This window comes from Mustela nigripes, chromosome 1 (genome assembly GCF_022355385.1).
Source record: "Mustela nigripes isolate SB6536 chromosome 1, MUSNIG.SB6536, whole genome shotgun sequence".
Lineage (NCBI taxonomy): Eukaryota > Metazoa > Chordata > Mammalia > Carnivora > Mustelidae > Mustela > Mustela nigripes.
In genome coordinates this window covers 162319200-162463378 of record NC_081557.1, presented here as the reverse complement: position 1 = coordinate 162463378, position 144179 = coordinate 162319200, and the positions used below count along the sequence as shown (strand labels likewise).

At 38.3% G+C, this 144179-nt stretch overlaps 1 protein-coding gene and 1 pseudogene across 3 annotated transcripts; both read left to right on the top strand.

Moving 5' to 3' along the window:
• Window positions 1-23087: 23087 nt before the first annotated feature.
• EIF4E (eukaryotic translation initiation factor 4E) lies at window positions 23088-69589 on the top strand. Of its 3 annotated transcripts, none has more exons than XM_059376292.1 (7): window positions 23088-23185; window positions 48011-48117; window positions 58207-58302; window positions 60933-60996; window positions 61687-61800; window positions 63079-63218; window positions 65071-69589. In XM_059376292.1, the coding sequence occupies exons 1-7, from the start codon at window positions 23168-23170 to the stop codon at window positions 65183-65185; spliced, it is 654 nt and encodes a 217-aa protein (XP_059232275.1). In that variant the 5' UTR covers window positions 23088-23167; the 3' UTR covers window positions 65186-69589. The 3 variants fall into 3 exon arrangements, with proteins under 3 accessions (XP_059232275.1, XP_059232266.1, XP_059232281.1); XM_059376283.1 differs by lacking the exon at window positions 23088-23185 and adding an exon at window positions 23487-23570; XM_059376298.1 differs by lacking the exons at window positions 23088-23185; window positions 58207-58302 and adding an exon at window positions 23487-23570.
• Window positions 69590-113702: 44113 nt separating this feature from the next.
• On the top strand, window positions 113703-114532 carry LOC132026885 (small ribosomal subunit protein eS4, X isoform-like; annotated as a pseudogene).
• Window positions 114533-144179: the final 29647 nt, after the last annotated feature.

The window sequence follows — 144179 nt, the reverse complement described above, 5'->3', positions numbered from 1 at the left end:
CTACCTTTAGGTTTTACATCCTATTTAATAACCACAAGTGTCACCAACTGTATTAGTCTAGAATAAGGAGAGATTCCTGGCTCACAGATCAGCTACCATATTTGTGTTTCAAGGCCCTGAATATGCAAGCAGAACAGCCAAAATTATCCTTCTCAACTTTCCTTTTAAATATGACAGGGAGGGGGCACCTAGGTGGCTCAGTGGGTTAAGCCTCTGCCTTGGCTCAGGTCATGATCTCAGGGTCCTGGGATTGAGCCCCGATTCGGGCTCTCTGCTCAGCAGGGAGCCTGCTTCCCCGCCCTCTCTCTCTGCCTGCCTCTCTTGCCTGCTTGTGATCTCTGTCTGTCAAATAAATAAATAAATAATCTAAAAAAAATATATGACAGGGAGACTACCTCTCCCTTATTAAAGCACAATTGTTCAGGCAGAATATAACGTAACCACTTCATTTCAGTTTCTTCACAATCCGGGGATGCCTGGGTGGCTCAGTTGGTTAAGCCGCTGCCTTCAGCTCAGGTCATGATCCCAGGGTCCTAGGATGGAATCCCGCATCGGGCTCCTTGCTTGGCAGGGAGCCTGCTTCTGCCTGCTTCTCTGCCTGCTTGTGTGTACTCTCTTTCTCTCTCTGGCAAATAAATAAAATCTAAAAAAAAAAAAAAAAAAAAAAAAAGTTAAAAATTTAAAAATTTTTAAAAAATAAAATAAAATCACAATCCGGAGTGCCTGGGTGGCTCAGTAGGTTAAAGCCTCTGCCTTCAGCTCAGGTCATGATCTCAGAGTCCTGGGATCGAGCCCCACATCGGGCTCTCTGCTCGGCGGGGAAATTGCTTCCCTCTCTCTCTCTCTCTGCCTGCCTCTCTGCCTACTTGAGATGTCTCTCTGTTAAATAAATTAAAAAAAAAAATCTTTAAAAAAAAAAAATAAAATCACAATCCAATTGTGCTTCTCTAAATTTATACCTGGGACATCTTAATTGAATTTTGTTATTTTCTACTCATTATTGGAGGAATATGCTCTGTTTTGGCATTACGCACTGAATTATTAAAAAGTCTGCTTTGGTGAGTGCTGTGAAGTGTGTAAACCTGGTGATTCACAGACCTGTACCCCTGGGGATAAAAATATATGTTTATAAAAAATAAAAAATTTAAAAAAAGTCTGGAAACTTACTTAGTCCAAAAAGGCCTGTTCTAATTCTAAACTGCTTAGCCACAGAAAAGGGAATTGGAGAAGCATACCAGTTCACTAACAGCTCTAGTTTGGAGTTGTGATTCTGTCTACTAATACAATAATACCTCGCTGATCCAAATGGGGCACAGATCACTCCAGGTTTGTGCCCCCTAAACTATAGCATTTTAACAAATTTAAGAACACACTCTCCTAGACAAGTAAGTCATGAGGTAGAACGAAGAAAAGCAGGGTGCCTGGGTGGCTCAGTTGGTTAAGCGTCTTGATCCCGTGGTCCTGGGATTGGGCCCCACACAGGGCTCCCTGCTCAGCAGGGAGTCTGCTTCTCCCTCTCCTTCTGGTGCAGCTCTACCTGCTTGTCCACATACTCACTCCCTCTCTCTCTCTCTGTCAAATAAATAAATAGATAAAATCTTGGAAAAAAAAAAAAAGGAGAAGAGAATACTCATGAACCATATGCTCTGAGACGTGGGGATTTTTTCCTGTCCCCAGATGCCCCCTTTCTTCATGGCTAATTCCTGGTACCTTTGATGTCCTTTACTGCCAAAAGACATCATTTGAGACCATCTCAATCCATTAAATAGATTGTAATAAATTGGAATATCAGATGAGAAGAAGTCCAGGCCTTGGTTCCTTTCCACCCAGGAGGCTTCTAGTTTTCTAAGAAAATTTGCGTAAACCTGGTGATTCACAGACCTGTACCCCTGGGGATAAAAATATATGTTATCAAAAATAAAAAATTAAAAAAAAAATAAAATTAAAAAAAAAAAAAAAGAAGCATGTGGAGAGGCAGCCTTTGTCAAGACAAAATAAAAGGTATGGGGCGCCTGGATTCTTGCATTTATATAACTAAAAGTGATTCTCTATTCCCCACCCCCCAAAAAAGAACTGCTCTAAACTGAAATTGTGCCTCTGCTTAGAGTAGCACCTGGCAGTTTTTAAATTTGTTAAAACAAATGTCGAGTTCTACCTAAACGGACAACACATTACACTTCTGAGTTCCATTCTCACTGGGGAAACTCATCACTATATCATACAGTGCTTTTATCTTCTTGAACCAACTAAATTTACTCTCTGCCTCATTTAGGAGTATTGGTTATGGGTTTATCTCTACAACATAGGCCTTAGAAATCTTGAACGGCCCCTAACTTTCTCTTGCGTCTGATTCCTCTAATCACACATCTTTTTTTTTTTTTTTTAAGGTATGTTATTTATTTATTTCACAGGCAGAGATCACAAGTAGGCAAAGAGGCAAGCAGAGAGAGAAGGGGGGAACAGGCTCCCTGCCGAGAAGAAAGATGCGGGGCTCTATCCCAGGACCCTGGGATCATGACCTGAGCTGGAGGCAGAGGCTTTAACCCACTGAACCACCCACTTTCTTTTTCTTTTTCTATCTATCTAAACTTCAATGCACTTTGTGACCTCATGTAAGTATCACACCTCCTTCATGAATGGGTGTTACTTCTTTTGCAGATACTCTTTCCCCAGAGAGCCAAAGAACTGTTCTCTCTGTTCATTGCAAATTCATGGAACTGGTGACCGTTACATTTTATAGGTTCTGGTGAGTTTTTCATCATACACGAAACCTCTTTTAGTTTTCCAGTATACAATATTCCTCTATTACTCTTACTTAACAGACTTTTGAGGAGTCTTAGGTCCTCTGTCTCTGTTTGCTATTTCTTCACAAGCTTTGGTACACTACAGATGTACATATAATCATAAAAATTTCGAACACTATAGACATGTAAAACACGGATGTGTCTGCACAATCCTTCCCCCCACACATTCTCCAGAAATTACCGTTGCTAATATACGGATATGTATTCCTCTGGATGTTTTCATATTATTGTTCTTTCAAAATATGCTCGGGGCACCTGGGTGGCTCGGTGGGTTGGGGCCTCTGCGTTAGGCTCACGTCATGATCCCAGGGTCCTGGGATCCAGCCTCCAGTCGGGCTTTCCGCTCAGCGGGGAGCCTGCTTCCCCCTCTCTTTCTGCTTGCCTCTCTGCCTGTTTGTGATCTCTCTCTGTGTGTCAAATAAATAAATAAATAAATAAATAAAAAAAATCTTTAAATAAAAATATGCTCAGTTTTTATTCTATTAGAGCTTATTTATCTTATAATATCGAGATTGGTTGATCTAGTTAATTATCCATCTTTGTATGATCTTTTTTTTTTTTTTTTAGATTTTTGTTTATTTGAGAACAAGAGACCCCAGGGATCGTGACCCGAGCAAAAGGCAGATGCTCCACCATCTGAGCCACCCAGGTGCTCCTGTGTATGATTTTAATGAAGCTTTTGTCTTCGTTTTTCTTCTATTCTAAGTTTACACTCCTTTCCTGGCACCCCATCACTCCTTTCATCTGTCTGTAACCTACTCTTCCCTCCCCTCCAACTCTCTGACTCACAGAGAAGTTACTACGTTGTTATAAACGCTATCCCTTTCCCAGGCAGAGTTGACTGCTCCAAGAGAAGCGTATAACCTAAGTCAGACCAATCGTATCAACCCACCCTTGTTGGACTTCATCAGCTGTGGTCTAGATGGGGGCCCATGACTTATAACACTTCCTTCCCTGCGACTAATTTAGCATAGAACGATGGGAGTCAGTACCACTATTGCAGCGAGGCCTATAGGATGACAGTGAAGTTTAGAGTTTTGGGCAGCCATGAGTCCTACAATGTGGAGACAGTTTGCTGTGAGAGAGAATGAAGCGGACATGTGGAATGCAAATAACAGAGGAGGTTTGGGAGTCATTCAAATTCCTTGTTCCTGAGACTTAGATTCGTTCTTGTCTTGTCTTTTTTTTTTTTTTAAGATTTTATTTATTTATTTGACAGACAGAGATCACAAGTAGGCAAAGAAGCAGGCAGAGAGAGAGGAGGAAGCAGGCTCCTCACTGAGCAGAGAGCCCGAAGCGGGGCTTGATTCCAGGACCCTGGGATCGTGACCCGAGCCGAAGGCAGAGGCTTAACCCACTGAGCCACCCAAGCATCCCCATTCTTGTCTTTTCTAAGATCTTCCATTTAAAAGACATTCTCGAATAATTTCCCTCTTTTTACTTACGCTAAGTCCCCAAGTAACATATGCTCTTTAGTTTAAGGACACTCCCATTTTGTTCCTACCATTCTGAAACATCACTTTGTTTCAACAAAACAAAACTTTTCGACTTATGTCATTAAGGTTACACAGGGCGTTCTGAACTTTATTTTCACTAATAGGATCCTCGAAAGTTGTAAGTGTAAGATGCTATTTCTTCAAGGAGCACTCATTTAGAGTCAATTGGATTAGACTCTCGACACTTTTTCCTTGTTATCAGTGCATGGATGAAAACATGCAATGAGGGGCGTCTGAGTGGCTCAGTCAGTTAAGCGTTTGCTTTAGGCTCTCAGGTCATGATCCCAGGGTCCTAGGATAGAGCACCCTATCAGACTCCCTGCTCAGCGGGGAGCCTGTTTCTCCCTCTCCTCCTGGGCTTATGCTCCCTGTCACTATCTCCGTATCTCTCTCAAATAAATAAATAAAATCTTTAAAGAAGAAAGAAAGAAAGAAAACAACAATGAACAAACATGCAATCAAAATAAAATCATGTTCTTTGAGTTAGAAGTCACTAAGACTGAGGTGCCTGGCTGGCTCAGTTGGTGGAATGTGTGTGTGATTCTCGATCTTGGGATTGTGATTTCAAGCCCCATGTTGGGTATAGAGATTGCTTAAAAATAAAATCTAAAAAAAAAAAAAAAAAAAAAAAAGAAAGAAAAACCAAAGAAAAAAAGAAATCACCAGGATTGATATAAGAGTCACACAAACATACTCCTTCATCTTCTACAACCATAATTTTCATAGTTTAAAGCACATTTTTCATCAGTTCTATTCACAATCTCTTGATGAATTAAATGTCATATTAATTACTAGCATTCAAATTAGGAATTCCATTTGGCATATTCTGACAAAGCACCTTAATATTAATTTCTTGAAAATTTTCTTGAGGCTGGTAAACAGCAATCATTTTAAATCTGTCCTGATTACTAACCCTTATAAGTTACATATTACCAACAATATATAAAAGGATTTTTAGAGGTACAGTCTTAAGGAAGGATGCCCTAGGGAGAGTTGGAGGAAGTGTGATGTAGGAGGAATACAGAAAGGGTTGTTGCAACCATATCCTCAACACTCTAAAAAAAATTTTTGATTAAGTAATCTCTGTGCCCAATGTGGGGCTCAAACTCATGGCCCCAAATTCAAAAGTCACATTCTCTACTGAATGAGCAAACCAGGTGCCCCTGCAACACTTCATTTTATTATTTATTTATTTATTTATTTATTTATTTATCTATCTATCTATCTATCTATCTATCTATTTATTTAAAAAATCTTTTTGAGACAGAGAGAGCACCTGTGCCTGTAAGCAGGGGGTTGAAGCTGGGGGGTAAGGTAGGGGCAGAAGGAATCTTAGGCAGGCTCCATGCTCAGTGTCAAGCTTGATCTCACGACCCTGACATCATGATCTGAGCAAAATCAAGAGTCAGCTGCTTAAGCAACTGAGCCACCTAGGCACCCCTGCAACACTTTATTTTAAAAATAAAACATCTGGTCAACATTGGAGGAGGCTGGGTATTAAGAGTCCAATTCTACTTTAAGCTGGTGAGTCCTAGATATTATTTTTAGCTATTCCAGTGTCTCTGTGCTTGTTAATTTTATGAGCCAACTTGACTGGGCTAAGAGATGATCAGATAGCTGGTAAGTCATTTTTTTCTGGGTGTATCTGTGATGGTGTTTCTGGAAGACATTAGCATTTGGCTGGTAGACTGAGTAAGATTGCCCTTACCAATGTGGTGGGCATCATCCAATCCAGAATAAAAAGGTGGAGGAAGGGTGAATTTTTTCACTACTTGAGCTGAGACAGCTATCTTCTCCTGCCCTTGTACATCAGTGTTCCTGGCTCTCCAGCCTTTGCACTAGGGCTTACACAATTGGCTCTCCTGGTTCTCAGGCCTTAAGACTCAGACTGAATCATACCACTGGATTTCCTGGTTCTCCAGCCTGCAGACAACAGACTGTGAGTCTTCTTAGCCTCCATAATTGCATAAGCCAACTCCTATAAATCATGCATATAGGATATATATATATCCTATAGCAGGATATTATTCTGTTTTGTTATGTTTCTCTGGACAATCCTAATATAGTCACATAAGGTAACTTAATGAGAAGGTCTTATCCTAGCAGCCTGACTAGAATTCAGTTATGGGGATTGGACAGTATGGGGTCAGCATGTCTAAATGCTGACTTTTTACCTGTTCTTAATCCAAAAAAAATAGCAGGAACATTATAAATAACATAAAGTATAGTTTCAGGATTTTAGCATTTCCAAATATAGAAATGAATAAGCCACCCATCTACGTATAATAATATTCAGCCACATTCTCAAACTCTATTACCCTAAAAAGCAATAATAATCCTTTGGGTCAGGACATATGCCTTCTTTATATAGAAGTTTAAAAAAAAATCTGGAATTCACAGCTTAAGTTGCCAGATGTGTCACATTATAATTTAATACTTTTCACTCTGATTTACATATTCAGCTTAATATATGTACTCAGGGTTTTTATTATTATGCCATTATATGGCATAATTATGCCATATATATTTTGCCATTATATATTTTCCAATTTATTCATACATAATGATTCAATTATGAATTTCTCTATGCCTATTCAATTGTTGGTAAATATTTTTTAAAATATTTCATTTAAAAAGTACTAAACATAAGTGTTCTTCTACACCTATATATCAAATTACACCTGCTCAGAATTTTTAAGTATTATGTATGTTGGTTGTTGTTGGTTCTACACTCCGGGCAGTATACTCTGACACAGAGCTTGGGGCAACAGGTCATTCATTAAAGGCAAATCTTGTTGGGTCACCGTTGCGTTAAAGGTAGTCTATTCCCTATGCTGCTCACATTCACTGCTTTTTTTTTTTTTTTAAGTAATTTTTTTTTTTTAATTGAAGTATAGTTGACACACGATGTTAAATTAGTTTCAGGTGTACAGATCCACTTTTTCACATATATTTCAGAACACCTCCTCCCAGATTAGAGTGGACCTGTTTTCCCAAGGAAATTTGGAAATGGAGGATGAGTGGGAAGAATTATAAATACCTAGCAAAGCAACTAATGTCAGGGCTGGGGCTGAGCCTCATCATCTCCCTCCTCCACTATCCACTCAAGATTCTCCTCACCCTCAGAGAGCACCTGTGCTGGTCTTAGTAGTTTACCCCATTGTTTGGTCCAGGTCCTTCCCCTAGGGTTCTGATTCCCAGAGTGCCGTGCCCATCTGTACCCATTTGCCTTTAAAATTAGGCAATTAGGTACAAGGAGGCCCCCAGGTGGGTCTCTTGGGCACCAAGCCTTTAATCCCTGCCCTCATGGCTTAATAGCAGTTCTGCCTCATCCTGATTGGCCCGGTCAATGACTTCTGACGGAAGGATGAGTCCTTCTTTCGTCTGTGGAGTTGGAGCTTCCCAGGCGCTATAGCTACATCCGCCTTGGTGAGTTCATCTTTTGGGGGCCTTGTGTGGCCTCCATTCACTATCCCCATGGGTATTCTGTCCATGCACCCATTCTGCAAGCACTGAGGTGGCTGATGACAGAGGCTAGCTAATGTCAAGTGGCCAAGTCATTTTGTTTGTTTATAGTTTATAGTCTCTTCCATGGTAGATGCTCTCTGGTGGACATGAACATGTGACACATGGATCCTCACTCTTGTTTATCCACTCTAATCTTCCCTTATTTCTTCTTTTACGCCCCTATCTAGCTGGCTGAGCCATTCACCACTGACACGGGTTTTTATAACATTCTGACTAGCAGAGTCGTGCAGCGGAAGCGTGCTGGGCCCATAACATTCTAACCCTGGGCCACTTGTCTTTCCATTCAAAGCGGAGGACCAAGTGTACTCACTTGGAGGAATTTCACTCACCAGTGATTTTTTTTTTTTTAAGTTTTTGTTTTGATCGCCTGGTGCTCATCGTGTCAAGTACACTCCTCAATCCCCATCATCTATTTCACCCATCCTCCCACTAGAAGCTAAAAGAGTCTGTTTTGGGGGTTGTTTCTCTCTTTTTTCCCCCCTTTGCCTGTTTGTTTATTTTGTTCCTTAAGTTCTACGTATGAATAAAATCAAATGGTATTTGTCTTTCTCTGACGGACTTATTTCACTGTTATATGCTCTAACTCCATCCATATCATAACAAATGACAAGGTTTCATTCTTTTTTATGGCTGAATAATATCATATATATATATATTATATATATATATATATACACACACACACACACATATGCCACATCTTCTTTATCCATTCATCTGTTGATGGACACTTGGGCTGCTACCATATCTTGGCTATTGTAAATAATGCTGCTATAAATATGGGCATGAATGTATCCTTTTGAATTAATATTTTTGCATTCTTTTTTCCCTTTTTTAAAAGTAGGCTCCACACCCAACATGGAGCTTGAACTCATGACCCTGAGATCAAGACTCATATGCTATATCAACTGAGCCAAATAGGCACCCCAGTGTTTTTGTATTCTTTAGGTAAATACCCCAGTAGTGTGACTGCTAGATCATAAGATATTTCTATTTTTAACTTTTTGAGGGACCTCCAGATTATCGTCCACATTCACTGCACCACTTTGCTTTCCCACCAACAATGAAAGAGTTTCCTTTCTCTCCACATCCATATCTGTTGTTTTCTATGTTTTTTATTTAAGCCATTCTGACAGGTGTGTGGTGATATCTCACTGTAGTTTTGATAGGCATTTATCTGATGATAAGTGATGATGAGCATCTTTTCATGTATCTATTGGCCATCTATATGTCTTCTCTGGAGCAATGTCTGTTCATATTCTCTGAATTAATTGAATAATTTGCTTTTTGGGTGTTGAAATGCAACAGTCCTTTATATATTTTAGATACTAGTGCTTTATCAGTTATGTCATTTGCAAATATCTTCTCTCAATCCATAGGTTGCCTTTTAGTTTTCTTGATTGTTTCCTTTGCTGTGCAGAAGCTGTTTGTTTTGATGTAGTCCCAATAGTTTATCTTTGTTTTTGTTTCCCTTGCTTCAGGAAATCTATCTAGAAAAAAGTTGCTACAACTAAAGTCAGAGACATCACTCTCTGTGCTCTCTCCTAGGATTTTTATAATTTCAGATCTCGTGTTTAGGTCTTTAACCTATTTTGAATTTACTTTGTGTTTGGTATAGTTTCACTCTTTTGCATGTTCCTGTCCAGTTGGGAAAACCCAACACCATTGTTGAAGAGATTGTCTTTTTCCCAATCGAATTCTTTCCTTCTTTGTTGAAGATTGATTGACCATGTAATTGTGGGTTTGTTTGGGTTTTCTATTCTGTTCTATCAATCTATGTGTCTTTTTTTGTGTGTGTCAATAATATATTGTTTTGATTACTACAGTTTTGTAATATAACTTGAAGTCTGGAATTATAATGCCTCCAGCTTTGCTTGCTTTTTTCTTTTTTTTCCTTTTTCTTTTTTAAAAATTTTATTTATTTGACACACAGAGAGAGAGCACAAGCAGGAGGAGTGGCAGGCAGATAGAGGGAGAAGGAGAAGCAGGCTCCCTGCTAAGCAGGGACCCCCCCTTCCCGCCAATTCAGGACTCTATCTCAGGACCCTGGGATCACGACCTGAGCTGAAGGCAGATGCTTAACTGACTGAGCCACCCAGGCACTCCGGATTGCTTTTTTCAAAATCACTTTGGCTACTTGGAGTCTTTGTAGTTCCATCTAGATTTTAGGATTTTTTTTTTTCTAATTCTGTGAAAAATGCTATTGGAATTTTTTGTAAAGCTTTTTACTTATTTAAATAATTTCTACACCCAACATGGGTCTTGAACTCACGACCCGAGATCAAGAGTCACATGCTCTTCCAACTGAGCCAGCTGAGCACCCCTGCTGTTGGTATTTTGATAGGAATTGCATTAAATGTATAGAATGCTTTGGACAGGATAGACATTTTTAACAGTATTTGTTCTTCTAACCTATGAGCATGGAATGTCTTTCCATTTCTTTGTATCATCTTTGATATCTTTCATCAGCATTTTATAGTTTGCAGAGTACAGGTTTTTCACTTCTTTGGTTAGGTTTATTCCTGGATATCTCATTGTTTTTGGCACTCACCAGTGTTTTTTTAAGGCCACGCCCATGTGGAGCTGCAGTGAACTTCTATTTTCAGCTTGTACCCACTCATTGAATGGACACAGCCATGATTCAACCTTGACCTTTCCTCCTCCATCAGGTGATCTTGAGTAATTCTCCATACAGCCACAGTGTAAGATGAAGGAGAGCTGCTGATGCAACCCACTTGTGCCCTCTGGTCCTGCTTATGCTAGATTCCAGGTGTACAACTTTCATCTCGTAATGAATCATTTCTAGGCTGCTTAGCCTTGTGACTTAGTGGAATAGGTCTGACAGATCCCAGCTCATCATGGGTAATTGTAACCATATGGGTCACTTGATGTCCCATGGGCAAGTATTTCCCTTCTATCAGGGTCTGAGAGCATGCCAGAGAATTGTTTTCCAAAAGGAGTAAAATTCTTTGCTGCAAATGCCATGGCCTTTCTATGGAGCCCCAGAGGCTTACATTGTGATTATTCTTCTACAGCTTGCCAAAAATTCCACACGGCATCTTTCACCATCATTGACACCCCTAACATCATAGGTCTTCTGGTTCATATGGTTCTTTTTTTTTTTAATTTGACAGACAGAGATCACAAGTAGGCAGAGAGGCCGTCAGAGAGAGAGAGGGGAAAGCAAGCTCCTTGCTGAGCAGAGAACCCAATGTGGGGCTCGATCCCAGGACCCTGGGATCATGACCTGAACCGAAGGCAGAGACTTTAACCTACTGAGCCACCCAGGTGCCCCCAAGGTTCATATGGTTCAAAGGGCAGAGCTATTTGCACCTTAATCTGGTCCTACTCTAGAGCCCTTTCTCCTCTGGGCCCCATTCAAAGCTAGCAGCCTTTATCACTTTATTCCAGAAAGAGAATATGCTGCCTCCAGAACCTCAAGAAACATATATCTGATGTTATGCTTCCTTTTTCTTTCTTTTTTTTTTTAACTTTTTTTTTTTTAAGATTTTATTTATTTATTTGACAGAGATCACGAGTAGGCAGAGAGGCAGGCAGAGAGAGAGAGGAGGAAGCAGGCTCCTGCTGAGCAGACAGCCTGATGCGGGACTCGATCCCAGGACCCCGAGATCATGACCTGAGCCGAAGGCAGCGGCTTAACCCACTGAGCCACCCAGGCGCCCATATGCTTCCTTTTTCACTGGAGGTGGTGTGAGATGCAATTAGTCCTTTAGTTTGGATGGGCTATCCTGCCATGCTCCTGACCATTGGATACCTAAAAATTGTAATGACATGTCAGGCTCCTGAATCTTAGTAGCATTTATCTTCTACCTTCTGATGCACATATGTCCTACCAAAGTCTGCAATGTGCTACCCTATTTGCTCATCCAGCTGGATTAGAATGATGTCAGTGACACAACAAGTAAATGTGATGTTCTGCAAGATGTCCAGACATTCAAAACCTCATAGAACTGTATTATGACAGAAGCATGTGGTATATACTGTATTATAACATAGACTGAGGGCAAAAATATAAATTTATATGTAAATATAAATGTATATGTAAATGTCTATGTAAATGAAGCCCTTTAAATCCACATTTTAGATAAAGATGGAAAAAATTGCACCAAATTTAATGGACATATATGATGTATTGAGGCCATGTTAATCTGTTATAGCAAAGATACTATGTCTGGTACAGTAGCAGCAATTTGAGCTTCTACTTACTTGAGTTTCAAAGATCTAATGTGATATTTTGGGATCTATCTAGTTTTTAAATGGGCAAAACTTGTGGATTAAATCAAGATATAAGGGGGACCACCATTCCTGCATCTTTTTGAGTTTTAGGAGTAGGACTATCATTGTTTCCAGAATTGTACTGGTTTTCATTTATTATCTTAACTGGAGACAGTGGGGGAGGAGGAGCAGTTTCAGAGGTTTTCACCTGGCCTTTACTACTATGAAACATTTCTCACAAGGGCTAAGTTTCCAACTACGAAGTATTCCAGTTACGCATTCAGAGACTGGTAAAATAACTACGCAGTGGATTTCTTGATACAGTGAATTTACTGTGCACTAGACACTAATTTATTACTTGAATTTCATATGCTCTCCTTCTAAGAGAGGGAGCCAGGATGACTTTTCAGGGCTCTGGGTATCAAGGTAAAGTTAGACCTGAGTCCAAGAATTTTAGAAATATTTACATATTCCCTTCTCCAGGGTGTGCACTTACCCAAATAAATGGTCTTAGATCCATTGGAGAAAGGACTGAGAAAATCATTTCCCCATTGCTGGCCACGATTCCTTTCTCTTGAGCTGCCAGCTCCTTCAGTCAATGGAATATGGGTCTGAAAACTGGGGGCACCTGGGTGGCTCAGTGGGTTAAGCCTCTGCTTTCCGCTCAGGTCATGATGTCAGGGTCCTGGGATCGAGCTTCTCATCGGGCTCTCTGCTCAGCAGGGAGCCTGCTTCCTCCTCTCTCTCTGCCTGCCTCTCTGCTACTTGTGATCTCTCTCTCTCTCTCTGTCAAAAAAATAAAATCTTAAAAAAAAAAAAAAACTGGCTCAGGTCCAGAAATTGGGCAAAAGATTGTGTTGAGTGCATTTATCTTGATGAGCACTGATAAATGTATAGAATTATTGAATCATTGTATTGTATACCTGAAACTAATATAATACTGTACAATTTTAAAAATTGTGATTTTTATTGATATGACTGCCTTTGGGCTTCTGTCATCCATCATAAATTTTTGATAGTACGAATCAAATAGTTTTGTTTTTGGCTGCCCATCTATTTTGCACCTACCAGCTTCATGTCCCATTAACTATTTCCGTAATTCTGAGGGACAGACCCCATTGGCTTCTAAACACTTTTTAATTACACAAGTATTCCTATCAATCCTTATTCATTCAAAGATTAACAACCAGAGAATCTAGATGAAGAGTTTACAAGTGTTTATTATACTGTTTCAACATTTTGTAGATTTAAAATTTTCCAGAATAAAAAGGAAGAGAACATGGGACGCCTGGGTGGCTCAGTTGGTTAAGCAGCTGCCTTCGGCTCAGGTCATGATCCCAGCGTCCTGGGATCGAGTCCCACATCGGGCTCCTTGCTCTGCAGGGAGCCTGCTTCTCCCTCTGACTCTGCCTTCCACTCTGTCTGCCTGTGCTCACTCTCGCTCTCTCTCTCTCTCTGACAAATAAATAAATAAAAAATCTTAAAAAAAAAAAAAAAGGAAGAGAACAAAGGTAAAGCCGATGAATAAGTAAATACAAAAACTGGTGATTAAAAATTATTAACAATATATTCTCTTCATTCCTTTTAACACCCAATACTAAAGAGTTTGTGTGACCTGTTATGTCAATATAACACTTTTAGAGAGCAGCATGAATTCCAATATGTATAAAGAGTGAACATTTTGTTTATACTTTATAAACTGTTTAATTCCCCTGCTGAAAATTCATCCTGAAGGAATCATCTAAAATATGAAAGAAATTTCTCATGAATGTATGTATTGGAGCATTATTCATAATAGGAGAAAGTGGAAATAGTCTGAGTATATAGCTATAGGGAATTGGGTAAGAGAATTGTAATATACCTATTCAGTGGAATATTCTGAAGTTACTAATGTTACCAATGTTGTGATGTACTAGATGGGACACAATATTACTTATGTAGTATTTCTGCCAAAAACGTACAATCCAAAATGTTGTATCAACATAATAAGATCACAATAATCCTACCAGCACTGAATGTCAAACTGTTGTAAGGAAACAATCAGATAAACAAAAGTAAGAGATAATCTTCAAAACAACTATTCTTTATTCCTCAAAGTGTCAATATCTCAAAAGACAAAGAAAAACTGAGAAATTGTTCCAATTTATAGAAAACTAAAGGGGCATGACAACTAATGCCATTCATGATCCTGGACTGGAAAAAAAAATTCTATGAAAATAATTATTGGAATAATTGACAAAATTCAAAAGATTTATTATATATTTTTGATAAAAGTATTGAGTTAATACTACATTTCCTGATTTAATTAATTGTATGGCTTTATAAGTAGATGTCTTTATACTAAGGAATACGCTGAACCATTTAGAGATTATGTCTGCATCATGTTCTCGAATGACTTAGAAATAATTGAAGATTAAGAGACAAGGCAACATTTTAATGATCAGTGGATTTCGAAGCATTTGTGGAAGTTTACCATTAAGACAGTTCTGTAAGTTTGATAAATTTTCAATATAAAATGTTCAAAAATGTTATCCAGTCTGTAACCAATGCTCAATATGCAGTATTTCCAACAAAATATCATGTGAAAAAATACCAAGTTCAAAATTGCATGTGCCCTACAATTATAAAAGCATAAAATGTGATTTTATGCTTTGGCATGTTGGATATACTGGAGTAGAATAGATTTTCCTTTAAAAAGTTTTTTTTCTTGAGAATAAATGAAACAAGATGGGATTGGGAGGGAGACAAACCATAAGTGACTCTTAATCTCACAAAACAAACTGAGGGTTGCTGGGGGGAGGGAGGTTGGGAGAAGGGGAGTGGGGTTATGGACATTGGGGAGGGTATGTGCTTTGGTGAGTGCTGTGAAGTGTGTAAACCTGGCGATTCACAGACCTGTACCCCTGGGGATAAAAATATATGTTTATAAAAAATAAAAAATTTAAAATTTAAAAAAAATTAAAAAGTTTTTTTCATGGGGCACCAGCACTCAGTTGAGTCACTGTCCAGCTCTTGGTTTTGGCTCAGGTTGTGATCTCAGGATCGTGGTATACAGACCAAGTCCTGGAGTGAGCCCTGCCTTGGGCTCCATGCTCAGCAGGGAGTCTGCTTGAGCTTTCCCTCTCCTTCTGCCACTCCCCCTGCTCTCTCTCTTTCTCTAATAAATAAAAACATCTGTAAAACACTTTTTTCTGTGTGCCAGGCTGGCTCAGTTGGTTAAGCGTCTGTGTTCAGCTCAGACTGTGGTCCCAGAGTCCTGGGATCCAGTCCCACACTGGGCTCCCCGCTCTGAAGGGAGCCTGTTTCTCCCTTTCCCTCTGCCTCTCTCTCTGTGTCTCTCATGAATGAATGAATAAAATCTTAAAAAAATTTTTTTTAATATTGTTTGTTATATTGTATTTTAAATGAAACCACGACATGAGATTAAATGCATTTTAAAAATCACCAAGGGGAAGAACTATAAGAAATGAAAAGAAAAACAAAATAATTTTTAAAGTTCCAGTTCTTCTCCAAGGTTCCTTAACCATCTTGAAAAACAAAAATTTGTAGATTCAAACTGATTTATGCTGTTGTTCCAACCCCAAAGTGAAGTCTCAAAAAGTCCAGCTCTTTTTAACTTAAAGCAAACAAATTCACCTTTGGGTGTGGGTGGGATTTTTTTTTTAATGAACTAAGAACCAAACTTTTAAGTAATGTTATCTTCTATCATATATCTGACTTAATTTCCCAAAACAGCAACATAATTCCAAGTTTATCAGTACTTTATTATTTTATTAAGACTTTATTTATGTGTTTATTTGAGAGAGATTGAGAAACAAGGGAGGGGGAGCAGCAGAGAGAGACAAGCCAACTCCTCGCTGAACACACAGCCTATGGGACTGGATCTCCCCATCCTGAGATCATGACCTGAGCCGAAACTAACTTACTGAGCTGAAATCAACTTACTGGTCTGAAACAGATGCTTAACCAACTGAGCCACCCAGGCACATTTCTTTGTCAGTACTTTCAATACCTTTACCCTCTAGGCAAGTTTAGAAAATAGCATGAATTTCCTATATTAAACATTCCCTTTTCAGCTTAAAAAAGTTTTATTGTGGTATAGCCTTACATAGACTGTAACAATGCTTTTCAGGACAAAAATAAACAGAAGTAATAAGCTAAAATATTTTAGTATATGTGCTGCCGAAGTGAGCACAGCTAAAATATTTTAAAAAGCTTTCACTCAAGGATTTTCAGTCAAGTAATGTTGATTGCTCTGGCTTTGAAATACTACATTTAGCCAATTTTTGTAATTAACAAAACACAATATTTTCCCCTTGGCTTTTCAATTTTGACAATGGCTGCTGATATTTCCCTATATATTTCCAAAAATCCTTTCCAGAATGTAAAAATTAAGCTCTAATAAAATGATAATATTGTGTTCACTCACCTTGCCATCTTACTTTATTGTAAAATGAAATAGTTACCACATTTAACTTTCATCTGAATAAATTCTCTCAAATTAACAGGAGTGGCTGGGAGGAAGTATATAAGTATATAAGGAAGAAATTTTAAACAAGGTGAGATTATCTCTTTTAAGGTGTCTTTTCCATAAATTACCTGGCAATTAAACTAACAGTTTCAGAAGTCTGCTGAAAATTGTATTTTGTCATTTCCCAGAAGTCAGTTTTCACAAACCAAATATACAGTCTGCTAATACCCATATCTGGAACCCCCTTAAAACCTGATAACCTCAGGTACTGATATGATAAACTATAAACCCTTGTTTCTTGACTTTCCATTTCAGAACACTAATGCTGTTGGTTAATTTGTACTAAATGCATCTGTAGAGCTGGCAAAAGGTCTCCCCAGAGAGTGTGACTTAGTGATTTATTTTTTTCAATATATAAATGGCTCTCTTTGAGTATTATTAACATTATTTTATAATTTATATTAATAAAACAATAATCATGGTTTTCCACTAGCTACTTGAAACACATAGTGTCATATCAGAATTTTTAGTACATCTCATGTTTTTAAGCAACTTCCTGAATGAGGAAGTTGTATTCTTAGGCTTTGAAATTAGAGTTTAGAGATAGATAAGTCAAAAATGTTTATTTCACAGGTCTCTAAAGATACAGTTGGAATAGAAAGGCATGTGGCAAGTCTTAATGAAGGCTGATTAGCCATCCAGACAATTCCTACTGATTGACATTTCTTCAGAGAATCATTAGAGTCTGAGGACACAAAGAAAATCCAGTCTGCAGGGGTAGCTGTTTTCCAAGCTCAGAGACTGTAATTATAAAAAACTAAAAAACTTTGTACTATTTAAAAAAAGAAGGGGGAACTCTGGAGTGCCTGTCTGGCTCAGTAGGTAGAGTATGTGATTCTTGATCTTGGATTCATGAGGTCAAGCCCCATGTTGCATATAGAGCTTAAAGAGCTTATGTTAAAAAAAAAAAAAAAAAAAAAAAGACAAACAAACAATCTCCCCCCCAAAACCCAACTTTTTTTTTTTTTTTTTTTTAAAAATTTTATTTATTTATTTGACAGAGAGAGATCACAAGTAGGCAGAGAGGCAGGCAGAGAGAGAGAGGAGGAAGCAGGCTCCCTGCTGAGCAGAGAGCCCGATGCGGGACTCGATCCCAGGACCCTGAGATCATGACCTGAGCAGAAGGCAGCGGCTTAACCCACTGAGCCACCCAGGCGCCCCTAAAACCCAACTTTTTAAAAAGGACTCTGAGCAATGAAACTATTATGGATCTGAATATTAGTGTTTCCTTATCAGCCCCACATTTCTACGAATCAACATGGGAAGATATGTTTACCATATGATTATGAACCTGGAGTCAAAGCAAGGTGAATCCGTTGTATGATTAGTGTCCTCAAGAAATCATCTCTCTCATCATCTCATCAACCAAGCCTCAATGTTAATGTTAATTAGAGGTTGCTTTAGATTATATCTGAAGTTAATAGATTGAGGAACAATCAACCAGAGATCCATATTTTAGCACAAGAGCACCTTGTCTGCAGAAAAATACTAGAGACAGATAATCAAATATTGTTATTCTAGATTTCTCTTCTACAGATAGCAAGCAGACCATCTGCCACCCATTAATACATTTCTCTCTTTAGACAAATTCAATGCAGGCATTTACTCACATATGTGGCAATGACAATTCAGTCATGTCTCCCTGGGAGTTCCACTTAAACCTCTGAATTTTGGGTGTTTACAATCTTGCAGGTTACTTCTAAATACTATAGATTCCTCTCATATGTTTACATTTTTCTTAATTTCAGTTTTAAAAGGGAAATTAAGGTAGATCATTTTGGGAGCTACCTTATTGTTGCCCAACATACTACTTAATATGGATTTTTCACATACTCTTTGCAGATTATTTCTTTCTCATTATTTCAGACAACGATTTCACTTACTAGGTGGTCCAGTCACAATCCAGTCAATATTATATAGTGTTAAGAGCCCTGAAAACCAAACTGTGTTTTTGGGAAAATTATTTAACTGCAGTTTCCTTATCTATCTCAGAAAGTTGTTTTGAAGATAAAGTGAGGTTATTACTGTGGCAAGTAAACTGAGTAACATGGGGCTTGACATATAATAATTTTTCTATTACTTACATTATTTGTTTTGAGGCTAGAAATTTTACATAGTTTTACAAATTATATTTGAATTTTCCCAATATTTGTTAGCAATCTACCTACAAATCATCAAAAAGCTAATATTTTAATACTGGATACCACCTATAATTGGCTAAACAATGTTTTATATACTCTTGGGTGTTGAGCTGGGGTAATGAAGTAGTCTGAAGAAAAATAAAGCAAAGTAAGGAGATAAAAAATAATGAGCATGCTAACTTAGGTAGGGTGATCAAGGAAGTCTTCTCTGAGGAGATGGCATCAGAACAGAAAACTGAGTGAAACAAGGGAAGGAATTGTGACTGTCTCATTCATTAGATGAATGAGTGCTTGTTATGGTGTTTGTTAGCTGCATCCTTTTAGTTCTTAGTCACACTTCTTTATATGGGTACTGAACTATTTATATTTCTATGACTTAGGATGCCAAGCAGATTTTACAGTCCAGGAAGGAAGTGCCTGGGCTTTCCATGTGCTTTAAATATCTGCCAGTGATTACACATTTCCCATTACTGACTTAGTACTTCTTGAATAGTTTGTCAGTTCTGTAAATGAACTTAGTATTAGAAGTCCTTTGAAAAGGAACAGGCATTTGGAAGAACCTATCAGAGGAAAGCCGCTATGGAATGGAGGAAAGAATCTTGAGTCAAGAGAATTGGGTTTGAATTCCAGCTCACCATTGGCTGTGTGGATATGTCCCCTAACTTTAAGGCATTTGTTCTTTATCTATAAAATGGGGATGATAATGCTTGATTCACATAATTGTTGTAAAGGTCCACCAAAGTAATTGATATGAATAATACTTAGTATGTTATATGAAATCAATAAATGTTACTTGAATTTGAAAGCTTAGAGTATCCTTAAAGATAATGGTCTGGGGTTGGTTCTCTGCATTAAAGAATTCTTAAGCATATTAGACTAAACTAAGAAGTAGTAATAAGAAACTTATGTTACTACAATATCCCAGTCATAACAATTATAGTTAACATTGAGTGCTCACTATGTTCTAAGAACTATCCTAAGAATGTTACATAGATTAAATCATTTATTTCTCACACTAACCATACAAGTACTATTATTCTGCCCCTTTAACTCATGACAAAATTGAGGCTCAAAGATGGGGCTCCTGGCTGGCTCAGTCAGAAGTGTATGTGACTCTTAATCTCATGGTCATGAGTTCAAACCCCATGTGGAGTCTACTTAAAAAAATTTCTTTAAATGAGGCAAAAGGAGATTAATCTGCATACGGTGATATAGTAAGTGGTAGGATTGGGGTTATGAATTAGATGATTTGACATCACAGCTCATTTTTAAACTTTATTAAACTATACAATTATAATTTAAAAGATTATCTTGTCTGAAGCCATCATCTCAGGCCTTTCTTTAAGGAACATCACTGTAGAAAGTGACATTAAAAAAAAGATAGAGTTTAAGGTATGACCAAGTTTAAAAAGAGAGTGAATAAGGTTAAAAAAAAAAAAAAAAGCAAAAAAAACAAGCCTCAATGTTAATGTTAATTAGAGGTTGCTTTAGATTATGTCTGAAGTTAATAGCCAGCACTGTAATATTAAGGATCATCTACTTTATTATGCAATTTCATATCTTGTTTGAAGATCTACTCATTTTAAGAAAAATGGTTGCTTAATACTGACCAGAGACTAAGAAAGACATCTAAGAAGAACAGATTGTCTAAAATTCCAAGTCCTTAAAAAAAAAAAAAAAAAAAAAAATCCCAGAGGGTGAAACAGTAACATTTTTGAGGGATTGGGTTGTAACAGATGTGATCAGTTTGAACCACAGCTGAACAACATCCAGTAAAACAATGATTCTGGCTATCTAGAAAACCTAAATAAAGTTCCAATGACAAAGAGGTAAATAAATGAAAAAAAAAAAAAAAAAACACCTGATGTATTCTATCAAATTATTTAAAATATTTTACCATGAGTTAAATCTATAAAGGCTGGTAATATACCAGCTTGTGGAATATATTATGTAGGAAAAAGATCATGACTATACATGCTAAATGATAACCAATCATCCCAGGCTTATAAGTAACAGCTACCATGATACAATGCTGGGTCATTAGTTATGTATTAGCTAATTTGATGAAATAAAATAGTATTTCAATGCTATATTCCATTTCATACATTTCTTTATTGCTTAAATATAAGCATAAATATGGTATTAAGGTAACAAATGTAATTTTTTATATATTAATAACTAAAGTATAACATTTCTACTCTGCACAATTCAGACTGACAAAAACAATACAATCACATAAACACATAGATAAAAATCTAATCACCAAATCTTTGACATGGTAGAATCTAATGGTGATATTAGGCAAAGACACACGAATGTGCCATAAACAAACTGTATACAAAATGGAGATAAATTAAGCTACAAAGAATAGGAGCATATATAAGTATTATAGAAGTACTGGGATGATTCACAAAAGTGGAGAGATTTTTAATTGAGAAAAGTTAATAAAATGGAAGCTATAATTAAAGTTTTAAGAGTATCACTGGCTTTCAGTCTCATATGGGGACTGAAGTTCCCTTAATTTTTTGCTACTGTCTAGTAGCACTATCAAAATACATCTATGCTATCCCCTCGAAGAAGATAACCAGATACTACAGAAGATATCACTGAGATCAACTGTAATTACTTTGGGTAGTATAAGTAACAGTAGATAGTTTCCATAAGTAGAAATTCATTTATTTACTCAGAATTTCATATACTTTAAGCCTGCTAGAGGTAAGCTGATTGGAAAAAAGCTTTCATTAATCACCTTTGACATCCAGGGAAACCAAAGCATATGAAAAGGCGATGGTTTTGTGTGTACAGCCTCAATTATGTGTTAGTCAACTCAAGCAACCATTATGTACTCAATAATAGGTATGACACAGCTCTGGACATCAGCAACACTAAAGCAGGCAGGCACAGGCAGCCTGCTAATACTGATGTTTCTAGTGTTGACATTCTTAAGAAGTATGGAAAATAATAATGATGTCTTCCTCATTAGAACTTTATAGCAGTGTTCTTTTAGATTTACCTCCACTTTTTATTAACAACCAGGCTGTGCAGAATAACACGGTCTTAAGAAATTACAGCAGAATGTCTTAAAGGAAAAGGAAATGTACGATGCCGGTGTAGGGATAACTGCCAGGGATTTTTGCGAGAATAACAATATATTCTTGAACATAAAGCCTCTGTAGAAGGTACCTACAGTAGTAACGAAAAAAGTCGTCTTGAAACTTTTTAAAATTTAAATTCCTTAGTGTACATGATAATGTAGCAAAGTCAACAGAAAAAAAATTAACATTGTTTAAGAAAACATTAGGGGAAGCAGCTTATCCTTAGAGAGGCATGTGGTTGCCTTATTATTAAGTAGTTAATAGAGTTCGATGCATTTTCAAAGCTGGTTACAATCATTACCACAGCACACCCTTGTGAGGTAAGTGTATTATCATCTGTGGTTCATAAATGACAAAGCTGAGGCACTGAATGATTAAGTCACTCGCCTAAGGAGAATGAGTCAACGTCAAGAGTCATAGTTGACCGACCTAACTTCTGCCGATCAGTCCAGGGCTCAGTCAGCGGGGCCCAGAGTGGCTTCCCTGGCTGGCACCTGGACTTCGGCTATTTTCGTTCTCGTTAAGCAGACTAGTGGGACCGAGAGGACAAAACTTTCAAATAATTTTTACTTTTACTCAAGATTTAGCCCTGAGGTCTTAATCTCAGAATTTGGGACAGGAAAAGCTGTCGGGCGCACTCTCCCTCCCCCAATCTGCGGCTAGTGGGTACTGCGGGCGGTTCCGCCACCCCCTTTCGCAGCGATGGCAATGAGTGACCACCCTCTTTAGCAGAACAGGGGGACGGGGGAGGGTCGGTTGCTTTAAACAACGACTCTCCATCGCCGCCTCTTTCTGAAAGCAAGAGAAAATGGTGGGAAGTCAAACAAAATTTAAATAAACAACTTGTCCTCGGACCCCAACTAAGCAAATGAAGCCTCATTGTGCGTGCTGAGCCTGCAGTTCCCAACTTTCCGGGAAAGATGGGCGGACAGGGCAACAAAGGGCCCAGCAGGCATGCCTGGCAGTAAACGCGACAGCAGCTATCCAGGCGGAAGAGCACAGGACTGAAAACCACCCTCCGCCACGCCAGGGTCGGCTGCCGAGAACCGCGAACCCGACCCACCAACCACGTGACCAGTCCTTTTCTTTCTTTCCTTTTTTTTTTTTTTTTAAACTTCTTTGCCCTTAAAAAAGAGAGGGTGAGCGAGAGTGAGCGAGAGAGACTCCACTTCCCAGAAGCCTCTTGTTACCCACGCAGCCGCAGTCGTGCGCAGGCGCCGCCGAGCCAAACGGACACGTCCGTCACGTGGACAGTAGCCGGCCAATCCGGTTTGAATCTCATTTTTTTCCTCTCACCCCCCCTTCAGGAGCGGTTGTGCGATCAGATCGATCTAAGATGGCGACTGTGGAACCGGTGAGTATTGCCTTTGGCCCCCCCCCCCACCGGTCCCCGCGCTCCGTCTCCCTTCGGACTGGGGGACCCCGCGGGACGGCGTTCCCGGCGCGCACGCTACTGCTTGCTGCCCCCTCCCCCTCTTCTTGGGCCTGACCTCTCCGCGGGCAACTGGGGGCGCCCCGGAGGCTGGCCGAGGCGGCGTGTAGCGCACACGTTCTGGTGGGGGCCCGAGAGCAAGGGGAGAGGGGTGGGGGAGGGGCGGCACGGCGCCTCCTGCGGATCCGTGAGGTGGTCTGCTAGGGTGGAGAGTGATCGGGGTCCTGGGCAGGGTGTGTGGGGTATGTGTCTTCAGGATAGAACGGCGCAGGACTGGCTGGAGCGGGTGCCCGGATCCGCAGGGAGGGTGGGTGGCGAGCCGGCCCGGAATGAGATGGAGGAGGGAGCCCCGGGGTAGCCTTTCCGTCCCTCTCCCCCTCCCGAGCTCCAGCCTGGGGGTTCGTGTGCGAGGCGCGCGCGGGTCTTTATACCGGTGGGCCAAGGGGCCGGTGGGCGCGCGTTGCCGGAGGGTGGGTTGGGCGGGAGTGGTTCCGCGGCACGCGCGGAGAAGCTTCGACCTCGCCGAGGGGAGCCGAGAGGGGCGAGCGCATGTTACTCCAGCGCGCCCGAGAGTTGCCGGGGTTGGCGGCAGGGGAGGCGAGAAAGGTTTGGGGCGGGGAGGAGAACCTCGTGTTGCGCGGTAGAGCCCTCAGAGTAGGGTGGAAGGTAGTGGTGGTGAGAAAGGGGGATCACATTGTCCTCTCCCCTCCATGCTTGATACTGGGCTGTCATGGAGGAGGGAAGGGGGAGGAGCGAGGCCTACAGATCGCTGCTGCTGGTCTGGTTGCCGGCCGGACCTGCTGCATTTCACACGCGCCTGTCTTCCATTCATTCATCGTTTTCCGCGCAGTGCGCACGTCTCGAGAGAATGCGGATGGGTCTTGATCCATCTGTTCTTCCAAACCTTTATAGTCTGAAATATTTCTAAGACATCGTTTATTGGAAATAGGAACTTAACTTTTTAAAATCAGTTTTTTGTTTATTTTTCCTTTACCTATTCTGCCGCTTTCTTTTCAGTTTAGGCACCATCTTAAACTTAGTGAAGCAAGCCGATCCCAGAACAGTAATTTGGTAGTTAACCGCCCGAAGGAGAGGATCTCTTGGTCATGTTTGGTTTTGCCGGCACTGGCTCACTGAAACTTACAGGCCTGTGTTGCAGTTTTAGGAATGTCACATCTAAGTGAAATTTTTTTAGAGGCATAATGGACTGTTTTAACAACTAGAAGACCTTTGACACTCTGGAAGCAGTTCTAGACCTTGGTTGCTAGATATTTTTGTGTATCTTTAATGATAGTTTGTGATTTTGATAATGGATTAACCAGTTTGTTTAGACTTTTTAGAGACTTTTATAGCTAGATGAAAAATTAGTCATGGAAGGCTTGTAGAATACAAAAAGACTTATTTTTTCATTACGTTGGTGTGAACTATCCTTACCTTGTTGCCAGAGTTTACGGCAGTTCTTCTCTTCGGTTACTTGTTCTTCATTGGTGTTTTCATTTATGTTCTGCAGAACTGTCTCTTAACTTGCTGATACACTTAACTTTATAACATTAATGTTACATAAATAAAAAGATAAAGAATGAAATGAAAATACTCCCTTTTAACAGATTCCCATGTCCACTTTTTACTGGATCTGCTCTCCTCCCTACTGTTAACCAATATCATTAAAAAGCATTACAGAGAGTAATAGGGGCAAGGCTGAAACCTCTAAGCTGTGAAATAATGATGTATCCTGTGAAGTTTAAGTAACATTTAGGCCCTTTGGATTTTGCAAAGCTATGCAGTTTTCTTTCAGCCGCGCAGAACAGAACTACAAAGTGTTGAAGGACTATTTTGAGTCAGTGTACATTTATAGTCTCTTATGTTTAGGAGGCTATACCAAATGTTTTTTAGGATACAACGTTATACAAAATGTGATTCTATACCTTGTTCAATTTAACTTTTAAGGAGCTTAATTCTCAGTGATGTGGTGGGTGATACAGTATAGTATTCGTTCTGTTGCTGACAGAAGGAAATTTGGATAGTGCATTTAAATTTAGGGAGTAGGGAACCTAAAAACCTAAAGTGTGTGAAAGTGGAAGGCCAATAGTAGTTTGAAGATGTATGTAAAATACATTGACATGTTTATTTTTAGTGAGAATGGCTTTTTTTTTTTTTGCACCTTTAATGCACCTTTTTCACAGGTTATTCTTAGAATTCTTTGATGATTGTAAATACTGGGAGGTGGTTGTTTTTAAACTGCAGCTGGTTAGTATTGATTGTAGTTGGTGTTCCTGCTGAAGCCTACAGAAACCATATTTATATTTGTTCATTGCTATTTCATCTAGCTTGTGAGTTTCCTTACTGCTTTTTTGTTGGGCATAATCAGTAAGCACTTAAGGAGTCATGGGCCTTTCCTGCTTGTCCCACCTTTCGTAGATATTTGGGAGATTTTTAACGATGGAAATTACATAAAATATCAGTCATTTTCTGTTTGATATTAGTTGATTTTTTTCAGATGTGTTTAAGAGATCAGTTACATAAAGATGTGGTTTACAGATACTAAATTTATTAAGAAGCTTGATAGGGCAAAGTAAAGGAAGCATTTTACCTCTCTGTAGGTAATATGGGAAATTTTTGAACATTGGGGTAAACAATGTTTTCCTTTTAGTCTCTTGGCATTTGAACTGTGGCTAGGTCAAAATTAGACTTTGTGGCTAGATCAAAATTAGACTTAATATTAGTAGTGAAGATGGCAAGGCAGTTTCCCCAGGCCATCTTGCTTCTAGTAGCAGAACGTTTCTTTGTAGCTATCTTCATTCTGCATTCTTCATTGTTGGGCTGGTTTTTGACTTGTAGTTCTTTTTAAAGGGTTTTTTTTGTTTAATTAAACTGGAGGTATACAGTTTTACATTGTATCTCTTGGGTTTTTAAAACTATGTTAATTGCATAACCGGAATCAACTTGGACAGTGGGCTGAACTGTTGTTTCCATTTTTACCCTTTAGAAACATGTTTTGTACTACAAAGAGCTTATTAAAAGTAAATAAGGCTTGGGCACCTGGGTGGCTCAGTGGGTTAAAGCCTCTGCCTTCCACTTAGGTCATGATCTCAGGGCCATGGGATCAAGCCCCACATCGGGCTCTCTGCTCAGCCAGGGAGGCCGCCCCCCCCCCCCCACCTGCCTCTCTGCCTACTTGTGATTTCTATCAAATAAATAAATAAAAATCTTTTTAAAATTTTTTTAAAAAGTAAATAAGGCTTACATATATATTGACAAATCTGTTGTATATAATAAATTTTTGGTTAATCAGAGACTGTTGATTGACAAGCAGACCTTGCAAGTTAATATTCTGTTTTCACCTTAATGAAAGAATCCAGTATATATATCAAAGTTCATTCATAAACCAAGTAAATTTGGTTCTGGTGTTTATATTTCAAATTTCACTTCATTTTATACTTTGAATTAATACTATGCATAATCATTTGACCTAGAGAAATCCAGTTTAGAGAGCAGTCCTAATTTGTACACTGAAGTTGCAGAGCATACAGTGTTAAATGAATTGGGTAAGCTTAATCCAATTTGGACAGCAAATTCTAGACAATACAAAAATATGTTGTTTAATATATATAAGGTTAAAAATGTAGTAGAGTACCTGGATATAACAAGGAACTGGTGAAACGGTTACTCTGGCAAAGATAGTTTCTACTTTTCCTTCTCTGCTACTACTGGAAATTTTCTTGCTCTTCTGGTACCTGTTAGTTTTTCCATCTTTGTTGTAGAGATTTTTGTTGTAGAGATTTTTTAGAGAAGTGGAAAAGAGTAGGGGTTATAGTCTAATTTTAATATGTTTGACCTTGACTGAAATTTCTAAGTTTAGCTGAGAAAATGGGAATAAGATATCTTACAGTGATTTTGATTTTCAAGTTCAGTATTCAGGGATGACAGTTTGTTAGTTATGGAGACCTAGGTATACCAAGTTAATAGTCCATGAATGTGTTGCATGCAGGTGTATTCATGCATACGTATACTCACCTTTTCCTCTTTTTTCTCAGAAATTCATGTGGCTGCTTTTTGATTATCATTCTTAGTTTTTGGCAAGAAATGCAAAACTTATGCTGTACAGTCCTGAGATACTCTTCCCACTCCTATCCCTATCATAAAAATCACTAGTGTTTGTTCAAAAGTTCCTGTTTATGTCAGGAGAAAAAAAGAAAGGATCACTTTTGTCCTGCAGGTACTTAGAATGTGGTCAGAAAATAAGTTATTTTTTTCCCCCTCTAGTTGGAACTTTTGATATATTATTCCACAGAAACAATGGAAAGCTGTGATTTAGTCACATTGTTCAGTAAGTTTCTGTGGCATTAGGACAAATCTAACCAGCATTGAATTTCTAGGGAAATGGATACAGAGTTCTAAGCAGTTGTCTTAAAAATGACTTTTAAGGGGTGCCTGGATGGCTTAGCCAGTTAAGCATCTGCCTTTGGCTCAGGTCATTGTCCCAGAGTCCTGGGATCCAGCCCTATGTGGGGCTCCCTGCCTGCTCCTCCTCCTCCTCCCTTTACCATCCTTCCCTTCACCACCCTCTCCCCACTCCCCGCTCTGTCTGTCAGATAAATAAAATCTTTGGGGAAAAAAATGACCTTTAAGCAGAACCTGTTTGTAACTGATTTTTAATGTAGGCAGATCTTTATTTCTTAATTAAAATGTAGCACTTATGTATGTTGGGCACTACATTACTTTACATATATTAATTCACTTAATCCTACAGAGCCCTGTGAGGGAGATACTATTGTCCACAATTCAGATGAGGAAACCAGAGCACAAAGCGATTAAGTTACTTTGTGTGACTAACTTGATCAAGATCGCACAGCTAATAAATGGTGGGGTGGAGTTCAAACTAAAGCAGCAAATTTCAGCATATGTGTTCTTAACTGTGACACAGTCTTTCCAATGGCCATGTAATGTGTTTTCCTTATGTGATTTGGGAACAGTAATTTGATTAACTAGGTATTTTGCTGCAGCTCTAAAAGAAAATGTGTGGACATTTTAGGCTCTTTTGTACTACAGTGTTAGATAACTGATAACTGAAGTACAGTAAGAAAATAGCACTGTGGTGTTTAAATCCAAGGACTAAACAAGTTTTTACACCTAAGTTTATATTTTAGAAACTGGTCCACAACACTTTGGATAGATTTCTGAAGAAAGCAAATGGTCACTTCCCTCCCCCCCCTTATTTGCTTTTGGACCTTGTCAAATCAAAATCAAAATCAAATGATTTGCCAATTAAAATATTTTGCTAGCGGGACGCCTGGGTGGCTCAGTTGGTTGGACGACTGCCTTCGGCTCAGGTCATGATCCCGGAGTCCCGGGATCAAGTCCCGCATCGGACTCCCAGCTCTATGGGGAGTCTGCTTCTCTCTCTGACCTTCTCCTCGTTCATGCTCTCTCTCGCTGTCTCTCTCTCAAGTAGATAAATAAAATCTTAAAAAAAAAAAAAAATATTTTGCTAGTAAAGACACAGTAAGTTTTTAAGAATTTGTCATTATGGAATTTACTAATAACTACCTTGAACTGTTAGTAATTTTGATGAAAGGACTAAGAGTTAAGCAGTTGTTTTGAAAATGTTTCAGTATAATAATTGCTAGCTTTTTTTTTTTTTTAAACAGATCTATTTTATTTATTGTTTACAGAGCACGGGAGAGAGAGAGAGAGAGAGAGTGCCTGCGATCAGGAGCATGAGTGCCTGTTGGGGAGGTGTGGAGGGAGAGGGAGAGAGAATTTCAAGCCGACTCTCTACTGATCTCATGAGATCATGACCTGAGCCTAAGTCAGGAGTCAGTTGCTTAACCAGCTGAGGCACCCAAGCACCCCTAATGTTGCTAGTCTTAAGAAGCTCAGGTGTTTGAGGAAGATAGTAGTAAGACCATTTCTCTGAAATTCAAGGCTTTGCAGTAATTGTTAGAGCTAAAACGTATATTTAAATGTTTTTAGCTGTATGTTTTAAACTTGTTACTATAAAATGTTGAGGAGAAATTACAGTCTTTCAATACTGTGCTTATTACAGTGACCATCAATAAGATTTTTATATTTATCTGAACTAATGTCAGTGTTTTTTTTTTAAACATTTTATTAGAGGGAGATAGTGCCAGTGGGGGGAAGGGCAGAAGGTGAGAGTAAGAGAATCTCAAGCGGCTGTACTAAGCATGGGGCCTGATACAGGGTTGATCCCAGGACCCTAGATTATGACCGGAGCTGCAGCCAAGAGTCAGACACTTAAATGACTGAGCCACCCAGGCGTCTCGTGTTAGTGTTCTTATGAAGAATTTTTATGGGGTTTTACATAGTCATCTTAGGGCAACACCTTATGCAGTCACAAAGTCTGATAACTTCCAAGTATTAACTAAGGAAAGAAAATTTAATATTTTAATGGAAAGATGAAACATCTTTTTCTTGTAGTTTTTCTCCCTAATTCTCTTAATATTTTGAGATAAATAATAGCTGGGAAATTCATATTTCAAGTCATTTTTTCCCCTGTCTAACTTAGAACTCAAACTCAGGCCCTTGGGCCCAAGTTGTGTTACTATTCTATTAAAAAAAAAAAGAAAGAAAGAAACTGAAATTCAAGACTAAAAAGTCTAAGTCCTTGTTATCAGTAAATCTCCTGCCTTAAGCATAAATTGCTATATAGATCATTTTGCACAAGTAAATTAAATATAAAATTCTGTCTTTGAGGGCGCCTGGGTGACTCCATTGTTTAAGCTGCAGACTCTTGATTTTGGCTTAGGTCATGATCTCTGGGTCCTGGGTTTGAGCCCTGGTTCAGGCTACATGCCCAGTGGGAGGTCCGCTTCTCTCTCTCCCTCTGCCCCTTCCCCCACGCATGTGCATGCTGTCTCAAATAAATTAAAAAACAAACAAACAAACAAAAAACCAAAAACCCATTGTTGAAAAGATATATCAAATGATTTATGGGCTGTGGTATGGAGCAATTTGGGTTTTTCTTTTCTTTTTTCTTGTCTCTTCTCTTCATTTGAACTTGTACGCTGTATTTTTAATAATGTTCAGGATTATAAAATCTCGTTTGGATTTTGGCTTATAGGTAATTCCCATTTAGCTTTTCTTTCTTTCTTTTTTTTTTTTTTTTTTTTTTTAAACTTTTTTCTTGAATTAGTAATACATGCTCATGGTCCAGAATTCAAATGGATCCCTTTAGCAGTGAAGTCTATGGCTCCATTATCAGAATAATGTTTTTAAGTGCATTAAGTAAAATATTTAGGATTACAAAAGAAACCGTATTTGAAGTACAGTAAGGATTAACTGAGTTAACATGCAGCATTAAGGATGCTGCCTAGCCTAGGCTCAGTCTTATCTCCCCCCCACCCCCAGAGATTTTTTTTGTGGGAAGGGAGAGAGAGTGCATGCTAGTGCGCACATGAGTGGGTCGGTAAAGGGAGAGGGAGAGAGAGACTCTCAAGCAGACTCCCTGCTGAGTGCAGAGCCTGTATGGGCCATCGCATGATCATGAGATCACAACCTGAGCTGAAACCAAGAAATGAGGAGTTAAAAGCTTGACTAAACCACATGGACACCCTGTCCTGTCTTTTTATGGTTTAAAACCCATTTCCTATCTATCTTTCCAGCCATCTAGTTCCCTTCTCCAGTGCATCCGCACTGTTACCCACTTTTTTGAAGATTCTTTTAGATAAGGGCTGTCCAGGAGAACTTCTGTGATGGTAGAAATGTTCTATATTTGTGCTATTCGGTATAGTAGCTACTAGCCCTACATGGCTTTTGAGCACTTGAATTGTGACTGATTCCACCAAAGAAGTGAATTTTAAACTTCATTTAATTTTAATTTAAATGTCATTTTAATTAATTGAAATTTAATTTGATTTGTCACTAGTGGCTACCAGATTGGACAGTGTAGCTGTAGAATCTAGACCTATCTGGTATAAACATATGCATATTGTATTTGGCTTAACTTTGTAAGGTACAATCAACTATAACCAGTTTGGTTGGAGAAATTATCAAATTTTATCCTAGAGAAACTTCTGTCTGTATTTTAAACTTTCAAAGGCAATTATTTGCGCTTATATGTATAATTAAAATTGTCCTATAGCCTTTTTTGTGCTGTTTAAAAAAATTTGTGAATAGGCAGTACTTTATGTTGTTTGAAATTCAGATTTTGTACAAAAGACTAGTGAAGTCTGTGTCTCACGCTGATCCCATTCAGGTAGATCACTTCTAGACACAGCCAGCATCACTTCTTTCCATGGAAATTTGTATGTATATAAGCAAAAAGGGTATATATTCTTTAAAAACAAAAAAAGTGGTCAACTGTATACACTAATCTGGCACATTGTTTTTCACTTTAATAATATGTGTTTTAGAGCCTTGCATATCAGCACATAAATCTTTTGCCTTTTTTTTCTGATGGTATGTATTGCATGGTTTGGTCTTAAACATAGTTATTTCTGTATTGTATTTCTATACATTTGGTTTATTTCCAACTATTTGCTAATTCATTTTATAATAGCCTTTTACTAAGGTTCCATACATGAGGTAGTATAGCTGCAAGGTAAGTGTTTTGGCAATAAATTGAAAATTAAAACTCTACTGGTTAGATAAAGTACTTTGTGATTACAGTTGGCTATTAGGCTATAATTTTTTTAGAACTACACCTTTTTTTTTTTTTAAGATTTTTAAATTTACTTATTTGACAGATCACAAGTAGGCAGAAAGGCAGGCAGAGAGAGGGGGGCAGCAGGCTCCCTGCTGAGCAGAGAACCCTATGTGGTGCTTGATCCCAGAACTCTGGGATCATGACCTGAGCTGAAAGCAGAGGCTTTAATACACCTCTTTTTCTAATTGTGATAGATTTATATGTAAAAAAACGTAGAAGATGCACATGTGCATAGGTTTTAGAGTAATAAGTTGATGACCTGTGTATTCATCACCTAAGACATCATCATGTCTTTATGATGGCTTCAGTTTCCTTGAATCTCTACTAAAGCCCTACTTGGGGGAACCAGTGGGCAAGATCATGAACATATTCTGGGAAACATAGGACTCCACAGTTGTTATCTAGCAGGTTACGGTGTGAGTCAGGCAAAGAACCTTCAGTTAGGAGAATGTTTTGTGCTAGTAAGATGCTTTTGTGTTGTTTTAAGTGCGAGTTCCTCAGTGTGAAATTTGTAGCTGTTTCAGGGGAAAGGGTGCAAAGGAGAGAATGGGAACTTTGTCAACACAGGGTTAAGATGAATTAAGTGTAGTTAAAAATCTGGGCTAGACTAACCATGGCAATCAGTGTTTTGTTTTAAGTGTAGAATAATAAGCATCTTGATCATTACAGCCATCAGATGAAGAATGTAGCCTGAATCACATTGCTCGGATCTGGACCTTGCTCTCTATACTTGGCGCACACCTGTCTTTGACTATGCTCGTGATTCCCTCATTTGACTTCCTTTGTGTCCCTTGTTTTATTTGGTTTTCTGTATCATTTCAGTAGGTCACATCTCAAGTAATTTTTTGAGAAAAGATACATGAAGAGTTGGATATTTTTGATACCTGGCCTATTAAGCAATATCCTGTAGTTTGGCTGGGTGGAAAATTCTTTTCTTCAGAATTTTAGTTGTTATTTCAGGTCGTCATCTGTTGGTGGCTGTTCAAAGTCAGATATTCTTTTTTTTTTTTTTTTTTTAATATTTTATTTATTTGACAGAGAGAGGAGAGAGAGAGAGCGAGATAGATCACAAGCAGGTAGAGAGAGCAGAGAGCTGAGCAGAGAGCCCAATGTGGGGCTCGATCCCAGGACCCTGGGATCTTGACCCGAGCCGAAGGCAGAGGCTTTAACCCACTGAGCCACCCAAGGTGCCCCTAAAGTCAGATATTCTGATGGCTACTTCCTTTTCTCTTTGCTTTCCTTTCTTTTCCTCTTCTCTTTTCTTTTCTTTGTGTGACCAGTTCTCCTACTTCAGCCCCGCAATTTTTTTGTCCCCATTTCACAGTGACAGGCTCCACTATGCTAGGTACTCATTGCACTTTTTAATGTAGTAACACCTATTCATCACTTTAGATTTATTTGTGACTTTCATTTCTCTTTTCTTTCCTCTCTTTAAAACAGTTATTCAGATAATAGATCGCCTAGCGTGGTTCTCTGATTTTTTTTTTTTTTTTTTTTTTTTTTTAAGTTTAAATCTTGCTTTCATTTTCTGTCTTCTGTTTTCTGGGAAATTTTACTTTCCAATCTTTTCTGTCATAATTTCAATTTCCAGATGTCTTCTTTTTTCTCTTCTCTTCTCAGTGTTAACGTTATAGCTTCCTATACTTGTGATGCAACATTTTATCCTTTGGAGGATATAGATTGGTACATATTTTTATTTTTTTGAGATTTTATTTATTTATCAGAGAGAGGGCGAGTGAGCACAGGCAGACAGAATGGCAGGCAGAGGCAGAGGGAGAAGCAGGCTCCCTGCCAAGGGAGAAACCCGATGTGGGACTCGATCCTAGGACACTGGGATCATGACCTGAGCCGAAGGCAGCTGCTTAACCAACTGAGCCATCCAGACATCCCCATATTTTTGAAGGCATTTTCTTTTTCCTGCCTCTTCCTCCAAGTTGCTTATTTTCTTTTTTATTTTTGAACTCATGGCAGCAATCCTGTGAAGGTGGAGGGAGGAAATTGAAGAATCAAATAGCTTTTGCCATATCTCTTTATTTACCTCCTCCTTTCACTGTCAGTTCTAAAGGTGCTTTCTTTTAGGTGCTGCCGGCTTTTGAGACTTTTAGGATCTAGCTATATATATTGATTAGTGACCACTTGTCCATCTGTGTTCCAGCCCTTTTCCTTTTTTCCCTGCTCTTTCCATAGTTGTGGGCTTAGAAAAAAGTTGTGGGATTTTGAGAGGGAACAAAATTAAAATCATTTTATTCGAACATTTGAGTACCTATCATGTGCTAGACACTTCTGAGTGCTTAACCCAGCTCTCCTTTGAGCTTAAAGTTACTGAATTACTAAATAGCAAAAAAGAAAGAAAGAAAGAAAAAGTAACTTATTGTTGCATTCTGGTAATAGAACACAGTATTACAGTTTTTCTCTAACTAGGCAGATAGTGCCAGGAATAGTAAACTTAGCAAGTAATTGACCACTTCCATGTACCCAGGAACCAGTGCCTTCAAGTGCGTAGAAATTATAAACCTAGTAAGTAATTTGCAGAATTTATAAATGAAAGCTATATAGTTCTACTGAGGAATACAGTGGAGGGCTTTAATAAAATCAAATTTGCTTTTGGGAATGATTCAGTATTGGAAAGATGTTAATTTTTCCTGAATTTAATGCTTAAATTTGGTATATACTGAATCAAAATGCCAAAATCATTGCAGGGGATGGGGAACTATATGCTGAGGTCCACAGACTGGCCTTAGTGCTGTTCTTGTGTGGCCTGCTAGCTAAGAACATGTTTTGTATTTCAGAGGGTTGTAAAACAAAACAGAATAAGTGATAGAAAGATATCAGCCTAAAATATTTACTCCTTGACCCTTTATAGAAAAAGTTTGCAAACTCCTGCTTTATAAAATGATTATAAAGTTTATTTGAAAGGATAAATAAATGAGAATTGGCAGTACATTTTTAAAGAGAAAAGAGGAATGGAGAACTTGACTTACAATGAGAAAAAAATATTGAACAAAGTTAACTCTTAAAAATGTATTGGTGTAAATAGGACTGACAGATCACTGGGACAGACCCCCCACCCCCAGCCCCACATCCCTTACCTGAGTGGAACATATGTTATACCAAATGAACCTACATTGACACATCATTGTCGTCTGAAGTCTCTAGTTTACATTAGGTTTCACTCTTGGTGATGTACAGTCTTTGGGTTTGGACAAATAGTGTCATGTATTTACCATTGTATCATACAGATTCAAGTATATATTTGGTTTCAGTAATTTTGCTGTAATAAATTTGGAACATTTAGATCTGTGTGAAGAAAATAAAAGTCCTTTGTAATCACAACAACTAGGTTTTCTTTGGTAATATTTTGGTTTTTCTTGTTTGTGGGCTTTTTTTCCCCTTACCTCATCTTTTATCTCTCTTTTCCTTTATTTATTTATTTATATTTTAAAGATTTATTTATTTACTTGATAGAGATGGGCTTATGAATGGGAGGGGCAGAAGGAGAGAGAGAATCTCAAGCTGATTCCACAATGAGCCCGGAGCCTGATGTGGGGCTCCATATCTCAGGATCCTGAGATCGGGGCCTGAGCTGAAACCAAGAGTTGAAGGCTTAACAGACTGCACCACCCAGTTGCCTCTTTTGCTTTTAAATAACAGTATTTTTAAGAACAATTTTTGATTCACTACAAAATTGAGAGGAAGGTAGAGAGGCTTCTGGTATTCTTCTGTATGCACAGACCCCCACCCCCACATCCCATACCTGAGTGGAACATATGTTATACCAAATGAACCTACATTGACACATCATTGTCGACTGAAGTCTCTAGTTTACATTGGGTTTCACTCTTGGTGTTGTACAGTCTTTGGGTTTGGACACATAGTGTCATGTATTTACCATTGTATCATACAGAAGGAGTTTCACTGCCTAAAATCTTCTGTTTTCTGCTTATTCATCCCTCCCTTCTAACCCCTGGCAACCACTGATCTTTTTACTGCCCCTGTTGTTTTGCCTTTTCCAGACTGTCATATAGTTGGAATCATTCAGCATGTAGTCTTTTCAGATTGACTTCTTTCACTTAGTATCATTCCTCCATGTCTTTTCACGGTTTGATAGCTCGTTTCTTTTTGCGCAGAACAATATGTTAACCATGGTTTATTTAGGACTTCTTAAAAAGTGCCTCCCCTCCACTGGAAAAGCAAAGTGGTTCTTGTTTGTACAGTTCTGTAATCTACCTTTTCTCACATTTACATTAGCATTTTTTTTAAAGAATTTATTTATTCATTAGAGAGTCAGAGATCACAAGTAGGCAGAGAGGCAGGCAGAGAGAGAGAGGGAAGCAGGCTCCCCGCTGAGCAGAGAGCCCCATGTTGGCCTCTATCCCAGAACCTCGAGATCATGACCTGAGCTGAAGACAGAGGCCTCAACCCACTGAGCCACCCAGGCGCCCCTTACATTAGCATTTTAAAATAATTTTCTAAGCATCACATTTAGTGTGAACACCATAGTAGATCTCTTACTTTTTGGTCATATGTTTTGATATATGCTGACTGTACTTTTTATTTACTAACATAAAATACACAAAACTGTTAGTGTCATGATACTTTTTTTTTTTTTTTTTAAAGAAATCTGAGAAGTATAATTACTGAGTTAAAGAATAAAGCTCTTTTTATATTTGGAAGCTTGTAGTTCATTAACTTAAGCTCAGTAAGTAGAAGAGTATAACCTACTCTGTAAACCTGGGGACATTTGAAACTGTGACTGTCTCTAGTTTTCTAATTTTAAAAAGTAATATAGGTTGATTTCTTCTGGAAGATAATTTAGATATTTGAAATAAGAAAGGACAACTCTAATTTTCTTGGTAAAATTATTGTTTTGGGGCCCTGGCTAGCTCATTTGGTGAAGCATGACTCTTGATCTCAGAGGCATGAGTTTGATCCCCTCCCTGGGTAGAAATTAAAAAAAAAAAAACTAGTTTATATCACAATTTTAATCTTTAACTTTTAACATTATAGAACTTCTAAAAAACATGTAGAATTTAGAAAATTCAGCTGTAAAAAAAAGCTGCTTACTTAACTGGGACTGTAAAGATTTCAATCAGTGTCATGAAATTTTAGTTACAATTTTTAAAGGAATAAACTTTAAAAGAATCAGAAGATAAATTCTTCAAAATGTTTGCCTTACAGATTGTAATTATGAAGCTTTGAAGAATAATTGAAATAGAAATTGCCATGCTACTGGAACCAGTGTAATTTTGTGCAGTGAAAATGCTTGTCCTTACATGATTTTAATGTTACTTGGAGCACTTTTAAATTTTGTATAATGTTTAACTCCTATAAATTTCCTTAGTTGTTATAATGATGAGTCTTTATATATGAGTCTTTTGGTAGTCTTTGGTTTAAGTAGCATTGACATTTAAGTTTTATCATTAGCCTTCTTATACTATATCACACATGTTTATTTTTTATGTCTCTATCATCACATTTTCCTTTCTGAATTTGGAATCTTCTCCTAAGCTACATAAGATGTGCAGTGTAATTTGGCTGACAGATTTCAAATGAAACAAGATGCCTGCAAGTCTTTCTAGTAAATGGTTAAAGATAGATGCATCCAAGTTTTAAGAATTTTATTCCATAAGGTCAGAAATTCAAGTGTGGCCTGTAGGGAATTTTTTTTTTTTAATATTAGTAAAATGTGCTTAAGTATATCTTGCTGTCTATCCAGAAATAACCATTTTTAGCTATAGAGCTGCAAAGTTAATCAACTCTGTTCACTGAAAAGTTTAGTGCTTGCTAGTCATTAATTTTAGTCAGGTAATTAATTAGGTTATTGTTACTTAAATAGATTGAACAGCTATTAAATTTTGTAGTACTTATAGATATGACACAATTTGTACAAATCCTCACAGCTCTTCCCTTCTATACCTCAGCTTCCAATATTTTTTGTTGTGTAGATGCCATTTTATATTAGTTGAAACGAATGTTGCCTGGGTGGCTCAGTGGGTTAAAGCCTCTGCCTTCGGCTCAGGTCCTGATCCCAGGGTGCTGGGATCAAGCCCTGAATCGGGCTCTCTGCTCAGCAGGGAGCCTGCTTCCTCCTCTCTCTCTGCCTACTTGTGATCTCTCTCAAATAAATAAATAATAAAAAAAAAAAGTACTGTCTTTTGAATCAGAATTGGTATTTAGGGTCTCATAGTCCTTTACATGAAAAAAATTTCTCCATTTAAACAGTGCCTTAAACTTAAAAGGTTTGTATTTTGCTAAATCTGCTTATGTTGTTTTTCCACCTCGACGTTTTAGTTTAGAGCATGAAAGTCACTATTTTGATTCTTCATTACAGACAAGGAAGAAGATCTGCAAAATCCACAGCCTCCTCTTTTGTGAAGAGTGATGTCAATTAGCTGATATTACTTTAACAACCGAAATAATTGATTTAATTATTTGTGGTTAATTTTCAGTGTTTACACCAATTTTTTTTTTTATTCCTTACAAGGCAAGTGGTAAGACTACTTGTTCTTTTGTACTAGTTAATTAGTCATACTAATTTGCATATGGAGAGTGCTGGGGGAAATGCATTGTTTGCTAAAAAGAGACCTGGGAGCTCACTGTTTGGAGACTAAAGGGGAGAGCAATATATCTTGAGGTCTGTTTACATATCTTACATGAAATGATTTTCTCCTTTCAGTTATTTGTATCCATTAAGAGAGGATTTTATTTATACTTGACTGTATTTCTGAGATTTTTGACCATATAGGCATTTAGTATGCTGTCTTAAAAAAATACTACAAACTCACTGTAATTGATAATTGGCATTTGCTTGCTTTTTTTCCTGGTGGAATTTTGTGTGTGTGTCGGGAGTAAGGTATACCATTCATGCCTTTTTTCTAGTGTATTGACAGTGCCATGCATTTTTAGGATAGTGAAGGTACTGAGTCCGAGGCTGTGGCGCAAGGCATAGTACATACTGTAGTGTTGTGCAGCCTGGAAAGCGTACCTTGATAACCTTATATAATTTATTATCCAACTCTGGGCACTTTTGGGAGTGAATGAAGATTCTACTGACACACTGAAACAATAAACCGGTAAAAACCAGGACATATGATAGAGATATCCCTAGCTGTGAGTCCTGATGGTCCTGGATTCAAATATAGCATACAGCTAGGCCACATTAACTTCCAGCACTTAAATTTGAAGAGCAGAGCGCATTAGTAGTTTCACAGTATTGTGAAGATTGAATATATTGATTATGTAAATATTGAAATAATTATGTAAAAATGTGTAGCACATTATTTGATAGTAACTGCTTGGCAAATATTACTGTCAAGTAAAAACTCATAGTTTGGATGAAGTGTGAGGGTGGGTGTTACCACTTTAAAAGTCACAATGCACCATTCTTCTCTGTTCTTATTTGCTTATTCTCATTATTTTGCATCTTTAATGTATGTAGTGCTTTCAGTTTACTGAAATGTTGGGTGAGTAACTTGTAGAGATAATTACAACTCTCTTTGTCAAAATAGCATTTACATTTCTCTTAAGGCCACAAATGATCTTTTCTAACTCAACTAAAGAACAGTGAAGCAAGGGGTATATATAAGGAAGTGCGACTGAAAATAGGATATTATCCATTATTCGGTACTCTGATCTAAACCAGTGTCTCTCATACTCTGGTAGAAAGTGAGTTATTTATTTATTTAGTTATAAAGACTTTACTTTTTAAGTAATCTCAGTACCCAATGTGAGACTTGAATTTACAGCCCCAAGATCAAGAGTCAAATGCTCTACCGACTGAACCATCCAGGCACCCCTTTTGTTTTTAAACAATTGCTCGTGTAATGTTTTTATAAATCCTAAAAATAGGATAAAGAAAAATGCAAAAATGTAAGCCTGAGTTTGCTGTTACTAGTTTTGACAGGTACAAAAATACTGTCAAATTGTTGTAAAGTTTTCTAAGTACTTACTTCCCATTTCTATACCTACCCTGGTTGTAGACTATAACCAGCAGAAATCTGTGGACTGCATTTTGAGTTACTGCTTTAACTCTTTTTAGTGCCAGGGGAACTGTCTTCAAATTAAATTTTAGGTGATGTCCTAAAGCTGTGTGTGTGGAGGGGGGATGGTAGAAGTTCTTAGTAATATTTGTTCAATGAAGTAAGGGAAGACACTAATTAAGTCTTCTGAGGGGAAGGCTCATTGTTATTTCTAGGAAAGATAGTTTGTAAGTGTGTTTGAGTTGAGAGTTAATGAAAAATTGTGAGTGTTTACAACCATGGAAAAGCATACTGTGGTTTTGGAATTAAAGCTCTGTAGATTTGAACATGGCTAGAAGCAAGAATCTAAACTTGTCAGATTAGAGAAATGATACTGTATCTGGGAAGTATTTAGCTTTAATTTTTTTATTAAAGATTTATTTATTTATTTGACAGAGAGAGATTGAGAGAGAACTCGCACGTGCTAGAGAGGAACACGGCAGGGGAGTGTGGGAGAGGGAGAAGCAGGCTTCTGGCAGAGTATGGAGCCCATTGTGGGGCTCCATCCCAGGGTCCTGGGATCATGACCAGAACTGAAGGCAGATGCTTAAGGACTGAGCCACTATGTTAAGCTTTATTATATTAGGATTGTCCAACAAACTTAATATTGTGTTTGATACATGTGCTAGTTTTCACAGAATGTTACTACATTCTGAGATGTAGCAACAATTAGAAGCTTCCTGAGATTCTTTGCAGCTGATTGTTAAACTTGCCCTACTCTTGCTCTACTTTTTTTCAACTTCTCTTGTTATGACAGTTACTGAACTCTGGGACCACTAAATTATAAGACTACATTTTTATTTGAATCTCATAAACTAATCTAAAACCATGCTTAATATTTTGCACTTAAACTGGTTGTCTTTTCTATTCCCATACTTGTCATCAGTGTTTAATTAGTTTGATCTGTCAGTGAATGGCTTCCATTGCTCACAAGGTGAAAGGTTAACTTGACCGTTAAGGCTTTTCAGTTTCCCTTCAGCCCCTGTTCTAGTTTGTCCTTGGTTTCATGAGCCCTCTATTTCAGTCTCATTGGTTCCTTACCATCTTCTAGTTAAACCTTGTACCATCTAATAGCTTTGTGCTCTCCATTCTACCCACCTGAAATAGGTTATACAAGAGTTTTTCAAGTATAGTTTGTCTTTTAGGTTAAAAATGTATTTGATAACTTAGACCAAAATTAACACAAGAAACAGCAGGTGTTCGTGAGGATGTGGAGAAAGGGGAACCCTCTTGCACTGTTGGTGGGAATGCAAACTGGTGCAGCAACTCTGGATAACAGTATGGAGGTTCCTCAAAAAGTTAAAAATAGAAATGCCCCATGATCCAGCAATTAAACTGCTAGGTATTTACCCAGAGGATACAAAAATACTGAGTCAAAGGGATACATGCACCCCAGTGTTTATAGCAGCATTATCAGCAATAGCGAAATTATGGAAAGAGCCCAAGTGTATGTCAGTTGATAAATGGATAAAGAAGATGTGCGTGCGCGCACATACACACACACGAATATTATTCAGCCATCAAAAAGAATTAAATCTTGCCATTTGCAATGACATGGAGGGAGCTAAAGAGTATTATGCTAAACTAAGTCACTCAGATAAGGACAAATGCCATATGATTTCATTCATATGGGAAATTTAAGAAACAAAACAAATGAACACAGGGGTTAAATAAAAGAGACAGACCAAGAAACAGAATGTTAAGTATAGACAAACTGAGGGTTACTGGAGGGAAGGTGGGTGGGAGGATGGGTTAAATAGGTGATAGGGATTAAGGAGGCCACTTGTTGTGATGAGCACCAGGGGTTGTATGTGAGTGTTGAATCACTAAATTCTATACCTGAAACTAATATTACACTGTATGTTAACTGGACTTTACATAAAAACTTGGAAAGAAAAAATGCATTTGATTACTCTGAGAGTACAGTAATTGTTAAATTAGCCTTTTTTGTTTTGTGTAATTTTAAATTAATGAATACTGGTAAAACATGGATATTTAAGATGTAATTCTCAATAAAATTTGCTTACAGAGGATCTTAGAGTGAAGGTAGAGGATGTGGTGGAAGTAAAGAATTGTTTTTAAATTGAATGTAAATTTAGAACTTTTATTGTCTGCTCTATATACAAAGCAACCATAAAAATGACAAGTTATGGAACACATTTTTTAGTTCTTATACAGATCATAATCTTATTTGCTTTACTTGCTCCTTTGATGATCTTACATATATAAAAATAAGAAACTGAATCAGTTGTTACAGATATCCAGGGAGAATTTTATGAAGTTGGTGTTAACAAACAAAACTGTACCTGTTTTTTTGGTAATCCTAAGTCTTCGTAGCTTTCTAAATTCTAAGAGGAGATAAAAATTCCAAGATAATTTATTTTCAAATTCAATTTATATTAGAAGTACTTAATAAATTAGAACAAAAAGTGAGTAATTTGGAGATTTGTTATGGTTAGAGGCTTATGCTTAACTGATGAGTGAACTGAAAGAATTTTTGTTCCAGTTATTTAAAAAATAAATTTGTTTTTTTCTAATTTTAGTATATGTGCTGCCGAAGCGGGCACTATTTGGTTTTTTCTAATTTGGCATATGTTCATCATTATAAATCATTTTTAAATCAAAGGATTTAATTCAGGATGACCTTCATTCTTCACATCATTTTTCATTGTGTATGTTGCTGTAGATTCAGAAGTTTATGTAGGAATTGGACTTTCCCCATAGAGAACTACTGTCACAGAATTAGCCTGGAAGTCTTAAATAACCTCCTACACTGATTATATTTATTTTTCTTTTGTTTTATCTAAGGTTTTTTAAAAAAGCATCCTGATTATTTGAATCAAAGTTGAAAGGTCTTATAAGAATAAAATAATAAGTTGAAAGAAATTAACAGAGAAGCATGTCTTTTTTTTTTTAACTTCTTCACAATAATTTACAGTATAGTTGCAAGAAACTTAAAAGGTGAATGATTGATAAATTTTTGGTTTAGATTTTGGTTTAAATTTCTGCTGATTAAGAGTGAATTGATGAGACAAGTAAGATGGTCATAACAAAATATGGCCTAAATAAGAAAGTGTTATGCCAAAAGATATGACTTCTTTTTATTTTAATGTGCCTTTTCATATGTGGTTTTTAATATTAATGTTTCGTAAGTAAATTCCATCATGAAGTGATTTCTGAGTTTTATTAGATTTGGTTTGTGCTGTGTTAAAGAGTATTTTCATTTTGTCTTGGAAATAATTGGCTATTAAAACCATTGTTGCGGGGCGCCTGGGTGGCTCAGTGGGTTAAAGCCTCTGCCTTCGGCTCAGGTCATGATCCCAGGGTCCTGGGATCGAGCTCCGCGTCGGGCTCTCTGCTCGGCAGGGAGCCTGCTTCCCCCTCTCTCTCTGCCTGCCTCTCTGCCTACTTGGGATCTCAGTCTGTCAAATAAATAAAATCTTAAAAAAAAAAAAAAAAAAACCATTGTTGCTTTATTAAAAGAGTTTGAAAAATTCTTAAGTTAAAAATTTGAACATGAGGGACGCCTGGGTGGTGCAGTCAGTTGAGCATCCAACTCTTGGTTTTTGCTCAGGTCATGATTTTGGGGTCATGAGATTAAGCCCTGCTTAAGACTCTCTCCCCCTCTGCCCCTCCCTTCCACTGTGCGCGCACTCTCTCTCAAATAAATAAAATCTTAAAAAAAAATTTGAACATGAAACTATTAAAACGCAGATGATAACTTAAAAGGCTAAATAAAAGAAATGTCAGTCCACTGCTTAAAATCTTTAAATAAAAGGGAGATGGGTGCCTGAGTGCCTCAGTAGGTTAAGCATCTGCCCTGGGCTCAAGTCGACTGAACCTCCAGTCTGGCTCCTTGCTCAGCAGGGAGCCTCTTTCTCCCCCTCTGCTGTCTTCCCTGCTTATATTCTCTTGCTCTGTTTCTGTCAAATAAATAAAGAAAATCTTAAAAGTTTTAAATACTGAAAGATGATTGTGTTTAATAATTTTGGGGGGTGTTTTAGAGTATTTGTCTTAACATTTAGCATATTTGTGTAATATTAAAAGTGGAGGCTGAAAGATTTTTACATTTTTATACAATCACACATTTATTTAAAGTTGAGTACTTATTTTAATTTTAGTTATAAGAAAAATTCAAAATTATAGATTCTTAATGTAAAGACTGAAACATCAGTTAAGGTAGGACTTTTAATTCGAAAAAAACTTAAATTCTAGGAACTGAATATACTTTTTCCTGAGTTATTACCTGCTTTTAGTTCCTATGTGTCCAGAAATTTTTAATACCATCTAAGTCTTTGATCATTCTCCTCATTGTGAAAAGATTCAAGTAACCAAGAAGAAAGGAAAATACTAAGTTTAGCAGGTGACATTTAGGATCTCATAAAACTTGTAATTATTCATACTGAAATTAATTGTTTTTATGTGCTGCTGACATAAACTGTTTAAGTAAACATTGGGAAAGTATGGTTTGTACTGAGGATTTTGAACTTAGGAGTACATTTTACTCGTCTCTTATTGTAGGTAAATAAGATCATTTATAGCACTTAACTTCTGAAGGAAGAATATGCTGTACAGCCAACCTTACAAATTTATATATACCCAGCTCTTCACTAGAACCATCATTACTATTTTAAACTTCATGAGACATCATTATTATTGTTCTTCTAAACTGTTCATAGTCTTTGACAAATTGATCTATTTACATTTTCCAGTGATTTTCATTCTTTTTTACATTTTCATGTTCCTACCTGGGCTCTCTAGCCTGTCGACTTTTTTCCTTTGGTGTTTGTTCCTCTTTATTTTGGATCTGTATGTATGTGTTGAGGAAGAGGGGTTGTTTCTGTCTGTGTGCATCTGTGTATTTATCCAGTTCTGAAGGATGTTTTTCCTAGGCACTGAATTCTAGGTTAACAATTTCTTTCAGTGTAGAGATGTCATTCTGTTATCTTAGTGGCTTCCATAGTTTCTTTGGGAAGTTAGCTGTTAATCTTATTCTTATGAAAGGGGTGTGTGTGTTTGTGTGTCTATGTCCTCTTTCCTAATTATTTATAATGTGACTTCTTTAAGTTTTCAGTAGTTTGAATTTGATATGCATAGGTATAATTTTGTGTGTATTTTACTGCTTGGAGTTCCTTGAGCTTTTTGAATCTGTGACTTGGGTTTCTGATGAGATTTGGTAAATTTTGGTCATTGTATATTGCTTCTTTCGATTCTCTCATCTTGTACTTGAACTTTTTAACCATTTTCCACAGTGTTTACCATCTATTTTTCTCTGTCTGTATTTGAGGATCTTCTGTTGACCTATGTTTAAGTTCACCAATCTCACATTCTGTAGAGTTGAATTTGTTGTTAATCATTCAGTGAACTCTTTAAGTTTTATTTATTTATTTATTGGTGAGCTAGAGAGCTTGAGCAGGGGGAGAGCAGAGGGAGTGAGAATCTCAGGCAGATTCCTTGCTGAGTGTGGAGCCCCACGTGGGGCTCACTTTCATGACCCTGAGATTATGACCTGAGCTAAAACGAAGAGTCGGATGCCTAACCGACCTTGCCACCCTGGTGCCCCCCCCCCCCCGGGAAGTCTTAATTTCAGACATTGTACTTGGCATTTCCATAAAGTTTATTTGGTTCTCTTTAAAAATTGATTTCCATTATCTTTTCAAAAACTCCACAATTTTTTTTTCATCTTTACTCCTATTTTACTAGAGTAATTTTAGTTATTATGTCTTTGTTTGCTGTTTTCAGGTCTCGATGTCTTTCTGTGGACAGATTAATCTCTTGATCATTAGTGACTTTAAAAAAATTCTTTGCAGGGGCGTGTGGGTGGAACAGTTAGTTAAGCCTCTGCCTTCATATCAGATCACAATCTCAGAGCCCTGAGTGGAGCCTGCTTCTCCCTCTCCCTCTGCTGCTCCCACCTGCTTGTACTCTCTCACTCTCTCTGAATATATAAGAATATATAACATATCTTAAGACTTATTTATTTATTTATTCGAAAGAAAGCAAATAGTAAGATACAGCACAAACAGGGAGTAGCAGGCAGAGGGAGCAAGCAGAAGCAGCAGTCTCCCTGCTGAGCAAGGAGCCCAGTGCAAGGCTCAATCCCAGGATCCTGGGATCGTGACCTGAGCTAAAGGCAGACATTTAACCAACTGAGCCACCCAGATGCCCCATAAATAAATAAAATCTTTAAAAAAAATTCTTTGCATGTCTAGTAATGTTTGATTGTTGGATAGGATATTGTAAATAGCATTCATAGAGACACAGAATTATGTTCTCTTCTGAAGAATGTAGAGTTTGGTTCTTGGAGGCACTTAATTTGTAGGTAGATTACCTTGATCCTGTCAAAGATTGGTTTTAGGATTTGTTAGACAGATGTATTTCACCTGATTTCCTTTCTAGGATTTCATCTGAAAGCTGAGGATTTTCACTCAGCTTTCAGGTGTGAACCCAGTGAAAACCCAGGATTTTCAACTCAGCTTTCAGGTGTGAACCCAGTCTTGCTAATGGTATTCAGCCCCTGAAGTCTTGGCTGAGCTTTCTCTGCTAGACTACCCAGAGCTGTACTCTGAACATCCCAGCTTAGGAACTAGCCAAGGATTTCTGAGGGATTTTTACATAGATTGTTGAGGCTTAACATCTCTCTAGCCCATTTTTCTCTACTACCCTATCTAAGCCCACTTAGTCTGTAACTGTTGCCTGTTTCTTGACCCATTGAGACTGCCTCTGTCTGGAAATTATTAATTTTAAGCTGGTGGGTTAAGGAATGGCATTTTGTAATTATCTATATGCAGATGTAAATTGTGATAGAAAAATCCTAGTAAAAATGGTGATTTTAGGGCATTGACTGTATAAATTTTGGGGTCTTAATTGCTTTTAAACGTTTACATTTATTTCTTACATAATCAAGCCACTAAGTTCCTGCTGATCTCATTGGCATTACAGTTGTGAGCAAAATCAAGGCATAGTCTCTATTATAAGCGACTTCATAGGCTAGTAGAAATTAGCTCCTAGATATGTCATGTTATTAAGGAAAATGTATTTTGTAAAATGAATACTTAACACCTGTCTTATAGATCTTCCATCCCTGACTTGCACAATCCTGTTAATGTGAACATAGATCTTTGTTGTTTTGCTAGTTCAGTTGAAATATGATCCCTAGACTCTTTTTGTGGTGCCCTTTTTGAAAAAAAATCAGCTTTTGTTTTAGCTTCTGGTGCCTTTCCGTGGTATCCAGCTGTGTTGACAGTAGTTTATAATTAGGTGAAGAGCTACATGGAGCAATCTGGAGAACACAGATTATCCCCAAGCTCCTTTTTTTCTGAGAGTTTTTAAGGATTTTTTTTTTAAGAGTTTATTTTTTTGACAGAGAAAGAAAAAGGACAAGCAAGGGGTCTGGCAGGCAGAGGGAGAAGCAGGGATCCATCCCAGAACCCTGGGATCATGACATGAGCCAAAGGCAGAGACTTAAGTGACTGAGCCACCCAGGCATCCCTTTTCCCGACATTTGTAGATTGCAATATTATGTCTAACCTAGAAGGAGATTTAGGATCAAGCCAACATCAAGCTTTTTTGCCTGGGGCTTTTGAAAGTGATAGAAGTTGCTGAACTTCTAAGTTAACATATAATAAATAGTGTGACAAGAAGGAAGAGCCTGTGCAGTATTGGCTTCATCAATTTATAAGCTTTCTTTTGTCATATTATACTCTCCAAACTTTAGGCACACTTCCCCCACCCTCCAAACCCTACATAGTACTTTAGTGGTATGTTAGGAAAGACAGCTGATTCCTTAACTTTGTTGCATGGTGTCTAACAATCTTTCTGATACCAAAATGTGTGTCAGATAACTGTATATAGTATTGTTACTGTGTTTTTATTGAGAAGCCTTTTGCTCTTAGTGAAGAGATGCTAGATTGGAGAATCTGGTGGTTTTCTCAGCGTTTGTTTTTGGCCTATTTTATGAAATTCTTTTATAATTCTTAAAGAATATTGGCAGTATTTGTTTAGAGTATTGCTATCATAGTTATGTTAAGAAATTTAAAATAATATTTTATTATTTTCCATTAGGAAACCACCCCTACTCCTAATCCCCCGCCTACAGAAGAAGAGAAAACAGAATCTAATCAGGAGGTTGCTAACCCAGAACACTATATTAAACATCCTTTACAGAACAGGTAAGCCTTCTGACACATGTTCTTTTGACTGAGGCAATGAGGAGAATGGTAAAATTGGACAGGTTTAGGGAACAATTAGGTGAGACTAGTTTTAGTTATATTAGGCTGAGGATTCCATTTTCACTTGGATAACCTGTTTTTAGCAAGCAGTTTTATGTGCGAGTCTTGAGCGCAGAAAAGAGAACTGGTTGAGACATTGGGTGTAAAGTCTTATCAGTAATAATTGGTGGTAAGTGAAACTCTAGCAAATGAATTCTCTTTGAAGTGAACTTGACTCAAGACAGAGAGGTTTGGATACCAAAAAAAATACGGATTTTTTGGAGGGATAATGCCTATGAAAGGTTTAGACATAAACTGTGTAAACTAGGACAGAGTGGCAGTCAGGGAAACAAAGAAAATGGTTTGTTTCAAGGATAGGTGGTCAATAGCATATGTTACACAAAAAGGTCAAATATCCATTGGATTAAACAATTTGAAAACTCAAAATGGCCATTGGATTGAATGATAAAGTCCTTGCTAATGTAGAAGAAAGTTTAGTAGAATGTAGATGATGGAAAAAGCTTGGAGTAGTTGGTATAGTGAATACAAATGTATTATAGAGCAAGAATAAGCAACTTGAAGTCGGCCTGTGAAGGAGAAAAAGCTGGGGGATGTGGAGTCTAGAGGTTGGTTGGTTTCTTTTTAAGACAAATTAGGAGAGGTTAGGATGAATTAAGTTTCAGGACACCTAGATGGCTCACTTGGTAGAGCATGCAATTCTTGATCTCAGGGGTTGTGAGTTCAAGCTCCATGTTGAGTGTGGAGCCTCCTTTAAAAAAAAAAAGGATGAGTTAAGTTTCATAGTCAAGTAGTAGCTCATTATATATTTTTCCAGTTCTACCCCACCCCTTCCCAGTATGTTTGTGTGTTTATGGTTTATGTAATGAAAAGTAACATGAATGCTCTAAGAGCTGATGGTGGAAAGAAAAGGGCAAGGCAGAAATATTTTAAGAATTTAGAGGGAAGTAAATTAGAATTTATTTGAGGATATATAAATATTTCAATTCCATTCATTCCCTTACCCCAAGACTTTTTAACCCTATCTACTCTAAAAATCCCATAATCCTATATATGTTTCACAGGCATCCCTTGTTTTATTGCATTTTGCAGAAACTTTTTTTTTTAAGATTTTATTTATTTATTTGACAGAGAGAGAGAGATCGATCACAAGTAGGCAAAGAGGCAGGCAGAGAGAGGGGGAAGCAGGCTCCCTGCTGAGCAGAGATGCAGGCCTTGATCCCAGGATCCTGGGATCATGACCTGAGCCGAAGGCAGAGGCTTAACCCACTGAGCCACCCAGGCACCCAAAACTTCATTTTTTACAAATTGAAGTTTTGTGGTGACCCTACTTTGAGCAAGTTGGTGCCATTTTTCCAGTAGCATTTGTTCATTTTTTGTCTCTCTGTCACATTTGGGCAAGTCTTAGAATCTGTCTCAAACTTTTTCATGGTGTTTGTTATGGTCATCTGAAATCAATGATCTTTGATGTAATTACTATAATCATTTTGGGGCATCATGAACTGTGCCCATATGAGATGACATACTTAATAAATACTGTGTGTTCTAATTGCTTTACTCATTAGTTGTTCCCCATCTCTTTGCCTCTCCTTGGGTCTCCCTTTTCCCTGAGACAGAACAATATTGAAATTAGGCCAAGTAATAACCCTATAGTAGCCTGTAAATACTCAAGTGAAAGGAAGAGTCCTACACATCTCGCTTTAAATCAAAAGCTAGAAGCGATTAATCTTAGCGAGGAAGCGTGTTGAAAGCTGAGATGGGGCAAAAACTAAGTCTCTTGCACTAAACAGCCAACTTAGGAATGCAAAGGAAAAGTTCTTGAAGGATATTAAAAGTGCTACTCCAGTGAGCACATGAATAAGAAAATGAAACACCCCTAGTGCTGATAGGGAGAAAGTTTAAGTGGTCTGGATAGAAGATCAGACCATCCACAATATTCCCTTAAGCCAAACCTAATCCCGAGCAAGGTCCTAATGCTCTTCAATTCTGTGAAGGCTGAGAGAGTGGAGGAATCTGCAGAATAAAAGTTTAAAGCTAACACAGGTTTGGTCCCTGAGGCTTAAGAAAAGAAGCTGTCTTTCTAACATAAAAATGCAAGGGCTGATGTAGACGCTGCTCCAGGTTATCCAGAAGATCTAGCTAAGATTGTTACGAAGCTGGCTACACTAAATAACAGGTTTTCAGTGTAAATGACAAAGCGTTCTAGTGGAAGATGTCATGTGGATGGACTTTCATAGCTAGAAAGGAGAAGTCAGTACCTAGCTTCCAAGGACAGGCTGACTCCTGTTAGGGTCTAATATAGCCAGTGACTTTAGGTTGAAGCCAGTGCTTATTTACCGTCCTGTAAATACCAGAGTCCTAAAGAATTATACCAGATCTACTCTTAACAGTGCTTTGTAAATGAATCAGTAAAGTCTGAATGACAGCCTTGTGTTTTACAAAGCAGTTTGCTGAATATTTTAAGCCCACTGTTCAAACCTGCTCAGAGCAGAAAAATTCCTTTCAAAATACTAATGCTCCTAAAACAATGTACTTGGTCACCCAAGAGTTCTGATACACAAGATGCATGTTGTTTTCATGCCTGCTAATATATCTCTTTGGCAGTGTATACAACATCTGAATAAAGGAGTAATTCTGAATTTGAAGTCTTACTGTTTAAGAAATGCATTTTGTAAAACTGTAGCTGCCATATAGATAGGGGTTTGTCTGATTGATCTGGATAAAGTACACTGAAAACCTTCTGGAAAGGATTCAACCATTCTAAAATGCTGGTAAGAACATTCATGATTCCATATGTAGAGGTCAGAATATCAACATGAATGACGTTTGGAAGAAGTTGATTCCAGTCTTCCTGGTTGATTTTGAGGGATTTAAGACTTTGGTGGAGGAAGTAACTGCAGATGTAGTAAAAATAGCAAAGAAGTAGAATTAGAAGTGGAGCCTGAAGATTAGGACTGCATTGCTACAACTCATCATAATACTTGAATAGATGAGGAGTTGCTTGTTATAGATGAGCAAAGATATTTTCTTGAGATGGAACCTACTCCTGGTGAAGATCCTGTGAAGATTGTTGAAATAACAACAAAGGATTTAGAATATTACATAAACTTAATTGATAAAGCAGCAGCAGAGTTTAAGAGGACTGACTCCAATTCAAAAGAAGCTCTGCAGATAAAAGTATCCAAACAACGTTGCGTGTTGCAGATAACTCGTTTGTGAAAAGAAGAGTCAATTAATGTGGGAGACTTCATTGTTTGTCGTACCACAGCTTCCCCCATCTTTCAGTAACCACCCCCTTATCAGTCAGCAGCCAGCATCATCAAAATAGGACCTTCCATTAGCAAAAGGATTTTGACTCACCAAAAGCTTGGATGATGTTTTTTAGCAATAAAGTATTTAAGATTTTATTTTTTTATTTGAGAGAGAGAGAGAGAGAAAGTACGAAAAGTGGAGGTCAGAGGGAGAAGCAGATTCCCTGCTGAGTAGGGACTCGATCCCCGGACTCCGGGATCATGACCTGAGCCAAAGGCAGTTGCCTAACCAACTGAGCCACCCAGGTGCCTCTACACCAAAGTATTTTTAAATTAAGGTATATTCATTAGGTTTTTTAGACAATGATATTGCACCCTTACTAGAATACAGTAATAGTGTAAACATAACTTTTATGTGCATCTGGAATCCAAAAAACTTCAGTAGTCTGACTTCCTTTATTCTAATACTTACTTTAGTGTGGTGGTTTAGAACCACATCTGCAGTATCTCTGAGATATACCTATAGTTTCACTTACCCAAACAATACATTTTCTCTTTATGGCCTGAATTTTTTTTTCATCATTTCTTCATTATCATGGTAGACTTATTGAAATAAAGTCCAAACATGTTTTAGGTAGTTTTTTCATAAGATACCTATTTCAGCATATCCTGTAGTGAGGAAGAAACTCATTGTTTGTAAGTGGGGATTGTCAGCAAATGAGTGAGCCATCAAAAGTCAAATAGTCCATAAAGGGTAAAAATCCTTCCTCAGGGGAAAGCATTGTACCAAAGTTGAACAATTGATGAGTGGCAATTTCATATAATTCAATATAAAAGTTGCACCAAAACCCTTAAGGAAGGTATTTAAAAAATTTTTTTTAAATATCTATTCATTTTAGAGAGAGAGGCAGATGGTGAATGCATGTACAAGCAGGGGAAGGGGCAGAGGGAGAGAATCTCAAGCAGATTCCCCACTAAAAGTTGGAAGCTCAATTGACTGAGCCACTGAGGCACCCCTGTTTTGGTTTTTTTGTGTGCTTTCTTTTCATATTTTTAGTGTTGTCTTACAAAAAGCTAACTTTGTATGCCTTTTGTCTATGAAGTTAGTTTTTGGTATTGCTGTTGCTGGGAGAGGTAATCAAAGCATATATCCCTCACAGCTTGAATAAAATTCGAGAAGAGCTTGAAAATGTCATTAGTAGATAAACTGATTAACCCTAAATGAAGTCTCTGAGGATTTTAATTTTTCTAAGAATTCTACTTCAGTAATAATATCATTGTGTAAAATACTATCATTTGGAAAAATATTCCAAGATGTTTTATGTTCAGATCTTGGTAGTTTCCTCATTATTTACTTTTTTGTAAATATTGCATAATTATGCATTATTAAAAATGTATAATAATTATAAGAGTAAATTATCAGGGTACAAGTATGTTAAGTAAAAGTTCTCTGTTTTCCTTAGATACTCTCTTTTCCATTTTACTTTTCTTCACTCCCTGGAGTAGTCAGGTCAGTGTTAATTTTGGTTTGTAGTCTTCCAAAGCTTTTCAGTGTGCAGGTCTATCTGTTTCTTTCTTTATACAGGTGACAAAACTGTTAACATTTTTGTTTGTGCAGATTTTGCCCTGTTATTTTAAACTTTGTGATAAATAAATAGTCACGTATTTTGTCAGCTTAATATTAATGGGTATTTAGACTTTTTCTGTTTCCTCTTTACACTGTTGTAGTATATGCATTTCTGTATGTTTTTTGTGTACTTGTGGGAATATATTTATTAGCTAAAATTTCAGATTTTTAAAAAAAGATTTTATTTACTTGAGAGAGCGGTGGGGAAGAGCAGAGGGAGAAGTAGGTTCCCAGCTGAGGAGGGAGCTTGATTTGAGGATCCTTAGATCAGGACCCAAGCTAAAGGCAGATGCCTAACTGACTGAGCCACCCAGGAGGCCCAAGATTTCAGATTTCTTAGGTGAAAGACTGACTATGCTTTAACAGCCTAAATAGATAATTGTCGAATTATCCTCCTTTATCAGCTTAGGCTCTTAGCAATCTGAGTTCTTGGTTTCTACATCTTTGCAATTGGTCCTAGTCTGATTTATAAAAAAAACAATATATTCTCATTTTAAATTTGCATTTTAAAAAAGATTTTATTTATTTCTTTGTCTGAGAGAGAGCACATAAGGAGCGGGGGAGAGAGAAGCAGGCTGGGGAGCTCAATACCAGGACTGGGATCATGACCTGAGCCAAAGGCAGATGGTTAACCGACCAGAGCCAGCCAGGTGTCCCTAAATTTGCATTTCTTTTTGACGTTGCACAGCTTTGTCATATATATGGAACATTTTTGTTTTTATCTGTGGACAGTCTGCTCTTTTGTCTAGGTATGGGAAGCGGGTATTCTTTAAAGGGTGCCTGGGTGGCTTTGTTAAGTGTCCCTCTTTTGAGTTTGACTCAGATGGTGATTTCAGGGTTTTGAGATCAAGCCCTGGTATTGGGCTCTGCACTCAGCAGGGAGTCTGCTTGAGATCCCCCCTCCCTGCCCCTCCAGCAATCTTTCCAAAATAAATTAATCTTTAAAAATAAAAAAGTTTATTTCCAGGCATTGTAATTAGGGCTGCTGACTTACCCATGTAGGACATTAAGGTGAAAATGATTTATCCAAATAATTTGTCTTTTAACATTGTTTGTGGAATTATATTTTTTTAAAACAGTTTTTATCTTTTCTTTATTTTTAACAAGTTTTGGTTTTTATGTAGTCCAGTAGCACCTTTCCTCCATGGCTTATGGGTTTCATGTCCATCTTAGGAATAACTTTATCCACATAATTATTCTGTTTAATAGCTGCATGGTTCTATTTTATTGGTGTATATTTTATTTAAGTCAGCAGTTCTTAAATTTTTGGTCTCAAGACCTTTTTATTGAGGACCCCACAGAGCTTTGGTTATGTAGATTTTTATCTATTTCCCTTTAGTATATTAGAAAATAAACCTGAGAAAATCTAAAATTATATATTCATTTAGAAAATCCATTGCACGTTAACAAATATTTTTTATGAAAAAATACTGAAAAATATAGTGGGAAGAATAGCATTTTTATAAATCTCTTTAAGTGCCTGTCTTAACAGAAGTTTGTGTAGCTGCATTCAGTCTGTGAAGGAGATAAGTTGTTTCATGGGAAGTATAAGAGTATATGTCCTCATATAAGTACATGGTTGGAAAAGGAGGATTTTTAATAGCCTTGTAAGTTAATTATAGATACTATCCTTTGATAATACTTTTTTTATAGGTCAGCTGCAATGTACAATCTGAAAACCTATCCAAGAATCTTTCCTTCTTTGTTTCATTAATATCTATTGGCCTGTCTTGCATTTGGCATAGATCTTTTACCCTTGCATGATTTTGAAACACCAGGGGGGTCCTTTGGAAAACATTGCTTCAGTGAGTTATGCAGATCTTCTACGTACTGATAGTTCTTATTATGCAGTATGGAAACAGTAACGTTCATTAATATCACTACTAAACTCATCAGAAATGTGTTTTAGTTGTGGTAAGTTTGTCACAGTGGCACATGCAGTCTTTCCAGACTTCTGATTTTCTCCTGGAAGCTCACTCTCTTCATTTTCAAGAAATAACTGTGTTTATCTATCAGTCATGGTTAAAATGGAGTTTTATGAAAAAAGTGGCTAGTTTACAATTCAGTTCCTTAAGCATTGATTGTACTTTGGTATATGGAAAGGTTTTGTTGTTGATTTTGATTTTTTGAAGAATATGAAAAAGATGTAGCTAGATTAAAATTCAATGAAACCAATTACTGTGTTTCATCAGTGGCATTCTTAATTGCAACTGACGTTGTTACTCTCAGAGGTGGTGAAAGTAAAGGGTGTAGTGACTGCTAGTACGATTTGATACCATTGTATGGAACTTGCTAAAGCCGATTTAGTCCACCATTGCTTTTGTACCATTAGTACAGATGTCAACACAGGGGAAAATAAAATAATGTCTTAGCATTGTTATGAAAATAGTTCTTACGGATCAGAGTTCCCTGAAAGGGTCCTGAAGTCCCCTAAGCATTTGCAAACCACATTTTGATAACTGGATTTAAATGATCCCTTGTTGAAAGTGCTTAAGATGTTTCCAAATTTTCCAACATGAACTACATTCTCATACAAACATTTTTACCTAATCATCTAATTATTTTGTTAGGATAAATTTTTATATGTCCAATCGCTGGATGCAGTAAAAAAACAAAAAAAGAATTTTATTAATCATTTTTAATTAAGGTATAATTCACATATAACATTAGTTTCAGGTGTAAAACATGACTCAGTATTTGTGTGTTTTTTTTTTTTTTTGTATTAGCATATAATGTATTATTTGCTTCAGGGGTACAGGTCTGTGAATCATCAGTCTTAGACAATTCACAGCACTCACCATAGCACCTACCCTCCCCAATGTCCATCATAACTATATTGTGAAATGATCACTGTAGAAAGTTTACATAATATCTGTCACCATACTTAAAAAAAGGTTTTTTTCCTTGTAATGAGAACTTTTAAGATTTACTCTATCTACTTTTCATATACATAATACATCGTCATTAACCATAGTCTCCATGTTGTATATCATTAATGACTTATGTATTTTATAACTGGAACTTTGTACCTTTTGACCCTCTTCACTTCTTTTTACCCAACCCCTACCTCTGGCAGCCACCACTCTTTCTGTGTTTATGACCTTGGTTTTTTTAGTTTTTTGTTTTAAGATTTCCCCATATAAATGAGAAACATAACCGTATTTGTCTTTCTTTATCTGACTTACTTAACATGTGCCCTCCATGTTCATCCAATGTCTCAAATGACAGATTTCTTCTTCTTTTTTTTGTGGGCAAATAATACTCTATTGTGTACATACAACATTTTCTTCACCCATTCATTCATTGATGGGTACTGAGGTGATTTCCACATGTAAATAATGCTGCATAAACATGAGGGTGGTGCATACATCTTTTTGAGTTTGTGTTTTCATTTTCTTCAGTAAATACCCAGAAGTGGAATTGCTAGATGATATGGTCGTTCTATTTTGAATATTTTCAGAAAAGATTAAATTAATTTTGGAAAACCAGAGTATACAGTACTTGACCTTATTACATGTGTCCTTAATAATTTCTATGCCTTTGCTTTTTTTCTTTTTTGTCCTTAGCGGCTTGGCAAATTCACATTGTCAAACGGATGTTGAAATGCATCTCATTTTTATGTCAGATAATCCAAGCGTTAATTGTGGAGTTGTGAAGTATATATAATGTGCTTGGAAACCTGTCTTCAGACGACCTTATTCTCAGTGAGAAAATGAAATTTCCCTCTTGAGTTACCTTTGGTATCGTAATTCAGATAATTGTACTAAAGATGTTATCTTGGGCTATTTAAGTGTAACTTTGATGTGACATGAGTTTGTATTCTAGGTATTAGAATAAAACTTTTTTAACAGTTATATACAGATATATAGAAACTAGTATACATTATTTCACAGCATGTGACAGCATTACTCAGTGAATCCTTTTATTTTGTTATTTTCTCATTTCTGTGCTTGTGTAAAGAGGGAATTCCATTTCATGCCCCCCCCCCCTTTTTAGGAGTCTCTTATTTTCCACTCTTGGCTAATACCTTTGCATTTCTCTGAAAATTCAGCTTTTTTGCTCCCTGCTTTCTTTTCTGCACTTTTCAGTGCTTCTACTGTTTTTCTTAAGTAACTGCTTCTTTATCTCTGTCAGAGCAGTTGGCACTCTGTAATTGTCTATTAACACTTCTGTGAATTACTCTAATGGATGAACCCAATGGGTCTCTAAAGTATGGCAGAGACTCTGTTAGGAAGTAGGTACAAAATACATACTTATTTTTTTTTTCCTTTAAAGATCTTTTTTAGGGGCGCCTGGGTGGCTCTGTCATTCCACATCTGCCTTCCGCTCTGGTCATGGTCCCAGGGTCCTGGGAGGCCTGCTTCTCCCTCAGCCTCTCCCTCTGCTTGTGTTCCCTCTCTCCCTGTGTCTCTCTCTGAAATAGACACACAGGGAGAGGGAACACAAGCAGGGGGAGAGAGTGAGAGAGAAGCAGACCTCCCGCCGAGCAGGGAGCCCCATGCAGGGCCTGATCCCAGGATCCTGGGACCATGACCAGAGCCGAAGGCAGATGTGGAACAACTGAGCCACCCAGGGGCCCAGAATACATACTTTCTAAATGAAAGAGCGAAAACTACTCATTATTTGCTACTATATTATCTACCATTTAAAATTATTTTTAAATTAAAATAAATTTTTAATTGTGGTAAAATACACCATAACAGAATTTACCATCTTAGCCATTTTTTAAGTGTATGGTTCAGTAGCGTTGAGTACATCCATGCTGTTGTGCATCCAGTCTCCAGAACTCTTTTTCATCTTGCAAAACTAAAACTCTGTATCCATTAAACAGTTGTCCATTCCCTTTCCTTCTAGCCCCTGCCATTTTACCTTCTGTCTCTGAATTTGATTACTTTAAATACTTCATATAAGTAGATTCATACTGTTTGTCTTTCGTGATTGGCTTATTTCACTTGTAATGTCCTTAAGGTTCATCCTCAGACTTTGTTTTTAAGTCTGACACATATTCCACTGTATATTTAAACCAGATTTTATTTATCTACTCATCTGTTAGTGGACAATTGGGCTGCTTCCTTCCTTTGGCTGTTGTGAAGAATGCGGCTAGGAATGTGAATGTAAAAACTACCATGTTTGACACTGACTTTTTACTTTTAGATGGGCACTCTGGTTTTTTAAAAATGATAAAAGCAAAACTTGGCAAGCAAACCTTCGGCTGATCTCTAAGTTTGATACTGTTGAAGACTTTTGGGCGTAAGTAACCATTTAGGATGTTTGTTTTATTAAATGTGTAATTTTTCATTTTAAGTCACATTTCCAAAATGGAGGATAGAGTAAACAATAGATGTTCATCTGTAGACCTACCTTTTTGTTTGTCCATCTCCTCAGAACTGTTTGAATTGGAAAGCTTTAGTCTTGTCAGCCTTTAGCCCTGTGTATATTTTATATTCTTGGCCTAAGAGATCCTTCCCTTGAGAGTCCTTTGTTGCTTCTAGAACTTTTGACAATATGTTGGAACCTGTCCCCTTTCTTGGTTGCCTAGATACATTTGCCCCATACTCAGGAGCTTTGTTAGGTTCCATTTTTGCAAAATTTTTTTGGTGTAACACCTAGGATTTTCTGTGATACGGATTCTGAGATTTTTCAAAGGCTGAAAGGTTTGTCCAAGTAAAATTTAGGTAAAGTAAAATTTAAAATTTGTAAAGTCTTTTGAAGAAGTTTTGTTCTATTGATTCTCGAAAAACAAATTAATTTAGGATGTAATTTATTTGAAAAATGATTTTCATTTCAAAGATAAAACTTTTAAAACATTTTTAAGAGGTGTAAACTTATCTAAAAATTCTAATTTGTACATCTAGTATTTTTTTGGATCCTATATATGTTGAATCAGTGATATAACTCTTATGTATTAACATAACCCCTGAGTATATTTTGCCCACAAAAAAGAACAGATTGTCAGAATATTCATATATGTATACTTCTTCCAGGGCAGAAACCGTATTCTTCTGTATCTTTGCAGTGCTTTGCCCATAATAGGCATTAAATGTGCATTTGAATCACTGGGGGGAAAAGCATAGAAAAATTTGAGATAACTCTTAAATTTTGAGCTCTGTACTTTGAGTGGTCACTTTATATTGAAATCATTATCTTTTTTTGAAGTAATGGGACTGTATTTAAATCCCCAGTAATTCATAGGTTTAGTTGTCTAATTAAACTAGGGTTACTGTGTTTTGCCCTTCCATCAAAACATCAAGTGATTTTCTTCTTTGATTGTATTTATTTGAGTCCTCTAAAAAGTCTTCAGTCTCCTATGGAAGAGGAAGAACAAGAGTCTTGGGAACCATTTCCCCCTCTGAACCAGATCTGCATATATCTGGTTTGTTAGGCTTTTTACCGGTTTACATAACTGGGTTTCTAAGTGAGCCTGTAATTACAGCATGGCCCCATACATTAGTTTTGTGTAAGCAATGTCATTGCATAGTAGACTTTCACACTTAGACATATGAAGGAATTCTTTAGCTTTCTGTAAATACCTAAGCACTTAATTTCTCACTTTTTTTTCCTGGCAGATTTAGTGTTAAACAACTGTTGAGCCCTTTGGGACTTAACCAGTCTCATCTGTAGTGCTCTGATTCTGTTTAAATGTGTCACTACAAATACTCATTACTATAAACTTAATAGACTTTAGAGCACAGTGAAGGAGAAAGGAGAAGGCATAAAGAAGCATTGGGCATTTCTACCTTGAGTGCCATTGAAGAAGGCATTTCCACCCTCTCCAATAATTTCGTAAAGTGGTGGTACTAATTCTATAGTTACTGTTACTATCCAGGCCTCTTCTCTTTTGCCTAGTGGAAGCTGCCAATGATAATGTAGTTTGGAAGAGTGACTGATGAGTAACTCTGCATATCTTATTCAGCCTTGGGCTGCCTTCCCCCAAATTGGATTTGTATGTAATCCTGTGGAATGTGATCCAAACGATGCCAGAATCTTTCTTAAAATTCTACTTGAAATATTTCTGGATTAAAATAGCATCAAGAGAATCTGACTAAGGATAATAGCATTGTCCATGGTCTGCAGATGTAGCAGAGATCATGTTTCTGCATCTAATGTTGGAGACAGGCAAAACATCCTTAAATCTGTTGCCAATTTTATTATAACTTTAGGAGGTCAAGTGATTTAGCCTTCTACCTTCAGGCTAGTGAATATTTAAGTCATTGCAAGTGTTACTCTGTTATATTGATACTTGGGGAAAAGTTTAGAAATATAGATTCCAGGGTTCCACCCTATGCATAAAGGGATTAAAATCACAGGAGTAGGGCCTGGGGTGGTTTTTGTTTGTTTGCTTCCTTGTTTTTTTCCAAAACTTTCCAAATAATTGCTATGCCGACTGACTAGTAATAACTTCAGTATTTGAGAACCATTGGTCTTTTCTTGGACAACTTCAAGGATAATAATGTTGTCTTCTTTCAGTCATGCAGTGCTGATAGGAGGTTTGTCTTGCTTTTCCTTGATTTGTTTTTTTGTGTGTTTAAAACTGCTTATTAGCATCATGAATTCTTGTATGTACAGAAAACAGCCTCATACCTCCTATTCTCAGTTTCTTATATATACATATGTATGCACTGAGTTAACTAATACATCAAAATATACTTTTGTCAGAATAAAATCATTAAAAGTATTTTCTAGAAAATGATCAAATGCTGATTCTTGAATTGACCATTATTAAGATACCTGTTTGGTCCATTATGGAAATTGACTCAGTAGAAAAACAAGTAAACAAACTTTTATCTTTTTATTTTACCATATTCTCTAAATGCTTATGTAAGTACCTAAACTCTGCATTACATATTCTGTGTTTATAATTGTCCTTTTCTTTTACCTAGTCTGTACAACCACATCCAGTTGTCTAGTAATTTAATGCCTGGCTGTGACTACTCACTTTTTAAGGTATGTTTAACTGGTGATTTCATACATTCATTATAAGACTGGACCATTCAGTTACTCAGTAAGAAATCTTGTCAGAAACTTAGGAATAGTTAATACTCTGAGTTTTGGAGAATAATTAAATTAATTTTACTGGGCTTTAGCCTAAACAGATTTTGCCTTACTGCTATAAATAATTGCAATTGAGAATCTTACTCTGTGGACACACACTGTGATTGATTTTTGACCATCCAGTCCAGTCTTTCTTACACATTTGAGTAGACTGAAGTCTAGAACTCTAGAGTTCATCAAGAATTCTTAACCTTGGATGCATTGGTCTTCAGGATATTCATATTTACAAATGGGTTTTGTCAAGTGGTAGGGGGTGGGGCATTCATTAACTCCAAAATTGCATAATTTTTGCATATATTTTCTATATATAGAAATGTATGTAGCTTCTCAAGGGTATCTGTTTCTGGGTGTTTAAGAACCTCAATTTAAAGGAACCCCAAGGTTTATAGCTAATAACGATGTCAGGACTCTAATCTGTAGTCCCATAGCTTTAAATCCTGCCTGGTTTTTTCCCCACTACATCAGTAACAGCTTGATGGAGAACAAAGTAAGAAGTTGACAGAGTTGTTGCTTCCTCTTTGTAGTGCTCTCTTCAATTAAAGTAACAATTTTGTCTAATATTGTTACCTACTAACCTTGTAGGATGGTATTGAGCCTATGTGGGAAGATGAGAAAAACAAACGAGGAGGACGATGGCTAATTACATTGAACAAGCAGCAGAGACGAAGTGACCTGGATCGCTTTTGGCTAGAGACAGTAAGGTTTTAAAATTATAAAGCAGTTTTGGAATATTAAAACTTAGTTTGGGTTACATTTTACATTGGTTACTTAATTTAAGAGATAAGGATGCCCACCCTATAAAATCTTAAGCCAGCAATTAATTTTGTACTATCAGTGTATACTGTGTGTTTTACATATTGGTACAGTGAAACCTCTTACCATATTACAAATCAGATATAAAGAGATTGGCAGTTTACTTTCACCTTCCATAGTAAGCTCATCCTGGTCATTTCATTAGCCTCAAAATTCTAGAACCTTGCATTTTTGTATTATACAAGTTTTACAGCCCTCTTAAGAGTATTAATTTGTATACTAAATTTTTTAGATCATTGAAGCAAACAATGAAATTGATCCTATATATTGTGCTATAACCTGGAACTTTTGGCTTTATAAGACATATATTAAATATGAGGTAATTGTCATTTTCTCTAGTGAGAAGTTCTAAACCCCAACCTATCAGACATAAGGATAATAATCTCTTTTGGATTTTTAGCACTTGTCATAGTGTTTCATTTATAGTTAGCACTTACGAAGTTAAGCAGTTTGTCAGTATTTCAATGAATGGGTTTTTTATTTGTTTGGTTTTTCTTTTTTTATGAAGAGATTGATTTTGTTTTGGGGGGAGATTATCAGTAAATCCATTTTAGAATTCCACTTTAAAAAAGTCATTTCAGCTCTATAAGATGACAGATGTTCTGGAGATGGATGGTTGTGATAGTTACACAATGTTGTCAATATACTTAATGCCACTGAACCATATCCTTAAAAATGGTTAAAAGTGATTTAATGTTGTGTCGTCCATACTCAAATCAAAAAACCCATTTTTTTAAATGGTAAAAATGGGTAAGTTTTATATTTGCCACAATAAAAAAAAAATTGTGTTCATGAAAAACGGTGAGAACAAGAGGCAGCATGAGCAACTATTCAGTTATTCCATTAATACTTGTTTGCTGGCAAGTTGAAGCAGCAGCAGAGCAAATGAATATTAAGATAATTTGCCTTTTACATTTGCCCTGACCTCAATTGCCCCACTTGCTTAAAAAGCTAAAATAACTGTTAATGATCTTGATATTAAACACACAAATGAATTTTTGAAAAATCAGGACAAAGAACTATATATATAAATAGAATTTAGACGTTCAAAAAGTTAACTTTTGATTAAAAAACTGTTTTGTAAAGAAACGTTTGTAGTTCATTAAGCAATGTATAATTTATTTAATGTAATTTGGGATTTAATTTTTTTCTTTTTTAAAGCTGCTGTGCCTTATTGGAGAATCTTTTGATGACTACAGTGATGATGTATGTGGAGCTGTTGTTAATGTTAGAGCTAAAGGTGATAAGATAGCAATATGGACTACTGAATGTGAAAACAGAGAGGCTGTTACACATATAGGGTAAGTTTTGCTGTTTGTATACTTCCTTTAAAATATTAAGATAAAAATATATTAAGATAACTAGAAGCAGATTTTAAAATCATAACATTAATATTATAATACTCTTAGTAATTCAGTGAGTATTGGCAAATAATGTATGTGCCTTGTGTGTACATATGTGTACACTGTACATAAACTTCCAGTCACATTTAAGTAATAGTATCTTAGTTCTGACCATATTTTTAAAACCCACGTTTTGTTTTTAATTTTTTTGTTTGTGAATATTATTCCTTGTAAAAATTACCTGTCACTTCCACCCACCCCACCCCCATATATTGGTCATTGTTAACTGGGATCATCTTTTTATTACATTTAACTTAGTAAAATTTGACTTTAAATTTTGTTTTAAAATTAAGTATTGGTCATAGGTCACAAAATGTTTGGTTCGCTCTTTGTGATTTTTTTCCAAACATTATGAATTCTCCTATGAACATAATTTCTTTCTAGATTTAAAGGTACAGAGATCTACCAGGTTCCATTCCACAGAGGTTTTCTTTAAAGAGAGGTTGACTGTTGTTTGTGGTCATACTCAATCTTCCTGTCAGCATCAAAAGTTATTAGTTGTGGGATTTAATATTTTAAAACAGTTTAAAAATAAGTACAAATTTCTTTTCTTTGAAAATCTTGTATTTGTGTCAGTATTAAAAATTATTGAAATGTTTGTGAAATATTTGACTTCAGTTTTTCAAGGGAGGATTTTTTTTTAAACCCTTCCAAGTTACATGGCTCAGTGCTCTGCTTTCTGGCATTTTTAATGATTAAGTATAATGGAAGGGAATACACTGTATCATAACATAAATCTGATAATAGTTATAATTTTGGTTATCATAAAACTGTTTTTAGAACGTTTATTTGAAGGAAGGTAGTAGAATCTTCTGGAAGGTTGAATATGGATAAAAACTATCCTAGTATCATATTGGAGGATTTAGCTCCCAATATGTATAAACATATGTCTTTATTTTGGTGTTTATTTTTGAAGTGCTGCTGGATTCGTAACTTTACCTGTGGTGCTCTCTGTGATCTGGCCCCAATTTTACATTGTCACCCTTTTTGCTATACTCTTTTTCTTTATGAGCTATAACCGCACAGCCTTATTTTGTTCCCCAGCCTTCATATGTGCTTCTTTCTCTCAGCATTTTACTTTTAACCTCATGACTTTTAAAGGGGAGATTTCTCTAATTTCACAGACAAGATTAGATCATCCTTGTTATACAATATCACAGCCCCTACACTTACCCATTTTGGCACTCATCATAGTTTGTTCTTAAAATAGAGTCACATGTTATTTGAAAATTAAGTTGCAGAGTTAGTATTTAAAGCAGAAATCATATATGTTCTAAATTACCCTGAAAATACCAAAAGTAAGTGTGGTAAATGTAATTTGTAGTAATATACAATATTTGTTATGGTTTATATGTAAAATAAAATTGTAGCATTTTATATCAGCAAATTAAAGTAGACATATAGGCAATTTTGTATAAATGAGTTATGCATATCATACAGCTCCACTGTATGTATTTGTGATTGTTTGTAAATAATCAAATACTATGAACACCCTGGGACTGTCCATGCTTTACTTATTATTGATTTATTAGTAATTACACAGTACCTCATAACAGGTCTCAGATACTGGTTAAGTGATTAACTGAAATTGCTGTAAAATGAAGGGTAAATTTTACTAAAAGGAAAAGGCTATGCAGTTTCCTGTTTCATGCTCTGGACTTTTTTTTTTTAAATGTAAAAAACTGGAATATCAAATTTAGTGTGTGTGAATGAAAATTAATGTCTACTATTTTTATTTTTCTTCTTCTAGGAGGGTATACAAGGAAAGGTTAGGACTTCCTCCAAAGATAGTGATTGGTTATCAGTCCCATGCAGACACAGCTACTAAGAGCGGCTCCACCACTAAAAATAGGTTTGTTGTTTAAGAAGACACCTTCTGAGTATTCTCATAGGAGACTGCGTCAAGCAATCGAGATTTGGGAGCTGAACCAAAGCCTCTTCAAAAGCAGAGTGGACTGCATTTAAATTTGATTTCCATCTAAATGTTGCTAAGATATAAGAGAAGTCTCATTCGCCTTTGTCTTGTACTTCTGTGTTCATATTTTTTTTTTTTTAAATTTTGGCTAGAGTGTCCACTATCCCAATCAAAGAATTACAGTACACATCATCCCCAGAATCCATAAGTGTGTTCCTGGCCCACTCTGTAATAGCTTAGTAGAATTACCATTACAAACACATTTTACCTATCCACAATATTCAAAAAAGAACTTGCATTTCTATACCTTACAGGAAAAAAATTTTGTTTATGTTCCATTGTATGCAGGAGCATATTTTGCTGGTTTGAAAGAGTATGATGCATACAGTTTTCTAGCAATTTTCTTTGTTTCTTTTTACAGCATTGTCTTTGCTGTACTCTTGCTGATGGCTGCTAGATTTTAATTTATTTGTTTCCCTACTTGATAACATTAGTGATTCTGATTTCAGTTTTTCATTTGTTTTGCTTTTGTTTTTTTTCCTCATGTAACATTGGTGAAGGATCCAGGAATATGACACAAAGGTGGAATAAACATTAATTTTGTGCATTCTTTGGTAATTTTTTTGTTTTTTTGTAACTACAAAGCTTTGCTACAAATTTATGCATTTCATTCAAATCAGTGATCTATGTTTGTGTGATTTCCTAAACATAATTGTGGATTATAAAAAATGTAACATCATAATTACATTCCTAATTAGAATTAGTATGTCTGTTTTTGTATCTTTATGCTGTATTTTAACACTTTGTATTACTTAGGTTATTTTGCTTTGGTTAAAAAATGGCTCAAGTAGAAAAGCGGTCCCATTCATATTAAGACAGTGTACAAAACTGTAAATAAAATGTGTACAGTGAATTGTCTTTTAGACAACTAGATTTGTCCTTTTATTTCTCCATCTCTATAGAAGGAATTTGTACCTCTTATTGCCAGGCAGTCTCTATTGTGTCTTCTTGTAGTGTCTTCCACGTGAACAGCATAAGTTTGGAGCACTAGTTTTGATTATTATGTTTATTAAAATTTTTAATAAATTGAATAGGTAGCACCATATGTATGGAATTAAATTGATGTGGCTATCTTTGTTTTTTATGCAGGAAGGCATGGTCCTTCGGTCTTAGATAAATAATATACTCCTAACATGTTAAAACTCAAGAGAATTATTATCTCGGTGCATTACCATTTGATCGGAATGGTAGTTGTAAAACTTGGTTGCTGAATTGAGATGTTCTGTTGTGTCAATATGATAGCATAGGGAAAGAGTACAGATGGTAGGGATATATACATTAAGAATTTTGTTAGTGTTACTGTCTAAATAGAATGGAATAAATAGGTATGAAGACTTATATTTATATTGGTAAATTGGTGTAATGTGGTTTTATGTAAATTTGAAAACTTGATCTACTCTTTGTAGGCATTTGAAAGCACATGTGAAAAACTTTGTACATAATAGATAACTGTGTATTTCTGATAAGATAAAATGAAATATGGCTGTTATAGACAAAAAGGTAAGCTGAACTTACAGATAGAATGAAAATCATTAGATAAGAGGAAAATTTGTCTTTAAATGGTGATTATGAATTAATTTAAAAATAAGTTTGACAAAAATCCTATGTATAGTAAACATGAAATTAATAGTATTGATTTCATTGAAGAATTTAAAAACAGCTTAAAGGGTACCACAGGCTACTATCTGAGTACTCTCAATACCACAAACTTAATATTCTTACTTAGTATTCTAGAAATACAGAATCTTTTGTGTTTATATTCTCTATAGACTGTACCTGATACCTGCTGCTTAAGCTTGGGTGATTGGTTAAGGTGATTTATTGTCTGTTGATATGTAGTTGTGAGCACTACAAGAGCTTATATATACATGATGGTGGTGGTGGTGGTGTGTTGACAGTGGGTGCGATTGGAGTAATATATTAGGAATCAGTGCTCTGTTTCCTTAATTCTAAGGTGTAGTCCATTTTAAGAAGCATCAGCTTTCAGGAGTGGAGGAGGAATAATGAATTAAATGTACACATTTCTAAACTTGTTTTTAAAACCTGATTTATAATACTTATTTGATTATCCTTATTCTCATCATTTTAGAATCGTAATCAGTTTTATTTTAAGTCTTCTCCCAGTGGGTGGGGAGGATGATGAATTACTGAGTCACTTTTGGCAGATGCCACATAAGTATTACAGTGACTTGCAACTTTTCATAACTTCATTAGCATCTTTTCTAAATATAAGATTAGACTGTACATGATTTTCTATCTTTTTCTCCCTGTCCAACAGATTATAAATAAATATATTTTCATAATAGAGAATTAAAATCTTTTAACAAAAGAATTGTAATTAATTGTAGGGATGTGACATATTTAACCAATTTAATTGTTTATTCAGTTCAAGAGAAGGCTTTGAGACATACTGTGTAAGAATTAAATAATTACAATACTTATATAATACTTAATATGTGCCAGGCAGTGTTCTAAGCACTTTACATGCACTTTAACCTGCACAATTATCCTTTAATGTAGGTGCTGTTGTCCCCATTTTATAGATGAAACAGAAGCAGTGAGGATGTAAGTTGCTTTATAGCTTTTAAGTTGCAAAGTGGATTTTGTTACAGAGACCCTATAAATCACATTATAGTCTCTCAATAGTGTAGAGCCTATCTTACAGGCTATAGTAAATCACATCAGATTGTAGTCGTTTTATAGGCCAGGCATTTTTCTTTCATTTTACTTCCTTTGGTAATGAACTTAAAATAAGCCTCCTAGGCTCACCCTATTAGCAAGCAACTAAATCATTTGGGGGAGTTTTGAGAACATGGAGACAAAGATAACAGGAGTTTACAGATACATGAGTTACATAGTTATATAAGTTAAGCGAATATTTTCATATACTTTGTGTCTATATCCTGTTATCTTCTAAAATAAATGGTAAAACAAAATTTTCAGGTCGATAGGAGTGAACATTCTTAAGAGCTATAGCTTGCATTTAAAAGGATAATTTTAATTTTCTGAGGTAGTATGATAATGTGGTGTTTTAAATTTTAAAATTAAAACAAGTTAATGACCAGTCTCTGTGCTACTTTTTATCTCTAATTGTTACGGATTCTCTTCATTATTTAGTGGGGGGAGAGCTGAATTTTCTCTCTCAAAGTCAGACTCTCTAGACTAATACAAGCTTTTAGTCAGATTGACATTAGAGAACAAAATGGTAGGTCATTGTTACACAGTGTCTCTGTGGACCCAGTGTAGAAACTGAGAATGTCTACATTCTATAGCAGTTTGATACTACTGTCACATTAAAGTATGTGATCAGTAATCTAGTAATTTTTGAAAATACATTTTACAAAAATATGTTCTTGGCAGAGTGCAATTTAAGGGTTAAAATTGGTCCTTCACATACAATTTGAGAAAGATTACTCTTAGGTGGTTTTCCTTAGGAGCCAAGGCCAGCTCATTTGCCCATCCTTCCCTGAAACAGCTAGGTTTGTTATTTGTCTACACCTCATCTCCTCACAACTATGGGACTTGGTGTCAAAATTTCAGTCCTAAACTGTAACATCTTTAAATAATGCTGTGGTATTAAATAAACAGCATTAAATAATGCTGTGGTATCCTGCTTATTATGAATTCCAAAGTAGACATCAGCCAACCTTCCTCGTACTTCAAGTAGTTTAGACTTTAATGTTGCTGTCACTTTTCCATTACTAGAAGCCAGAAATGAAATTGCAGGCAAATGATCACATGTGGTACTATGGTTTGCTATCTTTTTAATTGAGAGGAACCAATTTCACATTTTAATCTTGTCCTGTTTTCTTCTAATTCAGAACTTGTCATTTTTGCGTTTATACTCGTCAGTGTAAATTGTAGTCTTACCTTTGTATAGTTGAGGTTTTTTTTGTTTGTGTAAAGGAAATAGTATTGTTTTCTCTAGCAGGGGCACATATTCTCTACCCCTTCCCCATCTAGACTGTTCTAATCCACATACATGAATCATCATCAGTTCTGTAACTGTGTCCTATAGTGCTTCTTTGTAAGTTTTGCAGTTTGGGGCCTTGTGAATTTTTTTTTTTTTTTTTTTTGTTTTTAATTGCTTTACTTTCTTCTAATGAGCCAATATTTATGACTTGTTTTAAATACAGTGGTTTCTTTGCTAGATTGTACTTCTTCCCAAAGACAAGCAGTAAGACCTATTGTATTTTAGGCCTGTAAACGTTGAAAAAGCTTGAATCAAATACATTGATACTGGACCTTGTTTTATTTTTAAACAGTGTAATAAACTTAACTTCATAATTTTTGATATGAGAGTATTTCCCAAACACATCTATGTATTGTCAAAACCATTTCCCTTGGCATTCGGTTTTGTTTTTAAGGGTATTTTTTTGCTTTATTTTTGTTTTCAATCTTTGACTCAATTTTGAGTAGTTTCTGTGAAATGCATGTGAGGTACAAGATTTTGTTCCAACCTGACCCTGCTTTGGGTTGTCTCATGTCAAGGCCTTAAGTGTATTACATACACATTTGGGACCTTTTCTGTGTTCTGGCTTTGCCTTCCAGATAATGACTATGGTTAAATGTTGCAGTGTCCTGCACTTGCTCAAGCATAAGGGATTTGTAATTGAGCCAGAATGACATTTAAGGGAATCACGAGTTTTCATTTCACACGTTTTTTCTATTTTCAGGAAACCGCTAATTATTTACCTCCTTATGCTTTTTATGAAGTGCTGTTCTTCATAAAGTGTCTTTACGTATTCATATTTTGCATTTCTGCTAATCTTAGGTTATCCCTTCTGTCCCTTTATTTGTGACAGTGACTTCCAACTATTTGTTCTTATTCATGACCTTTCTCTTGTGCTTCAGATTTGTTTATCCCTCCCTGTTAGATATGTCGGAGGTTAGCAAACTGCCAACTCCTAGGCTACATTTGGTCTGCATTCTGTTTTATAAGTAAAAATTTATTAAAACAGCCTCATCCGTTTGTTTACATATGTCTGTGGCTGTTCTGTGCCACAGTGGCAGAGTTGGCTAGTTGTGATAGAGACTGTAGCTAGCAAAGCCCAAGATGCTTACTATCTGACCCTTACCCTTTTTTTCTTTTTTTAACGTCTGTTCCTTACTGTAAATGGTAGCAATGGTATTACTGGCAAGAGCCAAGTATCTTCTCTTCCCATTTCCTTGTCACTTCTAGTAGACCCCTAACCCCATTTCCTCCTGATGGCTTTATTATCAATATAATTAAGTATGTGCATTGTTAATTATTTCCTTTCACCTTCCACATATATATGGTATCTCTGAGTCCACCGCAGTTTCTCCTAATTGTTCCTTTTTGTATCTCAATTTTGTTATAAGACCTCCCCAGCTGAACTCCCTCCTTTTTGCCCATGTCCTCAAATACTTATTTTATCTGTATGTTAAGACTTACTGCTATTGTGAAAGCAGAGTAACCAGGATTTTCACAAACTGGAAAGTACTGGAACTTATGTACTTGTTATCAAAGTGATAGTTGGTATTTTTAATTATAAAAATGATTGCAGAGTGGTTTTTGAGTTACCCAAGAAAGCTTGTACCCTGTAGGACTCTTACTAATATATTTACTGTATTATCTAAAGCAGCATGTGGTATGCATTTATTTGTTCCTTGTTTTATTACAGGGAGTAGAATAATGAAGAAAGTGAGGAAATGTGAGAAAAGATTAAGCGAGAGTAAGGTTAGCATGAAAAATGCATTCATTGCATGAAATCACTCTAGTAACCAAATAAAAGGGAGAAGCAAGTAATTCAGAGATCCTAATATCATGCTTGGGCAACTGCCATTTGTGGCCACAGTTTTTGCTGTAAGTACTTTAACAGGCTATGCCAAAGGAAGACAGGATCCAGTCAATATTCCATCAAAGATCAAAGGAAAATACAGCTGCATGCTCCAGAAAAGCACACACACACACACACATATGCTCTGGAGTCTGACAGCCTGAGTTCAGATTCTAGTTCTGCTCTCTATTAGGTACATAAACTTAGTCAAATTCGTTGAGCTATCTAAGTCAGCTTCCTCCTCTGTGAAACAAGTGGTACTTCAGGGGGCAGTTGGGAAGCAACTGAGGTGGTATGTACAGAGTATAGTGCAGTGTCTGGTGCACTGTGAATGTGTAATGACTACTAGTCCTCTCCATGGGTCTTCAAAAAAAAAACCTGCCATGTGCTAGAACACCTGTAGTGTATATAATACAGTGGCTGACATTCTTTTTTTTTTTTTCTTATCTTTATTTTTTTAATTTTTTATTTTTTTTTATAAACATACAGTGTATTTTTATCCCCAGGAGTACAGGTCTGTGAATCGCCAGGTTTACACACTTCACAGCAGTCACTATAGCACATATCCTCCCCAATGTCCATAACCCCACCCCCTCCGACCCCCCTTCCCCCAGCAACCCTCAGTTTGTTTTGTGAGATTAAGAGTCACTTATGGTTTGTCTCCCAATCCCATCTTGTTTCATTTATTCTCCTACCTCATTAACCCCCCATGTTGCATCCCCACTTCCTCATATCAGGGAGATCATATGATAGTTGTCTTTCTCTGATTGACTTATTTCACTAAGCACGATACCCTCTAGTTCCATTCACATTGTTGCAAATGGCAAGGTTTCATTTCTTTTGATGGCTGCATAGTATTCCATTGTGTATATATACCACCTCTTTATCCATTCATCTGTTGATGGACATCTAGATTCTTTCCATAGTTTGGCTATTGTAGACATGGCTGCCATAAACATTTGGGTGCACGTGCCTCTTTGGATCACTACCTTTGTATCTTTAGGGTAAATACTCAGTAGTGCAATTGCTGGGTCATAGGGTAGTTCTATTTTCAACTTTCTGAGGAACCTCCATGCTGTTTTCCAGAGTGGCTGCACCAGCTTGCATTCCCACCAACAGTGTAGGAGGGTTCCCCTTTCTCCGCATCCTCACCAGCATCTGTCATTTCCTGACTTGATTTTAGCCATTCTGACTGGTGTGAGATGATAACTAATTGTGGTTTTGATTTGTATTTCCCTGATGCCGAGTGATGTGGAACACTTTTTCATATGTCTGTTGGCCATCTGGATGTCTTCTTTGCAGAAATGTCTCTTCATGTCTTCTGCCCATTTCTTGATTGGATTATTTGTTCTTTGGATGTTGAGTTTGCTAAGTTCTTTATGGATTTTGGACACTAGCCCTTTATCTGATAGATCGTTTACAAATATCTTCTCCCATTCTGTCAGTTGCCTTTTGGTTTTGTTAACTCTTTCCTTTGCTGTGCAAAAGCTTTTGATCTTGATGAAATCCCAATAGTTCACTTTTGCCCTTGCTTCCCTTGCCTTTGGCGATGTTCCTAGGAAGACGTTGCTGCCGCTGAGGTCAAAGAGGTTGCTGCCTGTGTTCTCCTCAAGGATTTTGATGGATTCCTTTCTCACATTGAGGTTCTTCATTCATTTGGAGTCTATTTTCATGTGTGGTGTAAGGAAATGGTCCAATTTCATTTTTCTGCATGTGGCCATCCAATTTTCCCAACACCATTTATTGAAGAGGCTGTCTTTTTTCCATTGGACATTCTTTCCTGCTTTGTCGAAGATTAGTTGACCATAGAGTTGAGGGTCTATTTCTGGGCTCTCTGTTCTCTTCCATTGATTTATGTGTCTGTTTTTGTGCAAGTACCATGCTATATTGATAGTGACTGACATTGTATAGTAATTCTTTCATGGGGTTTAAAAAAAAAGTTTGTTAATGTGAGCTGATGAAGTGATGCAGACTGGTTCCGTAAATGTTACTGGTTAGGGGCTCAGCTACCTTTGGAGATTGAAGTTTATAATCCAGTGCAATACATAGAGTCTCAGAGTATATAGTTTTTGATGAAACAAAGTTATAGGTTATCCCCTCCAGGGTGTCTATGCATATATATAAAATTATATATAGTATTTGGGAGCTTTGTTGACCTCCTGAAGCCACACCATGGATTAATTAGCATGAATGTCCTTGTATTAAGGGCTCCTGATCTAGGGGGATGGCCATGTGCATAAATCTTTAAATCAGGGGTTCTTAAAATTGTCAGATATAGTACCCCATATATAAAAGGGAATGTATCATTGCACATTCTGATCCTGAAGTGTGAAATTCATGGATGATACAGCTTGCTTATCCACATTTTAAAGAAAAATTAACAAATACCCTAACTAGACAATAATATATATTTTTTAAAGATTTTATTTATTTATTTGACAGAGAGATCACAAGTAGGCAGAGAGGCAGGAAAAGAGGGAAGCAGGCTCCCCGCTGAACAGAGAGCCTGATGCAGGGCTCAATCCCAGGATCCTGAGATCAGGATCTAAACCGAAGACAGAGGTTTAACCCACTGAGCCACCCAGGTGCCCCGAGAATAATAGAGATATTAGTAAAATAACAAGAGAAGGGAAATTAGAGGGAAGTAGTTTTTAGTAAAATTGTTATAGCTCAAGTGTAACTACATAATGATGTCTGATAATTGACCTACCTTCTGTCAGTAGGAATGTGACAGCCCTAAATGTAAGCTATTAAGTTACTCTGAAATGGTGAATAATATGCAGTAAAGTTCTGGACAAATGTATTTTTTCAATTTACATTCAGTATTTCTAGGAAATTCAAGAGTATGGTAAGATTGTGCAAAAATTGGTTAGATGACATTATGTACTATAGTTAAATTCAAAATTTCAATTTAAAATCTGTTACAAATAGATTTTTTTAAAAGGTTATATGAATGTCTGGCAGGATGTTTGAATGTTGTTCGAGATAATAGTCCTTAGATGTGTATATTTGTTCTGTGTATTGTTTTACCTGTACTGCCAGCATTACTCCACTTGTAATTGCTACAACCAAAGTAGCCCATAAATTTCCATAGTATGGTAGTGCTCAGTGGTACTGTGCCCATTGACAACCAGTCTTTAAGATTGTTCTCATTCTGCCCATGAATCATTCTGCTCATTACATTTGGAATCAAACCTATAATTCTGCATTTCTAAATAGTTTCGAAGTGATTCAAGTGATCATTGTGATCTGTGGGCCATACCTTAAGGCATAATGCTCTCTATCTTCACTGTCCAAAAGGGAAATTTTTCTTTCATTGCAAGAAGTTCTGTTAGGGAGCTGTGGCAAATACTGTTTCTCAAGTGATCTTTTTTTTTTTTTTTTTTAAGATTTTATTTATTTATTTGACAGAGATCACAAGTAGGCATAGAGGCAGGCAGAGAGAGAGAGGAGGAAGCAGGCTCCTCGCTGAGCAGAGAGCCCGATGCGAGGCTCGATCCCAGGACCCTGAGATCATGACCTGAGCCGAAGGCAGCGGCTTAACCCACTGAGCCACCCAGGCGCCCCTCTCAAGTGATCTTTTAATTGGTTTCAAATATCAGTGAGTTTTACTTCTGACCATTTATCTGAAGAACTGTTTATATTTGTGATCATATGCTTTAGGAGCAGTGTTTGGAATAAGATTGCTCATTCTTTTTGTGAAAGTTGAAGATGTGTACCTGAATGGGACGTCACATCTTCAGAGATGGATCTAGATTGTATTGAAGGAGTCCTGAATCATAAAACAGCATTGTTCAAAATCTTTCTTACCACAACCTACAATAAGAAATACATTTTATATTGTGGCTCAGTTTATATGTGTATATATATATATCCCAAAACAAGTTTTACCAAGCTGTACTCAACTTTACTGTGAGGGACCCGTTCTGAGATTTTTCTGTGCTAATCTGTTCGTTTCTCTTCCCTTGTCTGTTTGTTTTTCTTTTTCATTACTCTTCCCTTGTGTCTCTTTCTTTCCTTCTTTCATTCATTCATTTCTTGTGCTGGTCTTTATCTTCATCTAATTAGTCACAATCTGCAGTTTGAAAAAAATACCATAGGAAATATCCCTGGTAATGTGAACCTATTAAAAATATAAAGTAGGTTTGTTTTGTTTGGTTTTAGGATTTATTTATCTGAGAGAGGTAGAGTCCCAAGCAGACTCTGTGTTGAGCACAGAGCCCTACCCAGGGCTCAATCTCATGGCCCTGAGATGACAGTCTGAGCTGAAATCAAGAGTCCAGTGCTTAACTAACTGCACCACCCTAAAATTATAAAGCAGTTTATACCATTTGAGCACATCGGCCATGGAAAAGTATAAAGCCTTCATTGTTTGTTTACACTTGGTTAGGTTAACTTTTTTTTTCTTTTTTAGTTTTTTTAAGTAATCTCTATACCCAGCATGGAGCTGGAACTTAAAACCCTGAGATCAAGAGTTGCATGCTCTTCATACTAAGCCAGCCAGGTCCCCTAGTGTAACTTCTTTAAAACTAAAGTAAAATTAGCATATAATACTAGTTTGAAGCATATGACATAATTCAATATTTGTTTACAGTATAAGGTGATCACTACAATGAGTCTAGTTACCGTCCCTCACCATACGGTTGACTTCTTCACTCATTTCATTCACCCCCCAGTCCTCATCTCCTCTGATAGTGATCAGTCTGTTCTCTGTATCTGAGTTTTGTTTGTAAGTTTGTCTTTTAGGTTTCACATGTAGGTGAAATTGTGTTATTTGTTATCTCTGGATTATTTCACTGAACATAATATTTTTAAGGTCCATCCATGTCTCATATGGTAAGATGTCATTTTTTTTTAATGCCTCAGTAGTATTCTGTTCTGTGTGTATACCACATTTTGATTCATTCATCCATTGATGGACTTTTAGGTTGTTTTCGTGTCTTGGCTATTGTAAATAATGCTGCAATGACTATAATGGGGTGCATGTATCTTTTTAAAGTAGTGTTTCTGTTTTCTTTGCATAAATACCCAGAAGTGGAATAGGTAGATCATGTGGTAGTTCTATTTTTAATTTATTTCTAAATTTATTGAGGAACCTCCATACCATTTTCCATGTATATTTAGACTCTGCCCATTTTTTAATAAGTTTTTTTTTTTTTTTTTTTGCTATTAAGTAGTTTGAATTCTTTCACATTTTAATTAGATGCTAACAAATACAAAATCTATTCCTAGGTAAATGAGTGGGTACTGTTAAGTCTTAATCAGTTAAAACAGTAACAACATTGTAAGAACTGATAATGCTGATTGTATTATTTATTTTTATTTTAATTTTATTTTATTATGAGAGGGTGCAGGTGCGTTGGGGAGGGGGGCAAGGGCAGAAGGAGAGAGAATTCCAAGCAGTCTCCACCCCCATCAGGGAGCCTGAAGCAGGGCTTGGTCTCACAACCCTGAAATCAGGACCTGAGCTGAAATCAAGAGTCAGATGCTGAACCAGCTGAGCAGCTCAGGTTGCCCCGGTAATGCTGGGCGTTTTTTTTGTTTGTTTGTTTGTCTTTTGTTTTTTTTAATTTTATTTATTTGACAGAGATCACAAGTAGGCAGAGAGGCAGGCAGAGAGGGGGGGAAGCAGGCTCCCACTGAGCAGAAAGCCTGATGTGGGGCTCGATCCCAGAACCCTGAGATCATGACCTGAGCCAAAGGCAGAGGCTTAACCCACTGAGCCACCCAGGTGCCCCAGTAATGCTGGTTTTAGATACATACTCCCTGGAACGCTTTTTGGGACGGGTGGGTGGAAACAATAATTACATTGCAAGCTACTTGCCTGCTTAAGGTCACAGTTCATGACAGTAAACCTGGATCATCTGCAATAACCTGAATACTTAACTTTGTATAACAAAAGAGCCTATATTCTTCATCCCAAGTGTGGTATCAACTTATTAATTTAAAAATTAAAAAGAAAGTGCAGGAATGTGCTCATTAGCTTTATCCAGCTGGAATTCTGATCTATTTAAAGATAATCTTAGTACTCAGTCTCCCACTAGTATTAATGAGCAGGCTCAGTATTCAGCCATTCAACGAATATTGAGGACCTATTATATGCTAGGCACTGCTAAGTCTTGAATAGACAATGAACAAAAGAGGGCATGATCCCCCCCCATGATGATGATAATCTGTAAATTTATATAATGTAAATGATAATAGGTTTATTAAATGGTTACTGTATGCCAGGGTAGTTTATACTAACAAAGCAGAACAAAAATCTCTAACTTAAATAATAAATCTTCTAATAGATCTGTAGATATGTTCATTTTCCCTTTGTATTTGTGGAAGTTTTTGCCTTATCAGTTCCGTGCAAAGTTATTTGAGGCTAACAGATAACATTTCAATGGCTAATGATTCTCCATTGCAGTAGATAACCACTGATATTACTTACCCTGAACCCCTCTCCTCTACTCCCTACTTCCTAAAGTCTCTACAGCTTTCCTATAGCTTAGGATTTTAAATAGGCAGTTTATTTCCATAGCAATAATTAGTTACCTATATGTGAATTCCAGAAAACATTTTGACATAATTTCAAAGTTACAGAAAAACTAATAATACAAAAAATTTCTATATACTTTCACCCAGATTCATCAGAGTTAACATTTTACCACATTTATTTTATTCTAATACTTTTGTGAACGTCTTGAGAATAGCTGATGTCCTCCTTTGCCTAAATACTTCAGTATGTTTCTTAAAATATTTACTGCATGTTTCCTAAAAGCCAGGACATTCTCTTACCTAAGCATAATACAATGATCAAAATCAGGAATTTAGCTTTGATACAATGGTATAATCCATAGATCTTACTCAGATATTCTCATCTGTCCCAATAATTTCCTTGATGGCAACTGAAAACCAGTTTATATGTCATATCCCTTTAGTTTCCTTTATTCTGGAATTAAATTTAATCAGCCCTCCTTCTGGCTTAATGACAGTAACAATTTTGAAGGGAGCGTGCCAGCTATTTTGCAGTATATTTCTTAGTTTGGGTTTGAATGTTTCCTCATGGTTATAATGAGGTTATGAACTTTTGGCAAGTATACAATCGAAGTTAGGTGTTTTTCTCAGGGCATCCTACCAGGGACACATGATGCCAATTTGTTCCATTACTGGTGATGTTAATTTTGATCACTTGAGTAAGGTAATTTCTGTGGGTTTCTCCATTGTAAACTTAATAATTTTCACTTTGTAGTTAATGAGTATCTTGTTGTGGAACTTCCTGTTTCTTCACAAATTTTACCCACAAGGTTTTACTACTCAATGATGGTATTATCTTCATTTATGATGATTGACTAATGGTGATTTTTCTACTTCATTATCCTTCTGTATTAGTTGGTTTCCTATTGTTAGAACTTTGTCTTATTTAAGTGCAGACTCGTGCTTTCTATTTGATTTTGATGTTCATACTGTCCCAGATTTGACCAGTGGGAGCTCCTTCAACCTGGCTCCTTGTCCTTTTGGTGTGTTCATAATCATTCTTTGAGTGGAATTTACTTTTGGATGCAAACGAATGTTCCAGACTTTTCTTGACTCATGTACTTTATCTCCTTCAGCTCTGAAACTGGTAATTTCACCATGGAGCCCTGATTCTTTTAGTGAAGAATGGAATTTATAACTGAGATCTGGACAGTTGTTATACTCATTGATACCAAGTTGTCATTCCTTAAAAGTTCTCATAGTAGAACTAGGAAATAGAAGTATGTATGTACTTACATACATGTCTTCCTATAATCCTTTATATATAATTGTATACACACACACACACACACACACACACATATATATATAAACTCTGTGTGTGTGTGTGTGTGTGTGTGTGTGTGTGTATCCATGAGTTTACCCTGGTATCTCTAATTCTAACTCAAATACCTCACAGGGGTCTTTGTATTCTCTCTTTGTATTCTCTCTTTTCATATGTATAATTCTCTTCTGTGTACAGTGAGAAAACAGGACATCATCCCCAATATATTTTTTGTGCTGTCCTGGAATAGAAAATAGTTTCATAATTGCTACCCTTTGTCTTTACAAAAAAAGAAATCTAAGAATTCAAGACATGTTCAGAGCTCATTTGATCTTTTGATGCAGGGCTTTTAGTTCAAATACTGTGTTCAGAACTTCAGTTCTCGCTCCTACCCGTCCCTTCCTTCAGTGTGACTACGTTATCATTTGAAATGCCCTTCTGTTCATTGGTTTTGTTTGTATTCTATTTTAGGTTCCCTTGCCCTATCACTTCTTGTTTCTCTCTTGTCCTTTCCCTTTCTTTTTCCTTTCCCTTCTTTTTTCTTTCTTCCTCCCTTCTCCCCTTTCCCTTCTTTTCTTTCATCTTCTTGAATGTGTAAAACGTTAACATGATTCCAAGAGGCAGAACTGCTTATGAAGTTATACTCAGAAAAATAATATCCTCGTCTTCCCCCTCATTCCTTGTGTCCTCCCTACCCCATTTCAACCCACCTCCCTTGGGTAACTCAGTTCGTGGGTCCCTGCATTGTCTTTCCTGTATTATTTTTGCACAAAGGAGTAGATTCATATATATATTTTACTTCCTCTTATTTCTTACACAAAGGGTGATGTACTACAGACACTCTTGTGTTTGCTTATTTTGCCTGACAGTGTGTCCTGGAGATTGTTTCACATCAATTCATAGAGATCTTATTCATATTTATAGCTACAGAGTACTCCATTGTCTGTCCCATAGTTAATTCAACCACTCTCCTATGTATGACTGTATGTGTTCCAATATATACAATTACAAACAGTGCTGCACTGGATATTCTTTTGCAGTTAAATTTTCTTGCATCTTCAGGTTAAACTCCTAGAAACAGGATTATTTGATTAAAAGATAAGTTCTTGTTGGTCCCTTAAAGTTTGCATCAATGTACATTGCCACCTGCAGTAAATGAGAGTGCCTGTTTTTCCTTTACTTCACCAACTGATCATGTTGTTAATATTTGAATATTTGCCACTGGAAAGTGGAGAAGTGATATTTTGATATAGTTTTAATGTTCTCTTACTCTGAGTGATGTCGAATATACTTTAAGGGCTGAGTTTGTGTGTTTTCAAAATTTGTTCTTGTCTCTTATTTATAATTTTTCTGGTATATTTAACAGCCCCTCAGGTAGTTACCAGGTTATCAACTGCAACCACGACTGAAAATTCCTGCTCTGTTCTTATAATACTTTTCCACTTTGGCCACATTTATACTCCTTTCCCAAAATATGTGTGTGTGTGTGTGTGTGTGTGTGTGTACGCACGTGCACACAAGCATGCATGCCCTAGAATCATTAAGGATAATGTGGGAACTGGTGGTTTCAGTTCCTGGTTCCAGTTGTTCCTAAAGCCCATATATTTCCCTGCTCTTTCTATTTTTTGTTCAACAGTTTCTGCATTGAAGCAAATAAATCCGCTTGCCTTTCACTTAAATTCATTGGATTTCATTACTACCAGAATAGCCTAGAAAACCATTTGGGGGCACCTGGGTGGCTCAGTGGGTTAAAGCCTCTGCCTTCGGCTCAGGTCATGATCTCGGGGTCCTGGGATCGAGCCCCGCATCGGGGTCTCTGTTCAGCAGGGAGCCTGCTTCCCCCTCTCTCTCTGCCTGCCTCTTTGACACTTGGGATCTCTCTCTCTCTGTCAAATTAAAATAAAAAAAGAAAAGAAAATCATTTGGCTCTTTTTTATCATAATTTTTCATATTCTCTGGAGGAGTATTCATCTATTGGTCAGTTCTGTTGTTTTTTTTCTTTTTCTATTTTTTAAGATTTTTATTATTAGCATAATGAGGGGCTGAGAGGGAGGGAGAAGTAGATTCCTTACGGGGTGGGGTACCCGATGTGGAGCTTGACAAGGCTCAGTTCCAGGACCCTGGGATCATGACCTGAGATAAAGGCAGACCCTTAAGTGCCTAAGCCACCCAGGCACTGCTATTTCACTTCTGGTAGTATCTTTATGTCCATTTAAAAATTTAGTTATTTGCAAAATGTAACTGTACTTTACTGGTTATTTCTCACATTTTCTTCTGCTGGGCCTTTTTGATACTGTCTAAGCTTTCCATTCCCCTTTGTCTGCGACTGTCCTCACTTTAGTTCTTGTGCTGGTTGTTGTAAAGAAAGCCATGCATTTTAGGGTGCAAGTGTATTTTTTCTGGTGCTCTCTCAGATCTGCCACTGCTAGGCTGTCTGTTCACTTCTGTGTAGGCTCAGGCGCTTTTGGCAGTACTTATCTATGATTCGGTGTCTGCAGATTATACTTTTCCTATGTTTCATTGGGAGAGGCCACAAGGTTTCCTTTCTCCCTATATTCTTGTTTTTGTACAATTTCCAAGAAGAGAAAGGAAAAGATGCTGGGGTTTAGCTATTTCTAGGTAAATTTATCCTCAGTCTGTTATTTTCAACGGGAAACCAGATTTTGGTCATTTTAACCCTTTCCGAGATACCCATCTTTTTTGTTTTTACTTTTTTTTAAAGTAATCACACACAACTTGGGGCTTGAACTACAGCCCCAAGATAAAGAGTTGCATGCTTTTGCAGCCAGACACCCCTCATCTGCCTTTAATACAGAAGATTGATGTATCCATATAACTAATGTGTTTGATGATAGTCATCTTTTTAGTTTTTCTTAAATGCTTGATTGCTGCATTTTTCAGTGTCTTGGTGTAAACTATTTGCTTTGCTTTTGTCTTCCTAAATGTATTTTGTTTTTGATTCTTGTAGTGGATATTTTAAGTTTTCAAAGCATTCTCTAACTTGTGTTCTTTGTTAGTATTAACCATTCTGAGATTTAACATTTTTAGCTCCTTTTGTTTAAGAAAATACTCCAATTCTTAGAATTCTCAGGGTTTTTTATACTGTTTTATGAACACATTCACAGCATTAAAAGTTATCTCTATTTTTTATTTACTACCTGACCCTGAAGGTCATCATTTTTTAAAAAAAATAATGAAATCAGCTTTATTATTTTGATCTGACTATATAAATGCTATTTACTCATCAAAAATTCAAACAATTTATAAAAGTATGAGGGCTACTGTTAATATTTTGGTGGTCAAATTTTCATGCATTCATAATAACCCAGGTAAACCCAGGGCTAGTTTAGATGTTAAGCTATAATTGACCCAAATATTTGATGAAAAGCAGTATCAACAATAGAGGTTTATGAATTAAATACCTAACATATAATAAGACTGCCAGTTGACAGTTACAGGGTTTATAGCAACTTAGCAAGGTTAGGGCTTTGGATTGGCTTCTCTTGATTTTCTTGGCTTTCCTCTCTTAGTCACAAGATGGCTCTCACAGTTCCAGCCACGACTTACTCAGATAACTATGTTCAAAGGCAGGAAGCAAGGAAATAAGCTACTTTTCCTTGTGTCTCTCTTTTTAAGGAAAAATGAAATCTTTCCTAGGAAACCCTAGCATATGCTTACTTTCCGTTGGTCAGGTTCCGTGGTTATGCCTCAGATGCAAGTGAGATTGGGAAAGAGTGCTTTTGGCATGTTCTGCTTCCATATTAATGGGTAGACATTGATATCAAGAAAGAATGGTAGGGAATGAGTGTTAGATGATCTACAGTGTTTGTCGCTTAGTATATGTGCAGTAGTATCCAATAGTGCCTAAAATTATGTTTGTTTTGGTGTGGACATTTTTCAAAAGTGAATTGTTTTTTTCTTACAATATCCAAACCCCATATACGCATTATTACGAATCTGTTAGCTCACATTTCACTGTGTTTATAAATCCACCCAGGTATAGAGTGGAGGTTCAGTCATTGTTTTATAAAATGGGCTCATGTTATATACATTAATCTGACTCTTCCTTTTCTTGCTTACTATGTAGTGCAGATCCTCTAAAGTTGATGGACATAGGTCTAATTTCAGTCAATCTTTTTTTTTTTTTTTTTTTTTTTTTTTGAGAGAGAGAATGTGCTGGGGAGGGGCAGGTGGAGAAAGAGAGAATCCTAAACAGGCTCCACGCCCATTGCGGAGCCCCATGTGGGGCTCCATGCAGGGCTTGATCTCATGACCTGAAATCATGACCTGAGCCAAGGCACTAGAGCCAGGCACTAGAGTGAAAAAGTTCTGCCCGCATGGAGTTGACAGTCTATTGAGGAAGACGGGCAATAAACAAGTAATGAATGCAATCTAATAAATATTGTATGCATACGATGAAACAGTTACGAAAGATGACTGCTAAGTGCTATAGAGGGAAGTAAAGTAGGATAAGCAGGCAGAGCATTATGGCAAGGGGGTTCTCTTTTAGGGAGATGAGGGCAAATTTCTGAGCAATTGGTTTTTGGGTAAAGACATGAATTAAGTGAAGGACAAGCCATGGTAGTATCTAAGGAGGTACTATTTCAGGCAGACAAGACTGTGTTTTTATTAGAAGGTCACTAGCTGGAACATGTAGCTGGGGTGGAGTGATAGGGGGAGAAAAGAAAGAAATGATGGCAGCAGGGGTGGTCTAGGGCTAGATTACCAAAGGCCTTGTCAGCCATAGTAAGAAATTTGGTAAGGTGCTGAAGCTTTTAATTTTTGATCATCTGATGACTATAGAATCTTAATGTCATTGGTACTTCATTTTTCTCTGTATAGTAATGTTTTGAAAATATTTTCCTATGTGTATTTGGATTTACTCTCCTGTCTCTTGCTTTTTACTCTTCTGCATGTTTATATCCTGAGTCCATGTTTCTGTCAAGTTGTTCTTTACTATTATTTTCTTAGAGTTATTTGTTTCACATTATAAATACTTATACAAGTATATCACTTAATGGCCTGAGTTTTATCTCATTCACAAATTAAATTTTCTTAAAGTCAAACCTATCTACGTATGCTGTTAGTGCTTATAGAATTATGACCATTTTATTCCGCACGAATTGCTACTGTCTATATAATACCTTTTTATTTTGCTATGGCTTTTAATATTATATTGCACACTGGCTGATATTAGCAGAAAGAAAGGTTTTGCCACTTACCAGCTTGTGGCTTTGGGCAAATTTTTCAATCTCTCTGTACTTCTATTCCTCATGTGTAAACTAGGGATTATAACAGCATCTAACTCATGGGGTTGTGAGAATTAAAGGAGTCAATACTTCTAATGTGCTTAGAACAGTGCCTGGCACCTAGGTATTATGTAAGTCTCTGTTACCTAGCCATGATATCCTTCACTTGCTAAGTGAAGGCAATATTCCCAGATAGGGAAATATTCAGAGACTATACCAGCCACCTACACCATCTTAGCAAAATACTCAAGAACTCAAACTTGATTTAGAAAGAAGCCAAACTGATTTTACCTTGTACTGTTAGAGATGAAAAGAAAAAATTCAGTACTGATGTTTTTAGAGGGAGTGAGCAGGGAAGAAAGGAAATGATTCTTTTTCTCTTTTTTTCTTTCAGTCTAGAAGGCTGTATGATTTTATCTTTGAAATAGAGTTTTATAAAGCTAATCAGGTGTGTCTGTTTTCTCAAACAATCCCAAATGGGATTCTAACCTCTTCAGTCTTTTGTTACTTTGTTTCATTATTACCTTTCCTCCATCTGTATTTCGTGAAATTCTGCTGGCACCTCTGTGATTTTTTGTAGGAGAGGTGCCTTTGGATCTGCCCAGGTCAGCTGTCGTCTTTTCTCTCAAGTCACATTCTTTTGCATGCCTGCTGACTGTTTTGAGATAGGCCTCCTTATTTGACCTTTCATTAACTGAAGATCTAAATAGTTCACTTCCTGTGTCGATTTATCTACTGAATTTAAAATTTTTTAATCCATGGTTTGTGATTTGTGATCAGATTTCCTTAAACACATTGACTTTGTACATTTAAGGTGACTTTGCCCTTCAGGAGGTCATCTCAGTTCCAGGTGTTTGCATGCTCCTTCTCACTCTGGCTGCTAGGTTAGGGGCTCTGCTGTTTGCTTTTGTCTCCGCAGAGCTCTGCCCTTGCTCAGGGCCCAAGTCCTGCTACTGGTGTACCTCCCGTGGAACTCCTCGAGTTCTGAGAGGCACTGGCATTTTCCATCTTGCAACCTGCTTGTACGCCAGCCCGTACTCTAGTCGGTTCTCCCGCCAGAAGTTTGTTTATCCCCTACTGAGAATGGTCTGCTTCCTTGGCTGGTCAGATTAAGAGGCGGGAAGGATTCAGCCAGTTTAATCAGTTCCCATCACTTACCATCCAGGGCCAGAGATGTGAAAAGGAGTAAATTATGAGATCTAGTATGATCACGTTCTCAGTTTTAACCCTCATCCAAGGCCTCCTGCTCTTTCTGCAGGATCCCATTGTTTTGTCTGACCTGGAAGGAAAGGGCTTGAGTTCACTCTCTTGGAAGAGATCTGGGCACCCTTGAAGTTTAGCTCATACATGCTGTCAGCCTACTCAAGGGAAGTCATTGGTATTTGGGCTGGAGTTGAGAAAGCTAAGCATTAGCAAAGTGACACTGCTGTCGTCCCAGATATCTTCCAGTGTTGAGCTTTTAATTTTAGGTCAGTTGGTAGACAACTTTATGTAACAAGAAGGATTCATGGGGTGGTGTATTTTCTCAGACTTTGTCTATCTGAAATAATCTTTGATTTCTTTTTACATTTAAAGGAAGCTTGAAGGGGTATAAATGGTTTAACATTTTAGGATTGCAGTGTTTTCCCTTTGAAAACTTACAGATACTGCTTAATTATTCTTGGCATTTAAAATTGCAGTCATGTCTACCCCTAATGTTCACTGGGCCCAAGGCAAGAATTCTAATGGAGATCCACATACAATATATCTAAATATTTAAAATGTTTGAATCAAGCTAACAAACTTAAATACATTCTGTTCTCTCAGAATTTACTTGGCAAGTAAATTTTCATTACAATAAAATTGAAAGAGAAGTGTAGTATTATGGTTTTTATATGATGAAAAACTAAATGTCAAAGATGACTGAATTTAATTATTGCTCATGTCTGGGTTTTCAACACCAATGTTTGTGTGAGTGATAAAGACATGTGTCCTTGATGGTTCTGTTTCTTTTGTTCAGTCTCCTTCAGGAATACTGTTTATTTTGATTCTATTCTCTATATATTTGGCTATTCTTCCATTTTTTTTCTTTTCTTATCTTTTTCAAATCTTTATTCTAAAGAGCTTTCTCATTTGGCCTGCCTTCATTCTAGCAAAATCACTAATTACATTCTTATAATAAGAACTCTCATAATTTCTGTTTGTAGTAACATAAAGTATAAACAATTATTCCAAGTATGTAATATTTAAATATATTTCATCAAAAATGAAAATTAAATACTAAAAATTATTTTTATGTTTTCAAAAAGTTGTCTTAAAATATTCAGAATTATTTATAAAAACTAAAAGGTAAAATACAAATAAAATTAATGTCTCAATTTTAAATAAAAATTAAAAACTTAATTTTTTGGAAATTTAATGAAATGTTATTAAGTGATTTATATAAATAAAATTCTTTGCAATTCTAACGTTCAATGTCCATCTTGTTGCCAATGTAGAGAGAACCAGTAACACATTTCACACGTTGCCTCTATAACTATACACAAACCTAAGAGGAGTAATGAACTGCTTGATATCATGAAGTGTTGTATTTTGTGTACTTGATGTGAATACTTGGCTATTTGTGTCATTCTGCCTTTTAAAAATCTAGTTTCATTTAGTGTCTTTTAACCTGACCAAGTCTCTGTCACTTACCTCCCTTGACCTTTGTTGCCTACTAGAAGAAATCAGATCTTGTAGGATGCCCCAGAGTCTGGATTTGTCTAATTGTTTAAGCCGTTCTTTTATCTCTGATATTCCCATTTACTGTAAGTTTAGCCTAAATGTTTGGCTAGAGTAATGTTAAACTTTTTTGGCAAGAGTGGTTCATGCTATTTATTTCATATTGCATCCCATCAGTGAGCACATAATGTCAAGTTTGATCACTTGGCTAAGATGATAACACCAGAGCTCTCAATTATAAGATATGTTTCTCCTCTGCAGTAAGCAAGTAATCTGTAGGGTGATACTTAGGTCCTGTGCCAATATCATCTTCAATGACCTTTATCCAATGGTTTTAATATCCTTGTCTGAATTATTTCATTAAGATTTGCAGAAAGGTTTCTAATTAAATACTTCCTTCTATGTTTATCAGCTGACATTTTTCTATAAAGAAGAAATTTCCCTCATCAACAGGAGATAAATTCTGGTTCTTCCCCAAAGGCAGAATAAAAGTTTAGTTCTTTCTTTTACAGAGTAAAGAAATGATTACCCTGTAAGGAATGAAAAGGGCATGGGGAGAGGAGAGGATGGAAGCATGACTTTTATATGACTTTGATATTCTTTTACCAATGTGTTTTATAAACTTGAAACAATAGTAGAGTGTAAAGTGTAAACATCCAAATTTAACTCCAACAAGGGGCACCCGGGTGGCTCATTCGGTTGAGCATCCGACTCTCAATTTTGGCTCAGGTGCTGATCCTTGGGGTTGTGGGATCGAGCCCCTGGTTGGGCTCTGTGCTCAGCGGGAAGTCTTGAGATTCTCTCTTTCCCCTCTCCCCCTCTTGCTACTCCCTGCGCTCGAGTATGTGTGCATACTCTCTCAAATAAATCTTCAGATTTAACTCCAACAATTAAAAATGTATTTTATTTTTATATTGTTAGGATCCATACAGAGAAAATAATTATTCCAAATGAGCATTGAACATAATATTCTATCTGTACATCCTTAATGGGATGTATGCTAAGAGCAAAAAGAAATATGAATAAGTCTCTTTTTAGGGGGAGGGGCAGATGGAGAGGGAGACAGAATCTTAAGCCAACTTCGCACCCAGCATGGAGCCAAAGGCAAGGTTTGATCTCACAACCCTGAGATCACAACATGAGCCAAAATCAAGAGCTGGAGGCTTACCTGGTTGAGCCACCCAGATGCCCCAAGAACTGCAAAGAAATCTTGAAACTAAACTAGATAATCTTATTGCTGATAGTAATATTGGTGTTAGAATTATCAGACCCTAAGATTTTCACTGCCAGAGAAAAAGAGATACAAATGTAAAAGCTGAAGTTCAGAAATACCTTTATAGCAGTAAATATGGATTAGAAATATTAATATGAAGTCATTTAGAAGTATTTAAGTATTTCCTAGTTTTGCCCAAAGAACCTAGAGTTAATGAGACCCCACCTGGTAAAAATAAGATTCCCAGGTATATATGATCTCTCTCACAAAGTCTGCACTAACACTCTAAACCTGCAAAGCTCATTAAATACAACCCTCTATCTCTTAGGTAACGGGAGAAAAACCCAAGCAGACTAACTAAATTCATCACCCTAACCTTAAGTGGGTCTCAGCCACCTCATGTATGTGATACTAACAACCTGGTCCATTTGCTGTGCTGCTCTCTTGATTATTCCACATCTCCCTTTTCTCACCCTTCCAAGTCACTTTCTCTACCCTGTGATGGCTTTGCTTCCTAATTCCCTGAGAAAATGAAACCAATCAGAAAAGAACATTTTAGCCTCCTACCCACCTATACAGTTACTTGTATTTTGGTTTATCTGCTACTATAGAACCTCCCTCTCTTCCACATAGGCAGAACGTTTCATGCCCTCCCATTCTGCTCAGAGCCATTGCTCCATCAGTCCCTCTCTCTGTCATCCTCAGCTGTCTCACTACTTAATTATTCCTATCTGAATATAAATATGTTGTCTATTCTCTAGGAAACCTCTCCCACTTTCCCTGCTCATTACTTCTCTAATTCTCTGCTTTGCAGCAAAACCCAAAAGAGTTACTTGTCCTCTCAATTAGGATCCATGAATTTGTAGAACATTCTACCTCTTCAGAAGTTTTCCTTGTGCCTCTTCCTAGTAATACCACTCTCAAAAGGTAATCACTATTCTGACTTCCGTTATTCACTAGATTTTCTAGTTATTCACTAGCTTTGTCTGATCTTAAACTTCATATAAATGCGTCATCCTTATGTACCATTGTGACTGCTTTCACTGAATACAATGTCTGTAACATGCATCTCTTGTGTTGCAAGTATTAATAGTTTAAAAACAATATTGTAGAGTATTCCATTGTGAGACTATACCATAACTGATTGATTCTTCTATTGAACATTTGGGCAGCTCCTAGTTTTTGACTATTATGGATAATGCTGCTGTGGCCATTTTTAAAACATTTTGGAAGGTCTGTGCACATATTTCTCTCTGGAGTGTATCTAGGGGAAGATTTCCTGGATCAGAGGGGAGGTACATTGCATTTTAGTACATAGTGCCATCAGCTTTCATATTGGTGAACAGTTTTCCAAAGTGGTTGAACTAATTTGCCTTCCCATAAGCAATACATGAGAGTTCCAACTGTTGCTTCAGATCCTCAGTAATGTTTCGCATTGATAATCTTTTTAATTTTAGCCATTCTGGTAGGTTTGTTATTTTAATTATTATTCCTGTGACAAATGCTTGGATTAAATACCTTTTCATATGCTTGTTGGTCATTTGAATAGCCTCTTTCGTGACAGACCTGTTCGGTCTTATGCCGGTTAAAAAAAATTGAGTCATTTGTCATTTTCTTACAGGTTTAGATACGAATCCTTTGTGGGATATGTATATCATGAAAATCTCTCATTCTGTGATTTGCCTTTTTACTAGTTTGTGTTTTTTGATGAACATAGATAGTTCTTAATTTTAATGAGGTCAGTTTTTTATGATTAGTGTCTTTTGTATTCTATTTAAGACTGTCTTGAAGAAATTTTTCTGTTTTATTTTAAAAGCTTTATTGTTTGGGGTGCCTGGGTGGCTCAGTCATTAAGTGTCTGCCTTCGGCTCAGATCATGATCCCAGGGTCCTGGGATCAAGCCCAGCATCGGGTTCTCTGCTCAGTGGGAAGCCTGCTGTCTCTCTGTCAAATAAATAAATAAAATCTTTTAAAAATTTCTAATTTAAAAGCACAGAATAAAAATAAATAGGCAATAAATCCTCAGTTTTATCCTGTGTATTATCACTGACACTACCAGGATCTATTAATAATACATTGAAGAATTTTACATTTTCACCAGTGGTTCACAACTGGGGGCAACTTTTACACAATGTTGGGAGACATTTTTGAGGGGGGTGAAGTCACAACTGGGGCAGGAGATGGTAGGAAGAGGAAGGTCCTACTGACTTCTAGTGAGTAAAGGCCAAGAATGTTGCTCAACACCCTGTGATACACCAGACAGCACTCAACCACAACAAAGAATTATCCAGCCCCAAACGTCATACTGCAGAGGTTAAGAAACATGATTACGTTTTTCTCTCGCTGAAAGATCAGGTTATCAGGCAAATAACCCACCCATTTAATTCTGCTATGGTATTTGCAGAATAAAGTTAAAGAGAACAGCCAGCATGTGCCTTGCTGAGTGAATGTGGCATGAGGGGTGGAGAGGCAGGATTTAAATGTTAGATAAACCACATCCAGTTTATCAGAGAATAAAATCAAGAACTGAAGGAAGAAATGGTGGTAATGTGAACAAGGGGGTCAAAAGCACCTCCCCCATGGAGATTAGACAAAAGGCTGACAGGCTCTCTCTCTCTCCTGTGGGAAACCATTCTCTTCTGGCACATACTTGCAGCATTTACTATGTAGAAGGGGGTGGAGATCTATGCCAGACTACTGTCAGTTTTCCCAACATATTTGTTGACGAGACAGTCTTTTACCATAGAATATTCTTGCATCGTTTGTTGTAGATTTATTAACCATACAAGCATGGGTTTTTTCTAGGCTCTCTATTCTCTTCCATTGATCTATATGTCAGTTTTTTGGCCAGTATCATACTGTTTTGATTTTTACAGCTTTGTAATAGAGCTTGAAATCTGAAATTATGATACCTCCAGCTGTGTTGTTCTTTTTCAAGATTGCTTTGGCTATTTGAGATCTTTTGTAGTTCCATATAAATCCATAGGATTATTCTAGTTCTGTGAAAAACATTGGTAGTTTGATCGGGATTGCATTAAACCTGTAGACTGCAGTGGGTAATAAGAACATTTTAACAATATTGGTTCATCCAGTCCATGAACATGGAATGTCTTTCCATTTGCTTGTGTCATCTTCAATTTCTTTCATCAGTGTTTTATAGTTTTCAGAATATAGGTCTTTCATCTCCTTGGTTAAGTTTATTCCTAGGTATTTTATTCTTTTTGGTGCAATTATTGAGATTATTTTCTTAATTTCTCATTCTGCTACTTTGTTATTAACATATAGAAATGCAACAAATTTCTGTAATTAATTTTGTATCCTGCAATTTTACTGAATTAATTTATTAGTTCTAATAGTTTTTTTGGTAGAGTCTTTAGGGCTTCCTGTATATATTATCATGCCATCTGCATATAGTGAAAGTTCTACTTCTTCCTCACCAATTTGGATGCCTTTTATGTCTTTTTCTTATCTGACTGCTACTAGGACTTTTAGTACTATGTCAAATAAAAGTTGATAAACATAGATAGCCTTGTCTTGTTCCTGATCTTAGAATAAAAACTCTCAGTTTTCTTCCAATTTCTTAGTTGACAGTCTTTGGTTTTCTGGTGTTTGTTTGTTTGTTTGTTTGTTTGTTTTTAAGATTTTTATTTATTGACAGAGAGAGAGAGAGAAATCAGAAGTAGGCAGAGAGAGAGGGGGGAAGCAGGCTCCCTGCTGAGCAGAGAGCCTGATGTGGGACTCAATCCCAGGACCCTGAGATCATGACCTGAGCCAAAGGCAGAGACAACCCACTGAGCCACCTAGGCGCCCCGACAGTCTGTGTTTTTAAGTCTATTTTTGTCTGCTATAGGTATTGCTACCCCAGCTTTCTTTTCCCTCCATTTGCATGATAAATGTTTTTCCATCCCTTCACTTGGAATCTTTGTCTGTCTTTAGGTCTCTCATAGGCAGCATATAAATGAGTCTCGCTTTTTTATCCATTCAGTCACCCTATGTCTTTTGGTTTGAGCATTTAGTCCATTTACAAAGTAATTATTGATGAGTATGTACTTATTACCAATTTGTTACTTGTTCTATGGCTTTTGTAATTCCTCTCTGTTTCTTTGTTCTCTTGTTCTCTTCCTTTGTAGTTTGATGGTTTTCTTTAGTGATATGCTTGGATTCCTTTCTCTTTATTTTTTGCATATCTATTAGGCTCACATGTAACTTCTTATGCATATAGCAGTCTATATTAAGTTGATGGTTGTTTGAACCCATTCTGAAAGCACTAAATTTTTACCCCTCTGTATTTTATGTATATGATATCATACTTCACATCCTTTTATTTTTTAATCCTTTGACTGATTTTTTAAAAAAGATTTATTTATTTATTTGAGATGGCAGGGGGAGAGCAGAGGGAGAGAGAGAGAATCTTAAGGAGACCCCCCCGCCTTGAGCGTGGAGCCTGACATGGGGTTTGGTCTCATAACCCTGAGATCACGACCTGAGCCGAAATCAAGAATCTGTCACTTAACTGACTAAGCTACCCGGCACCTCCCACCCCATGACTGATTTTTTATAAATATAATTGATTTTACTGCTTTTGTGTTTTAACTTCCATGCTGGTTTTACAAGTGATTAATTTACTGCTTTTATTATGTTTGCATTTACCTGTGACATTTTTTTCTTTCATAATACTCTCTAGTTCTATCTATGTTGTTGCAAATGGCAAGATTTCATTTTTTTTGATGGCTACATAATATTCCATTGAATATATATATATATATATATATATATATATATATATATACACACACACACACACACGTCTTCTTTATCCATTCATCTGTTCATGGACATCTAGATGGACATCTAGACTCTTTCCATAGTCTGGCTATTGTGGACATTGCTGCTAAAAACATTGGGGTGCCAATGCCCCTTTGGATCACTACATTTGTATCTTTGGGGTAAATACCAGTAGTGCAATTGCTGGGTCATAGAGAAACTCTATTTTCAACTTTTTGAGGAACCTCCATACTGTTTTCCAGAGTGGCTGCACCAGCTTGCATTCCCACCAACAGTGTAGGAGGGTTCCCCTTTCTCCACATCCTAGCCAACACCCATCATTTCCTGATTTGTTAATTTTAGCCATTCTGACTAGTATGAGATAGTATCTTATTAAGGTTTTGATTTGTATTTCCCTGATGCCGAGTGATGTGGAGCACTTTTTCATGTGTCTGCTGGCCATTTGGATGTCTTCTTTGCAGAAATGTCTCTTCATGTCTTCTGCCCATTTCTTGATTGGACTATTTGTTCTTTGGGTGTTGAGTTTGATAAATTCTCTATAGATTTATAGATTTATATATAGATTTATACATAATATAGATTTATAAATAAATTCTTTATAGATCTTTATAGATTTTGGATACTGGCCCTTGATCTAATATGTCATTTGCAAATATCTTCTCCCAGTCTGTTGGTTATCTTTAGGTTTTGTTGACTGTTTCCTTTACTACGCAAAAGATTTTTATATTGATTAAGTCCCAATAGTTCACTTTTTTCTTGCTTCCCTTGCCTTTGGTGAAGTGTCTAGGAAGAAGTTGCTGCGACTGAGGTCGAAGAGGCTGCTGTCTGTGTTCTTGATTTTGATGGATTCCTGTCTTACATTGAGGTCTTTCATCCATTTTGAGTCTATTTTTGAGTATTGTGAAAGGAAATGATCCAGTTTCATTCTTCTGCATGTGGCTGTCCAATTTTCCCAATACCATTTGTTGAAGAGACTGTCTTTTTTCTACTGGACATTTTTTCCTGCTTTGTCGAAGATGAGTTGACCATAGAGTTGTGGGTCCATTTCTGGGGTCTCTATTCTGTTCCATTGATCTATGTGTCTGTTTTTGTGCCAGTACCATACTGTCTTGATGATGACAGCTTTCTAATAGAGCTTGAAGTCCGGAATTATGATGCTACCAGGTTTGGTTTTCTTTTTTAGTATTCCTCTGGATATTTGGGGTCTTTTCTGGTTCCACATAAATTTTAGGATTAATTTATTCCATTTCTGTGAAAAAAGTTGATGGTATTTTGATAGGGATTGCATTAAGTGTCTGAATTGCTCTAGGTAGCATAGACATTTTCACAATATTTGTTCTTCCAATCCATGAGCATGGAATGTTTTTCCATTTCTTTGTGTCTTCCTCAATTTCTTTCATGAGTATTCTATAGTTTTCTGAGTACATGTTCTTTGCCTCTTTGGTTAGATTTATTCCTAAGTATCTTGTGGTTTTGGATGCAGCCCACTGATTTTTAAAGTACCTGGAGTTAAGCCTTGCTGACTGCAAATACAAAGTTAATTTAAGTCCCAGTGGCTTCAATGCTAAATATTATGGGGATTCATCCTCCTGCTCCTCTATCTTCCCAGCTTTGGTCCAAAATATGTATTTTTAAATAATTATTGGGCTAAAGAAGAAATCATAATGCAAGAAAGTATTTAAAATTGATTGTGAAAATACTATATTTTTAAGCTAATGGGATGTCAGTTAAGTGTCTTCCTCTTGATTTCAGCTCAGGTCATGATCTCAGCATTGTAAAATTGAGCCCCAAGTTGGGTTTTGTGCTGGGTGTGGAGCCTGCTTGAGATTCTTTCTCTCCCTATCCCTTTTCCCCTCCCCATCTTTCCTCTAAGCAACAACAACAACAACAACAAACAAAACAACAAAACAATATATAGTGTAAGGATGCAATATCCTAAACAAAATAACCCCCAAAAGATTCAGCAAAATGTAAAAAAGATAACATATCTTCATCAAATTGGATTTATGTGAAGATTTCAAGGTTGGTTTAACATCAGAAAATTTATCAACATAACTCACCAATTAGTAGATCGAAGGAGAAAAATCATACAGTTGTCACAGAAGATGCAGAGAAAGAATTTGACAACCATGATTTAAAAAATAGTAAATTAGAAATAGCAGGTAGCTGCCTTAAGCTATCAGAATCTATCAAAATTTACAATAGGTTTGATGTTAAACTAGAAAAAGTGAAAAGATTTTCCTTTGTAAATGGGAGCAAGAAAAAGGTGTCCACTTCTATTCAACATTGTACTGGAGGTCTTAGAAAGAGCAGTTAACTCTGGAAATAGAAATGCTTAGGAGTAGGGGGGAAATGTCATTATTCACAGATATTAGTATTGTGAACTTAGATTTGGCAAAGTTCCTGGGTTGATAAGAAGCTTGTAACAGCCCAATGTGCTAACCAATTGTGCAACAGCATAGGCAGTTTATAAAGGTCATGTTATACTTCCATATATCATTAACAAGCAGAAAATGAAATCTAAAATATGAGCAGTGGGGTGCCTGAGTGGCTCAGTGGGTTAAAGCCTCTGTCTTCAGCTCAGGTCCTGATCCCAGGGTCATGGGATCCAGCCCAGCATCAGGCTCTGTGCTCAGCAGGGAGACTGCTTCCCTTCCTCTCTCTCTGCCTGTCTCTCTGCCTACCTGTAAATACTGTCTGTCAAATAAATAAATAAAATATTTTTATTTTTTATTTTTTATTTATTATTTATTACTTAATTATTTTATTTATTTATTATTTATTTATTTTTTAAGATTCTAGCATTTAAAGATTTTTTTTAAAAAAATTGTGCCTCCATCAGAAAGGACGAATACCCAACTTTTGTAGCAACATGGATGGGACTGAAAGGGATTATGCTGAGTGAAATAAGTCAAGCAGAGAGAGTCAATTATCATATGGTTTCACTTATTTGTGGAGCATAACAAATAGCATGGAGGACAGGGGGAGTTAGAGAGGAGAAGGGAGTTGGGGGAAATTGTAAGGGGAGGTGAACCATGAGAGACTATGGACTCTGAAAAACAACCTGAGGGTTTTGAAGGGGCGGGGGGGGGGGGGGGGTGGGGTACCAGGGGGTGGGTATTATAGAGGGCACAGATTGCATGGAGCACTGGGTGTGGTGCAAAAATAATGAATACTGTTATGCTGAAAATAAATAAAAAGTAAAATTTTTTAAAAATTCTAGCATTGACATTTCTAAAGGACATCTGTCCTATATCTGCTAAGTTGAAATTTTCAGGTCTGGGAAGGAAAATGCAGGGTGACAGTAAATAGGCAATATGTGTACATTTGTTAAATATATCTTACTTTGATTACAGAGGAAAAATATGTTCATTGTAGGTAACATGAGAAAATGAAATACATATATTTTATATTTTTAACATCTAGAGGTCTGTACTCATATAGACCCACAAATTAGTGTGTCTTCTCATGACTCCTTTGTTTTAAATTGTTTAATACTATTTATGCTGCTTTAGAGTCTGCTTTCTTCAAAATAGAATATTTTCAGGATCAGTGACTATTTCATAATAGTCACATAAATATTTTTTTTCCTAAGATTTTATTTATTTATTTGACAGACAGAGATCACAAGTAGGCTGAGAAGCAGGCAGAGAGAGAGGAGGAAGCAGTCTTCCGGCTGAGCAGAGAGCCCGATGCAGGGCTGGATCCCAGGCCCCTGGGATCATGACCTGAGCCGAAGGCAGAGGCTTCAACCCACTGAGCCACCTAGGTGCCCTAAATAAATAAAATCTTTTAAAAATTTTAAAAAATAAATAAATAAATAAATATTAGCAGTAGCATTGAAAATATCTAATAAAACAGATCTTATTTAAAAATGTGGAAGGGGGACGCCTGGGTGGCTCAGTTGGTTAAGCGGCTGCCTTCGGCTCAGTTCATGATCCCAGCATCCTGGGATCGAGTCCCACATCGGGCTCCTTGCTCGGCAGGGAGCCTGCTTCTCCCTCTGCCTCTGCCTGCCATTCTGTCTGCCTGTGCTCACTCTCTCTCCCTCTCTCTGACAAATAAATAAAAATCTTTAAAAAAAAAAATGTGGAAGGGCTCCTGGGTGGCTCAGTGGGTTAAAGCCTCTGCCTTCGGCTCAGGTCATGATCCCAGGGGCCTGGGATCAGGATCCTGGGATGGAGCCCTGCATCAGGCTCTCTGATCAGCAGGGAGCCTGCTTCCTCCTCTCTCTCTCTCTCTGGCTGCTTCTCTGCCTACTTGTGATCTTTGTCTGCCAAATAAATAAAATCTTTTAAAAAAATGTGGAAGACCTTTATACAGAAATCTAAAAACACTACTGAAATTTTAACAGACTTGAATCAAGTGAAGAGATCTATTATATTCATGAAATGGAAGATCCAATACTGTAAAGCCATTAATTTACCCAGATTGGCTTATGGATCTATAAATTTAGTGAAATCTTCATCAAAGTGGTAAAAGAAATTGTGTGTGTAAATTGACAAAGTGATATAAATTGATACGAAAATAAAAGGCTAAGAACAGACGAGACACTCAGAAGAATTTGTTGAGAGAACTTGTTCTACCAAGTATCAAGACATTTTTAAGTACTATGAATTCTTAAAATATGGTATTTTGGCACAAAGAGCAAAAAATAAACTGGGGGAATAGAATAGAAAACCCAGAATAGACTCATGCATATATGAACACTTTATTTACAACAAAGATGACACTACATATCAGTGGGGAAAAGATGGTCTTTCAGATGTGCAGGAAAAAACTGGATATTGCTGTGGATGAAAAGAAATTTAGGCCAAAAAAAAAAAAAGAAATTTAGGCCATTACTAATATGTTTAGATGGGATAAAGACATAATAAAAGGTCAAACAATGAAGCTCTTAGAAAACAGTAACTTCATGGCCTCTGACAATGGGGAAGGATTTCTTTTCTTCTTCTTTTTTTAAAAAAGATCATATTTATTTGTCACAAAGAAAGAGAGCATGCACAAACCAGGGGAGGGGCAGAGGAAGAATCAAGCTCTGTACTAAGCAAGGAGCCCAGTATGGGACTCAATCCCAGGACCCTGAGATCATGACCTGAGCTGAAGGTAGACATTTAGATGACTGAGCAACACAGGTGTCCCTGGGGAAAATTTTCTTTTCTTTTCTTTTCTTTTTTAAGATTTTATTTGACAGAGATCACAAGTAGGCAGAGAGGCCGGCAGAGAGAGAGAGGAAGGGAAGTAGGTTCCCTGCCGAGCAGAGAGCCCAATGTGGGGCTCCATCCCAGGACCCTGAGACCATGACCTGAGCTGAAGGCAGAGACTTAACCCACTGAGCCACCCAGGCGCCCCTGGGGAAGGATTTCTTAAACAAGACACAAAAGCACTGAGGTTAAGAAAAGGATTAATTTTACCACAATAAAATTAAAAGTCTGTGTTTATTTAAAAAAGAAAAAGAAAAAGACTATCAAGATAGTAAAAAGGAAGTATAGAGTGGAAGAAGAAAACTGCAACACATATAACCGAGGACATGTAACTAGAACATATAAAGAACCCTACAAAATCATTAAGGAGGAATGCCTGAGTGGCTCAGTCAGTTGAGCTTCTGCCTTCAGCTCAGGTCATGATCTCAGGGTTCTGGAATCAAGTCCCACATCAGGTTCCCTGCTCAGTGGGGACCCAGCTTCTCCCTCTGCCTCTTCCCCTCTCTCCAGCTTGTGCTCTCTCTCTCTCTGTCAAATAAATAAATATTTTTAATAAAATCAGTAAGGAAGAGGAAGGATAACCCAATAAAAAAATGGGCAAAATACCTGATGAACTTCATGGAGAGGTTATCTACATAGTTACATAGTTAGCAGCCCTATAAAAAAGGGGAGAATCTCATTAATAATGAGGGAAATAAGGAGTAAAACAATGAGATAGCATCACACTCACCAGATAGACAAAGATAGTCCTAAAAAAAAGTTCAATAAAAAATGGAGGACTGAAACAGAAAAGATAATATATTGGTAGATCTAAATCCTACATATTAATAATTATATTAAATACTAAAGAACTAAACATTTCATTTAAAGGATAGAGATTATCAGACTAGATTTAAAAAGCAAGATTTACTCAATTATATACGATCTACAAGAGACTAACTCTATTTTTTTATCTTATTTTTTTTTAATTTTTATTTATTTGTCAGAGAGAGAGAGCGAGCACACAAGGACAGGGAGTGGCAGGCAGAGGGAGAAGCAGCCTCCCTACTGAACAAGAAGGGCAACGCAGGACTTGATCCCACTACCTTAGGATCATGACCTGAGCCAAAGGCAGATGTTTAACCAACTGAGCCACCTAGGTGTCCCAAGAGATTAACTAATATGAAGACACAGGTAGGTTGAAAACAAACAGCTAGAAGGAGACATACCACACAAACAATAGGCATAAGCAGTTTGGAATGGGTATATTAATATCAGTTAATATACCTGTCAAAACTAGCCTTACAAAAGAAGGCTACAGGGTAATTTCATACCTCAGTGCATGGACCTTAAATAGAATATTGACAGGCTCCAGTAGCACATTGATGCAGTAATAGTTTATACCCTCATAGTTTATACCCTCATTATAAACTATGTTTTATACTGAGGGTATAAATACTGAGGTTTTATATAATAGTTTATACCCTCAGGAATACAAGTACAGATTAGTAGATAAAGAGGAAGAAATGATAGGGGCATTTATGAAATGACAGGCATTTCATAAATTTTAGCACCTGTTCTTGACTTAAAAAAAAAAATACTTTGTCTAGGGGAAGAAATCATTTCCAAGCTCCTTCAGGTTGTGGCCAGCATGCAGTTCCCTGTGGTTGTAGGACTGTGGTTCCCATTTCCTTGCTGGCTTCCAGTTGGGAGTCGCTCTCACCTCCCAGAGGCTGTTCATATGCCTCACCATATGGTCCACTCCATCTCCAAAGGCAAACATGGCATGTCAAATCCCCCTCATACTTGGAATCTCTCTGACTTCCACTTCTACTACGAGGTGGAGAAAACTATGCTATTTATACATTAGGTCCACCTAGATAGTCTCTCTTAGGGTCACTGATTTGTACTCTTAATTGCACCTAAAAAATCCTTTTGTATGGAACCAATGTAATCATGGGAGAAGCATTATGGGACAGAGAGCATAGAGGCCATTAGGATTCTGCATGCAACTGAAATTCAGAGGATTGAGGACAGGATTGTGAAGGTGGCATATGTACAAGTCAGCAGAGAGATATCATGAAGCTGTGAAAAAATATTAACAACACATGATTCTCTGTAATCCAAAAATAGTCTGAGTGGGAAAAAATTGTTCTCACAAAGAAAAAGAGTTAAAGGATGGAAAAAGAGGGGAGGACTGTAAGTCATAAATACTAAATTGCACATTTTTTGAACAAAGTGTCACTAACCACCTCTATCAATAATGGTATGAATTATATGAAGACTATTCTGAAATTCTACTCTCTCGTCATCATAAGATTTTTGTGTGGGATAATTTGGACATGTATATCTTAAAAACTTTTATAAAGCTTTCTTAAGTATCTCCCAAAGGTGGCTTCTACACAATAAAAAGAACTATCAAACTGGAAGTATGTTTATTTTTCTTTTTCTTAACTCATTGGTACAAAATGGGTCATGAAAGCCTTTTTCAAAGAACCAATGGAAGTCATTTGACTACTCTATTATTAGTCACTTCACAATATTCCAAACTAATAAAAAGTGTGTGACTAAGTCTATCCTGATATGGGACACTAATGGTACATGACAATTATTTTTAAAATATTTTGAAGAGTAATTTTTAAATTAAGGTTTAATAAATTAAGGTTTAGGAGTCCCTAAATAGGGGTGCCTGGGTGGCTCAGTTGTTAGGCGTCTGCCTTTGGCTCAGGTCATGATTCCAGGATCCTGGGATTGAGCCCTGCATCAGGCTCTCCACTCGGCAAAAAGCTTGCTTCTCCCTATCCCACTCCCCTTGCTTAGTGTTCCCCTCTCTCATTGTGTCTCTCTCTGTCAAATAAATGAAGTCTTTAAAAAAGAAAAGTCCCTAAATGATAAAGTTACATCTCATGGTATTAGGGTTTACTAAATAAGCATAAACATGTTTCATGGAGAGCTTACATTATTTAGTGTTTATTTTGCATTTTGAGGATCAGTTGTCAGACACATGCCCAGAATAATCTCTGACACATAGTATCCAGTTCACTGTAGTCCAATCCATTCTAATTTGATCCTTAGCTACAGAGGGTGTACATTTGTACTTAGAAACTAACATCTTTGTTTCAACTTTTCATTCCTATAAACATAATCTGAATAACAGTAGCCTGAGGAAAAGGCAACTTCCCCACACCATCAGTCAATTACAAGACTCCCTTCTTCCTTATTTACACAGCTCCAAGCTTTTAAAAGATGTTCTGATAACATCAATTGGAAAGACATGGAAATTAATAAGAACATACTTTGTATCTACTTGGGTTTTCTTGGTTTCATTTTCATAACAGACTTTCCATAGTAATTTCTGAAGTTTTTATGAGGTGGAAGAAAGGCAGCCCAATGCGGGACTCAATCCTAAGACTCTGGGATCATGACCAGAGCTGAAGACAGATGCCCAACAGACTGAGCCACCCAGGCGCCCCTAGCAGTCTTTAATAACAAATAGACTTTTCTCAGCCATCAAAAAGAATGAAATTTTGCCATTTGCAACGATGTGGATGGAGCTAGAGTGTATTATGCAAAGTGAAATAAGTCAGTCAGAGAAAGACAAATACCATATGATTTCACTCATATGTGGAATTTAAGAAACAGAACAGATGAACACAGGAGGAAAAAAAAAAAAAAAAAAAGAGGCAAACCAGAAAAACAGACTCTTAGGAATAGAGAACAAACTGAGTGCTAGCAGAGGGGAGGTGATCAGGAGGGGATGGGTTAAATGGGTGACAGGTATTAAGGAGGGCACTTGTGATGAGCACTGGGTTTGCGTGTAAGAGAGGAATCCCTAAATTCGACACCCAAAACTAATATTATATTGTATGTTACCTAACTGGAATTAATTAATTAATTAATTAATTTGCAGCATGAGTGGGGAGGGGAGGAGCAGAGGAAAAGGGAGAGAGAGAACGTTAAGCAGCCCCACACACAGTGTGGAGCCTGTCGTGGGGCTCCTTTTCATGACCCTGAGATCATGACCTGAGCCAAAATCAAGAGCTGTATGCCCCACTGACTGAGCCATCCAGGTGTCCCCAACTAACTGGAATTTAAATAAAAACTTGAAAAAAGAAAAAAATAATAAATATTTGGCATAAAAAAACAGCAAATAGGCTTCTAAATAACAAATAGACTTTTTTCTTTCTCCCTCCCCCCCCCGCTTTCTTTCTTCTTTCTGAAAGAGAGAGAGAGATAATCTTAATCAGTCTCCATGCCCATCATGGAGCCACATGCGGGGCTCAATCTCACGACCCTGAGATCATGACCTGAGCTGAAATCAAGAGTTCAATGCTTAACCAACTGAACCACCCAGGTGCCCCTCAAATAGACTTTTCACTAACTATTCCTGTCTAATTTTTCAAGGAGTGACGACATGTTAGCATATTATTTGCAATTTAAAACGATTATTTTTAAACCTGCTAAGTTGCTCCACTGTTATTTTTGAGATATCTGGGGTTTTTTCTTTTTATATTGTGGAAACTGTAGTTATTTAAAATTTTTTTTTATTACTGGAGTATAGTTGACAGTGATACCTGTTTTGAAAACATTTTATTGACACTGGATTTGGCTTCTCGTGATTCTCCTTTGGCAGACATTTTTAGACAAATGTTCCCCACATTATTGGATTTCATAAGTCAGTAAGATATATATTTCTAAAATTGGCCAGGGGAGGTTCCCAACTTTTTAATTTTGCCAAGTGGCAAAATTAAACACTGTTAATAGAAAAATAGAAAAAAAATAGTTAATAGAAAAAAAGTTTTTATTAAGTGCTTTTCAATAAAAGAGTTGTATAGTCAGAGAAGTTTAGAAAACCCCGAATCATGTATTTCCAAACTGGGAATTTAAAAGGAAATAGCAAAATCCCTCAGAAGACAAACAAAAAAAGCAAACAGCATCTACTATCTCCAAAAGGAAAAAAAAAGGGGGGTGGGGGACATTTTTAACACCACAAATCTAGAAAGGATATAATATCACATGGAGAAGGGAAAAATTACTACAAAATTCCTTTGGTCCAGGGACCAGCAGCTGCTGGTGAGGCCAAAGTCCTTGTCGGTACATGACGCGCCCAAGTCACTGCTTGGCTGCTGTTAGGTCAGAAGCCACTTCAGTGGCCACTGCAGTGTTTGAGAGAGGAGGTGGGCTTCGTGTGTGTGTGTGTGTGTGTGTGTGTGTGTTAGCATCCCTCTCTATTTCTGTCACACTCTTACCTCTGCTATCCTTCTCCCCCCGCTTCAGTGACACATGGTTTATTCCGCTGCTTCCTTTATCCTAACTGGAAAACTCTGAATCAAAATTACATGACACTCCTTCAAATAGAGCAAAGCAATTCAGACCCTGATTCCTCCATGGGTGGAAGTCGGAGGACGGGAGGGAGGGCAGCGTTCCACAGTTGTCCTAAATGCCCTTTTTGAATTTGGAACGTGAAACTTCTTTCTTTATTGCCTCGGCCTTTGCTGGCCCAGTAAGGAAGCATTTTGAGTCAATTATTCTTTGAAACATTACTTGCAGTGCCACTGAGAGTTGGTGACATTTTCCTTGGTTGCCTCTTATGACCTATTTATAGCCACTGTTTTTAAAAATATGCCTGGCTTGACAGTTTAGAGTCTATCAGAAATGTAGGAACATAAGTAGAAAAGGGTATAAAAACTAACAGAAAAATAAACAAAGTCAATGTATGTTTTTTAGCATATAGGAGTAGGCTTAAGATATACACCTCTCGGGTACCAAATAGCAGAGTCTAGGTGAGAGCTACTGAACTGTATCTCCATTCCACCACATGGTCAGTGTCCAAGAAACCAAGAAGAGGTCAGTCTCAAGGGGCACATGATGGGGACCAGCACAAGTCCAGTTGTGTTTACATGGGCTGACACGGCTGCATGGGACCCATCCCAGCCCGTAAGGTGAGGACAAGGGCCCCTCAGAGCAGGGAAAAGATATTGTTTAACATTGTAACACTGATCGACACAAGCTCCTTACCCAGAGCACCCACAAGGCAATTTTGTTCACTCTCGATTTCAGCTCAGGTGCTGGGAAGGTGTTTCTTCATGATAATTGCATCTGTCTCTAGACCTATGATCCCTCACACAGGTCTACAGCTGCCCTCTTAAACCCTGCATGGGGCCACTTGGTGGGCCAACAATTCATTTCATGCACAAGGTCCAAAAACATGGCTGGAGAGACCATCCTTTCTGTGGAACCAAACTGTTATGGGGAAAAAAGTTTTCTAACTATATCCAATCAGGTAAAACTTCATTCCCTTCACCAGTTATGAAGCAAGTGATGTATAAATGTGGTCTAGTTTCTTTTATCCTTCCTTTGCAGCTCTCAATTACCTGCACAGAATCACATGAAGATACTTTTCCTTATTTTTATTTACATTTGAATGGGAAATACAATCCCGTAGTTAATATTTTTTAAATGCAATAGGGTCTCCTTCAGTTCATGTTCCATCATCATCTAGCACCTATTTCTAGAACCCTGCAGAGTTATCCATTTCTTGTCTTCCCTGTTAGGGCCCAAATGGGAAAAAAACACTTCTTGCTCACCCACAGGGTTTATGTGAAGAGGTTTTTCTTCCCCCTAACTCTCTAGGCCTTGGCCCTATTCCTTTCCTCTTCCCTCAGAATGGAGTGAGTTACATGACTGATGAGTTTGGGAGAAAAAAATGGTGTATGGAGCTCAGTCCTTTCTTTCTCTTTCCTTTTGTTAGCAAAGACAACTCCAGCAACAGACTTTTTACTCTGCAACTCCATCTTGGAAAATACTCAGGGTTGGCTTCATGGGGAGCCTTGTAGGGGGCCAGTTCAGGTGGGCAAACTGGGTTCAGTATTGGAAAACCCACTGTTGACACATTCCTAAGTTGTGTTTTTGATATGAGCTTTATCAATAATAAAGATAATATTTTGAATTCCAGTTGCCACTCTTTGTTTACCATCAGCCACAACATATTCTTCCAGAGAGATAGACACATGTGAATTCTCCCCTCCTCTTCTTTAAGAAAAACTAGTGGTAATATACTAAATAGACAACAAATGTCAGGAAAGCGTTTGTTATAGTATATAGAGAAGATCCTCATTTTTGCTTATGGATGCATAGAATCCCATTGTGCTCTCTCTCTTTCACCCTCTCCATCTCAAATACATAAATTAAATCTTAAAAAGAAAAAAGAGGGGCGCCTGGGTAGCTCAGTGGGTTAAGCTGCTGCCTTCGGCTCAGGTCAGGATCTCGGGGTCCTGGGATTGAGCCCCGCATAGGGCTATCTGCTCAGCGGGGAGCCTGCTTCCTCCTCTCTTTCTACCTGCCTCTCTGCCTGCTTGTGATCTCTCTCTGTCAAATAAATAAATAATATCCTTAAAAAAAAAAAAAAAGAAAAAGGAAAGAAAGAAAAAGAAATGCTCCAGTCCAGTTCTTCTGAAGATTTTATTTATTTATTTGTCAGAGAGAGGAAAGAGAGAAGGAGAAAGAGCACAAGCAGGGGGAGCAGCAGGCAGAGAGAGAAGAAGGTTTCCTGCTGAGCAAGGAGCCCAAGGTGGGACTCGATACCAGTACCCTGGGACCATGACATGAGACGAAGGCAGATGCTTAACTAACTGAGCCACCCAGGTGGTCCCTCCAGTTCAGTTCTTCTAAATCATAGCTGGGAGAGGCACCTGGGTGGCCCAGACAGTTGGGCATCCAACTCTTGGTTTCAGCTCAGGCCATGATCTCAGTGTCGTGAGATCAAGTCTCCATTGGGCTCCACACACAGCATAGTCTGCTTGGCTTTCTCTCTCCCTCTCCCTCTACCCCTACACCTGCCCTCAAATAAATAAACAATCTTCTAAAATAAATAAATAAATCATAGTTGGGGGAAAAAGTATCAGGGCTACTAGGATTTGCTGGGTGGGGGCATCTACTGTCCCCACTCATCTTTATTTTTTAAATTGTGACAGTGTGGTATTATAAAGGCATTGGTGATGAGTGCTTCCAGATTTTCTACCAGAAGAAGTTTCGGTGAGGAAACTGGGTAGACATGGGGGAATTGAAGTTACTTTTTGTTGTTGTTCACCCAAAAGATACATGAATATGTTGGAGATACAGGGTGTTTTAAATTTTTGTGGCATTTTGAAGCTGAACAGTTACACTGTTTTAGAAACTGAGCCCTTCCCTCACAGAGATGTCACGAAGGGCTACTGGTCCACGTGTCTGCTGAGCTCAAAGACACTCCTGTCTTGCTTTTGCAGCTTTGGTTATTTCTAATTTTCTCTCTGAATCTAGTCTTTTTTTTTTTTTTTTTTTTTTGCAGCAATATGCCTTTGAGTGAAGAAAACACTCACAAGAACTTAGCTTGTGAATCTGACCACATTTGAAATGGCAGGCATGTTGCAGTGTCCTCAGCAGCCCGGGGCACTCGTACCTTTGAGGCCCTGGCTTGCTAGCAGTGCAGAGAGGACAAGGAGCAGGAGCAGGAGAGGTTCGTGGTCACGTGCAATGTTCTGCACCCAATTTCATGTTGTCCCCTTTTGAAAAGCATAGATGATTTCTTTTTGAAAGTGAACTTAGATAGCACATTCATTTGTTGGTTTTTCTTTATGTTTTTAAATGGTTTTTTGGAAATTATGTTTTAAAGATTCAATCTATGAATTTTTTTAAAAAAATCACTCCCTGCATTAAAAAATCAGCTTAGTCATGAGAAATACAGAATAATTCATCTCCAGTTACAGGGAATAACTCTGTATTGAACCATAAAAGAGACTAAGGAGATTCTCCTTTTCTGATACTGAATATTTCAGTAACTCGTTATCTGACTTTCCTCATTCACCTGAGCACCAATGGTTTATTTTAAGGAGAGGAGGGGACTAATATTTAAGGGACATTTGTCGCTTCTGTTGTTCTTAGCCAACCAGAGAGTCATGTAGACTAAAACTTACTCCTGCCTTTCTTTATACGCACACACAGACATAAAATATCAACATTTTGAGAGATGAGCCGAGGAAGAAGAGCCTAGAGAAGGCGATGGAAATGGGGAGAAGAGTCTGATTTACTGAGGTTCAGTATTTCTGAGCATGAAAAAGAGAGAGAAGGAGAGAGGGGATGGTGGAAGAGATGGTCATGGCAAAGGAGAAGAAACAGCAGAGATGGGAAGAGAGCAGGAGAGACGAAGGAAAGAAATGTAGGGAAAGCAAATGATACAAGCACTTGATCTGATTTCAAGTCACTGATACAACTTACACATGCCTGTTCCTTCGGGTGGGGCTCAGGTGGGGCTGTCTCCCCTCCAGCACCTGGGAATGCAGGTCAGCCCTATTACAGTCTTTCACTGTGCTGTGAAGGAATCTTCATGAGGACACCATGTGCATTTTCTTCACTGCTTTAATGACTATGAGGGGGTATAGGGTTTCTTTTGGGGACAATGAAAACTTTCTGGAATTCGGGACACAATTTTGTGAATACATAACGTCTATCAAGCTGTGCACTTAGAAATCAATAAAATAAGGAAAATAAGATTCAAGCCATTCTTCTGCTCTGCTTTTCCTTTTTTCCTTTTTTTTTTTTTTTTTTTAAATGCTCTTCTGTTCTAACATTGTTTTGCTTGGGAATGGGAAGTGAGGAAACCTCTCTTCTCTTCCCAGTTAAAAGAAAACTCATGCTGAAGCATTGGTTCTTTGACCTGAGCAAACAAAGAAAAAAGCATCAGTTATGGTACGTATTAGTTGCTCAAGTCTGACTTCTGGAATTTTATTCCCTTTGCCCATGGAAATGCGGGCTACTCTATGTAGCTATACAAATGGTGAGCGCAGAGTAGATTTAATGTTTTCAGCTACACTAAGAGCCAATTCTGATACAAGAAATCATAACAAGCCTGCAATTTTCTAAGTAAGTGGTCAAAGTCAACCGAGTTTCCATTAGTTGTTTATTTAAGTAGAAATAACCTCTGTGTTAATCCTGGAAACTCCCTGTGATCAAGGGAGAGCATGTCCTTTCCTGAATTGCCTTCTGTAAGGACATGGTTCATACATGTTCTACCTAAAGCTGGTGCCCAATATTTCTGATCAAGGTGATGGCAGTTAGGCTGTCCACTTTGTGCCTTCATTTCTCTATAAATAGCATATGTATCATGTGTCTTCCTCCTTTCTTTGGAGGAAAATGGTGAGGACTGTTTATAATATAGCTTGAATCTTATCTTTCTTAATTTATTGATTTTTAAATGCATAACTCTTGGGGCACTTGGGTGGCTCAGCTGGCTAAGCGACTGCCTTCGGCTCAGGTCATGATCCTGGAGTCCCAGGATGTAGTCGCACATCAGGCTCCCTGCTCAGAGGGGAGTTGACTTCTCCCTCTGACCCTCTCCCCTCTCCTTCTCTCTCTCACTCTCTCTCTCAAATAAACAAAATCTTTTAAAAAATGTATAACTTGTTAGGTTTTAGTATATTTACAAAATTTTGTCACTATTGAATTCCAGAACACTTTCTTCACACACACCCCCCCAAAAAAACTCTGAATCCAATAGTGCTCATTCCCCTTTTCCCATTCCCCCAGCCTCTGGAAACCACTAATCTGCTTTCTGTCTCATAGATTCGTCAATTCTGGATATTTCCTAGAAATAGAATCATGGTAGATAGCCTTTTGTGTCTGGCTTCTTTCATTTAGCAGAGTGGATTCAAGATTCATTCATGTATTAGCATATATTAGTATTTCACTCCCCTTAAATGCAAATAGAAGCCACAATGAGATTTCACCACACACCTATTAGAATGGCTAATATCAAAACCATAAGCAGCAACAAGTGTTGACAAGAATGCAGAGAAAAAGGAACCCTTGTGCACTATTGGTGGAAATGCAAACTGGGGCAGCCATTGTGGAAAACAGTATGAAGGTTCCCCAAAAAGTTAAAAATAGAATTACCATAGAATCCAGTAATTTCACTATTGAGTGTTTACCCAAAGAACACAAAACACTGACTCCAAATGATGTATACACTCCTGTGTTTATTGCAGCATTATTGACAATAGCCAAATTATGGAAGCAGCCCAAGTGTCCATCCACAGATCGATAAAGAAAAGTGATATATGTACAAAACTGAATATTATTCACCCATAGGAAAGAATGAAAGGTTGTCATTCGCAACAACACGGATGGATCCAGAAGGTATAATGCTAAGTAAATAAGTCAAAGACAAATACCACATGATTTCACCCATATGTGGAATTTAAGGGGGGAAAAAAAAAGAATAAAAGTGTCAAGCCAAAATATAGACTCAAACCTACAGAGAACAAACTGATGGTTACCAGAGCGGAGGGGGGAGAGGGGATGGGTGAAATAGGTGAAGGGAACTAAGAGCTCACTTACCATGAGAAACACTAGTAATATAGGGAACTGTTGAATTACTATATCGTTCACCTGAAACTAATATGACACTGTATGTTGACCACACTGGAATTTACAAAAAAATACTTCTTTCCTTTTTATAGCTGACTAACATTCCACTATATTGATAGACAACATTTTGTTTACCCATTCATCGGTTGATGGATATTTGGGTTTTTCCACTTTTCCGCTACTGTGAGTAATACTGCTATGAACATTCACATACTAGTTTTTATATGAACGTATAGCTTAAATTCTCTTGGCTATTTTAGTAGGAGTAGAATTGCTAGATCCTATGGTTGCTCTATGCTTAACTTTTTGACGAGCTGCCAAAACGTTTTTCAAATATGCTGTAGGGTTTTAATCTGTACCAGCAACGTATGAAGGTACCATTTCCTCTGCATCCTTTTCAACATTAGTTATTGTCTATCTCTTTGATAGTCATCCTGTCCTAGTGGGTATGATGTAGCATCTCACTGTGGTTTTAGTTTGCATTTCCTTATAGACACATGGTGTTGAACATCTTTTCATGTGCTTATTGGTCATTTGGAGATCTCCTTTGGCTAAGTGTCTTTTCAGTTCTTTGCCATTTAAAAATTTTTTTTTCTTAAAGTTTGTATAGTGTATCTTTTTTGTAAGATTTTTTTTTTTTTTTTGAAAGAGAGAAAGAGCACGCCCACAAGCAGGGGAGGGGCATAGGGAGAGGGAGAAGCCTGGTCCCCACTGAGCAGGGAGCCCTGACATAGGGCTCAATCCCAGGACCCTAAGATCTTGACCTGTGCTGGTCAGACACTTAACGGATTGAGCCACCCATGCACCCAAAGATTTAAATGATAATTTCAAATGAATTTCCAGAGCCTGAGTTGTGGACTAATATGAGTGGGAAAGTTCTGGGGACTAATATGAGTGGGAAAGTCTGGTGGGAGTCCCACATTTTGTTGTCCTTTATCTCCAGGAACCCTACTGGATTTTTACTTTGAAAGTCTGACTTTACTTTGAAAGTCTAAACGCAACAATTAAAGACAGAGACCGTCAGTGTGGATTAAAAAAATAAGGCCTACCTGTAAGAAACCTATATTATATGTAAACAGATAGATTGTAAGTAAAAGATGGAGAAAGCTTTGCCGTGCGAACGTTAATCAAAGAAAGCTGGAGTATATCTACATTGATTTCAGGTAAAGCCAATTTATGAGCAAGGAAGGTTATCAGGAATGAAATGGGGCATTATATATATGATAAAGGGTTTAATTCTCCAAGAGGACATAACAACCTTAAACATATATGCACCTAACAATGAGCATTAAAATACAGGAATTAACTGAGAACTGAGGGACACCTGAGTAAATCAGTGGATTAAGCAACTTCCTTCTGCTCAGGTCATGATCCCAGGGTTCCGGGATAGAGTCCCACATCGGGCTCCTTGCTCAGTGGGGAGTCTGCTTTTCCCTCTGCCTGCCTCCCCCCACCTCTCTCTCTCTGACAAATAAGTAAAATTTAGTATCAACAACAACAAAACCTGATAGAACTGAAAAGAACAACAGACAAATCCATTATTAGAGTTGGAGACGTCTTCGGCCCTCTGTTAGTAACTGATGTATCAAATAAGTAGTAAATCAGTAAGGATACAGATAGCCCAAGCAGAGCTATCAGTCACTGTATCCGACTGGCATGTATAGCATACATCATCCCGCATCAGCAGAAGGCACATTCTTCTCATTCTTACATGGATTATTCACCAAGATAGACCATGCTTGAAATCATAAAACATACCTTAATAAATTCAGAAGTACAGAAATCTTAGAAATAATATTCCTAGGGATGCCTGGGTGGCTCAGTGGGTTAAGCCGCTGCCTTCGGCTCAGGTCATGATCTCAGGGTCCTGGGATCGAGCCCCGCATCAGACTCTCTGCTCAGCAGGGAGCCTGCTTCCTCCTCTCTCTCTCTGCCTGCCGCTCTGCCTGTTTGTGATCTCTCTCTGTCAAATAAATAAATAAAATCTTTAAAAAATAATAATAATATTCCTAGATAATAATGAAATTAAACAAAAAGTGAAATTAAACCAGAAATCAATAATGTAAATATAGCTGGATCCCCCAAGTCCCTGAATTTTAAACAACACACTTCTAAATAATCCATGGGTCAAAGAAAAAGTCTCAAAGAAATCTAAAAAATATTTTGAATTCTACTTGAAAAAAACAAAAAGGAAAAGACTGAAAAAGTTGACCATACAAACAATAGAAACAATAAAAGCTTTGATTGTCAAAAACTTTACAGAGAACAAAACCAGCAAGCTGAGAAAAATATCCACAGCAAATATAAATAGAACATTCAGATTTTTCACATCACTCAGACCTCAATAGATAAATAGCATGAACCACCAGTTCACAAAAGGGCAAATTCAAGAGTCTAATCAGCACAATAAAACATTTAATTTTAATAGAAATAAAAGAAATATAATTTTTCCTGTTAAATTATCAAATATTTAAAAATTATACTAGTCTATTGAGCTAGACTTTTGAGATTAGTGCACTTTACTGAATCTATTGAAATCCATTAAAAAAATTCTATGCAGTATTGACAGGACTTTGGTAAGAAAGACAATTTTATACTTTACTAGTGATTATTTAAATTACTGCAGACTTTCTAGAAAACAATATGGCTAGTTATTAAGAGCATTAATAATGTTCATATACTTCAACCCAGGATTTCTACTTCTAAAATACAACAAATTTTACACACAAAGCCATCCTTTATATGAGTGAAAATTGGGAGCACAAAAATCCACAATAGATTGATGCTTACATATATTATGATAAATCTAGTAAGATTTTAGGAAGCTATCAAATATTGGTTTAACAAGTTTTTCATGATAGAATATACTTTGGGAATGAGCAATATACAAAGTTATACATTTATAGCTTATACCTATAGTATAAATATATATAAATATACAAAGTTATAGTATAAACAATTTTATATGATTTTTTATATAAAAATGCAGAGCAAAAGAAAATAAGGAATTACGGCAAAGCAATTATTGCTGCAGTATTTTCTCTAGCTATCATTTTTTGGAGTCATTGTTTTTTTACTTTTTTTTCTTTTTAAAGATTTTATTTATTTATTTGATAGGATACAGAGAGACACAGAGAGAGAGAGAACACAGGCAGGGGAGTAGGAGAGGCAGAAGCAGGCTCCCCACTGAACAGGGAGCCCGATGCGGGGCTGGATCCCAGGACCCTGGGATCATGACCTGAGCCGAAGGCAGGTGCTTAAAGACTAAGCCACCCAGGCACCCCGTTTTTTTACTTCTTTATAATATTTTGGCAAATTGCATATTTTCTAAGTGAATATTCAGTACTTCAATAATCAATACTAAAAAGAATAAATGAAAAATGAACTCCAAGTTTCTGGAATCCCCTGTTTCCTGTTACTCCTCCTGCTGAGCTCTAAAGCATCTTCCAAGGTGAAGGTCAAAAGTCATGTCTTCTATGAAATCCTTCTTGACCCTCACAGACAGTCAGGCATTCCTCTGTGTTTGTCAACTCCTTTCAGGTAGCTCTCTCACCCACTGCTCCCACTAGACTGAGGAGCCAGAGTCATGTTTCGTCATCCTGTCTCCCTGGCACCCAGAACAGCACCTGATACAAAATAGATATTTAATTAATCATGATTATGATTATCGTCTGGCTCGCTTCACTATCCCCTTGATTTTCTTGCTGGAGATTCCTATCCTTGCCCAACTGATATTCCTGAGAAACAAGGAAGCCATGAGGGCAAAGAAATTCTCAGCCCCATCAAGGATTGCCATTCGTTTTCCTGCTCATGGCCACATGATTAGAAGTTGGATCCAAGATGTGAGTATCATTTCTGTCCCTGGCAGAAGAAACAGCCTGATGTTCTGAAACAGAATGAGTAGCTTGTGGTTATTTCTGCCACAGCTGAACTCTGATCTTTCTTTTCTATAGCAAATGGATTTGACTGCCCTAAGGAAAACCAGTTGAAAACTTTTAGGTGAAAACCTCTTCACATCTTAGTTCTCTTCTCTAGCTCCCTTAAGATCTGGTCCTGAGACCAGCCTTTCTTGATGCTTGATTCTAGATTCTTGATCCAGGTCTGTACGAGCAGATGAGCATAAATGTTCTTCCTCCACGAATGTGTAGGAAGGAAATTTCCCACATACCTTTATACGAATGAGGTAGTTATAAAATGCATTAGTCATTATGGCAAAAAGAGCCCAAACTTGGATGATGCTCAAGGCTTCTTTTCCTCTGACAAATGAAAACCAGGTTGAAAGAAAAGTCTATGCATCTTTGGCTTTTTGTGCCCAGCGGGTCTCAAGCAGCATCTCCAGATGCTCATGGTCCCAAGAAGCGTCACCAGAATGCAGCAGCTACAAAGCATTGCACTCTTGGTAAACTAGCTGGTGTGTTTGTCCCTCCTGCATCCACCGATCCCCATAAGCAGAGAGAATGTCTCCTTCTCATCACTTTCCTAAGGGACAGACTTAAGTGTGCCCTAACAGGAGACGAAGGAAAGGAGATCTGTATGCAGTGTTTTATTGAGATCAATGGCAAAGTCCAAACTAATATAACCTACCCTGCTGGTCATCAGCCCTGACAAGACTGGAAAGACTTTCCATTTGATCCATGGCACCAAGGGCTGCTTTGCTGTTCATCAGATGACACCTGAGGGGGCTACATATAGCTTGTGCAAAGTGAGAAAGGTCTTTGTGGGACAAAAGTAATCTCTCGTCTGGCGACCCGAGATGTTCGCCCCATCTGCTCTCCTGATCCCCTCATCTAAGTGAATGACACCCCATTAGGATTGATTTGGAGACAGGAGAGATTGCTGATTTCATCAAATTTGACACTGGTCATCTGTATGTGGTGACTGGGGGTGCTAACCTGGGAAGAACTGGTGTGATCACCTACAGACAGAGACATCCCGGTTCTTTTGACACAGTTCACGTGAAGGATGCTTGTGGCCACAGCTTTGCCACATGACTCTCCAATGTTTGTGTTATTGGCAAAGGCAACAAACCATGAATTTCTCTTCCCTGTGGAAAGGGTATCTACCTCACCATTGCTGAAAAGAGAGACAAGAGACTAGTGGCCAAACAGAGCAGTGGATAAAATGGTCTCTAGGTGATGTGATTGGAAGTCTTTATACTTAATTAAAGATAATACAGCATGAATAAAAAGGTATATGCATCACTGAAAGACACGAGACCAAAGTGAATGACCTTAAATCCAAAGAAATGGGCTCTTATTCTACACACACATCCAGAACAATGACAGTGGTTCTTTTTTCCCTATGTGATAATGTGTCAACTTGACTAGACCATGGGACTCAGATATTCTGTCAAACATTTTTCTAGATGTTTCTTTTAGTGAGATTAACATTTAAATCAGGAGAGTTCAGGTCTTAATAGAAAAAGACTCACTTCCCCAAGCAAGAAAGAATTCTGCCAGTGGATTCAAATTGCAATTCCTTCCAGAGTCTCCAGACTGCTGGCTTAGCTTGCAGATTTTGGACTTGCCAAGCCTCCAAATCGTGTGAGTCAATTCCTTAAAATAAATCTCAATCTCTCTCTCTCTTTCTCACCTTGTCCCTCTCCCTCTCAATCTCAGTCTTTACATGCTGTTGCTTTTGTTTCTCTGGAGAACCCTGACTATTACATCCTGCTATAGCTGAATTGTTAGATCAAGGGATGCCCTGTGACATGTTGCCATTGGAAAAGAAATCTAATAAAGCTGTAAAACCATTTAGAGCTGTGGGTGAAAAGACAGCCTAATCCTTAACTATTAACAAGGACATCTACCTCTTCAGGATTATGAAGTGTTTTGTTGTTAACCTTCTTTTTGAAGACAAAGACACGTTAATAGTGGGCAAAGCTGTGATTTTGCTTGGATCTTCAAGCATGATGGTAGGGGCATTGCTGAATATCCCCAGTCTTTCTTCAACTCATTCGTAATGAAGAGAAGGCAGATAAAGCACCATCTAGGTGCTGGCAAGCCACTAAGTACTAGGAATTGATTCCATATTAGTTTCCAGTGGTTGTTTTGATAGATTACCATGAGCTGCTTATTTTTATTTATTTATTTATTTTTAAAAGATTTATTTATTTATTTGAGAGAGGGGGAAGGACTGAGAAAGAGGGAGAAAAAGGCTGAAGCAGACTCCATGCCGAGGGCTGAGCCCCCTGAGGGGTGTGATCTTATGACCCTGAGAGCATGACCTGGAAGGAAACCAAAGAACAAGACACTTAACAGACTGTGCCACCCAGGCACCCCACCATGAACTGTTCATAACAGAGCTCTTTTCTTGTCCCATTCTTGAGACAAACGGGCCAACGAGCCAACACATCAGTTTCACTAAGGCTAACTGAAGGTGTCAGTTAAGTAGACCATGTTCCCTCTGGAAGCAAGAGGGGATCATCCACTCTTGCCTCTTCTGGTGGCTGCCCAATTTCCTTGACTTTTGGCTCCATTCCTCCACCTCTGGACCTTCTTGGCCACATTAGTTTTCATTTCTCTTTAGCTGCCTCTAATCTGAAGCAGTTTTTTAAATCTTCCCTTGACTATCATAACCTTGAGAATTGTGAAGATCATAAGCCAGTTGTTTTATAGGAGATCTTTCGATTTGGGTCTGTCTGATGCATCCCCACGAGTAGGCTTGGATTCTGATTCTTTGGCAGGACCACTGTGGACATGGTACCGTAGCCCCTGGCAGTGTCTCAATACCCATGTTTTACTCTGCTTCATTACTTGTCATGTTAACTTGGATCACTTGATTACAAAGTGTTTGCTAGCCTTCTCCAGCATCCTTTTACTGTGTTTCCTTAGTAATTAGTGAGTATTTTGAGGGGCGGTACTTAGAGATTATGTAAATATTCTACTCCTCATCAGTTTCTCCTTCAGAAACCTTCAATTTCTCCATTTGTCTACCTAAATATTTATGTATTTATATAATAGATTCTGCCATTGTTTCATGTGTTTTAATTCATTACTCTCATTATTTATTTTGATTCTCTGACTTAGCCAGTGGGTGCCTCTTCAAACTGGTTTCTGTTTCCTTTTGACATGTGCCCATCTTTTTTTTTTTTTTTTTTGAGCACTTTCTTATTAGTTATGGCTGAATAAGACATATTCTAGGCTCATTGTTTACTTATTCTGTTTGACCTCTGGAACCAGCTATTTTCCCAAGGATCCCTGATTCCTTTATTGAAGAATGATATTTATCTATTTATAAAAGATTTTATTTATTTAGAGAATAAACACACATGTGTATGTACAAGTGGGGGGAGGGGCAGAAGGCGAGGGAGAGAGAGAATCTCAAGCAGATTGTGCTGAGCACAGAGCCCAATGCAGGGCTTGATCTCAGGACCTGAAATCAAGACTTGAGCCAAAATCAAGAGTTGGACACTAACCAACGGAGCTCCCCCCAGCCTCTCCCCACCAGCGACACTTCCCCATTCCCCCCTGCACCGCGCTCCTAGTGGAGAATGATATTTAGAATGAAGAGCTGGGTGATAGGTGTGGTTATTTCTATTTCTATTGTGGCTATTCTATTTCTCCCTTTCAGGGAACAGGCAGGAAATTTATATATATACACACATTTACAATTATATTTGTTTATCTACATATATTGAAAACTACATGTTCACAGTACTATCTTCCATGCTAATCCAACAATGTAGGGTTCATTATAATTTTCTCCCTTTCCATATATGTAACTCCCTTCCCTGATAATGAGATACCCGACTCCCATCACCCAGAGTATATTTACTTATTTCATCTTCTCACCTTCTCATTCTCTGACACCCTGCTCTGGGCCACCACATCTCTTCACGCCTTCACAAAACCCCTCCCTTCCATGGCCCCTCATAATGGCTTTTAGACTAAATTGTTCAGAAAGGAAGGCGAAGGGAAAGAGAACAATTCTGTTCAGCTATTTTTTTTTTAAGATTTTATTTATTTATTTGTCAGAGAGAGTGAGCACAGGCAGTCAGAGTGGAAGGCAGAGGCAGAGGGAGAAGCAGGCCCCCCGCCGAGCAGGGAGGACGCCGGGATCATGACCTGAGCCGAAGGCAGCCGCTTAACCAACTGAGCCACCCAGGCGTCCCTGTTCAGCTATTTTTTATTGGAGGCAAAAGATGATGCTGGGTGCTATTTGGGATCTAGAAAAAAGTGAGATGCTCTGGAGTTTATAGACTTAGCAGACCCCTGGGCTAGATTATACAGTGATAACAAATGACTCCCAAAGCTCAGAGGCTTAAGACCATAATGGCTTCTTTCTCACTCCTGTTTTGTGTCCTTTGTGCCTCTGTCCTGTGTGTTCTCTTCGTTTCAGGACCCAGGCTGAAGGAACAAGCCATTTTTAGGATGCACTGATCTGGGATGATCTTGCAGGAGGGGAAAGGATGAGAGTAAAGAATAGGGTGGTGTGGGAGTCCGATACAAAGGAATGGATGTTCCATCCCATTTGGTCATGCTGGGTTTTAGCGCTTCTGAGTGGAAGCAGCTTATGTCCCTTGTGCTCATAGCTCACTGGCCGATGCAAGTTACAAGACTAAACTTGACACGATTGGAGTGAAGAGAACCAATCCTTCTAAGAGAGAGGAAGGGACTATTTGGGGGAAGTAATGCATTAAACCGCTTAGCGCTGTGAGAAAACAGACAGTACACACCTAACTAGCAGGCACGGAGTGAGAGGGGAAGATGTTTAGTCCATTTAATCCTGCTTTGCCATGAGACGGGTAGGAAAAATATGACAAACTGAAGGGTGTGATCCATTCTGTGGTCTTAAAGAGAGAAAGATTTCAGGTGAAAGCGAGAAACAGATAAAAGTGACAATAAGGATTCTTGCCTGGGTAGGACAAATAGGAGAAGTAAGGAAAACAGCACATTCTTTAAGACCTGGGGAAGGAACATAATATAACATGTAACGTTGCTGAGGAAGCAGATGTTTGGGTTAATAATTAAGATTGACCCTCTCCTCTTACCCACAGCCATAGAGGGTTTTCTAGAGCTTTATCAGATTCATTTCCCAACAGTGGAACTCCACAGGGCTGTCTCTTAGACCAACAATTCATTTGTAACAAGGGGGGAAAAACCCACTATCATTGGACTAGATATACAAACAGAATGAAAATCATATTTTGAATTTTCCCTAGTCTAATAGTTGAAAATAGTATATCCTCATAATTTTGTATTTCACTTATTATGAGGAAGGATGAGCATCTCTTGTTTTCTGTCCCTATTTCCATTTTATCGGGCTGTTTTTATTAAGACTTTTATGCCTGGGGCGCCTGGGTGGCTCAGTGGGTTAAGCTGCTGCCTTCGGCTCAGGTCATGATCTCAGGGTCCTGGGATCGAATCCCGCATCGGGCTCTCTGCTCAGCAGGGAGCCTGCTTCCTCCTCTCTCTCTCTGCCCGCCTCTCTGCCTACTTGTGATTTCTCTCTGTCAAATAAATAAATAAAATCTTTAAAAGAAAAAAAAAGACTTTTATGCCTATTTTTCTACTGGGTTTTGGGTCTTTTTCTAATGATTACTAGGAAAGGTTGAGAAGGGTTTTGTGGGTCAGGGTTGAGATGAGGCATTCCGACAGAACTCTGCCAGGTGTTAGGGATGTCCTTGGACTGAGTCTCTCTCTCTAGATTGCCACAAGTGAAAAGACTCACCTGTTTCAAGTATTTAGGAACAGCCACGAGTTCAAGAGGCGGGGCTTAAGGTTCCTGGTGTGTTTTGGCGGGAGCACAGTCCCATTTCGGCCAAAGAGAAGTTCTTACTTTCTTAGGGCTCCCTCAAAGCAGAGCCTGTGGTGGGAGTTCCTTTTCAAGTGATCTTTTTTTTTTTTTTCTTTTTTCCCCAAGTCCTCTCAGGAAAAGACTAGGGAGAGAACCAGGACAGGTTAAAGGAGAAAAACTAAGCAAGAATGCAGTAGGCTCGGGAGATTAGCTTCAGCCTGGCCCCAAGGGGAAACTCCGGAGCATGGATCTCGTCACAGAGACGGTCAGCCCTTCGCAGAGAGAAGCAGCTTGCCATTTGTGCTCCATGCCAGTAAGTGACTCGCCGGGGGTGGGGAAGAGCATAGCTTCCAGGTCAAGATGGCTGCGGTTTGGTGGAGGGCCGTCCTCTCCAGGAGGGAGCAGCCCTGAGCTGTTAGCAGCTACCACTTAGAGCAGCTGAGGGAGGGGGCACCTGCCTTGGATAGGAATCTGGGCAGAGCACCAACAGCTCAGGTTGCATTTAGCAGGATGTGGGGTTCCCCCCAGAATCCTGCAGTAAACTGCCAATGTCTAGTTCCAACTGTGTCCTTGAATGTCCCCTGAAAGTGTCCCCAGTAGCAAGTGGAAAAGCTTTCAACAAAAGCTAATGGACATAGCCCAGAAGCATAATTGTGAAACTCATGAATCAGTTCGACTTGTCGTGGCTTTGCCTAGGATCATCATTTGTTATCTTGAGCAAGACACTCTGCTGGGACTCAAGTGTTAGTTTATGAACATTTTGATTATTCTGGAGTCCCAGCTGTAAGACGCCAGAAGCTTGACTCTGCAAATATATCACTTAGTTACAGGTGGTAATGGCTCCATCGATGGTGGCAGAGGTTAGCCCAAGCAAATATTTATAGCTGAATGTGTGAGCAGGATGCTAATGAATGGCTGTGCTGATTGCTTTCCCCTGCCACAAACACTGGCTCCTGTTTGGTTTAGCTGCCAAACGACGCTGTCGATTAGAAACGACAGGATGCTGGCAAAGATCCATAGGAGAGAGGAATATTAAGAAAATTAGCAAATTGTGTAACTTTTGATAGTTCTAGTTCCAAATATAAATTGTTTGTGGGTGTTCACGGGAGGTTATGGCTTAATTATAGGCCTAAAAGAAAAGCAATTAGATTGACAAGTAGGTTTGGATTTTTTGAAATCTTTCAGTTTAGCACAGGAAGCCAAGCTGATGACATCTTATTGGATTCAGGTGGATGTATTTGAATTTAGATGTATACATAAAACAAACATTTTGCTCTTTCCAGTCCTTTCCTATTATAAACATCAGTGTTGAGTTTTTATTAGGACGTGTAATGTGTTTTTATATATACTTGCATATATTGGTTTGGCTTGTCAATAACATTGTTCTGTGTATTCATGGTAGTCTTGGCTGACGGTCTTATCATTCATGAAGACGACCACTCATCTTCGCTTTGGTTACACTGGTGGTTTTACATGTTGATGTTTTTCGTGGTTGAACCTATAAGCTGCTAAGATGCCTTTCAACATCATACATACATTAACCTCTCGCTGACAGGACCCCGAATGCTGAGGTGTGGGCTATGCCTTCCAGGTATGAGTATCTCTCACAGTTATGGCAGACATACAGACTGTGAGCTTGTGGGTGCCTTGATGGACACTTTGTCCTCTAGTGACCCACCAACATCTTGACCTGCTTATTCTGTGGGCTGTCTCATTGCATATCAGTGAGTCACAAAGCAGAACATGAAGGCCAGGAAAGCAGACATGGTGACCCAGTGTGCATGAAGCGTCTTGGAAAGAGTGACTCTGTGGACTATTGTTTTTCCAATGAATCTGCCGTGGTCCCATTTGGGCTTCCTTCAGCTAAGCCATAGGACTTTTCTTTAAGGCATGTAAAAGCTCCCTTGTCAAGAGTGAGAAGAGAGGGACACCTGGGTGGCTCAGTCAGTTAAGTGTCTGCCTTCAGTTCAGGTCATGATCCCAGGGTCCTAGGATCAGGCCCTGCATTGGGCTCCCGGCTCAGCAGGAAGCCTGCTTCTCCCTCTCCATCGCCCCCTCCATCTGGCCTCTTTGCCTGCTTGTATTCTCTCTCTCTGACAAATATATAAAATATTTTTTAAAAATGCGAGAAGAGGGTAGAGGGAACCAGCAGGTGTGTCCACTGATAGCGTAAAGTGGGCTTTTGGTCACAGCTTTTCCCAGAAGAATAGCAGCACAGGGATGCATGTACCTTGCTGTTCTTAGTTTCTGACACAACAGTGCTGCTTTGCTTTGAGATAAAGGGCACTGCCCCTTCCTGCAATGGCAGTGTGAGTTTCTCTAGGGTGTCGGAACAGCAGCGTCGGTGAGAGTTTCTGTCATGGCAGCTCAAGGCTTGCTTACTGAGAACTTACTATATATTCCAGGCACCGTGCTAAGGAAAATGTGTATGTTGTCTTATCAAGTCCTTCCACTCACCCAGTGTGGTCACGGAAGGTAGAGTGAGAACTTTTATTATCCTTATTTTGCAATAAAAAAACCTGAAGCGCAAAGAATTTAAATAGTTTTGTTGAGGTCATGCAGTTAGCAACAAGGGAGCTAGGCTTCCTACCCCAGCGTTCCTTAACCACTCAGTTACAATGCATCCACCGCCACTGTTTGTGGGTCTGGCAACAGCTTGACTCTGAGTGCTAGGTGTCTGCTTTTCCAGTTACCTAGACAGCTGTCCTGGTTCGGGAAGCACTTAAAAGTATGGCTTTTTACTAAATTTTTAATCCTGGGGCCCCTGGGTGGCACAGTCATTTAAGCATCTGCCTTTAGATCAGGTGATGATCCTGGAGTCCCAGGATGGAGCCCCATGTTGGGCTCCCTGCTCAGCAGGGAGTCTGCTTCTCCTTCTGCCCTGCATCCCTCTCGTGCTCGCTCTCTCTCTCTCTCAAATAAATAAATAAAATCTTTTTAAAAATCATAATTTTTAATCCTAACCACTTAGACGGACACATTTATTCAGGTGAGTTTCTCTGACCCCTTTAGCCAAAGGAAGGTGTCCTTGACTTGTCACCATTGTCATTTGCTCTGCGAATTCAGGCCTATGCAAGATCCTGTTGCCTTCACTTTCCCAGCTGCTTGAATCGGCTCATAACCCTTGCTTCCCTGGGTAACTAGAGGCGTCATTCCAATCTCCTTGGAGGCGGCTCCTCCTCTGAGGGGACCCTAACTAGAATGTACCCCTCATTAGCTCCCACCCCTTTCTTTGGGTTGATTTTTGTCCATGTCTTGTATCCCTTACCTGACAAATTATTTTGTACTTCTCTACATATTTCTGCATCATCTGGTAGAATATTAACCTCCTCAGAGGCGGGGATTTGGTTTTATATTCGCCCGCAACCTCAATGCCTCAGACCATGCCTTGCTGGAAATAAGTGATTTATAATATGCCCCCCCCCCCCACCAGACAGAATCACGTGGAAGCAATACACAAGATCCATATCCACCAAACCCAAAGGAAAAATAAACTGGTTTTTATGACGTCCTTATTCTGTGCTCCACACACCATGTCTTGCCCCCAGAGTAGTCCAGTCCTTCCCATTCGCCAACAGCAGCTGGAGTTATTATCATTAAGATGTTGGGATTCCAACTCAGTCCCCTCATCACACTGAAAACCCACCAAGAGCCCCCAAGCCACTGTATGGGAAAGCTGTTTTCAGTCTGCTTTGCCTTTGACTGTAAGCACAGCGGTCCTTCTCTTGGGAGCGTGCGGCGAGGTGTGATGCGATTCATGGCTAAGAGTGCGGAGGCTGGAGAGCGTGGGGTGAGGAAGCTGTCAGCTGGGGCACCGGGGAATTGAACGGTTTTGCAAGCATTTCTTGCAAGCTCCGTGACTTCAGCCCAAGCCTCCTCTGCAGTGAGGAGGTGGGGGGAAGCTCAAGGCTGAATGATTGATTCTGTTGCCTTTACTTCAGTAATAAAATCCCAGGCTTACCTTTTAGTATGTCACGCTTTTATCTTGAACTCCCTACCTTGTGAGGAGATGCTACAGGCAAGTGGGGATGGTAGGGTGGTGAAGGGGACGTGCGAGGTGATTTTTATCACAGTGTGGTGAGAAAAGAACTTCCTTCTTTTTGTGTTAAAAGAGGAGCACTTGCTTTGTGCACACTGCAGCTGAGAACTTGACGGGACCACAAGAGGAGTCCTGGGCTGCTGCAGTTGTATGGGATTTTTCCTGCTTTAAAACATTAGTCTCTCTTATATAATCCGCAGACTATTTTTACTGAGCAGCACTTGAATGTGAGAAGAGTCCTTTAGAATAATTTCTGTGGAACAAATTTGGCGGCAAAAATCTTTATTTTCTGCGTGACGTGGTAGATTCTTAAAGGACTCTTTTTCTTTTTTGTTTTTTTTTATCTTTTTCCTCTCAAAGCCATGCGGCTGTGCACATTGGAAAACAGTTGCTTACTACTATCTGGAAATCAATTAAAATAGAAAAGAGTCATTTGTCCACATCCGGATTTTCTCACCTTTAACATGGGACTGATATGCCCACTGTATAGGGTTATCGTGAACATTAAATGTGCCGATATAACCCAAGCTTTCAGCTCAGAGTTTTACAAGGAGCAGCCCTTCCATAGATTGTTCTCATCCTTGTTATAATATTATTATTTTAAGGAGAAGAAAGCAAAGCATTCAACTCGGAGCCTTACCAGCAATTTAAGGAAGTAGCTCCAAAAGACAAGACCAGCCAGAGAAAAAGCTGCTGCTGGGGATTTTGTATCAATCTGCACAACTTTCAGGTTTCAGCTGGTACCAGTGTCTTCCTTCTGTTATTCAGAATGAAATATGGTGTTCTTAACAACGATTAATTTGTATCTATTTTAATTTTTACTTCACAAAAATAGGTTATGGGACACCTGGGTGGCTCAGTTGGTTAAGCATCTTCCTTCAGCTCAGGTCATAATCCCAGGGTCCTGGGATCAAGCCCCGCGTCGAGCTACCTCTCAGTGGGGGCCTACTTCTCCCTCTGCCTGCTTCTCCCCCTGCTCATGCTCTGTCTCTCCCTCTCAAATAAATAAAATCCTTAAAAAGAAAATTTTTAAAAATAGGTTACACATTGACTTATTTCAGAATTCAAAAGGCACAAAGGAATTGCATTGATAAATCTGTCATTCTCCCTGCCACCAGCTCCTTCTTACAGGCAACCAAGGTTTATTTATTTATTTATTTATTTTTTTCTTTCCCTAAAGAGAGGGTGTGGAGTGGGCAGAGGGAGAGGGGGAGAGAGAATCTTAAGCAGGCTCTGTGCCCAGTGTAGAACTCAATGCAGGGCTTTATCTCATGACCCTGAGCTCATGACTTGAGCCGAATTCAAGAGATGCTTAACCTACTGAACCACCCAGGTGTCCCAAGGTTAGTAATTTCTTAATAGTTAGTTAAATATAGAAACTTGTATATATTTTCTCCTTCACACAGATTGAGCCACATAGCATTTGTTCCACATCTTCCTTTTTTCATTTAGCAAATTATGTCAATAATAATCCTCATTTTTTAATAGTTGTTTAGAAGTCCTTGTATGAAGGACCATAATTTATAAGTCTCTTATTAACACACATCTGGTTGCTTCCATCCTTTGCTATCATGGCAGCACCATAATCTTGTGCATATGTTATTTTTCACAAACGGAAATAGACCTGAAGGGTAAACCCAAACAAGTCACTTGGTAGGAATTGCCACGGGGCCCCCAGAGCAGCTGTTGCCTGCAGTGCACAGTGAGCCTGTGTCCCCCAGTCACTGCCACAGGGTGACCCCAAATGTTCTTCCGCTCTGATACATCATTGATAAGTGAAGTTTTAATTCCCATTTCTCTTATTTATGTGAGAGACAAAGTCAGAAGAAAATTCATTAAATGTCCTTACTATCCAGAGCCCACTGACGAGTCCCTGAAACCGGCAGAGTCACATTCCTCTAGGGACTCTGCTGCCTTGATGTTAATACTTTACTAAGGGTGAAAGGCAATTCCTGCCCCCACCACCCCTGCCAGGATTCTGTAAGTCTACTTTAACATATAAAAATGCCTTTGGAAACTTTCTTTATCTCTAACCAACCCACCCCCGGCGCCCACCAAGATACGTGTTGGCAATCATCCCCCAAGCATGTGGCTCACCGATATATATCTGAAGGGTCTCATGACTAAGATTCTGTTAGACAGTAATAAATGACCTTTTCCCAACAATAGTTAGCCCCCTCAAGATCCTGGAAACCTTGCTTCCAAAAATGCTTAGAGACCTCTGCTATCACTCACCCCCTTCCAACTGGAAAGTATAAAATGGGCCACTTCTCATGACCCCGGTGTAGCTCTTTCTGCCCATGAGTCCTTTCCCTGTACTTTAATAAAATCACCTTTTTTTGCACCAAAGACATCTCAAGAATTCTTTCTTGGCCATCAGCTTTGAACCCTAACATCTTTCCTACATCATTATGAGTATAAATGAACACTTTTTAAAAAAAGGCTTAAGAGCCTTTTCTGCAAATGGTTGGTTCTCTCCTTTGCATCTTTCTCTCTTGGGCTATTGGTAAATGGAGTATTAAAGATTATAGTATATTGGGTAGCAGAAAGAAATAGGTCTTTAAGTTGGTAGATCAATACTCGGATTCTGGTTCAATCTTTCACTGGTTATGCAAATGCTTTCGTGCCTCAGTTTCTTTGTCTCTAAACTGGGAAGGACAATGCCTCCATCACAGGGTTTCAGGAACGGAGCCGGGGCGCTGAGATGCAAGGGCCCCTGGTTCCTGGAGTCCCAAGCAGACCAGGTTTGACTCCTAGCTGCTGACAGAATCCAAAGGCAGAGAGAGGAGTGGTGGTAAAACAAGAAAGGAATGTAGTTCAGTAAGGCCAACGCCAGGAAGACAGAGGGCTAGAGTTTCAAAGACCATCTCCAAAGTGCCAAAAATACTTCCAGTTTTACATAAGGAAAATGTGGGACAAAGGTTGGTGGGTACATATAAGTCTGCAATGAAGGTCAAGTCAGTCACTGTCTTGGACTCAATGGGGCGAGATGGGTGGGACTGGGGCGGGGGTGGGGGGGGGAAATGGGGGTCTTGCTGACTCCAGTAGTCCTTATTGCTGGAGGGGTAGTTTTGGTTCTGGTCACGGGATGCTTTGCCTGCTTGGGAAGCTGGAAAGATCTTAATCAATTAGCAAGTTTGAGGTCAAAATGGAGGTAGCCAGAGTCCTCTTTGAGGACAATTAAAAGATAATTTATGTAACAGTCCAATGTCTGGCCCCTCATAGGAGGATCAAAAAGTTAAAAAGTGGGTATTTTTCCCCCCTTCTCCCATGATTTTATAAAAATTGCAACAAACATTTTTCCATATTCCTAAGGAGCCATATATAATTTCTAAGAAAGAATGAAAGAAAAAAAAAAAAAAGGCTTGGAGAGGAAGGAATGGGGGGAGGCGTGGCAGAGAAGTTTTTTTGACTTAGGTATTTTGAACCCATTTTTATCTTGCTGCCCAGCATGCTTCTAAATCCACCTCTTCCTCTGAAGGTGGTCAGGGAATACAGGCTAATTTTAATATCTGCATGAGCAAAACATAATTGGGGAAGTAAATCTGCTATTTCTGAATACACATTATGAATGACAAAGCAATAGGTAATAATGCTTTAAAAACCCTTTGCTAATCAGCAGTGTTTGGGGGGTTAGGGGGCTTTGCCCTAGCCCTTAAATGAGCTCTCCAGGATGTTTGCTGCACTAATGTGGTGCACGGCTTTTTGCTAGCAAAATAGCAAAAGTGCAACTTTCTAGTCCCTTTTCCCGCGGACGTGCACTCTTACTCTCGGATCAGAGGTGCCTAGCTCAGTGCCGAGTACGCAGAAGAAGCCGAACCTGACTGAATCACGGCCTGAGACATGTGCTTCTGAAATTCAGTATGAATCACGGCTAAAACCCCAAAGAATTAAAACATCTTTGACTTTCAGAAAGGACACGGATGCATGTTTCTGCTCTATATCCAGTTAATATGTCAGACTTATCTACAGAGCCGTGCTTCTCAACTTTTTTTCTTCAGTTCACAAGATCCTATTTTTATTCCAAATTTCCTCTCTCTGACTCACCAAATGTGATATGCCATATATTCATCGAAATAAAAATAATTATAAATCTGTTTTGTGAATTACTTAATATCTCATGGGAGAGACGGAGAGAGGGTAAGGTGTTGTAAAGCTATGATGGAAAATTCATGCTCTGGAGATCCCACGATGTGAGATTTTAATAGCCTCACAGAAGGCTGAATGCTGAGGATGACTTTCCTACATTTCTCTGCTTTCTAACCGTGTAAAACTCAGTGGCTCCGCTCTCTATGGGCCCAGGGCACCGTTTATTAGGAGTAAACATGCTGGCGCTCAATGTGGCTCTCTCCAAGCTAAGAATGAGATGTTCTCACGACCCCCACGTCCACTTGCTGAGAGCTGGAGGGTCTGATCTCTGTAGTTGACTTCAGAGAAAGCACACAGAAGACCTCCTGTCTCCATTTTCGCTACTGGCAACTTGGGGCCTCTACCTGCAGACCACCGCCTGGGCTGTGTGCGTGCTGGAAAAGCCCTTTGAAGCCTCCTCCTCCTTCACTCAGCGCTCCACCCACAGCCTGCGGCGCCTCAGCCGCAGGCGCCCTCTGAGCACCCTGCTCTCTGATGTGGGAGAAGACGGCAGGGATGAACACCCCAACCTCTGCCTATGTTTTAACGCGCTGTAGCCTTAGGAGTATTTGTCAGACGTGGCAGGAAGGTCAGCTGTTTGCAAAACTTTTCTGCGAGGGCTCTGGCCTGGAGGGGGACGCCCGAGGGCCAGATGAGATCACAGACGGTACAGGCTGCTCCAGGGCTGCTGGTTCACTCGGTCTGCCCTTTCCCTCTCCTTTCTCCCTTCCCCACTTTTATCCTTTTTCCTTATCACTGACGTCTTCGAGGAGCAAAGGTGACACTTCTTGATTAAATCTATTGCTTGCTGGTTGACTTGGTAAAGGAGGGTCGATTTCATAGGGAGACACTGGTTTGTGATGCAGCCTCAAGGTCCACACACCGTCCTCCCCCCCCCCCCCAGCTCCTGAGACCTGAAACCACGGGTCACTGAACGTTGCCAACACACAATCTTGTGAATTTCGGCTTCGAGAAGAAACCTAGTTGGGCTTCTAGGCTCGAACATAGCCTTTGGGATAGGAACCCAGTCACTTAGCAGAAACTGCCCCAAGTAAGAGCTTGCCAAGAATGGACGACTGACTCAGCAGGGGCTCCGATGCTGGCAGGAGGCCAGATACTAGCAGTGAAGACCTGACTGGTTTGGCTCAGAGAACAATTATGTGAAGGGTGCCGTACGCTACAGGGAGGAAAGTGGGTTCAGACTGACAAACTGCTTCAGTCCCTGGATGCTCCCTTATTTCCCTCCTGCTGATTGTAGTTTGCACATCAGTGGCAACCACCCCTGGCTGTCACTGGGGATCTTAAGTGCGTGTGCACACACTGGGCATGTAATACTCAAGCCCTCCACAGCTAAAATTATTGTCTCTGTGTATGTAACTTGTATCTTGAATGAGATGAATTCAGTAGGATATAATTAAGAAGCAGCTCTCTTTTTGTCCTGCCACTGCCAATGAAGACACTTGGTCAGACCTTTTTTCAAAGCTTGTGGAATGCACCGAGGGCAGAGGCAGTGCTTTGGACTCTTGTTACCTTAATGAATTCTCTCATCATTCATAATAGTTGTTTCATAGTTTCTCTGGGCTTCCCAGATACTCATTATGTCAAATGAAAATAGTGGAGATTGAAATTTTTCCCCTCTAACTTTTACACTTTTTAAAAGATTTTATGTATTTGTGTGAGAGAGGGAGAGACAGGTAGCAACAGACAGAGCAAGAGAGAGCACAAGCAGGGTGAGGGCCAGAGGGAAAAGCAGACTCCCTGTTCAGCAGGGAGCCTGATGCGGGACTCCATCCATCCTGATCCGAAGCTCCGGATTATGACTTGAGCCAAAAGCAGATGCTTAACTGACTGAGCCACCCAGGCACCCCTAACTTCCACACTTTTAATTTCATTTTCTTTTCTAAGTCTTTTTTACTCCAGTAAATAAGAAAAGTGATAGTGGATATTCTTGTCTTGTGCTTTTAAAAAGCATGGCTGAGGGCGTCTGGGTGGCGCTGAGGGTGCCTGGGTGGCTCTGTGGGTAAACCATTTGCCTTCAGCTCAGGTCAAGATCCCAGGATCCTGAGTCAGGCTCCCTGCTCCACAGGGAGCCTGCTTCTCCCTCTCCCCCTCTTCCCACTCATTCTCTCAATCTCTCCCCTCCTCTAGCTCAAATAAATAAAATCTTTAAAAAAAAAAAAAAAAGAATCCCCCCCCCAAAAAAAATAAGCATGGCTGAGCTTGCAGAAAAATGCATACTCTTGTATAATGCAGCTGGAAACACAGATAGTTCATATGTAGCAATGGCATATCTAAGAATTTAGAGACAGTGTAAGATTAATAACAATGTATTATCAGTTTCTTTTTATAGTAGTAGTATTTGTATGATGAAAACTCAGAAGCAATCTAAATGTTCAACACTGAAGAAGGATTAAACAAATTATGGTATACATCCATAGGATAAAATCAGGCTGTATTCTTTAATATACAAAAGAGCACCCTAAAACTTAATGGCTTCAAACAATAAACATTTATGACCTCACACAGTTTCTGTGGGCCAGGAACCAGGAGAGGCTTAACTGGATAGTTCCACCTTAGGATATATGGTGAGGTTTTGGTCAGGAGGTTGGCCAGGGGACACCTTGGTGGCTCAGTTGGTTAAGTGTCTGCCTTCCACTCAGGTCATGATCCCGGAGTCCCAGGATCGAGTCCCCCATCTGGCTCCCTGCTCAGCTGGAAATCTGCCTCTCATTTTCCCTCTCTCCCTGTTCGCGCTCTCTCTCTTTCTCTCTCACTCTCTCTCAAATAAATAAATAAAATCTTAAAAAAAAAAAAAAAAGTGGAGAGATTGGCCAGGGCTGTGGCTGTCTGCAGCTTGCCTGGGGCTGCGATGGCTGCTTCCAGGGTAGCTCCCACACAGTCCTGGTGCGACAGAGCCGGTTGCTGACAGGAAGTATCAAGTCCTCACCACATGGACCTCCCCACAAGACTGGAGTGTCCTCTCAGGGCTTGGTAGCTGGTTTCTCCCACAATGCGTGAGCCAAGAGAAAGCCAGGTGGAAACTGCATTGTCTTTATGAAGTCACACTCTTATTTTCACAGGATCCTATGTGGTACCGATCAGTTCTGTTCATTGTGGTAGGGGGTTCATTTTGGATGGTTTCCATCCCCTCAGTACAACCTGTAGTATTTCTACTGATACTAGTTTTTTAAAAAAGGCGTCGTAGGTCACTTGGAGAAGAGTTGTAGGTGAGGTTCATATCATTAGACAAAAGCATTGCATCTCTACAAGATCAGCCATTTTCTACCTCAGGTTTTTGTTGAAATTGCTGACGGACAATACCCTTAAGTCTCTTAGAAGTCCTGGAGTTCTCTGAATTACACCCTTAGAGTTTTCTTAATCATTACAATGTTACAAGTTCTGCAGCCTCAGTTTCATCCGTAGATCATGTTTTCCTGGAAGAGCCCTGAATTTGGTCTTTGCCTGGAAGCCATTTTACAATGTTAGTGTTTTCTGTCATTCAGAAAATTTCAGAAGAAAGTCTTAATTCCTTTTTGTTTGATAGTTCTTCCTTCAGCATATTTCTTCTCTCACATATTGTTACCAGCGGCAAGAAGAAATCAAGAGCACTTTCAACACTCTGCTTGGAAATCTCTCTAGCTAGATCACTTAGTTCATTAGATGTATTTTCTTTTCTTTTTTAAAATTTTTGTTTGCATGTGATGGTGTTGCTAAATTTTCTGTCATGTCTAACAAGAATCTCTTACCTTCTAGTTTCCAGTCATATTTTCCAAATTTTCCTCCAAGCTGTCACCAGCAGTGTCCTTGAAGGTCACCAGGCTTCTGCTAACATTCTCTTCAGTACATTTTATGCTTTCACTTCTCAAAGTCTTTCCTTCCTGCTGTTGTGAAGTTGCTCCCATGTTTTAGATTTTTTGATATGGTAGTGCCCCACTTCTGGCACCCAAATTTAGATGTTTCAAACAGTAAATAATTACTCTCACAATTTCTGGGGGACAGGAACCCAGGAGCAGATTAGTTTGGTGATTCTGTTTCAGAGTCTCTCATGAGGTTACACTCAAGATGTCAGCCAGGGTTGTAATCATCTGAGAACTTGACTAAGTGGGAGGATCTCTTCCTGTGGTAGTAATTCAAATACCTGGCAAATTATTGGTAGACAGCCCCAATTCCTCTCTGTAGGAATGCTGGTGTCCTCATGACGTGTCAGTCGCTTTTCCTGTAGTGAATAATCCAACAGAGAGCAAGGCAGAAATTATAATGTCTTTTATCACATTTCTTTGGAAGTCACACTCTATTTCTGGAGTATCTTATTAGTTCCTAAGATCAGCTCTATTCTTTGTGAGAGGGTACTGTGCAGGGTCAAAAATAAGAGGAGGCCATAATCAGTAGGGGCCATCTTGGAGACTGGTAGCTATAATGACAGATAAATAATTAGGGCAAATACCTAGAATAATGTGTTTGAAAGGTCTTTAATAATATATGAAAGTAAAGACTTAAAACTTTTACTTAACTCTATATTATCCAAAAGTTAAAAGTAACTTTTTATGCTATTGTCTGGATGTGTCTATTCATGGGGAATAATAGACCAGATGGAAAACAAAAATATTAGCATTGCTTATCTCTAGGTGAGAGGATTGTGTATTTTAAAGCTCACTTAAATTCTTTTTATTTCCAAAATACAATAGTATAGTATAGGTGAATAATTTTATAATTAACAAACTTATTAATTTTGAGGGTATAATTAAAAAATTTAAATTTGTGTTTATTTTCTGTAAGATGCAAACAATATTTCCCTTCGGTTCAAAAACTTTTCTTTTTTTTTCTTTAAAGATTTTATTTATTTACTTGACAAGAGAAAGAGAGCACAGGTAGGGGTGCGGCAGGCAGAGAGAGGGAGAAGCAGGCTCCGCATTGAGCAGACAGCCTTACAGGGGCTCAATCCCAGACCCTGGGATCATGACCTGAGCCAAAGGCAAATGCTTAACTGACTGAACCACCCAGACACCCCGAAAAATTAAAAATTCTATGCCCTTCAAAAAAACAAATGATAGTTTCAAATGGCAGGAACTGTTAACTCCTAATTTGGCAGTTGATGATTTATCTCATTAAAAGGTAATCATGCTGCCAAATTTAAAATGAATATTTGTGCTAGCACAGATAGAGTATGTGTGCATGCACACATGAGTGTGTTTAATGGGAAAGGGGGGAAAGACTCCTTTAAAGATCATTCCTTTGAGTTATTGCTTAGAAAAATACTCATTTGGGTTATTTAATATTGGATACTAATTAACAAGTGCAAACTTTCATATTTTCTCTCTTATTTGAACACCTGCCTCCATAATTTCTCCTAAAAAGGTGAAATTTCAAGATGAAATATAAAACATCCCCATAAGATAGTTTGAAATAGAAAGGCAAAGCAAAGTTTAATCAAGCTGGATGTGAAACTTCCAAAAATACACCAGGCTTGAGATCTTCGAAGCTCTTTCTGAAAATTAAGGCAAGAATTATTTTCTTCCCTTTGGATGTGAGGATGCCCAACTCCTTGTTCAGGACGTAGCTCAGGATCCTAGCAGTCTTTCCTACCCACCTCTCTCTACTCAGATCAGAGCCACTGTGGATGTTGAATTATTTAGTTTAACTGCACAAAGTTGCCCACTGAGGGCTGGGGTGAGGCTGAAATTCCAGCTTTACACATAGATGTGCAGGTATCAGCCATGAAGGGAAACCTGGTTTCCCCCCTTCCTATTTCACAAAATGTCTACAGATGAGCTAAAGTGAGTTCTATCACCCCTTTGAACCCTAGGAAAACAGGCATTTTGTCTGTTCTTGTGACTTTCTGCCCGTTACTATGTAATTACTGCTAAGGGGTATCACTGTTGTGCATTTTGCTTTCTGATCTCCTTGTAAGTTGAGGTCAACGACCATGTCCTTTATTTCCTTAGTTCTCTGTTTGACTACTAACATAACAAATGGCAAACTTTAAGCATGGTAAATAGGCACTTAATTAAAACAAATCTTAGACATGAGAAATTAAGGTCTCTAAGATGTTTATATCCTTGTACTTTGTGTTATTGTTGTTATGTATTTTTCTTATACACAGATAAACCCCAAATAAATTTCTTTTATGTTAAAGAGTCACTTATCTTTCAATGTAATCAATAAAGTGGAAAAACCATAGCCTTTTATATATACCAATCTATTTATATTTCTGGTGCTCTTCATTACTTCCTATAGATCTGAGTTTTTATCTGATATCATTTCAATTTAGCCTAAAAAATTTCCCCTAGCATATCATGTAGTGGTTTTCTCAGTAACTTTATTCACTTTTCATGTACTTGAGAGTATCTATTTCACCTTTATTTTGGGGTCATATTTTATATATGTATGTATTTGAGAAAGAGTATGTGCACCCACAGGACGGGGTGGGGGGTTGTGCAGAGAGAGAGAGAATCCCAAGCATGTTCCACACCTAGTGCAGAGCCCAACTCAGGGCTCAATCTCAGGACCCTGAGATCATGACCTGAGCCAAAATCAAGAGTTGGGTGTTTAACCAACTGAGCCACCCAGGCACCTGTGGGGGTGTATTTTAGCTCTCTGTATAACTAAGGCTGAGATCTCCTCATGCCCCAGCATTTTAAAGATGTCTTTCTATTGTCTTCTAGCCTCTGTTGTTTCTGATGAGAAGTCTTTTTTTTTTTTTTAAAGATTTTATTTATTTATTTGTGAGAGACAGAGAGAGCGCACAGGCAGACAGAGTGGAAGAGGGAGAAGCAGCTTCCCTGCGGAGCAAGGAGCCTGATGTGGGACTCGATCCCAGGACGCTGGGATCATGACCTGAGCTGAAGAGCTGCTTAACCAACTGAGCCACCCAGGCGTCCCTCATGAGAAGTCAGATATAATTCTTATAGTTCTTCCTCTTTAACTTCATTTTTAATTTTTGGGGGGTTGATTTAAAGATTTTTTAATTTTCAGGCAGTTTGATTATAATGAGCTAACAAGTGGTTTTCTTTGTATTTATTCTACTTTTGATTTGTTGAACTATTTTGCGTCATAAGTTGTTTTTTTTTAAATAAAAATTGAAAAATATTTGGCTATTACTTTTTCTGATTTTTTTTCTATTGTATGTCCTTTGTCCTCTTTATTTGAGACTTCAGTCGCATGTATGTTAGATCTCTGACATTGTCTTATAAACCACTGAGCTTCTCTTTATTCTTTAAAAAAGTTTTTCCACACTTTCTTATTCAGTTGGGTTCCTTTCTACTGATCTGTCTTCAAATTCAATAACCCCTTTTCCTGTAACATCTGTCACTGTTAAACACATCCAAAGAAATTTTCATTCCAGATGCTTTTCTAGAATTTCCATTTGTTTTCTTTTTTGTATTTTCATTGCTTTGCTGAGACTCCATCTGTTTACTCATTATGTGTATCTCTTCATTTAATTCTTAAACATATTGATTGTTTTAAAGTTCTCTGATTAAGTCCAACATTTGGGTCTTCTCGAGATCTGTTTTTATTGGCTACTTTTTCTCTTTATTATAAGCCATATTTTCTTCCTTTTTTTGTATGTCTAAAATTTTTATATTATATGCTAAACATTATGGATGTTGCTTTGTAGGAAGTTTAAATTATTTCTTTTTGAAAAGACTTGAGTTTTATTGTGGTAGGTATTTGAATTACTGGAAGATCCTCTAATCCTTTCAAGCTTGATGTTAGGCTTTGTTAAGGTATGTCTACTTTGATATTTCCTAATTTCTAAGGTGTAGCCCTTTCACTAGCACACAGTAATTATTCCTAAAATATGATCCCTTTCTGGGGGTCTCACTGAAATTTCCATGGTGCTAATATGTTTCCCTACGCTCAGGCTAGACCAGGTCTTCCAGGGATTTATGCCCACAGTAACCCTGTTCAACTTAATCCCCAGTTGCCACTCTCCGCTAGGCTTCAAGAAGTGTCATGCTGCCCATGCATAATTAAGAACCTGAGGCAAGGGCAACCCATTTGTGTCATTTCCCCCTTTGGGAGCTTTGTACTATCACCTTACCATCCCTCAATAAACCCTGCTTTGGTGCCCACCAAAAAAAAAAAAAAAAAAAAAAAAAAGAACCTAAAGCAAATCCCCATGAAGACTTTCATACCACGAACCCCTCTTCTGAGCAGCTCCCTCCTCTCTGGTACCTTGCCTGATGAATTCCAACCACACTGGCCACCTGCACTCTTAACCTCTGCCTCTTCAGCTCAGCAATCCCACTTCTCTTGGTCTCCATCATCTTGCAATTTGGTTTGAAAGTACCCTTAGGCAAAAACAGGGGTGAAAATAATGCTAACTTTTCTTTTTTTAAGATTTTATTTATTTGACAGAGATGACAAGCAGGCAGAGAGGCAGGCAGAGAGAGAGGGGAAGCAGGCTCCCTGCTGAGCAGAGAGCCCCATGTGGGGCTCAATCCCAGGATCCGGGGATCATGACCTCAGCTGAAGGCAGAGGCTTTAACCCACTGAGCCACCCAGGTGCCCCAATAATGCTAACTTTTAATGTGTTCCCTCATCTCGTGGATCTCAGTTCTTTGCTGCCTCTTTCCCTCGCCTGTAAAGTTTGCCTCATATGTTTTGTCCAGTTTTATGGTTATTTCAGTGGGAAGAGAAGTTTAGTATCAGTGAAGCCCCATGTTAGGGCTTCATTAAGTAGAAATTATTTAAATTAAAAAAAAACTTTAAAAACCCAGTAAACATCGTTTTCTGGAAGGAACAAGAAATTATGTGACAGGAAGAAGTGATTCCTTTAGGAATCTGCCGTATTTTGAACAAAGTGGAGAAAGAAGGCGGCGGGAATTTCCCAGTCATCTCTGTCAAGGTGAGCTGTAATGTAAAAAAACCCCTTCGCAAAGAAAAAATAATCATGCATCCTGTGGTTCCTACATTTCTTCTGTCGTAAAAAACCTCTTACAAGCTCATTCTACTCTGAAAAGTAGAATGTGTGGGGTAGAAGAACTAGACTTTATGTCAGAAGATCCTGGTCACTGTTTTGCCACTTACCGTTGCTGGGATTGATGTTCAGCTATTCTCTGAGTCATAATTTCCATTTGTAAGATGGAAAAAATAGTATCTTCTCCATCCGTGAACAAGGTGTTTGTGATGCTTAAAGCTATGTGAAAGATCATTTTGAAGATTTATATTTCAGATACTATGTGTTAAATTTAAAAATTGAGTTTGGGACACCTGGGTGGCTCAGTGGGTTGAGCCTCTTCCTTCAGCTCAGGTCATGATCTCAGGGTCCTGGGATGGAGCCCCACATCAGGCTCTCTGCTCAGCGGGAGCCTGCTTCCTCCTCCCCCTCTGCCTATCTCTCTGCCTACTTGTGATCTCTCTGTCAAATAAATAAATAAATAAAATCTTTAAAAAAAAATCGAGTTCGTATGGGCACCTGGGTGGCTCAGTTAAGCGTCTGCCTTCAGCTAAGGTCATGATCCCAGGGTCCTGGGATCAAGCACTGCACTGGGCTCCCTGCTCAGCGGGGAACTTGCTTCTCTCTCTGCTCCTCCCCCTGCTCTTGCTCTCTCTCTCATTCCCTCTCTCTGCCAAATAAATAAATAACATCTTTAAAAAAATCAAGTTTGTAATAATGCTTATCAAATTTGCTACAAGGATCAAATGACTAAATAAAAGAGTGCCTAGCATATCATGAATACTGAATAAATTATTATTTGTATCAGGTAAGCTATTGCTTTGTAACAAATCATCCCGTACACTAACTGTTGCTTAAAACAACTATTGTTTTTCACAAGGCTATAGGCTGTCTGGCGGTTCTTCTGATGAGCGCTGGCTCATCTGAGCTCTCTCTCGTGGGTGGGGATCACCTGGCTGTCATTTAATTTATGATGGCCTCAGCTATCATGGTAGACTGTGGTTACCCACCAACAGACTAGTTCTTATGATGATAAGAGAGCAAGGCACATGGAACCATGTGAGGATTTCTTGAAGCCCCTGCTTGCATCCATGTTACTACAACCCCATTGACCAATACGAGTCACAGAAGGAAGCAGAAAGTCAGTGTGAATGGTTCTACCAAAGGAGCATGGTTGTAGGAAGGCATTAGTGCAATCAGTATACAACATTACCCTTGATTATCACTATTATTTTACTTTAATTTTGCAAATAACAGGAAGTTATATTAATAACAGGAAGTTATATTAATAACCTTCTTCGACATCCACTTACTTTTAGGGCATGTCAGTCATATTAGAACAAAACAACCTAGGAATGGCAGAAAATAGACTGTTCACTCTAATTAAGAGCATTTTTTTTTAAGATTTTATTTATTTGAGAGGGTGAGAGAGTGAAATAGTGAGAGAGAGAGCACAAGCAGGGTGAGGGGCTCCCTGCTGAGCAGGGAGCCTGACTCAGATTCCATCCCAGAACCCTGAGATAATGACCTCAGCCGAGGGCAGACACTTACCCTTACCGGACTGAGCCACCCAGGTGCCCCCACTCTATTCTCTGTAATTGAATCTCATAATAAGGGATACACATTGTAACTTAGCTAAGAGTGAAGGAAGCATGTTTTGCCTTCTCTCCACCACCCTTATCCACCTGACTCTCATTAGTAAGAGACTCCTGCAGATAACAATTCAGTCTGGGATGTTTGGGAGGATGTTTTCCTTCAGTTGTGTATCCATAACATTCCTATAACCATGTAGTTTTTTTGCAGGCAGTAGGAGACTGAGGGAATTTCAAGAGTGAGAGCATGATAAGAGAATTGCAAGAAATGTGTACTGAAACGGAGGAAGTAGAGATTAGATAAAAATGCTAAAAAGGATTTGGTAGCCCATTTGGTAGCCAAACAGGTTTGTGAACTCATACTGAGTATGAAGCAAAATGGGATTCAAATGTTTTCTTTTTCCCCATTGCTCACCTTTTGATTAAACTGTACTGGCAAAATATGAGGGGGTTCTTTCTTTCAGCTGCAACTTGCCTTTCCATCCTCTGTTACTAAAGTGCAGTTCAGCACTACAGAAACAGATGGGAAGGAAAGTTTTGAAAGAAATGAGATTTAGAAACCACGAACCTGTTAGGAAGCAGCCTTGTTTCCTTATTCCCATGGAAACAAAAATTTCTTGGGAAATGCGGACACAACAGAAATCCATGACTTTTCTGTTTCTGCTGCCCTCTGTCTGCATCCAAGGAAATGGACCTCAGGTCCTACTTCCATTCGATTGAAGGGGACGCACCCATCACTTCTTTCTGATGCCTTCCTTGCCCCTCTTTCATTTACCCATCTTGTTTCTATCCCACACCATGTTAATTTCCTTTTTGGTCACCTTAGCATCTTTGACTCTCCTTAGAATCAGAGAATGTTATGACTGTAAAGTCCACAGAAGTCGTCTAGCCCAAACCAATTACATAATGCGAAAGCAGAAGCCTGGAGAAGGGATGTTGAGGTAAAGATAGGCTAGAGCTCAGACTTGCAGCTCCCAGTTGGCGATGTTTCATATCGACTTTGCTTTCTCCTTGTAGAATGTCCATTCCACTAAATAACAGATGTCTCACCAGCTGTTCAGGGCACTGACATCATGCTGGCCCCTGGTTCCTGGTTCAAAGTCCCAGGCTCATGTGCCACAACCCCTGTTTACTCCTTCAGCCACGATCAGCCCTTCTTGTGTTAACTCTGAAAACTGCATACCACCCCACCGTGAAATTCAGACATATTTGAATCCTATTTGGGCTCCAAGTCAGACATGAATTATAGTACTCTATAATACTATATCATATTTTTACCTGTTTGAAAATCTTATTATAAGACTATCAGGCCTTCCCCTCAACAACCTCTTCTCTCATTTTAACTAAATGTTAGTGTCTTTCTATTTATGTGAAAATCTCCTCAGTTGCTTTCAGCAAAGACATTTTCTCCTCCAGTTGAAAGTGTGACATAAATTATTATACTTTAATTGCAACTTTTGGAGTATCAAAAGGTTGTGATTAGTTTTTTAGCTTTTTGTGGTCAGTTTTTAGGGAGGTCTCAAATTTTTTAAACTTATTTTTTAGGAAGTTTCCTGTTATTCTCAGGGGGAAAAAAACCCACTAAGTATCTGATTTTAATAATGAGACTGTGCCAAGTAGATTGGAGTTTCTCTATATAGGGATTTAGAGGCTTGGCAGGGTTTTAAACCTATTTTATTTAGGAAGATGCAATTTTCATCATAGAATTAACTCAATTTTCATCATAGAATTAAACATGAATTTTTCAGTTAGACTCATTGTTTATACAAATATAAGCCCATATTCCAATGTTCGGGAAGTATAAGAGTCTTAACATGATGGGATCTAGGACAGTCTGGGATTTTACAGAGCCTGAGTGACATAATTTCTGGAACTAGTGATCTTTCTAGAGTCTTTTGGATATTAATGCAGACAGGGCGGAATGTTTATTGATCTCAGGATATAGTGAGTTGTTTTGTCTTTATATATAAATCATTGAAACCAGGTGATTTTTCTTGCCTTTTCCTGCTAAACATTCATGCCCAAGCAGCCATACCTGGGGTGAAGCTAGGTGTAGCTGTGATGGCTCTCAGGGCTCCAACCACATGCAGGAGCCCTGCTTGAGATCCCAAGTGACAAGAGGCCTGTGTCGCCTGTCCAGTTGAAACAGAGACCACAACAAAAGGGCTGGGGGAGAGCGAGAGAAGGATAATCCTATATGCTAGAAAAAGTAGATTCTACCTAGGTTTCTTTCCACACACACAGCCCAGAAAGATTTATTCCTTTTAATATCCACGATATCTAGAAGCATTAAACTCTTGTACTCTCTACCCTTTCATCAAGATCAGAATCTAGACAACATGATGATCCACTATGATCAACGGAGAGCTTGTGAGGAGACACACAACCTACACTTTTGATGACTAAGACAACTGAAAGAAGCAGGTGTTTTGCGATCAGCTTTAGATCCAATATTGACCAAATTTACTCTTTCATTTAGTTATTTGTTCAATAAATGAATCATTCATTCAATGAACACCCAGTGAGCACCTACTTTAGTGACCTTTATTTAGTCAGAGGACCTCAGCTCTTGGCATCACAGACTCTTCATAAATGAGCTGCCAGATTTTGGCCAATGCGTTCATTTTATTCTGATACAGATGAAAGCATCTTATGATTATGGTGATGTCTGGTCCCCAAAGTTGAGCTGGGTCTTTAGGGTAGTGTAGAGCGATACACAACTTGTGGCAAGGGCCAGCAACGAGCAGTAGTGAAGTCAGTGCCTGGGAGAGGCTGTTTGCAGGTCAGAGAAGATCTTTGATTCCAGGAGTATACACAAGAGTGTGATCAGAGCTGTAAACAATTTGTCTTGGACCGCAATACTGTTCTGACGGGTGACCAGATGAAGACTGCAATAACTGGAAGGTTGGTGTTTTGTTTTGTTTTCAAGATTTATTTATTTATTTGAGAGAGAGAGAACATGAGCGAGGTGGAGTGGCAAAGGGAGAGGAAGAAGCAGTCTCCCCTTGGAGCAGGGAGCCGGAGGCAGGACTCAATCCCAGGGCTCTGGGATCATGATCTGAGCCGAAGGCAGACACTTAACCTACTGAGCCACCCAGGCATCCCTAACTGGAAGGTTTTATACATGCTATAACAATTATTTCAGGAGTGATTCTGATAACTTACTCCTGGCTTCTTCAGCTCATAGTTTAAGTCATATACAGATCATTATAACAGAATAGTTGGCAAAGATCTGAGAATGGGAAACAGAGAAAGTTTGTTTTTGACTAAGTCACAAAAGGGCAGGAGGGTAAGTTCAGAGAAGTGATTAAGGTGAACAAAGGCTGGTTCAGGTGGAGAAAGTGGCAGAGAGGTGGCAGACAGCTCTCATAAACGAGACTCCCCTTTCCCTATTTACTTACGTGTTCTTGAATATCATCAGTATGGATTGATTTTTTATTTATTTATTTATTTATTTTTTTAAGAGAGAGAGAGCATGAGCAAGGGATAGAGGGGAAGGGGGAGAGGGAGAGAGAATCTTAAGCAGACTGCACACCCAGCTCAGAGCTCCATGTACGGCTCAATCTCATGACCCTGAGATCATGATCTGAGCCAAAACCAAGAGTCAGACACTTAACCCATTGGCGACCCAGGTGCCCCAATATATTATATTTTAATAGTTTATTATTATACTTAATATTTTAGTGCTCTAATCATACTTGATTTGGCCAGTGGGACTCTTTTGAGCTGTCTCCCAAATTCTTAAAACATGCTCCATTTAGGTCCCCCTTTCGTGAAAGAATACCATGTATTTGCATAGAGCACAGGGCCACCAGGTAGAGAGTGTACCCTCCAGCAACCTTGCAGCTAGGGATGGCCATGTGACTAGGTCCCAGCCAATCAGTTGAGAACCGAAGTCATGTAAGCAACTACTGAGCCATCTCCTTTGGGACAAAGCCCAGGGGCTCTGTTTTTGTCAGACATGAGGGTAAGCCCACTTCAGGCCTGTGAATGACTGCCACACCCCAGGAGATGGAGAAGGAACAAGGCGTTGGGGAAGTGGGTCCTTGAATGACGGTATGAGACAGCTCTGTCCTGCTGGCTCTGTACCACTCACCTCTGGACTGCGTCAGGAGAAAAACGCATTTAAGGCCCTCTGTTTTATTCTCTTTGTTACATCCACCACACCCAAAATCTTGTACAGTGCTCAAAGATACAGCAGTAAGAAGTGGCAGGATGTGATCAGGGAAATCTTGTGACTGGAACATGAAGAGATGAGTTGGGGAGTGGCGGGAGGTAGGGCTGGAAAGGTTGGAAAGACCAGAATCAGTGCCGTTCTGTGTTCTGGGAAATTGTGGCCCCATGCGGTTTGCCACAACAGAGGGATGATGGATTGTGTACAGTCAGCCTTGGTCTTAACAGGTCTGCAGCGAGGTCTCTCCCTTCCCATCCCCTGCCCTGCCCTGCTCTGCCTTTCACCATTATGAGTTCTGCCTTTCCCCATGGTGAGTTCTGCCTTCCAAACAGCGAACTCAGCTTCAATGCTGGCCTCCCACAGCCTTGGTCCTGAATCACTGGCCAAGCACTGCCACACACCATGCCTCTGCTCTTCCTCCAAACCTCCTACCCTCTCATTTTGTCCTTTATCTTCACCGCATCCCTTGAATTTACTTTGTGAACCAATTGTCCTGTCAACGTCCTGCCTTGGCTCCACACCCCAAAGAATTCCACTGAAAACACACAGATCCTGGATCACATTTTGGTGGGGCTGTCCAGAAATTTACCACCTTTTTGGTGAAATCTGGCAGGTATTCTAGGAAAAATTAACAGGACAATTTCTCTGTCCACTGTGTTGTTAAACTCTCCTAGATTTACTTCCTACTGGCGTGGTTGATAATTTAGAAAATAATTTATTTAGAGGAAATAAGGACTTTCAGAAACCCCATTTCCAACAATCAAGAAAGCACCATTTTTTTTTTCTAATTTTCTTATCAAACTCTTTAACCACACCAGTTCCAAGAATCGTCTACATACCAATCAGAACTCTATTGCTTGGTGATGCGGAGTGTCAGCTCTCTGTGCTTCCACAAAACTAAACATTCACTGTAGCCCCGTATCGCTGGCAGCTAAACCCACCTTCCCCTTCCAGATTCCCTCTCTAGTCTTCTCTGCCTTGCTCGGTGCCTTGTGAGCCTGACCTGTATCGACAGCATCTCCAGGTCCCTTTGCCTTCTGCTTGCCCAGTGGATTTGGCCATTGGGAGATGGCCGTGGGAGATCAGAGGGTGCAAGGGAAGTGTGTTCTGGGTGATCGGTCTGCTCAGCTCCCTCCCTGCTGGGTGGCTGGGCCTTGGCTGCAGAGCTGGGTGTATCCCTTCAGCAAGACAAGAGATCCTATTAGATGGCCATACCAGCTATCTGAATAGCTCTTCTCTGGGATTCCGGTTCTGGTAACTGCTCTCTCCTTTCATCTTTGCTGACAGTTCTGGCTTCCCACTGTGACTTTCCATGGGGAGCAGTAGCTTCCCTTGTTGGTTTCTTTAATCCCGTCTCCCACCTTTGTAGCTAGTCGGGTTATTACTATGCTGTCTTCAGTATCTGGTTTCAGTGTCCATCTGTTTCCTACTGAAAATCTGACTGGGACAATTGTGTAAAAAGCATCATAACACATAGACCCTGAAAGGGGGTTGGGGCATAAGGGTTATTCATTTGGTCTAAATGACCTGATTCAGGGGCGCCTGGGTGGCTCAGTCATTAAACAGATGTCTGCCTTTGGCTCAGGACGTGATCCCAGGGTCCTGGGATGGAGCCCCATATCAGGCTCCTGCTCCAAGGAAGCCTGCTTCTCCTTCTCCCTCTCCCACTCCCCCTGCTTATATTCCCTCTCTTGCTCGGTCTCTCTGTCAAATAAGTAAACAAACAAACAAAAAAATGACCTCATTCATTTGGTCTAAACGACTTCATTCTTCACCTCATATATTTTTTGTCATTTCTTCAGGTCAGAGAGTAATTTGTCCAGCTTGACGTGGGCATGGCCCTATGTATGCTTCTACTGCGTGCTCCAGGCAGAGGGAACAAACATCTCTTCTGCACAGTGCTTCCCCCGCCCCAGGAACTTTGTCAGTCTTCTACCCCCTACCCACCTCTATCTCTATTTTTGTCTCTCTCCCTCTCTCTCTATTTATCTGTCATCTATCTATCTATCATCTGTGTGTGTACAGACACGTACATATGTGTGTGTGAATACAGAATTCTTTTTTCGGAACCAAAGGTAAATCACATTATGGCACTTTACCTTTAAATACTTCGGCGCGTATTTCCTAAGAATAGAACATGCTCTTACATAACCACAGTACAGTTATCAACTTCATAACTTTACATTGATATAATATT

Bases quoted from the DNA above. Each gene is read 5' to 3' on its own strand.
- EIF4E (XM_059376283.1), top strand. From the start codon at position 23,508: ATGTGTCTTCAGGATAGAACGGCGCAGGACTGGCTGGAGCGGGTGCCC. The intron at 61,801-63,078 runs GTAAGGTTTTAA...TCTTTTTTAAAG, and splicing joins ATCGCTTTTGGCTAGAGACA to CTGCTGTGCCTTATTGGAGA. The intron at 63,219-65,070 runs GTAAGTTTTGCT...TTCTTCTTCTAG, and splicing joins GAGGCTGTTACACATATAGG to GAGGGTATACAAGGAAAGGT.